The 144,179-nt window shown below is 43.0% G+C and overlaps 3 protein-coding genes and 1 pseudogene across 7 annotated transcripts; 3 read left to right on the top strand and 1 right to left on the bottom strand.

The window, feature by feature from the left end:
- The first annotated feature begins 32,392 nt into the window (after positions 1-32,392).
- Positions 32,393-63,212, top strand: LOC112253495 (annotated as a pseudogene).
- A 5,578-nt stretch (positions 63,213-68,790) lies between these two features.
- Positions 68,791-86,203, top strand: mapk8ip1a (mitogen-activated protein kinase 8 interacting protein 1a). Of its 2 annotated transcripts, none has more exons than XM_024424113.2 (12): positions 68,791-69,657; positions 70,162-70,273; positions 71,441-71,791; positions 75,906-75,999; positions 76,552-77,589; positions 77,899-77,974; positions 82,231-82,397; positions 82,785-82,888; positions 83,106-83,216; positions 84,067-84,137; positions 84,572-84,670; positions 84,845-86,203. In XM_024424113.2, the coding sequence occupies exons 1-12, from the start codon at positions 69,554-69,556 to the stop codon at positions 84,915-84,917; spliced, it is 2,400 nt and encodes a 799-aa protein (XP_024279881.1). In that variant the 5' UTR covers positions 68,791-69,553; the 3' UTR covers positions 84,918-86,203. The 2 variants fall into 2 exon arrangements, with proteins under 2 accessions (XP_024279881.1, XP_024279882.1); XM_024424114.2 differs by having other exon boundaries at positions 70,127-70,273.
- Positions 86,204-86,345: 142 nt separating this feature from the next.
- Positions 86,346-98,385, bottom strand: lg06h11orf49 (linkage group 06 C11orf49 homolog). Its single transcript, XM_024424115.2, has 9 exons — positions 98,165-98,385; positions 97,884-97,986; positions 97,489-97,619; positions 93,782-93,866; positions 88,898-88,983; positions 88,050-88,245; positions 87,361-87,470; positions 87,141-87,204; positions 86,346-86,889 (listed from the first exon to the last, which is right to left on the bottom strand). Exons 1-9 carry the CDS (start codon positions 98,223-98,225, stop codon positions 86,724-86,726), a joined length of 1,002 nt encoding a protein of 333 aa, XP_024279883.1. The 5' UTR covers positions 98,226-98,385; the 3' UTR covers positions 86,346-86,723.
- Positions 98,386-103,771: 5,386 nt separating this feature from the next.
- On the top strand, positions 103,772-143,945 carry LOC112252668 (cytoskeleton-associated protein 5). Of its 4 annotated transcripts, none has more exons than XM_024424112.2 (44): positions 103,772-103,915; positions 106,051-106,138; positions 108,138-108,331; positions 109,549-109,755; positions 109,891-110,062; positions 110,352-110,484; positions 111,323-111,423; positions 111,620-111,733; positions 111,854-111,958; positions 112,152-112,241; positions 112,440-112,604; positions 112,862-112,990; positions 113,292-113,441; positions 113,633-113,731; positions 113,873-113,983; positions 114,163-114,255; positions 114,502-114,687; positions 114,829-114,923; positions 115,108-115,291; positions 115,561-115,703; positions 115,929-116,103; positions 116,359-116,472; positions 116,705-116,833; positions 117,241-117,435; positions 117,680-117,812; positions 119,224-119,345; positions 122,213-122,341; positions 122,974-123,126; positions 123,503-123,706; positions 126,746-126,881; positions 130,968-131,161; positions 131,458-131,654; positions 132,207-132,230; positions 132,565-132,738; positions 133,051-133,171; positions 133,457-133,636; positions 133,819-134,006; positions 134,244-134,319; positions 134,575-134,763; positions 134,896-135,024; positions 135,190-135,273; positions 135,448-135,610; positions 142,376-142,500; positions 142,771-143,945. In XM_024424112.2, exons 2-44 carry the CDS (start codon positions 106,082-106,084, stop codon positions 143,023-143,025), a joined length of 6,117 nt encoding a protein of 2,038 aa, XP_024279880.1. In that variant the 5' UTR covers positions 103,772-103,915; positions 106,051-106,081; the 3' UTR covers positions 143,026-143,945. The 4 variants fall into 4 exon arrangements, with proteins under 4 accessions (XP_024279880.1, XP_042179275.1, XP_042179273.1 ...); XM_042323339.1 differs by lacking the exon at positions 103,772-103,915 and adding an exon at positions 104,018-104,084; XM_042323340.1 differs by lacking the exon at positions 103,772-103,915 and adding an exon at positions 105,473-105,493.
- The last annotated feature ends 234 nt before the right edge of the window (positions 143,946-144,179 follow it).

The raw sequence follows: 144,179 nt of genomic DNA, 5'->3' as shown, positions 1-144,179 counted from the left end.
TAGTGTATGTAAACTTCTGACCCATTGGAATTGTGATACAGTGAATTATAAGTGAAATAATCTGTCTGTAAACAATTGTTGGAAAAATTACTTGTGTCATGCACAAAGTAGATGTCCTAACCGACTTGCTTAAAACTATAGTTTGTTGACAAGAAATTTGTCGAGTGGTTGAAAAACGAGTTTTAATGACGCCAACCTAAGTGTATGCAAATTTCCGACTTCAACTGTAAGTAGTAGATACCCAAAAGCTCAGTAGTTACATAGCAGTCATTCAGGGAGAATTATGTCGTGATTTGAATAGGAAAAAGTGTTCACCAGTAGTGAAATGTCCCATTTTATCACGCATTACTACTTAAATTACTACATAAATCACCACTGGTTAACTACACATATCAATAACAATCAAGCAGTAAAACCTGTTGGTTTTGTGTAGCTGCTGTGTAGTAGGGTTGAGTTGTTATTCAGTAGTACTCTTTTTATGAGTGCATACAGCATCTGATTGCAGAGAGAGCACCACATGGCCAATTGAGGTCTCTGCAGGAAAGGACAACATCATGCTTCTCTGTTCATAGGGTGCCATTTGGGATGCAGTCATAGACTTCCGTGAGTTTCTCCACAGAGGAGGCCAATGACTAAACTCAACAACAAAAAACAGCCTGTGCTGCCGGGAAATCCCATCCCCTTTCAAGTCCACTGTATTACAGGTTGTCATGGAATCGAGTGATTGAGACAGAAGAGTCTGTGTTATAGTAGAGGATGAGTATTTACTGCGTGGAATAAATACCCCTTCTTTTTGGGGTATTGTCCGTGTCTGTTACCAGAGATTGAGAGGGGACCAAAGGACTCAGAGAACCTCTTTTTTTTTTCTCAATCTGAATGAACTTTATTACCTGAAATTGATACATGCTTTTACTTACCATGCTCTGAAAAAAACATGACTCAATGAGCAACGAGAGAGAATATTTTGTTTGTGGAAAAGGTTCTGCCATCAAGGCTAGTTCTCAAGTATTATTGTGACAATATTTTGAAGGCAACTGAAGGTTGTGTCAAGGATCGTTTTGATTTCAAAGTGTTATAACCATGTTTAAAGGCAACCAATGAACCCCATTGTCTCTGGACAGACACATTAGCTATTCAAGGTTTCCTCTATTGAAGTCAAACAGTTATGTGTTCTAGGTATTGAATGGGCAACTATGAGAAGTCGGCACGCTGCAAGCAACCTCCAAAAGGGTCACAAGCATCATTTTAAGAAACACATAATGAAATTACACACAGGGGGGGTGGGGGGTGGAGAAGCAGAGCTTGGTTGATTGACAATGTTTTATTTTTTACATCATCTTCAAGAGTTCACATTCAACATGCGTGCTTCCTCATTATCACAAGCCACAAGTAGACCAATAGCCTGCCCAAGGCGAGCCAGGTTTGCTCATTCTAATTCTGCAAATAGGGAATTCCAATTCCAATACTGCATTCTAGAATCCCGGCCTTTGTACTGACGCCTTAATCGTTGGTCTGCTGTGCAGTGGCTTTAATACCTCAGCATGACCGGATTCATTAAAGAGCTGGAGAGAAATGCCTAACTAGCTGGGCCTCCCTGAACACTCACGAGAAATGTTCCCTCGCCACATTTCTCAGCATATTTCTTGAGCGCAAACTTGAACGTTGTGGAAAATCTGTGCAACTTCCAGCGGGCGTTTACTGTGAACACTGAGGCTGTACCCGCTTTAAGTTACAGTTTCAACAGTGGCCAAGTAGGCTACTGTGTCTATTTGACCATGTGGGCCTACCAGAGTGACCTACCATCAAAAACAATGGAGAAAATGCATCCCATAATTTTTTAACAGGAAAATAGCTGTTCTATCATTCACCCTACAGTAGCAGCCAATGTGTGGTGTTCAATGTAGCCTTACATTACATTAGACTTTTTAAAAAAAACATGCAGGGCTTAACTAACATTAACCTGTTTATGACTGAAAATGTTGTTTTGTTGTTTGATGCAAGGAACCACTTTACAAATGAAAATGCATTATAATTTCCATACCCTTATCACAGAGAGTCAGAGAAATGATCCTACCCTCTGCCTGTTGGCTACTTAGCTTATTCAAGCCTGTCTCAAAATACAACACTGCCCCTTTAAGACAAAAAAAAAGCTCTTTACCTGACTCGCTTTTCAAAGATGTCTAGAAATGTACACGTTTTGTGCTCTTGTTGGAAGCAAGCACTCCCCTATAGCTGACTACAAATGATCTATAACTGGGCTAATAACTAACTAACTCATTTAGCAAATGATATGAACAAAATGTTCACACGTGGCTACATGCAGCTCTTGCATCCACTTACGACCACAGCTGCAAACACAGTCCAGTTCAAAGTAAATGGCACAGATCCATATATGGCAATGGTCTATTTGCATATAGGCCTACTGGAGCTCTGATTGGCTACGCCACACCGGTCTGTATAGTACAAGCTGAGTCGTGCGCAATAGAATCCCACTCCTATGTCTCCTGCCTAGAACAAAATCCCTTGCATAGTTTTTTTTTGTTTTCGGTATGTTGCATTGAAAGCGGATAATATTAGGTTGATTAGATCACAATTGCCACATTAGAGGGAAACGCTGATAGTGTTAACTAAGAGGGAAAGCTTGGTTCAATCTTGTGCTTCTCTCCGTGGTCTGATATGGCACACGGGTGCAGCTTAGAGGCAACATTGCTCACAAGCCACACCTCCCTCAAGCCATATCAGTGGAAAGTATTGAAACACTTCCAAAGTTGATTGCTATTGTGCTGTTTTTAAAAGTTTCCAACGAGTTTGGTTGACCCAGTAGGATAGTATCAGTGCCTAGTCCGATGTTGGGGAGGGATATCTGACTGTGCTGTGCCTCAGAGTGTTAGGCTTTGGGCTCAATGTTCTGGACACAACATAAAAGGACAGTCCTCTTCAAACCCCCAACCGCAACCCCTGCCATGTAAGAGAAGCCTATACAACAGCATCCTTGTCCTACATCGAGATTTGACATGGACGATAGTCTTGCTTGCCAGTCTTGCTTGGGTAGCACCCTGCAGCCAGTGTAGGAACCAACCAGGAAAGGGGTAAAGGCCTTGGAGGCCATTGACTTTTCAGAAAAAAATTGACAGAGATGAAGATGGTACAGAGAAAGCCAGAGGAAGGAGACCAATACCTCTGGCCCTATCCAGATGGTGTGGCCGTTTAGCAGTCCCAGGGACCAGGGTAAAACTCCATTCATCACCAGACCATTATTGTGAGTCATTGTAGAGATGGCTCTGTTCTATTTCGCAGGTCCACCCCACACACATGCGCATGCACGCCTGCAGGCATGCTCACAGGCACGCACACACACACAGCAGCCATGCTCGCAGGCACGCACACACACAGCAGCCAGACAGACATCTCCAGAGTCTGGCTTTGTACCATCTGCTCCAGAGCTCCACACCTAATAACTGCTCTCTCTCTCTCTCTCTCTCTCTCTCTCTCTCTCTCTCTCTCTCTCTCTCTCCCTTTCTTCCTCCATCCCTCCAACCCGCCATCCCTCTCCCTCCTGGAGGATCTGGGAACAAGAAGAATTATTGAACACAGATGGTATCGATCTAGCTGTACGTACTGTATCAGCCATAGCCCTGGATGTGACACAAAACACTCTAAGACATTGATAAAATCATCATCATTGAAAGGCAAACAATGGTCCATTATACAATCTCAGTTATTTGTGTCTCACAAGGCTTTAGAATAATTGGTAACACTTTACTTGACGCCCAGCGCCATGTCATAACCATGTCATAACTTGTCATAATCTGTTATAATACGACCATACCACTGTCATGACACATATATCATCACCTGTTGTGACATATATTGTTTTATTTTATGGCTGGTTATGACACCTACATAAGATCGACAAAACCCACAAAACCCACCACGATAGTTATTCTATGGCTGTTTATGACACCCACGTAAATTGATCATTTTAAATGATCATTGTAATGGTCCACACATTGATGTCAGACATGCGGCACATACCAGCTCTGTTGCTGATGACTTGGATGAATGCCGGAGCAGATTTCAGGAGTAGGACAAGACACCCTCTTTTTGACTGATGACTGACATGAGGGAATGTGATAGGCATATCTGGCTTATATGGTTATGATGGTCATAATGCTTCTTGACAGTGTCATGAAGTGTATTTCCTACAAGTTATTTAAAATATGAAAATAATTAAAATATGAAAATAATTCATTACAACAAAAACAAAGGATTTAAGGAAACTTCTCGGCAGGGAAAAAAACTTTTGGGCTTCCAGTATGACGCAGAGCTGATCAGTCTGATCTTTTTTTAGCTCCGTTACAAATTTGAAATAAATCCTGAAAAATGTTCAACCTTAACCTTAATGTACCAGGAAAGGCAGTAATAGTTTATTAGCTTCTGATACCCACAATGCCGACAAAAGAAAAATCACACCAAAAGCAGGACTGAGGCGATAAACACGTGCAGTGACATTAGCTCCAAATATATCCTCAAGGCCATCAAAGATATGAATGCAGAATTCTCTATTAAATTCAAAAAAAGGTACTGTCTGCAGTGGACAACGTTAAAAAGGAAGTCAAAGAATGTGCTGGGCAAATCTCTCAGGCTGAGGTACGCATCTCTGGAACCCAAGACAACATTATAGCAACGACCCCCGCTCTTAAGAAAAAGGTTGAATCGTTTACCTCTAAACTAGTTGATTTGGAGGGCCGCAGCAGGAGATCGAACTTGAGACTAGTACATCTCCACGAAGGCGCTGATGGGAGCGATGCTTGCTCATTCCTAGAGCGGTGGCTTCCCGAGACTCTGGAGATGGAGCCACTCCACTCTCCTTTGATCATTGAGAGAGCACATCGGATTTCTGGCCCACGAGCCGACCCCAACGCACCCCGAGAGCTCTGATTATGATGTTCTTAAACTATAAAGATAAGATCCACTTGGTGAATGCAGCCAGGGTGAAAGGGAGAGTACTCTACAATAATTGGCAAGGGATGTTCTTCCCAGATCTCTCATTGGATGTCCACAAGCAGCAGAAATGCTTCGATAGTGTCAAGCAGCGGCTACGGGCTAAGGCTATCCGGTATGGAATCATCTTTCCAGCACGCCTGAGGGTCTCCCACGGCGATCGTTCCTACATTTCTGAAACAGCGGAGCAGTTTCTTGAGAAGCTAGGCAGAGGTGTGGAAGCGGAGCAACCTTGAAGAAGAGGCAATAGCAACGTAAAATTCAACTTTGACCTATTTTTTTAAACATTTTTCGAACTGTTGCTTTCAGTTTTGTCTAAGCAGGTATTTAAAGTTTAAGCCAGTTCACCGTGTTATAATTTACCTAGTAACATACAGTGGTAAGAAAAAGTATGTGAACCCTATGGAAATACCTGGACTTCTGCATAAATTGGTCATTGTAACGGCGTTCGTCTGTTGAAGGAGAGTCGGACCAAAATGCAGCGTGGTGGTTACTCATGTTCTTCTATAAAAAATAGCGATACATGAAATAACTAAATAAATACAAAAACAACAAACGAAACGTGAAAACCTAATTACAGCCTATCTGGTAAACACTACGCAGAGACAGGAACAATCACCCACAAAATACACAGTGAAACCCAGGCTACCTAAATATGGTTCCCAATCAGAGACAACGAGAATCACCTGACTCTGATTGAGAACCGGCTCAGGCAGCCAAGCCTATGCTAGACACACCCCTAATCAGCCACAATCCCAATGCCTACAAAAACCCCAATACGACAACACAATAAACCCATGTCACACCCTGGCCTGAACAAATAATTAAAGAAAACACAAAATACTAAGACCAAGGCGTGACAGAACCCCCCCCCCAAGGTGCGGACTCCCGGACGCACCTCAAAACCATAGGGAGGGTCTGGCGGCTCCGGCTCGGGACGTGGACCCCACTCCATAAATGTCTTAGTTCCTCCCCCTTGCGTCCTGGGATAGTCCACCCTCGCCGCCAACCATGACCTCGTAGTCCTCACCCAGAACCCCACTGGACTGAGGGGCAGCTCGTGACTGAGGGGCAGCTCGGGACTGAGGCAGCTCGGGACTGAGGGGAAGCTCGGGACTGAGGGGCAGCTCGGGACTGAGGGGCAGCTCGGGACTGAGGGGAAGCCCGGGACTGAGGGGAAGCCCGGGACTGAGGGGAATCCCAGTACTGAGGGGAAGCCCAGTACTGAGAGGAAGCCCAGTACTGAGAGGAAGCCCAGTACTGAGATGAAGCTCAGGCAGGTAGTTGGCTCCGGCAGATCCTGGCTGGCTGGCGGATCTGGAAGATCATGGCTGACTGGCAGATCTGGAAGAATCTGGTTGACTGGCAGATCTGGAAGAATCTGGTTGACTGGCAGATCTGGAAGATCATGGCTGACTGGCGGATCTAGCTGCTCTGGCTGCTCCATGCAGACTGACAGCTCTGGCTGCTCCATGCAAACTGGCAGCTCTGGCTGCTCCATGCAGACTGGCGGCTTAGGCTGCTCCATGCAGACTGGCAGCTCTATGCAGACTGACAGCTCTGGCTGCTCCATGCAAACTGGCAGCTCTGGCTGCTCCATGCAGACTGGCAGCTTTGGCTGCTCCATGTAGACTGGCAGCTCTATGCAGATTGACAGCTCAGGCTGCTCCATGCAGACTGACAGCTCAGGCTGCTCCATGCAGACTGACAGCTCAGGCTGCTCCATGCAGTCTGGCAGCTCAGGCTGCGCTGAACAGGCGGGAGGCTCCGGCAGCGCTGTAGAGGAGGAAGGCTCTGGCTGCGCTAAACAGGCGGGAGGCTCCGGCAGCGCAGGAGAGGAGAAAGGCTCTGGCTGCGCTAAACAGGCGAGGCGCACTGAAGGCCTGGTGCGGGGTGCTGGAACTGGTGGTACTGGATCGAGGACACGCACAGGAAGCCTGGTGCGGGGAGCTGCTACCGGAGGACTGGTGTGTGGAGGTGGCTCTGGATAGACCGGACCGTGCAGGCGCACTGGAGCTTTTGAGCACCGAGCCTGCCCAACCTTACTTGGCTCGATGCCCACTCTAGCCCGGCTAATACGAAGAGCTGGTATGTACCTTACCGGGCTATGCACCCGCACTGGAGACACCATGCGCTCACTAGCATAACACGGTGCCTGCCCGGTCTCTTTAGCCCCCCGGTAAGCACAGGGAGTTTGCGCAGGTCTCCTACCTGGCATCGCCATACTCCCTGTGAGCCCCCCCCCAATACATTTTTGGGGGTGACTCTCAGGCTTCCTTCCGCGTCGCCGTGCTGCCTCTTCATACCAGCGCCTCTCCGCTCTTGCCGCCTCCAGTTCTTCTTTGGGGCGTCGATATTCACCAGGCTGTGCCCAGGGTCCTTTTCCGTCCAATATCTCTTCCCAAGTCCAGAAGTCCTTTGATCGCTGCTCCTCACGATTAACAGGGAGAGTTGGCTCAGGTCTGACTCCTCACTCTGCCACTCTCTCCCTGAGCCCCCCCCAATACATTTTTGGGGCTGCTTTTCGGGCTTCCTTGCCAACCGTGTTCCCTCGTATCATCGGCTCTTATCTCCGGCTGCCTCTGCTCTCCTAAGTGCCTCCACCTGTTCCCATGGGAGGCGATCTCTTCCGGCCAGTATCTCCTCCCAAGTGTAACAACCTTTGCCATCCAACACGTCTTCCCATGTCCATTTCTCCTTTCGCTGCTCCTGCTGTCGCTGCCTGTTACCACGCCGCTCGGTCCGGGTGTGGTGGGTGATTCTGTAACGGCTCTCTTCTATCTCCTCCTCTGACGAAGAGGTTGAACAAGGATCGGACCAAAATGCAGCATGGTGGTTTACTCATGTTCTTTAATGAAAAAATAGCGATACATGAAATAACTAAATAAATACAAAAACAACAAACGAAACGTGAAAACCTAATTACAGCCTATCTGGTGAACACTACACAGAGACAGGAACAATCACCCACAAAATACACAGTGAAACCCAGGCTACCTAAATATGGTTCCCAATCAGAGAAAACGAGAATCACCTGACTCTGATTGAGAACCGCCTCAGGCAGCCAAGCCTATGCTAGACACACCCCTAATCAGCCACAATCCCAATGCCTACAAAAAACCCAATACGACAACACAATAAACCCATGTCACACCCTGGCCTGAACAAATAATTAAAGAAAACACAAAATACTAAGACCAAGGCGTGACAGTCATCAAATTTGATCTGATCTTCATTTAGGTCACAACAATTGACAAACACAGTCTGCTTAAAACTAATAACACACTAACAATTAGACGTTTTCATGTCTTTACTGAACACAATGTGTAAACATTCACAGTGCAGTGTAGGAAAAGAATGTGAACCCTTGGATTTAAAAACTGGTTGACCCTCCTTTGGCAGCAATAACCTCAACCAAACGTTTTTCTGTAGTTGCGGATCAGACCTGCGCAACGGTCAGGAGGAATTTTGGACCATTCCTCTTTACAAAACTGTTTCAGTTCAGCAATATTCTTGGGATGTCTGGTGTGAACTTCTCTCTTGAGGTCATGCCACAGCATCTCAATCGGGTTGAGTTCAGGACTCTGACTGGGCCACTCCAGAAGGGGTATTTTCTTCTGTTGAAGCCATTCTGTTGTTGATTTACTTCTGTGTTTTGGGTCGTTGTCCTGTTGCATCACTCAACTTCTGTTGAACTTCAATTGGAGGACAGATAGCTTAACTTTCAAAATCTATTGATAAACTTGGGAATTCATTTTTCCGACAATGATAGCAAGCTGTCCAGGCCCTGAGGAAGCAAAGCAGCCCTAAACCATGATGCTCCCTCCACCATACTTTACAGTTGGGATGAGGTTTTGATGTTGGTGTGCTGTGCCTTTTTTTCTCCACACATAGTGTTGTGTGTTCCTTCCAAACAACTCAACTGTAGTTTCATCTGTCTACAGAATATTTTGCCATTTTGCTGTGGAACATCCAGGTGCACTTTTGCAAACTTCAGACATGCAACAATGATTTTTTTGGACAGCAGAGGCTTCTTCCGTGGTGTCCTCCCATGAACAACATATTCTTGTTAAGTCAACAGAGATGCTAGCATGTTCCAGAGATTTATGTCAATCTTAAGCTGACAAGCTAGAATTCTTCTTAACCTAATTGAGCATTCTGTGCTGTGCTTTGCAGTCATCTTTGCAGGACGGCCACTCCTAGGGAGAGTAGCAACAGTGCTGAACTTTCTCCATTTATAGACAATTTGTCTTACAGTAGACTGATGAACATCAAGGCTTTTAGAGATACTTGTGTAACCCTTTCCATGTTTATGCAAGTCAACAATTCTTAGTTTTAGGTCTATTGAGATCTCTTTTCCTCGAGGTATGGTTCACATCAGGCAATGCTTCTTGTGAATAGCAAATTCAAATTTTGTGAGTGATTTTTATAGGGCAAGGCAGCTCTAACCAAGATCTCCAATCTCATCTCACCGATTAGACTCCAGGTTAGCTGACTCCTGACTTCAATTAGCTTTTGGAGAAGTCATTAGCCTATGGGTTCACATACTTTTTCCAACCTACACTGTGTTTAAATTATGTATTCAATTTAGACAAGAAAAATACAAATCATTTTTGTGTTATTCGTGTAAGCACACTGCATTTGTCTATTGTTGTTAATTAGAAGAAGTTCAGATCAAATTTGATGACCAATTTATGCAGAAATCCAGGTAATTCCAAAGGGTTCACATACTTTTTATTGCCACTGTAGTAGCACTGTCTATTGAACTATAATAACATGCCCAGTTTACAAGTAAGCCCTATCATAAATTTATGTACCATGAAACTTAGCTTTTATGCATCGGAACTTCAGGGTGCGGGTTTGTTTAATTTAGGCCTATATGAAGCTAGATCACGGTGGTCTTATATTCTGGCTCACTCCTGGTATTTTGTTTGGTTCTTTGTTAAATGGTGATCACAATATAGTGCAATGACAAGTAGAAGGTGTACAGAGGGGGAAAAACGCAGAGGCAGATGCGGTTCCTCACGTGCGTGGATCTATTGAGCACTTTATACGGAGTGTCACTGAGGTGGGGAGGGGGAAGTCTGATTCAGACTTTGGGGTAAGAGGGTTAATCACACATTCATGGTTGATTGTTGGACATGTGTTTTTGTACAATGGCGTGCTTTTGTGTGTTTGTTTATGGTGGTGACAGAGGTCTATTGGTATATTTGGGCTGATCCAATGTGCTCTTATGGGGCAATGTTTTAGTTCAAGTGTCCCTGGTAAATTCGATGACTCATAGTGTTGAGGTTAAATATACATACTGGAACTGTAGGGGATTAAACAATATCTCCTAAATAAAACAGGTAATAAGTAGATTAAAAACAACTTCAGGTGAAGATCATATTTTTGTAAGAATCATATCTATTATCATCTATTATCTGACGACATTCATAAGGTACGCATAAGGTGCTCCCTCTCCCCCTCCCTGGCGCTCGAGGGCGCCAGGCTACCCGTCATCGTTACATACAAACATTACACGCAGCTGCGCTCATTGGACTCACCTGGACTCCTTCACTTTGTTGATTACCCCCTGTATATCTGTTTGTTCCTTGGTTGTGTTCCCTGTGTCCGCATTATTCGGTATTGTGTTTGTTATGTGTTCCTGTCCAGACGCTGTTCCTGTTCACCTTCACGCCCTGTACCTGCTTCTCATCTCCTTTGTCGCTTCCTTACAAGATGTGGCGTGGGCAGATCATTGCAGCCTCATTTAGTTCCCATGTAAGGGGAGTTATTATTCTTATCCATAAGTCCATTCCATATCAGATATTGCAAACAATTTGTGATCCCGCCAGCAGATATATTATTTTATGAGGTACCTTGCTGTCCGAGCAGTTGAATTTAATGTATGGTCCCAAATAAGATGACTCTAAATTCTTTAATGATTTGTTTTTCAACCTTTCCACACTTCCAGGTAATTATATTGTTGCAGGAGACTTTAATTGCACTTTGGATCCTGTTAAAGATCGGACCTCGGGGTCTAGGAAAACCATACAGCCTTTTATGAAGGATTTAGTCTTAACAGAGATTTGGAGATAAATGAAACCAGATGATGTGGAATACTCCTGTTACTCTAGCACTCACCAGACCTATTCCCGAATCAACAATTTATTTTCAACAATCTCAGCAGCATTGGGATTGTTTTCATGATAGCATTGTCATCTCTGACCATGCGCCAGCATCTCTTATATATTCAGATTCTAATTTAGCAGGTGACCCACCTAAATGGCGCTTCCAACCTAAATGGCTGTAAGATGCAAGTTTTACAGAATACATTGGACAGCAAATTTACCTATAATTTTCAATTAACCTACAATACAGACTTCAGCTTGTACTAGATGGAAAGCCTTTAAAGCTTTCATAAGTGGTCAAATGATACATTTCACCAGCTCCAAGTCAAAAAATTACTTATCAAAAAAATGAAATGACCTGAAACCCAAATTAAAACTGGAGAGAGAAATTTTCCTCACTAATTCCACAGGTGCATACAAGGAGTTGCTCTTGCTCAGGGCTCAAATATGACATAATTTCTGCGGGTAGAGCTGCAGCAAGCTTATTGAGACTAAACCAATCATATTATGACCAGGGTGGAAAAACCTGGGAAGCTGTTACCCTGGCGAATCAAACATCAGCAAGCAGAGAGAGCAATCAATTCAATTCAGGATGCAGGGGGAGCTGTGACAGTAGACCGTCGGGAGATAAACAATACCTTTAAATCCTTTTACGAATAATTATACGCATAAGAGTATCCTCCTGAAACTGATACACAGGCTAGCTTTTTAGATACATTTGAGTTTCCCTATATTTCAGGTGAGCTAACTGTGAAGGAAATGTCCAATGCAATTGATAGTATGAGGGTGGGGAGGGTGGGGAGGGTGGGGAGGGTATCTGGCCCAGATGGGCTGCCCATTGACATCTACAATAGATTTAAGAACAAACTGTCTTTTTTTGGAATCTTACGAAAATGGTCTCCTGCTCCCTTCTTTGAGAGGAGCTCTGATCACTGCTCCTAAAATCTGGAAAGATGCATACCAAATCTGATTCCTATCATGCCATTTCACTTTTTCATTCTGACACTAAGGTTCTTTGTGAAGCACTTGCGAAGAGGTTGGAGGGTTTTCTCCTGGATGTGGTGGGTAGAGACCAAAATGGCTTTATTAAAGGTCGTCAAGGATGTTAGGAGAGTGCTAAATGTTCTACATGCTAGAATTGGGTCGTTCGACACTGCGATCCTGTCGTTGGACCAGAGAAGGCCTTCGACAGGGTTGAGTGACCCTACCTCTTTGAAGTGTTAACTCGTTTTGGTTGTGGTGAAAGCTTTTGTAAATGGATAAAGATACTATATTCAAATCCAACTGCAGAGATCCTTACTACTAATACGGTATCGAAACCTTTTGACATTTGCAAGGGTTCTAGGCAGGGCTGCACACTTTCCCCTCTCCTGTTTATCCTAGCCATTGAGCCTCTAGCCATAGCTGTTAGGTCCCACCCCAATAGTTCAGGTATCAGAATAGATCAGATGGAACATCGAATTGCCCTTTATGCAGATGATGTCATTTGTTTCTTACAGACTTGTGAAATTCCATACCCGCACTTATGGACCTAATCTAAATGTTTTGGGGTGTTTTCGTGATGCAAATTAAAATAAAATAAACAAACAAAATAAACAAAATAAAAACGGCAAAATCCTCCATTATGATGCTAAAGGAGGAAAGACGTAGACCTACACCTCTGACTTCTTTTTTAATGCAACGGGATGCTTTACATATCTCGGCATTTGTATTGTGCCAGAGATTGACCGCATGGTCTCAACTAATTAGGACCCTGTTGTAGATTCAAGAACTCAATCAATAGATAGATGGTCATCTTTACCTATATTTTTAATTGTCCCGGATTGGTATTCTGAATATGAATGTCCTCCCAAAACTGTTGTATCTATTTCAGAACATTCCCTAGCTTGCCACCGCCACCATCCCTCTTTACAAGGCTAAAAAAGATGCTCATCACTATGTTTATCTGGAATAACAGACGTCCCAGAGTTCACTTGTCCTTATTGTACCTACCGTGTGACAGAGGGGGGCTCCATTTGCCTAATATCCAGTGGTACTACTGGGCAGCTCAGCTTCGCACTGCTGTGTACTATTTTACCACCAAGTCTCTCCCTTCGTGGATGGAGATTTACATTTCTCCAGTTGTACCCAAATTACCCCTTAACCTCTACATTTACTCAGTTGATTTCAAGACACACACAAAAATAAAAAAAATAATCAATTTGTTTTTAATACGATCAACATATGGTATGAGGTGTGGAAGCTCCTTGGTGAAATGGAGTCTTTGTCATGTTTTTGTCCTATCTGGGGTAACCACAGTTACACTCCTGGGAGAGCTGATCCGGTTTACGGGCCAGCAAGGGTTTAAGGAAAGTTCAAGACTTGTATAAAGAAGGTATTTTTACGTCATTTGAAGACCCTAAATAGGAACATCCTAGAATATTTTTTTAACAAATATTTACAGTTAAGGAGCTTCCCCACTTCTGCCCAAAACCAAAACGTAACAGAACCCCATCTGTTCACTTTAGAAAATGACAATCTCAACCCATTGTAATGGTAAGGGTAGATTTTCAGCTCTATACAATTAGCTAGAGTCTGGCTCAACCAAATCCTCTGCACACAAACTGAACTCTTGGAAGGAAGATATTCGGGAGGACATAGTCTTGGATGAATGGAGTAGTATATGTACTAAGGCTCAGCCACAGACTGTGAATACTCGGTTAAAGCTATTGCAATACAATTGGTTGATGCAAACATATGCTAAGTTAAATAAGTTTAATAGAACAATTCCAGAGATATGCTACAAGTGCAATCACCCTAAAGGGACTCTGTTTCATTGTCTGTGGGACTGTGAGAAAATTCAAGATTTTTAGAAGTAGGTATCACATATGATATCCCAAATAGTATCAGAAAAATTGCCTCTCCATCCCAAAGTGTTTATCCTGGGGTTGTACCCAATCAATCCTCATCTAAAGAACCAAGTATGAACACTTACAGATATGTGCTTGTTGCAAGCAAAACTCTTGATAGCTCATGCCTGGAAAAGTGTGAGCCTAGTATTTGCCAATGGCTTAGGGAAATGTCGTCTTGCCTAACAATGGAAAGGATAACATGTACGGTTAAGGCTAAACGAAACACCTTTGAAAAGGTTTGGGGACCATTTTGGGGATTTTGTTGAGCAGAGTGATGTGGGTGAAATATTGGCTAATGAAGGGATCTCTGGGTTATGTACTATGATTTGTGTGCAATGTGGGGGGGTGGTGAGAGATATACGATTGGCTCGTGGCGTGGTGTTTCATCTGAAATCTGTCCCAAATATGTTCTACCCTATTGGATCAGACCACTGTGAAATGTAATTTAGGTGGTTTTATGCTTCTGTAACTCTTTTATTTTGTCTTAGATGTTTCATAAGTTGTATTTTATTTTTATTTTTTTGCTGTTAACTTTTGCTGTTTTTTTTGCTGTTATTTTTTCACATAATATTTCTGCTTATATTTGTCTTCATAAAGAAGGAAAATCAATAAACACATTGTTTAAAAAAAATGTGGGTTTTGACTCTCTTTGGTTGGTGTCATAACCAGCCATAAAATAATATATGTCCCAACTGTAAATATATTGGTCTTGACACTGTTATGACCATATTATGACAGTTTATGACAAATTATATCAGCTGTTATTACATATTTTGACATAACATGTTATGACACTGGGTGTCTAGTAAAGTGTTACCGAATAATTTGTTGCACTGTGTTGTTGTTCCACATGTAAGCATTGATCCATCTCTCTACTTAAGTTATTCCTTTCAATACATGCTGCTGTAAAAAGTAATGGATAGAAGAATGGCAACACTTTCGAAATAATGACTAGCTATCACCACACTCATATTCTTTCTGCATTGAAACAATTTGTAGAAAAATACATTGAATGGCAGTGGTTAGGTCTGTCTGGTATTTGTAAAACAGCAGACTAATAAGGCTGTTTGCTCAAAGAACATTGTTTGTTGTTATCAAACCCTTCGACTATTTCCAATGTGCTATTATATTGCCAATACAAAGACTTTCTTTGAAAAGTTGACTTTGTACATTTATCCAGTGTTAAAAAGAGCAATGATGATGTAATTTCTTAGACAGTGTTCTGTGATCAAAATGTTACCACTTGCCACTGCTAGATACAGTGGGGCAAAAAAGTATTTAGTCAGCCACCAATTGTGCAAGTTATCCCACTTAAAAAGATGAGAAAGGCCTGTAATTTTCATCATAGGTACACTAATGACAGACAAAATGAGAAAAAAAATCCAGAAAATCACATTGTATGATTTTTAATGAATTTATTTGCAAATTATGGTGGAAAATAAGTATTTGGTCTCCTACAAACAAGCAAGATTTCTGGCTCTCACAGACCTGTTAACTTCTTCTTTAAGAGGCTCCTCGGTCCTCCACTCGTTACCTGTATTAATGGCACCTGTTTGAACTTGTTATCAGTATAAAAGACACCTGTCCACAACCTCAAACAGTCACACTCCAAACTCCACTATGGCCAAGACCAAAGAGCTGTCAAAGGACACCAGAAACAAAATTGTAGACCTGCACCAGGCTGGGAAGACTGAATCTGCAATAGGTAAGCAGCTTGGTTTGAAGAAATCAACTGTGGGAGCAAGTATTAGGAAATGGAAGACATACAAGACCACAGATAATCTCCCTCGATCTGGGCACCTCGCAAGATCTCACCCTGTGGGGTCGAAATTATCACAAGAATGGTGAGCAAAAATCCCAGAACCACACGGGGGGACCTAGTGAATGACCTGCAGAGAGCTGGGATCAAAGTAACAAAGCCTACCATCAGTAACACACTACGCCGCCAGGGACTCAAATCCTGCAGTGCCAGACGTGTCCCCCTGCTTAAGCCAGTACATGTCCAGGCCCGTCTGAAGTTTGCTAGAGAGCATTTGGATGATCCAGAAGAAGATTGGGAGAATGTCATATGGTCAGATGAAACCAAAATAGAACTTTTTGGTAAAAACTCAACCTGTCATGTTTGGAGGACAAAGAATGCTGAGTTGCATCCAAAGAACACCATACCTACTGTGAAGCATGGGGGCGGAAACATCATGCTTTGGGGCTGTTTTTCTGCAAAGGGACCAGGACGACTGATCCGTGTAAAGGAAAGAATGAATGGGGCCATGTATCGTGAGATTTTGAGTGAAAACCTCCTTCCATCAGCAAGGGCATTGAAGATGAAACGTGGCTGGGTCTTTCAGCATGACAATGATCCCAAACACACCGCCCGGGCAACGAAGGAGTGGCTTCGTAAGAAGCATTTCAAGGTCCTGGAGTGGCCTAGCCAGTCTCCAGATCTCAACCCCATAGAAAATCTTTGGAGGGAGTTGAAAGTCTGTGTTGCCCAGCAACAGCCCCAAAACATCACTGCTCTAGATGAGATCTGCATGGAGGAATGGGCCAAAATACTAGCAACAGTGTGTGAAAACCTTGTGAAGACTTACAGAAAACCTTTGACCTCTGTCATTGCCAACAAAGGGTATATAACAAAGTATTGAGAAGCTTTTGTTTTTGACCAAATACTTATTTTCCACCATAATTTGCAAATAAATTCTTAAAAATCCTACAATTTTTTTTCTTAATTTGTCTGTCATAGTTGAATTGTACCTATGATGAAAATTACAGGCCTATCTCATCTTTTTAAGTGGGAGAACTTGCACAATTGGTGGCTGATTAAATACTTTTTTGCACCACTGTATGTAACACTCTGTGGAGGTATCAAGACTCAGATGCAGACTGTTCGAGTCACAGATGTTTATTGACCAAACAGGGGGCAGGCAAAAGACAGGTAGAGGTCTGTAATCTAAGGCAGAGCCAATAAGTGTAACGATATTCGCCGTGAGAAGGAGAGGAGGACCAAAGCGCAGCCTGGTAAGTGTCCATATTTTTTATAAAATAACTGAACACTGAACAAAACGACAAATGAACAGTCCTGTACGGTGAATGAAAAAACACTGAACAGAAAATAATCACCCACAAAACACAGGTGAGAAAAGGCTACTTAAGTATGATTCTCAATCAGAGACAACGAACGACACCTGAGAACCATACCAGGCCAAACACATAAACGCAACATAGAACAACGAACATAGACTACCCACCCCAACTCACTCCCTGACCAAACTAAAACAAAGACATCACAAAGGAACTAAGGTCAGAACGTGACAATAAGGTACAGAACGGCAGGCAGGCTCAGGGTCAAGGCAGGCAGAGGGCAGTAATGCAGGGCAGTGTCAGGGCAGGCAGAGTTCTTAAAACTGGAAAAACTAGAAAAACAAGGGCAAGAGAGAAACAGGAGTACGTGGAAAACACGCTGGTAGGCTTGACGAGACAAGACGAACTGGCAACAGATAAAAAGAAAACACAGGTATAAATGGAAAGAGGAGACAGAGGGCTGTGAGACAGAGGTTTAATCCTTGATACATGAAACGTGGGATGTATACAAAGGGTGCGGGGCAACAGAAGACGAACAGCAAAGAGGCTAAGGATCTTAGAGATGGGGAAAGGGTAGATAAAATGGGGGGAACGTTTGGTGGACTCTCCCCGGAGGGGCAGGTCCCGAGTGGACAACCATACCCTCTGCCTGAGACGATAACAGGGAGCCGGGGTCCGGTGGTGGTCCGCCTGTTGTTGATACCTCGAGGTGGTCTTGAGAAGAGCAGACCTCTTCCATGTACAGCGACAGTGGCGGATGAACATCTGCGTAGAGGGGATGCTGACCTCTTGCTCAGGGAAGAGCGGAGGCTGATAACCCATTGAACACTCGAAGGGCGAGAGACCAGTGGCTGAACAGGGAAAAGTGTTGAGGGTGTATTCCACCCACACAAGTTGCTGTACCTCAACAAATTGACAACTAGAACGCCAAAGGTCTGCAAGGCTGTAATTGCTGAAAATGGAGGATTCTTTGACGAAAGCAAAGTTTGAAGGACACGATTATTATTTCAATTAAAAATCATTATTTATAACCTTGTCACCATCTTGACTATATTTCCTATTCATTTTGAAACTCACTTCATGTAGGTTTTCATGGGAAACAATGACATTTCTAAGTGACCCATTTTTAGCGGTAGTGTATATGTGACCAGGGACGGTGAGGGACAGGATGTGGTTGAATGAGGCTAGCCGGAGATTGCCGAGGAGTCCTCTTCTGGGCACACACGATGCAGGCGGCAATGATCGCGGAAACGTCAGGAACCAAGGTGGGCCACCTAAAACATTGTTGTACAAAGGCCAGGGTCCAATGGGAGCCAGGATGGCAGTCCAGTCGAGAGGAATAAGCCCATTCCAGAAACGGGAAACGATCAGAGTCCGGGACAAACATCCGGTTAGCCAGACCCCACCGTCTGGAAAATGCTGCACCTCGCGGACCTGGTTCTCTATACCCCAGATGAGTGCAGCCGCAAGACAAGCGGTAGGGAGGATTGTCTTGGGTCCAATGGTGTAGCAGCGGGGCTATAGAGGCATGACAGTGCATCCGGCTTCACATTCTTGGATCTTGGAGCGGTAGGAGATGGTGAAGTTGAATCGGGTGAATAGCAGGGCCCTTCGAGCTTGCGTGGAGTTGAGGCACTTGGGGGTGCGGAGATATTCCAGGTTCTTGTGATATGTCCATACTATGAATGGGTGTTCCGCCCATTCTAACCAGTGCCTCCACTCCCCCAACGCCATCTTCGCAGTGAGTAGTTCTTGGTTATCCATGTCGTAACTCCTTTCCGTTGTATTGAGACAATTGGAGAGAAAAGCGCAGGGATGCAGTTTTTGGTCTTGGTTCGAACGCTGGGACAGGACAGACCCCACTCCAATGTCTGAGACGTCGACCTCCACCACGAACTGCCGGGACAGATCCGGATGGATTAGGGTGGGGCGGTAATGAATTGGTACTTGAGGTGTGTCCGGTATGCAGCTGGAGACCACATAAACAGGACCTTTGGAGAGGTGAGTGCTGAAAGGGGGGAAGCCAGGGTACTGTAACTCAGATGAACCGGCGGTAGAAATTGGCAAACTCCAGGAAGCGTTGCAACTGCACTCTGGGCGTGGGTTGCGGCCAATCCACAACCGCTCTCACCTTCCCAGGATCCATCTGTATGTTGCCTGCAGTTATGATGTATCCAAGGAAGGAGATCGATGGAGCGATGGAATTCACATTTCTTCACTTTGACGAACAGCTGCTTCTCCAGAAGACGCTGGAGGACTTGTCGGACATGGAGGACATGTCCTTGAGTCGAGTGGGAGTGGGAAAAAAGGAGAATGTCATCGAGGTAGACAAACACGAACCGGTTCAACATGTCATGGAGAACATGGTTAACCAGGGCCTGGAACAGAGGAATGTTGGTCAGTCTGAATGGCATCACCAGGTACTCATAGTGCCCACTAGCCGTGTTAAAGGCGATCTTCCATTCGTCCCCTTCCCATATTCGTACCAGATGATAGGCTTTCCGAAGGTCCAACTTGGAGAAAATGGTAGCCCCATGGAGAAGCTCGAAAGCCAAGGTGATAAGTGGAGGCAGGTAACGTTTTTTAACTGTGATGTCATTCACTTCCCGGTAGACGATACACAGGCGAAGGGCTTTGTCCTTCTTCTCCACAAAGAAGAACCCTGTGCCGGTTGAAGAGGCTGAAGGATGGATACCCCCTGCAGCCAGGGATTCCTCATTGTATGTCTCCATCGCCTTGGTCTCTGCACCCGACAGGGAATAAAGCCGCCCCCTGAGGCAGTGTTGTGCCCGGTAGAAGGTGATGGCACAGTCATAGGGCCGATGTGGAGTTAGCGAGGTGGCATGGGCCTTGCTGAAAACCTCCTGGAGGTCCTGGATACTTCTGCGGGAATGGCGGAGAAGTCAGAGGCTTTTCCCAGGCCCACAGGAAGACGTCCCAGGGCAGGCTGTGCTGACTTCAGGTAATGAGCATGGCAGAATGGGCTCCAACCCTTGATCGGACCCCCAGTCCAGTCAACAAGGGGATTGTGTCTCTTGAGCCATGAAAAACCCAACACCACTGGTACCTGAGGGGATTCGATAAGTAGAAACTGTATCGACTCGCTGTGGTTGCCTGACACTCGCAGGTTGATAGGAACCGTGTTTTGGGTGACTCTGTGTTAAGATGATTTTTATTTTTTAAATTAGAACTATGACTAATTTTAAATCAGAACTATGACTAAACAGAATACTACTATGTTACTGTATGGATGTATTAATCTTATTATAATCATAATACTGAATGTAATGTGTGTAGTTTTCGTCCAGAATTAGAAGGATTGTCTGTTCCTTGTTAGAAACGAATGGAGCTATCGTCTGGCTGGAATGCTGTGTTCCTTACAGGACATCCTGTCTCTACCCAGCAAGGGGAGAGACCTTGGGCTTGTAGTAGATTGTTTAACAGGTGGCAGACAATGTGGGAAGGCTTGTGAACTATATTGCCATTATATCGGAGAGAAGGAGGAGCAGCATTCAAAACGCTATGACGAAATGTGATATAAACCAATGTACATTATATTATAATCAGTACTCTCGAGAATAAACGCTATTGATTGATTTTGAGACTGGTCTCTGTCCATTTTATACAAATAAGTATCTTACAAATTCTTAGAAATGGGCACAGTGTTTAAATTGAATTGGTTGATGAACAAATAGGAATATAATTCCTTTAACACTCTGCCAAACTAACGACAATACAGCGCTCTGATGTCCATGGGAATGGAGAGGGGCTGAGTGGGGATTCCCAGCTCAGGCACTAGGGTAGCGTCCATAAAACTCTTATCGGCCCCAGAGTCAATGAATACCCGGAGAGATTTGGACCGGTCACCACACAGCAGGGTGGCATGGAGAGGGATACGAGTAAGGGGAGACTGGACATCCTCCGTAATGCCCATCAGCGTACTCACACCTCCTGATGAGCCGGGTCTTTTTACAGGACAGGTAGAAATGTGAAGTCCTGTAGTCCTACAATACAGACAGCTGTTGGTGTTCAGTCTGTGTAACCATTTGGCAGAAGACAATCTAGCTCTCCCAAGTTGCATAGGCTCCGGAGGAGGCGAGTCGGCAGGCCTAGTTGATTCCCGGAGGATCTCGGGTAACCTCGGATTCGCAATGTAGACGCCAAGGACTTCCGGGATTCCTCGATATGAGATGGGATCCATGGATGAGTGAGGGGGAGTGGGAACAGACCTCCTCTCCCTCCCATCGATCAGGATGGTCAAGGCGATGAGAGAGTCGAGATTGATGGGCAGCTCCCGGGCTGCCAGCTCATCTTTCACCTCCTCCGATAACCTGTGAAGAATTGAATGGTTATCGAATGGCTTCCAGGTTCCAGGCACTCTCGGCGGCCAAATTGCAGATATCGACCACATAGTCTGCCACACTATGGGAGTCTTGGCGTAGTCGGAGTAGCTTCCGAGCAGCCTCTCTCTCTGATAATGGAGAATCAAACACTTTCTTCACCCCCACAATAAACTACTCTGGACTGAAACACACAGTGGCATGCTGCTCCCACACCGCAGTAGCCCAGGCGAGAGCTCTCCCGGACAACAGTGTTATAAGGTACGCTACCTACGAGCAGTCCTAGGGAAAAGAAAAGAGCTGTATCTCAAAGAATAGGGAGCACTGAGAGAGAAACAACCGACAGGTCCCTGAATCTCCAGCGAAGCATTCCGGACGAGGTGAGCGGAGTTCTCGGGAAGTCGGGGTGGGCTGGGGGGATGTGTTTGCTGACAGCAGGGGTACTGAGAGGCTGGGAGGTTACGGAAGTGTCTGGCTGTCTAACAGACAATCTGTGGACTTGCTCCAGCAATGTATGGAATGCACAGTCGTGGCGTTCCACCAAGGTCTGGAATCCTTCCATGTTTAAATAAAGGGGAAATATATATACAGTGGTGAGAACAAGTATTTGATACACTGCCGAGTTTGCAGGTTTTCCTACTTACAAAGCATGTAGAGGTCTGTTATTTTTATCATAGGTACACTTCAACGGTGAGAGAACAAAAATCCAGAAAATCACATTTGTATGATTTTTAAGTAATTAATTTGCATAGAATAGAATCAATCTTTAGGAAGTTTTTATCATAAATGTTCAATAATGTTCCAACCGGAGAATTCCATTGTCTGTAGAAAAGCAATGGAACGAGAGATACCTCTCATGTGAAATGCACGTGACTGAGAACGAGGCTGCTGCCAGATCCCTTAGTCAAACAGCTCTCATCTGGCCCACCTTCACAGGAGCAGCCTGAAACAACGTTCTAAAGACAGTTGATATCTTGTGGAAGCCTTAGGAAGTGCAAAATAACCCATATCCCACTGTGAATTCGATAGGGGCTGTGTTCAAAAACTACAAACTTCAGATTTCCCACTTCCTGTTTGGAGTTTTTCTCATGTTTTTGCCTGCCATATGAATTCTGTTATACTCACAGACGTCATTCAAACAGTTTTAGAAACTTCAGAGTGTTTTCCTTCCAATACTACTACTAATAATATGCATATATTAGCAGTAGGAGGGAGTTTACTCTGGGCACACTATTCATCCAAAAGTGAAAATGCTGCCCCCTATCCCAAAGAAGATAAGATTGTGCTTTACCTAGCAAAGACTTACAGATGACCTGTGGGTTTGGCGACAAATATGAAGCAAGGGCCAGCCAATGAAAGCATACAGGTCGCAGTGGTGGGTAGTATATGGGGCTTTGGTGACAAAACGGATGGCACTGTGATTGACTACATTTAGTTTTCTGAGTAGAATGTTGGAGACTATTTTGTAAATGACATCGCCGAAGTCAAGAATTGGTAGGATAGTCAGATTTACGAGGGTATGTTTGGCAGCATGAGTGAAGGATGCTTTGTTGCTAAATAGAAAGCCGATTCTAGATTTAATTTTGGATTGGAGATGTTTAATGTGAGTCTGGAAGGAGAGTTTACAGTCTAACCAGACACCTAGGTATTTGTAGTAGTTCAGATATTCTAAGTCAGAACCGTCTAGAGTAGTTAAGCTGGACGGGCGGGCAGGTGTGGGCAGCGATCGGTTGAAGAGCATGCATTTAGTTTTACTTGCATTTAAGAGCAGTTGGAGTCCACGGAAGGAGTGCTGTATGGCATTCAAGCTCGTCTAGAGGTTAGTTAACACAGTGTCCAAAGAAGGGCAGAAGTACACAGAATGGTGTCGTCTGCGTAGAGGTGGATCAGAGAATCACCAGCAGTATTGATGTATACAGAGAAAAGAGTCGGCCCGAGTATTGATCCCTGTGTCACCCCCATAGAGACTGTCAGAGGTCTGGACAACAGGCCCTTCGATTTGACACACGGAACTCTGTCTGAGAAGTGAACCTGGTGAGCCAGGCGCAGCAGTCATTTGAGAAACCTAGGCTATTGAGTCTGCCGATAAGAATGTGGTGATTGAGAGAGTCGAAAGCCTTGGCCAGGTCAATGAATACAGCTGCACAGTATTGTCGCGGTTATGATATCATTTAGGACCTTGAGCAAGGCTGAAGTGCACCCATGACCAGCTCTGAAACCAGATTACATAGCGGAGAAGGTACGGTGGGATTTGAAATGGTCGGTGATCTGTTTGTTGACTTGGCTTTCGAAGACCTTTGAAAGGTAGGGTAGGATAGAAATAGGTCTGTAGCAGTTTGGGTCTAGAGTGTCGCCCCCTTTGAAGGGGGGATGACCGCGGCAGCATTCCAATCTTTGGGGATCTCAGACGATACAGAAGAGAGGTTGAACATTCTAGTAATAGGGGTTGCAACAATTTTGGCGGATCATTTTAGAAAGAGAGGGTCCAGATTGTCTAGCCCGGCTGATTTGTAGGGTTCCAGATTTTGCAGCTCTTTCAGAACATCAGCTATCTGGATTTGGGTGAAGGAGAAATGGGGAGGCTTGTGCAAGTTGCTGTGGGGGGTGCAGGGCTGTTGACCGGGGTAGGGGTAGCCAGGTGGAAAGCATGGCCAGCCGTAGAAAAATGCTTATTGAAATTCTCAATTATCATGGATTTATCGGTGGTGACAGTGTTTCCTAGCCTCAGGGCAGTGGGCAGCTGGGAGGAGGTGCTCTTATTCTCCATGGATTTTACAGTGTCCCAGAACTGCCCATTTCTATTTGAAAAAGCTAGCCTTGCTTTCCTAACTGCCTGTGTATATTGGTTCCTAACTTCCTTGAAAAGTTGCATATCGCGGGGGCCTATCGATGCTAATGCAGTACGCCACAGGATATTTTTGTGCTAGTTAAGGACAGTCAGGTCTGGATTGAACCAAGGGCTATATCTGTTCCTGGTTCAAATGTTTTTTGAAGAATAACCAGGCATCCTCTACTGACGGAATGAGGTCAATATCCTTCCAGGTTGATTAGAAAGGCCTGCTCGCTGAAGTGTTTTAGGGAGCGTTTGACAGGGAAGAGGGGTTGTTGTTTGACCCCAGACACATTACGAACGCAGGCAATGAGGCAGTGATCGCTGAGATCCTGGTTGAAGACAGCAGAGGTGTATTTGGAGGGCAGGTTGGTTTAGGATGATATTAATGAGGTTGCACATGTTTACGGATTTGGGGTTGTACCTGGTAGGTTCATTGATAATTTGTGTGAGATTGAGGGCATCAAGCTTAGATTGTTGGATGGCCGGGGTGGTAAGCATGTCCCAGTTTAGGTCACCTAAAAGCACGAGCTCTGAAGATAGATGGGAGGCAATCAATTCACATATGGTATCCAGGGCACAGCTGGGGGCAGAAGGTGGTCTATAGCAAGTGGCAATGGTGAGAGAATTGTTTCTGAAATGGTGGATTTTTAAAAGTAGAAGCTCAAATTGTTTGGGCACAGACCTGGATAGTAAGACAGAACTCTGCAGGCTCTCTCTACAGTAGATTGCAACTCCGCGCCCTTTGGCAGTTCTATCTTGTCGGAAAATGTTATAGTTAGGGATGGAGATTTCAGGGTTTTTGGTGGTCTTCCTAAACCAGGATTCAGACACGGCTTGGACATTCGGGTTGGCAGAGTGTGCTAAAGTAGTGAATAAAACAAACTTATGGAGAAGGCTTCTAATGTTAACATGCATGAAACCAAGGCTTTTACGGTTACAGAAGTCAACAAATGAGAGTGCTTGGAGAATGGGAGTGGAGCTAGGCACTGCAGGGCCTGGATTAACCTCTACATCACCAGAGGAACAGTGGAGGGGTAGGATAAGGGTACAGCTAAAGGCTATAAGAATTGGTCGCCTAGTACGTTTGGAACAGAGAGTAAAAGGAGCAGATTATTGGCCACGGTAGAATATATGCGTGATCAGGGGTATATTCATTCTGCCAATTCTGTCGAAAAATGTTTCTTAAACGGAAGCAAAAGAAACAGGGATAAAAATACCTGAATTTGTGCAATAGAAACTCTCAGGGGATCCTGTTTCCTACTAACAATGTCTGCAGTATCATGGTCAGCCTAGTACCTCCATGGCTTCAATGAAAGGGGGCAGTCGTTCCCCCCTGAGGCTAACATACTGACTTTCTCTGTAGTCATGGTTACTCGCCACACTCTAGCCCACTAATATCTGGTTTAATGTAAACTGGACTTACCTTGAACTGTCCCTCTTTACAACAAAAACATGGTAATACGACTGTCACCTGATCTTTACTATCAGAGGCTTCACATCCACATCCTGGTTCAACCCTAACCCTAGCCTCAACCACAGCCCTAACCCTAGCCTCAACCACAACCCTTACACTAATCCTAGCTTAATATCCAGATCACGGTTCAACCTACTTTTCTCTTGAGACTTGTAAGGTGCTGGAGCTCGCCTCTGCCTGGCTCTCCTTTTATTTTTTTATTTTTTTTATTGAACCTTAATTTAACTAGGCAAGTCAGTTTTAAGAACAAAATCTTATTTTACAATGATCCCTACCCTGGCCAAACCTTCCCCTAAGCCGGACGACGCTGGGCCAATTGTGCTCTGCCGTATGGTCCGTCTCAATTTAACCACTGGAAACGGCATACGTTTTTAGTGATAGACAACCTCTGTCATAGAGACATGTAATAAATCACCTATGCGTTCCCTGGCAAAGACAACCAACCCTGGCAAGACATGAAATACAGCTAATGTAGCATGGAAACACTAGCACCTGTTCTCCCACAAGGAGGAGGTGTTAGAGGAGGTAGAAGGAAGAAAGAGGAGAGAAGTTGGAGGAATCTTAACTTTACGGTGTGGAATTCAAGGTCATTTTGTGTTCAATCACATTGTTCTTTGAAAATCACACACTGTTTCCTGTAATAAAATCTAATTATGCATAATTTCATATAATATGTGATTGTCATCAGTGATTTTTCTTGCTGAGATAAGGGAATATTTTTGCTTTGCATATACTCTTTGATCTACAGCAGATTGTCTAGCAAAAGGAACAATAGAAACCTGCATAGTGCATGCATAGGCTTGCAGTATTCCCCGCATACTGATTGCTTTTACATAACAAAAATACATAAAGAAGACTAGCCAAATGCACCAATTGTTGAGTATTACTGAATTCTTAGACAGCTCTGCACTAAATTTGATCTAACAAGTTATGCTTATCTTGTCGTACAGGGCAGCCCAAGGTACCTTATACTCTGCCTTTCATCTACTACATTCAGAGGAGTTGCATTTACTATTATATAATGTGATCGCATCTCAGATAAAAGTCCAAATGTCATCAGCTCCAGGATCTGTGAAATCAAGTTTAATTCACACTGTTTAGCTGCTCTGAAAAAAATAACTGTGTTACAGAAATAAGGAGACCGCCTTATCTCCTAACTTTATATGACAAGCTATTCATCATAATCCACCGTGGAATATATTATTAGTTCAGGATGGAGGGAATAGGTGGGAGGAATATACTTACTAAATGGGATCAATATCCCTCAAATGTTTCCCTCTTTGAAGTGTAGGAAAAGGGCACAGTCTGAAAATCAATAACATCTTATGGTTCAAGGAATTTTGGGAATTCATTTTTGGTATTAAAAATATATTTGCAAAGAAGCAGAGAGGTTGTGACTGTGTACTTTTCATTCTCCATTTTGCCAATCTCAGAGAGATTATGGGAATCACAGTATTAGCATGCATTGAAAGATACTGTACTTTCTGTTCACTCTTGATATAGCCCAATGCATTAAAAAGGGATTACCGAAATTGAAGGATTAACAAAATTGAAGAGAGATCATCATCCCTGATAGTTCAAATACACAAAAAAAGGAAAGTTTCAATGACGAAGACAAAGTCACATAAAAATGCATATAAAATACACATGGACCTGAAATACATCATAAAATACACTAAAATACACAAATACACCAAAAATATATATGCTTAAACTCAACTGAATGCATTAGACAACATTTGATTGACAGTTTGAGGCATCCTTGTTTAGTAATTAAACAGTGACAATCAGCATGCTCTGTTTTCATTGTTAATAATGAATCTCAACAGAGGAACACTGTGATATAAGGGGGCCTAAGTGGGCCATCAAGTCATATAGTTATACAGCCAGTGATTATACAGTAGATTTGTATTTGTGATTACATTTTAAGCAAACTATATTCATAGCAGGGGTGTCATGCACCCCCAAAATCTGAGGGGGCACAATGTACACTATATACAGAAAAGTATGAGGACATTTTCTGCCACACCCATTGCTGACAATTGTATAAAATTGAGCACACAGCCATGCATTTAGCACACAGCCACAGCCAAATATCCATAGACAAACATTGGCAGTAGAATGGCCTTACTGAAGAGCTCAGTGACTTTCAAAGTGGCACCGTCAAAGGATGCCACCTTTTCTAACAAGTCAGTTTGTCAAATTTCTGCACTGCTAGAGCTGCCCCGGTCAACTGTACTGTAAGTGCTGTTATTATGAAGTGGAAACACCTAGGAGCAACAATGGCTCAGCCACAAAGTGGTAGGCCAAAAAAGCTCACAGAACGGGAATGCTGAAGCACGTAGCGCGTAAAAATCGTCTGTCCTCCATTGCAACACTCATTACCAAGTTCCAAACTGCCTATGGAAGAAAATTCGAAAAGAAATGTTCGTCAGGAGCTTCATCAAATAGCTTTCCATGGCCGAGCAGCCGCACACAAGCCTAAGATAATGATGTGCAATGCCATGTGTCGGCTGGAGTGGTGTAAAGCTCGCCACCATTGGACTCTGGAGCAGTGGAAACACGTTAATGTGAAATTGTTATATTGAATTTATTTACACAATTATTAAAAATGAAAAGCTGAGACCTCCCGACTGGCGCAGCAGACTAAAGCCTGGGGTTTGATCCCAGGCTGTGTCACAGCCGGCCGTCACTGGGAGGCACATAGGGCGGCGTACAATTGGCCTTGCTCCAGGTTAGGGGAGGATTTGGCCAGGGGGCTTTCCTTGGCTCATCGTGCTCTAGTGACTCTTTGTGGCGGTCTGGGCACCTGCAAGCTGTTGAGTGGTGTTTCCTTGGTGCGGGTCATGTTCCGTAGGATGCATGACTTGATCTTTGCCTCTCCTGAGCCCATTGGGGAGTTTATTGGTGTCCTCCCATTGGGGAGGACACCGGATAAGATGGGAGAAATACTCCAGATATAACAAACTGACCCTAGCCCCCCGACACAAACTACTGCAGCATAAGTACTGGAGGCTGAGACAGGAGAGGTCGGGTGACACTGTGTCCCTGTCTGACAATACCCCAGGACAGGGCCAAACAGGCAGGATATAACCCCACCCACTTTGACAAAGCACAGCCCCCACACCACTAGAGGGATATCTTCAACCACCAACCTACTACCCTGTGTCAAGGCCGAGTATAGTCCACGAAGATCTCCCTCACGGCATGAACCCGAGGGGGGCACCAACCCGGACAGCAAGATCACGTCAGTGACTCAACCCACTCAAGTGACGCACCCCTCGTAGGGATGGCATGGAAGAGCACCAGTAAGCCAGTGACTCAGCGCCCATAATAGGGTTAGAGGCAGAGAATCCCAGTGGAGAGAGGGGAACCGGCTAGGCAGAGACAGCAAGGGCGGTTAGTCGCTCCAGTGCCTTTCCGTTCACCTTCACACCCCTGGGCCAGACTACACTCAATCATAGGACCTACTGAAGAGATGAGTCTTCAATAAAGACTTAAAGGTTGAGACCAAGTCTGCGTCTCTCACATGGATAGGCAGACCATTCCATAAAAGTGGAGCTCTATAGGAGAAAGCCCTGCCTCCCACTGTTTGCTTAGAAATTCTAGGGACAGTAAGGAGGCCGGCGTCTTGTGACCGTAGCGTACGTTTAGGTATGTACGGCAGGACCAATATTCAACGCCTTTGATATGACAAGCTTAAATAAGTTCAAGAGTCAAATTAATGTGCTTAACACGTCGCATGGACTCCCTCTTTGTGCAATAATAGTGTTTAAAATGATTTTTGAATGACTATCTCATCTCTGTACCGTCTCTCAGTCAAGGTTTGAATTTCAAACACATATTCAACTACAAAGACCAGGGAAGTTTTCCAATGCCTCGCAAAGAAGGGCACCTATTGGTTTATGTAAAATTTTAAAAAGCAGACAATGAATATCCCTTTAACTATGACAAATGTATTAATTACACTTTGGATGGTGTATCAATACACCTAACTCAGTTGCCGGAGAGGAAGGAAAACATGTAGGAATTTCACTATGAGGCCAATGGTGACTTTAAAACAGTTACAGAGTTTAATGACTGACTGTGATAGGAGAAAACTGAGGATGGATCAACAACATTGTAATTACTGCACAATACTAACATAAATGACAGAGTGAACAGAAGGAAGCCTGTAAAAAAATATGCATCCTGTTTGTAATAAGGCTCTAAAGTAAAACAGAAAAAAATGTGGCAAAGAAACAAACTTTTTATTTTTGGGTACATCACTGAGTACCACTCTTCATATTTTCAAGCATGGTGGTGGTTGAATCATGTTATGGGTATGCTTGTCATCTGCAAGGACTAGAGAGCTAAGCACAACCAAAATCCTAGAGGAAAACCTGTTTCAGTCTGCTTTCCAACAGACACTGGGAGACAAATTCACCTTTCAGCAGGACAATAACCTAAAACACAAGGCCAAATACACACTGGAGTTGCTTACAAAGACGACATTGAATATTCCTGAGTGGCCTAGATACAGTTCTGACTTAAATCGGCTTGAGAATCTATGGCAAGAATTGAAAATGGCTGTCTAGTAATGAACAACAACCAACTTGACAGAGCTTGAAGGATTTTTAAAAGAATAATGACCAAATATTGTACACTAGGTGTGCAAAGCTCTTAGAAATTTACCCCCAAAAGACTCACAGCTGTAATCGTTGCCCAAAGGTGATTCTAACATGTATTGACTCAGGGGGTTGAATACTTATCTAATCAAGATATATTACTGTTTTATTTTTCATAAATTTTTTACAATTGTTCACATTTTTCTTCACCCCATTAACTTTACAGAGTATGTTGTGTAGACCGTTGACTAAATCCCACCTTGTAACACAGCAAAATGTGGAAAAAGGTCAAGGGGTGTGAATACTTTCTGAAGGGACTGTATACTGTCAAAATAACAAAAGCCATATATTTCTCTTGCAGTAGATGACACTGACAGCAGCTGGCATGCAGGCTCATGTTGGATGTGAAGTTAGAGCAGCACATCCACCTCAATGCTGCCACATCTATTAGTTCTTTCTGTGTGAAGCTCTGCCCAACCACAGTCACATTTACTCAGATCATATCAATAAGCTGTCCCCATAAATTGGATACACTCGCCACCTGGTGGTTAAATCAACTCACACCTGAAATCAAAATACTGTAACTGTACATTTCTCCATCATTTTCTCTCTTGATGGGATCTGAATAATGGAAAAAGGGAAGGGGTCTGAATGCACTGTAATGCACTTGTTTTTGGTCACTGGTTCAGGAATGGCTGAAAAATCACATCATGTATATAAAATGAACACTACAAATAGCACTGTTGAGATATTTGGAAAACCACAGTATCAATCAACAATATAATCATACTTTTAGTAAAAATATTTATCTTTAACTTACTATGCAATTTTACTGGTTCAGGATTTATGCAAAACAGTTGAAACTGTTGAACTGTTGAAAAATATAGAGGGCAGTTTACGGAGAAAGGTGGAATGGACTGAGAGTAGCTGAGGGGTGGGTTTCACCTGTCTTTGTGCTTGTCTCCACCCCCCACCAGGTGTGTCCCATATCCCCTCATTATCCCCTGTGTATTTATACCTGTGTGCTCTGTCTGTTGCCAGTTAGTTTTGTTCATCAAGCCCACCAGCGGTTTTCCTCTTGCTCCTGTCTTGTCTATAGTTACTGTTTTCTAGTTTTCCCAGTTTTGACCATTCTGTCTGCCCTGACCCTGAGCCTACCTGTTGTCCTGTACCTTGCCTCACCACATAGTATTATTGACCTGTTCTAGTAATAATTGACCTGTTTTAGTAATTATCACAGTGTTACTTCGACACTGTCTGCATCTGGGTCTTCCCCAAAACGTGATATATAATGTACATCAAATATCAAATTACTTTATTCTTACTACGTAACTACTGTCAATATTTTGTTTTCTAAATGCCATGTACGTAAAATGTGTGGAATGTACATGTAACAACAAAAGAAAAAGCTGTAAAAACAATGCTTATTTTGTCCTACAAAGATGGGGGGTGGTGAGGTGGTGGATGGGCCACCCATCTTATAACACACGTCTCCTGCACCACTAGGGGCGTTAAAACTCTAGACTACTTTTATTCTACCCACAGAAACGCATAAGACCCTTAATCATCCTACGTTCTGCAAATCTGACCATGAGTCTATTCTCCTGCTTCCTGTATACAAACAAAAGCTCAAACAGGAAGTACTAGTGATGTGCTCAATGTCCGGTGAAGCAGACGCGAGGCTATAATACTTTTTGCGAGTACAGACTGGTATATGTTCCAGGATTCATCTGATAACATTGAGGAGTTTACCACATCAGTCACTGGCTTCATCAATAAGTGCATAGACGACGTCGTCCCAACAATGACTATACGAACATATCCAAACCAAAACCATGGATTATAGGAAATATCTGTGCTGGGCAAAAGGCTAGAGCTACCGCTTACAATAAATAACACATAGACATGGACAAATACAAGAAAGAATGCTATGACCTCCAACGAGACACCAAAAATGCAAAAGGACAATATAGGAGGAAGGTGGAATCCTATTACACCGGCTCTGACGCGCGTCAGACGATAACGGATTACAAAGGGAAAACCAACCATAAGATGCCCAGTGATGCAGAACTCCCAAACAAGATAAACGCCATTAATGCTCACTTCGAGGAATACAACACTGAGTCTTGCGTGAAAGCCCCTGTTGTTCCGGATGACTGTGTGATCTCGCTCTCCATGGCCGAAGTGAGAAAAACGTTTTAAAAGGTTAACACTCGCAAGGCTGCCGGGCTAGGATGTGTACTCGAACCATGTGCAGACCAGCTGGCAAGTGTCTTCACAGACATTTTCATTCTTTCCTTGTTCCAGTCTGTAATCCCAACATGTTTTAAGCTGACCACTATTGTCCCTTTTTCCCAATAACTCCAAGGTAACCAGCCTCATTTATTGCTCTCTGTGGCCAATGTGAGTAAAACCTTTCAGCAGTTTCAAGTTTCTTGTCGTCCACATCACTAAGGACTTGGTCCACACACACCCAGCGCCTATCTTGCACTCTATGCACACTCACGACTTATATACACACTGTATACATACTCACACACTACACAATATACTCACACAAAAGTCACACACGTTCACATACACTTCATACGCGCACATACAGACATAACACACACATGCATACCGCTCACATCAACACCATTATCACAGAAACCCTAGACCCACTCCAATTTCGCATACTGCCACAACAGATCCACAGATGATAGAGATGAGAGAGATTTCTATTGCACTCCACAATGCCCTTTCCCACCTGGACAAAAGGAACACCTATGTGAGAATGCTATTCATTGACTACATCTCAGCGTTTAACACCAAGGTACCCTCAAAGCTCATCACTAAGCTAAGGACCCTGGGACTAAACACCTCCTTCTGCAACTGGATCCTGGACTTCCTGACGGGCTGCCCCCAGGTGGTGAGGGTAGGTAGCAACACATCTGCCACGCTGATCCTCAACAATGGAGCTCCACAGGGGTGCGTGCTCAGTCCCCTCCTGTACTCCCTGTTCACCCACGACTGCATGGCCAGGCACGATTCCAACACCATCATTAAGTTTCCAGACGACACAACAGTGGTAGGCCTGATCACCGACAACGACGAGACAGCCTATAGGGAGGAGGTCAGAGACCTTGCCGGGTGGTGCCAGAATAACAACCTATCCCTCAACGTAACCAAGACTAAGGAGATGATCGTGCACTACAGGAAAAGGAGGACAGAGCATGCCCCCATTCTCATTGGCGGGGCTGTGGTGGAGCAGGTTGAGAGCTTCAAGTTTCTTGGTCTCCACATCAACAACAAACTAGAATGGTCCAAGTGCACCAAGACAGTTGTGAAGAGGGCACAATTATTTTTTTCACCTTTATTTAACCAGGTAGGCAAGTTGAGAACAAGTTCTCATTTACAATTGCGACCTGGCCAAGATAAAGCAAAGCAGTTTGACACATACAACGACACAGAGTTACACATGGAGTAAAACAAACATACAGTCAGTAATACAGTATAAACAAGTCTATATACGATGTGAGCAAATGAGGTGAGATAAGGGAGGTAAAGGCAAAGTAAATACAATATAGCAAGTAAAACACTGGAATGGTAGATTTGCAGTGGAAGAATGTGAAAAGTAGAAATAAAAATAATGGGATACAAAGGAGCAAAATAAATAAATAAATAAAATAAATACAGTAGAGAAAGAGGTAGTTGTTTGGGCTAAATTATAGGGGGGCTATGTACAGGTGCAGTAACCTGTGAGCTGCTCTGACAGTTGGTGCTTAAAGCTAGTGAGGGAGATAAGTATTTCCAGTTTCAGAGATTTTTGTAGTTCGTTCCAGTCATTGGCAGCAGAGAATTGGAAGGAGAGGCGGCCAAAGAAAGAATTGGATTTGGGAGTGACCAGAGAGATAAACCGATAAATATATATGCGATATACGATAAAGCCTATTCCCCCTCAGAAAACTGAAAAGATTTGGCATGGGTCCTGAGATCCTCAAAAGGTTCTACAGCTGCACCATCGAGAGCATCCTGACTAGTTGCATCACTGCCTTGTACGGCAATTGCTCGGCCTCCGACCGCAAGGCACCTCCGACCGCAAGGCACTAGTGCGTACGGCCCAGTACATCACTGGGGCTACACTGCCTGCCATCCAGGAACTCAGCACCAGGCGGCGTCAGAAGAAGGCCCTAAAAATTGTCAAAGACCCCAGCCACCCCAGTCATAGACTGTTCTCTCTACTCCGCATGGCAAGCAGTGCCATAGTGCCAAGTCTAGGGCAAAAAAGGCTTCTCAACAGTTTTTACCCCCAAGCCATAAGACTCCTGAACAGGTAATCAAATGGCTGCCCAGACTATTTTGCATTGTGTGCCCCCCCAACCCCTCTTTTTACGCTGCTGCTACTCTCTGTTTATCATATATGAATAGTCACTTTAACTATACATTCATGTACATACTTCCTCAGTTGGGCCGACCAACCAGTGCTCCCGCACATTGGCTAACCGGGCTATCTGCATTGTGTCCCGCCACCCACCACCCGTCAATCCCTCTTTTACGCTACTGCTACTCTCTGGTCATCATATATGCATAGTCATTTTAACCATATCTACATGTACATACTACCTCAATCAGCCTGATTAACCGGTGTCTGTATGTAGCCTCACTACTTTTATAGCCTCGCTACTGTATATAGCCTGTCTTTTTACTGATGTTTTATTTCTTTACTTACCTATTGTTCACCTAACACCTTTTTTGCACTATTGGTTAGAGCCTGTAAGTAAGCATTTCACTGTAAGGTCTACCTACACCTGCTGTGTTCGGCGCACGTGACAAATAAACTTTGATTTGATTTTATTTATCTGTTGTTGCTAAATCATATTCAAAAGATTAGCCAGCTGGCTAGGTTAGGCTGGTTCTGGGGCTGGCTTTGTCATAAGCATTTAGTGAAAATAAAATCCAGCACTGAAAAGAAACGTAGACTTAAAAGTATTAGCATGTCATATCATAGGGCATTGGCATGAAAAATATCGTAAGTTAACACTTTTCCTTATTTTCCTTTGTCACATAACTGCTGCTTATTCTTTGGGTGTCTAGGACGGTTTGTTGTAAAGCACTCTGCGACAATCATTGTTATGAAAAGGGACAGACAAATAACATTTGTAAGGAATGATTTTGATGTGCTGCACTGAAGCATTATTTGTTAGAGGACTTGGTCCTTTTCTGTCCCTTTCATCATGAATATCTAAAAATGACTTAGAATTATGTTATCTTGACTGCTAGTGCAATCCTAAAGGATAATTGTGAAGCGCTTCGAAATGGAAATGTGCTCATCTGAAGTACACTGCTCAAAAAAATAAAGGGAACACTTAAACAACACAATGTAACTCCAAGTCAATCACACTTCTGTGAAATCAAACTGTCCACTTCGGAAGCAACACTGATTGACAATAAATTTCACATGCTGTTGTGCAAATGGAATAGACAACAGGTGGAAATTATAGGCAATTAGCAAGACACCCTCAATAAAGGAGTGGTTCTGCAGGTGGGGACCACAGACCACTTCTCAGTTCCTATGCTTGCTGGCTGATGTTTTGGTCACTTTTGAATGCTGGCGGTGCTTTCACTCTAGTGGTAGCATGAGACGGAGTCTACAACCCACACAAGTGGCTCAGGTAGTGCAGCTCATCCAGGATGGCACATCAATACGAGCTGTGGCAAGAAGGTTTGCTGTGTCTGTCAGCGTAGTGTCCAGAGCATGGAGGCGCTACCAGGAGACAGGCCAGTACATCAGGAGACGTAGAGGAGGCCGTAGGAGGGCAACAACCCAGCAGCAGGACCGCTACCTCTGCCTTTGTGCAAGGAGGAGCACTGCCAGAGCCCTGCAAAATTACCTCCAGCAGGCCACAAATGTGCATGTGTCTGCTCAAACGATCAGAAACAGACTCCATCAGGGTGGTATGAGGGCCCGATGTCCACAGGTGGGGGTTGTGCTTACAGCCCAACACCGTGCAGGACGTTTGGCATTTGCCAGAGAACACCAAGAATGGCAAATTTGCCACTGGCGCCCTGTGCTCTTCACAGATTAAAGCAGGTTCACACTGAGCACATGACAGACGTGACAGAGTATGGAGACGCCGTGGAGAACGTTCTGCTGCCTGCAACATCCTCCAGCATGTCCGGTTTGGCGGTGGGTCAGTCATGGTGTGGGGTGGCATTTCTTTGGGGGGCCGCACAGCCCTCCATGTGCTCGCCAGAGATAGCCTGACTGCCATTAGGTACCGAGATGAGATCCTCAGACCCCTTGCGAGACCATATGCTGGTGCGGTTGGCCCTGGGTTCCTCCTAATGCAAGACAATGCTAGCCCTCATGTGGCTGGAGTGTGTCAGCAGTTCCTGCAAGAGGAAGAAATTGATGCTTTGGACTGGCCCGCCCGTTCCCCAGACCTGAATCCAATTGAGCACATCTGGGACATCATGTCTCGCTCCATCCACCAACGCCACGTTGCACCACAGACTATCCAGGACTTGGCGGATGCTTTAGTCCAGGTCTGGGAGGGGATCCCTCAGGAGACCATCCGCCACTTCATCAGGAGCATGCCCAGGCATTGTAGGGAGGTCATACAGGCACGTGGAGGCCACACACACTACTGAGCCTCATTTTGACTTGTTTTAAGGACATTACATCAAAGTTGGATCAGCCTGTAGTGTGGTTTTCCACTTTAATTTTGAGTGTGACTCCAAATCCAGACCTCCATGGGTTGATAAATTTGATTTCCATTGATAATTTTTGTGTGATTTTGTTGTCAGCACATTCAACTATGTAAAGAAAAAAGTATTTAATAAGAATATTTAATTCATTCAGATCTAGGATGTGTTATGTTAGTGTTCCCTTTATTTTTTATTGAGCAGTGTATAATTTGAAGATTGGTGGGTGATTTGGGACGAACCAAGCACTTGAGGTACATGCCCATGAAATCACCAAGCCAAACTGGCCAAACTCTATGGCAGCATCCAAAGGGCTTGAATTGTCGAGCTCTCCCCGTAATATTTATTCCAATTTTTGCAAATGGATTGTCGTTTCTCTTTGCTTATTTGAGCTGTTCTGGCCATAATATGGACTTGGTATTATACCATATAGGGCTATCTTCTGTATACCACCCCTACCTTGTCACAACACAGCTGATTGTCTCGAACACATTAAGGAGGAAAGAAATTCACAAATGAACTTTTAACAAGGCACAACTGTTAATTGAAATGCATTCCAGGTGACTTCCTCATGATGCTGGTTGAGAGAATGCCAAGAGTCTGCAAAGCTGTCATCGAGGCAAAGGGTGGCTACATTGCAAAATCTAAAGTATATCTTTATTTGTTTAACACTTTTTTGGTTACTACATGATTCCATATGTGTTATTTCATAGTTTTGTTGTCTTCACTATTATATAAAAATAGTAAATAGTAAAAACATTTAAGTAGAAAAACCCTGGAATGAGTAGGTATGTCCAAACTTTTGACTGGTACTGTAGATTTTCATTACATGTTGTGCCAGGTCCTGCATGACATCACCCCCTTCAGCTTCCTGTAAAAAAATAAAACAAAAATACAGATATATTATTTCAATGTTGGGACACACACACACACACACGCACACACACACACACACACACACGATAGTATATACAGGTCAGAAAATACTTTATTGCCCTCACATGGTAGTCTTTAATGAGGTCACCTCCATCTTCAGCCAGGTAGTCAATTAAGCAACGTAAAACCACTTCTCTTGTCTTCTCAAATGGGGGTACTGTTTGGGTTCTGAAATTAGGTATTCAACACAAACCACATACCATTCATTGCTCATTGCTCAGTAACACTGAACAAAAATTCCTCACTGAACTCACATCATGACCCTGATGTAGAATAAAATCACTGTTTTCATTGGAATGAATCTGTGTATATGTGAAGGGTTGAAGTCTATGCGTCCACTGATCCAAGTATCCCATATTACTAAAAGGTGTATAGTGCTTGGGTAGCAAAGCAGGGCCTATGACTTAAATTGCAGCACCAAACATCAGCCAGCTAAATATAAAACAGTGAATTTTTCCTGAGAATACTTGGAGTAGCACACCCAGCATTACCTGCTATCTGGGGTGGCAGGGTAGCCTAGTGGTTAGGGTGTTGGACTAGTAACAAAAAGGTTGCAAGTTCAAATCCCTGAGCTGACAAGGTACAAATCTGTTGTTCTGCCCCGAACAGGCAGTTAACCCACTGTTCCTAGGCTGTCATTGAAAATAAGAATTTGTTCTTAACTGACTTGCCTAGTAAAATAAAGGTATAATAAAAAAATCTGTGTCCAAGTGCTCCTCCCTTGGAATGGAATAAGGACAACAGCTTAGTGGTGTACTGGTCCAACATGGCCATAAACCTTGGCTCAAGATGCTTTGTGGTGATCCTCTGGAATTCTTCATTTATCTGAAAGACAAATACTCAAATATCATCAATTGAGAGGTTTGTAATGGTACAGATATTTCATTTGGTACTGTATCTTTCGGCTGCTGACTCACCTGAGAGGTTTCAAACAGAGCAGGCCATCTGCCTTTCATGTCTTTAACACTGGGACACTGATTGAGGAAGTCCTGTCTTCGGTGCACAATGTCTTGGTCCACAATATCGCAGTCTTAGATGGTAGCTAGTCCAATTAGTCAAAAGCTACTTTTAAAGATGCGGTGTGCGAAGTTTGGCCACTGGTTGAGAAAGTGGCACTCACAAGCCAAATGTGGTACCTGAAAATTGCGTACTACATCACACATGTGCACCACGTCTTTGCCATCGCTCTCTTTTTGCTCTCCCTCGGAGAGCCATTGAGCCTGCCTTGCAAACTGAGTGGTTCTCCACCTTATTGAAAAGTGCTGGGCAAATGCCAACTTGCCACACTTCTGCCGTCAGCTCTGGTAATGCTGGGCAGTGCATTATTCTAGTTAGTCTGGCTCATATAACAGGAAATCAGTGTTCCTTGTATCCAAAATGGCTGACCACAAAATTATATGGATTCAACTAAAGATTGTATCTAATTGATGTAAGACATTAATTATGCAAGACATTAATTATGCATGTATTAAATGCTTATTGACGAATTCCAGCCAAAGCGAGAGGTTTCTAAAATATTTAGTCACCAACATTGCGGTCGGCATCTTTAATATTAAGAGAAATTATGGCTTATGTTGCTGACAGATTAGACATCATAGATTTCTAAATCCATTTCATAATCATGGTCCTACAGTTGTCACGATCGTTTGTAGAAACGGACCAAGGTGCAGCGTGATTATAGTTCCACCTAATTTATTAATAGTGAAACTTAACAAAAACAATAAACAATAAATGAACAACAAACCATGACTACAGAGGTGCTACATACGCTTACTCAAAATACAAAATTCAATATCCCACAAAACACAGGTGGAAAAAAGGCTCCCTAAATATGATCCCCAAATAGAGACAACGATTACCAGCTGCCTCAAATTGGGAACCATATCAAGCACACCAACATAGAAATATGAAAACTAGAACGCTTTTTCCGTAACGTAAAAAAAAATGTGACACAGCGGTTGCATTAAGAACCAGTGTATCTTTAATTATATGTGGAACATGTATCTTTAGTCAAAGTTTATGATGAGTATTTCTGTTATCTGGCGTAGCTTTCTATAATTCCTCCGGATATTTTGGAGGATTTTCTGAACATGTCAATGTAAACCGAGATTTATGGATATAAAATGCATATTATCGAACAAAACATAAATGTACTGTGTAACATGTCATATGACTGTCATCTGATGAAGATTTTCAAGAGGTTAGTGATTGATTTTTTTTTTATCCTGCTTTTGTGATTTTTATCTTTTGCTGGAAAAAAATGGCTACGTTTTTTCTTTGGTTTGGTGGTGGTCTAACATAAATATATATTGTGTTTTCGCCGTGAAACATTTTTTAAATCTGACACGCTGGGTAGATGAACAAGGTGTTTATCTTTCATTTGAGGTATTGGACTTGTTAATATGTGGAGGTTAAATATTTAGAAATAATATTTTTGCATTCCCTGCGCCACTTTTCAGCTGAACGGGGGGGGTGGAGTTCCCGTAGTGAAACCCCTCGCCTCAACAGGATTAACTGACTTGCCTAGTAAAATAAAGGTCAAATAAAAAATGTATATGAAGTACAAATGGTATAGAGAGAAATAGTCCTGTATTAACTACAACCTAAAACTTCTTACCTGGGAATATTGAAGACTCATGTTAAAATGAACCACCAGCTTTCATATGTTCTGAGCAAGGAACATAAATGTTAGCTTTTTTACATGGCACATATTGCACTTTTACTTTCTTCTCCAACACTTTGTTTTGGCATTATTTAAACCAAATTGAACATGTTTCATTATTTATTTGAGACTAAATTGATTTTATTGATGTATTATATTAAGTTAAAATAAAAGTGTTCATTGTTCATTCAGTATTGTTGTAATTGTCATTATTACAAATATATATATAAAAATCGTCCGACTAATCGGTATCCGCTTTTGTTGGTCCTCCAATTATCGGTATCGCCGTTGAAAAATCATAATCGGTCGACCTCTAGTTGAAAGTGTCCGTTGGTACTTAAAGAATATGATGTCAGATCAGTTGTTGTTTGGGATATTATATTTGATGATAGGATGACATAAATTGTATCTTGGAAAGTGTACACATTCTAGTTGTCAGATTCACATGGAATTGGTGTGCAATTGAAATGTTTAAAAATGAAACTATTTGTGAAAAGGTGAAATGTAGTTTTAAATAAGAGAAGTGAACAGACACTGGTTGAGAACTATGAAACACGCCCTTCTCTCCCTCGGTACAAAAGCCTGTTGACGGAAGTCAACCTTAGTTCCAGAAATATGAGGACTGCTGTCCTACTGTTTAGAAGGGCGAATTTCAACGTGGAGGCGACGATCACCATGCTGGAATGATGAATTTCGACTAGACCAGCCAGAATACAGCACAAGCTAATTATGGCAACTTGGTATGAACTATGAACTATTATTCACTAAATAAGAAGTGATACATCCTAGATGTCAAGTTATCAACTGCAGCTGTAAACGTACGTGGCCTAGGAAAGCACAGAAAATCTCCTAAGAACAACAGGGTACTTCAACATATCCGCTCTACATCACTGCGACCAGAAATATTCTTCAAATGACAATGGCGATCTCTGCTGGGCAAACCAGACTTCTATCTTCAACCCATCTAGCAAAGCGCAACTCAGAGTAAATATAGTATATCTTGCATTTTCAGTTATTAGAATGCATAAGATTCTGTATTTACGGTAAAATAGCTTCTCAAGGTCCGATAGAGACCCAATTCCTTTGTCCCTCAGTCTTCCCACTCTTTGATTCAAACCCAATCCCCTTCCTTTGTGTAACCAGCCGTCATATCAGGTTAGTCCACTAGGGACTTTTCCTGACATGACTTGTAATCCATGTATGATCTATCCTGTATATATATATATATATATATATATATATATATATATATATATATATATATATATATGTAATTCTGTCTGTCTGATTATTTTGGTATTTAGTAAATAAATAATTAAGCAAATTTGTGTATTGCTGATTCAACTTGTTAGCCAGGGTTTGTGCAGATAACCAAGGACTTTACGACAATCAGAATGAGACTGAATAAGGTGAAGATTAATAATTGACTGCTATTGATATAAAAGATCTTCAGATCTTTAAGAGAGTTTATTTGGAAGACAGTAGCACTAATAAACACCCCTCCGTGGTGCCCTATGTTATTAATGAGTTCATTATTGCATGGTTTAATTAAATTACGTAAACAATTAAACGTTAGCTAATCGATTTGATAAAATAGCCTATCATCTCATTTAATCAGTCAGAGACATGACAGCTAAACAAGACTGCTAAATAGCTAATCAAATAGCTGGCTACCTGCTACTGCATCTATCCTGTTGCCTAGTATTAACGCTACTTATATGAACAGTTGAAATCAGAAGTTTACATACACTTAGGTTGGAATAATTAAAACTTGTTTTTCAACCACTCCACACATTTAGTTTTAACAAACTATAGTTTTGGCAAGTCGGTTAGGACATCTACTTTGTGCATGACAAAGGTCATTTTTCCAACAATTGTTTACAGACAGATTATTTCACTTATAATTCACTGTATCACAATTCCAGTGGGTCAGAAGTTTACATACACAAGTTGACTGTGCCTTTGAATAGCTTGGAACATTCCAGAAAATGATGTAATGGCTTTAGAAGCTTCTGATAGGCTAATTGACATCATTTGAGTCTATTGGAGGTGTACCTGTGGATGTATTTCAAGGCCTACCTTCAAACTCAGTGCCTCTTTGCTTGACATCATGGAAAAATCTAAAGAAATCAGCCAAGACCTCAGAAAAAATTGTAGACCTCCACAAGTCTGGTTCATCCTTGGAAGCAATTTTCAAACGCCTGAAGGTGCCACGTTCATCTGTACAAACAATAGTATGCAAGTATAAACACCATGGGACCATGCAGCCGTCACACCACTGTATTGTCTTTGGCTATGCCGGATTAAGTGATATGACATGCTATTCTATAAAATCATTTATCCATAATTAATACTACCTGACTGAGCTAATCATGTAACGAACCCTGGCTAACAAGTTGAATCAGCAACATAAAATTAGGTTTAATGATTTATTTACTAAATACCTAACTAATCACACAGAATTACACATACACATAATTAGTCAACTTGATTACAAATTCCGTCATAAAGGAAAACGTCCCTAGCGGACGGAATAGATATGACAGATGGTTACACAAACGAAAAGGAGCTGGGTTTGAGTGAAAGAGTGGGAAGGCTGAGGAACAAAGGGCGAAGCTGTGCTATCGTAAATACAGTATCTTATGCATTCTAAATTACCGCCCATTCGGAAAAGGAAAATGCAATAAATATTTACTCTGAGCTGCACTTCAGTAGGTTGGTGGTAGATGGAAGGCCGTGTTGCCCAACCGAGTCCTTTGAAGAATGTCTCTGCTGGTAAATACGTTGTAGTAACGTTGTTGTGTGGTAGACGGAATACTCTGTCTGTTCCTTCCTAACCTGCGTTTGCATCTGCTGTTGCTAACTCAACGGTTAAGAGGTATCACTTCTTTATTGAATATGAGTTCAAAGTTCATACCATTCGCAACCAAAGCTCAGGCTGATGTTGGCTTCGTTCTGTAGTTATGATCTGAACCATTCTGACATCGGACCGTCGTCCTCATGTCCTCGGAACAGGGAGGTTATATTGTCGTCAAGGGCTTATATAGGAAGGGAGAGGAGGGCGTGTTTGAAAAAGTTTTATAGCCCATGACCCTTCACAAGGGCGGGCCACTGATTGAGCAGAGCCCTACCTTATGAAAACCCAAATCTCAAATGTTTTAAGCTAAAATCACATTTCATCCCATCACGAATAATTTCATATTCAAACATTTAAATTGAACAACAATTCCATGTGAATCCGATAACTCTGATGTGTAGACTTTACACTGTAGAATTTATGTCATTTTATCATTGATGAGAATGTCTCAGATGACAACCAAACTGACATCATATTCATTAACTACCACTGCATATGTTCAATTGGTCGGATTACCAGAATATAGTTCATTTCTCCCCACCTTCTGATGTTCCCAGAATATCTATGTTAACCAAAGGATTTGCAAAGGTAACATCAGTAGGGTAGAGAGAGGAAAAAGGCGGGAAGAGGTATTTATTACTGTCATAAAACTACACCCAGGCCAACGTCATGACACCACTCAGAAAGGAGACGCGTTCTGTCTCCTAGAGATGAACATACTTTGGTGCAAAAAGTGCAAATCAATCCCAGAACAACAGCAAAGGACCTTGTGAAGATGCTGGAGGAAACAGGTACAAAAGTCTTTATCAACAGTAAAACGAGTCCTATATCGTCATAACCTGAAAGGCCGCTCAGCAGGGAAGAAGCCACTGCTCCAAAACCGCCATAAAAAAAGCCAGACTACTGTTTGCAACTGCACATGGGGATAAAGATCGTACTTTTTGGAGTCATTTCCTCTGGCCCGATGAAACAAAAATAGATCTGTTTGGCCATAATGACCATCGTTATGTGTGGAGGAAAAAGGGGAGGCTTGCAAGCCGAAGAACACCATCCCAACCGTGAATCATGGGGGTGGCAGCGTCATGTTGTGGGGGTGCTTTGCTGCAGGAGGGACTGGTGCACTTCATAAAATAGATGGCATCATGAGGCACGAAAATTATGTGGATATATTGAAGCACCATCTCAAGACATCAGTCAGGAAGTTAAAGTTTGGTTTTAAATGGGTCTTCCAAATGGACAATGACCCCAAGCGTACTTCCAAAGTTGTGTCAAAATGGCTTCAGGACAACAAAGTCAAGGTATTGGAGTGGCCATCACAATGCCCTGACCTCAATCCAATAGAACATTTGTTGGCAGAACTGGAAAAGCGTGTGCATGCAAGGAGGCCTACAAACCTGATTAAGTTACACCAGCTCTGTCAGGAGGAATGGGCCAAAATTCACCCAACATATTGTGGGAAGCTTGTGGAAAGCTACCAGAAACATTTGACCCAAGTTAATCAATTTAAAGGCATTGCTACCAAATACGAATTGAGTGTAACTTCTGACCTACTGGGAATGTGATGAAAGAGATCAAATCAGAAATAAATAATTCTCTCTACTATTATTCTGACATTTCACATTCTTAAAATAAACTGGTGATCCTAACTGACCTAAGACAGGGAATGTTTACTAGGATTAAATGTCAGGAATTGTGAAAAACTGAGTTTAAATGTATTTGGCTAAGGTGTATGTAAACTTCCGACTTCAACTGTACATACACTACATGACCAAAAGAATGTGGACACCTGCTGGTTGAACATCTCATTCCAAAATTGTAAGCATCAATATAGAGTTGGTCCCCCCATAGCTGCTACAACAGCCTCCACTCTTCTGGGAAGGCTTTCCACTAGATGTTGGAACATTGTTGAGGGGACATGCTTACATTCAGCCACAAGAGCATTAGTGAGGTCGGGCACTGATGTTGGGAGATTAGTTATGGCTCGCAGTCAGTGTTCCAATTCATCCCAAAGGTGTTCGATGTGGTTGAGATCAGGGCTCTGTGCAGGCCTGTGAAGTTCTTCCACACCTCGACAAACCATTTCTGTATGGACCTCGCTTTGTGCACTGGGGCATTGTCATGCTGAAACAGGAAAGGGCTTTCCTGTGTGTCTAGTGTGGTCTAGAGCTTATCATGAGATACTCTATCTACTAAGAGAGATTTCATCTGTATTTTTCGTAGCTGTCTACATACCACCACAGACCGATGCTGGCACTAAGACCGCACTCAATGAGCTGTATTCCTCCATAACAGGGAAAAGCTCATCCAGAGACGGCTCTCCTCGTGGCCGGGGACTTTAATGCAGGGAATCTTAAATCCATTTTACCAAATTTCTATCAGCATGTTAAATGTGCAACCAGAGGGAAAACAACTCTAGACCACCTTTACTCCACACACAGAGACCCGTACATAGCTCAAGCAGCAATCACCATCAATAAAAAAGCTGAGAGCTGCCCAGTGCCACGATCCTACTAGACGAGCTAAATTACTTCTTGCTTTGCTTCGAGGCAAATAACACTGAAACATGCATGAGAGCAGCAGCTGTTCCGGATGACTGTGTGATCACTCGCTCCGCAGCCAATGTGAGTAAGACCTTTAAACAGGTCAACATTCACAAGGCCACAGGGCCAGATGGATTACCGGGACGTGTACTGCGAGCATGCGCTGACCAACTGGCAAGTGTCTTCACTGACATTTTCAACCTCTCCCTGTCTGAGATATAATACCAACATGTTTTAAGCAGACCACCATAGTCCCTGTGCCCAAGAACGCTAAGGTATCCTGCCTAAATAACTACCAATCCGCAGCACTCACGTTTGAAGCCATGAAGTGCTTTGAAAAGTTGGTCATGGCTCACGTCAACACCATTATCCCAGAAACCCTAGACCCACTCCAATTTTCATACCGCCCTAACAGATCCACAGATGATGCAATCTCTATTGCACTCCACACTGCCCTTTCCCACCTGGATAAAAGGAACACCTATGTGAGAATGCTATTCATTGACTACAGCTCAGCATTCAACACCACAGTGCCCTCAAAGCTCATCAATAAGCTTAGGACCCTGGGACTAAACACCTCCATCTGCAACTGGATCCTGGACTTCCTGACGGCCGCCCCCAGGAAGTAAGGGTAGGTAACAACACATCCGCCACGCTGATCCTCAACACAGGGGCCTCTCAGGGGAGTGTGCTCAGACCCCTCCTGTACTTCCTGTTCACTCATGACTGCACGGCCAGGCCCAACTCCAACACCATCATTAAGTTTACCCGGGACAAGTTTGCCAGTAGGTCTGATCACCGACAACGACGGGACAGCCTATAGGGAGGAGGTCAGAGACCTGGACGTGTGGTGCCAGGACAACAACTGCTCCCTCAACGTGATCATGACAAAGGAGATGATTGTGCACTACAGGAAAAGGAGGACCGAGCACGCCCCCATTCTCATCAACATGGCTGTAGTGGAGCAGGTTGAGAGCTTCAAGTTCCTTGGTGTCTACATCAACAAACTAACATGGTCCAAGCACACCAATACAGTCATCACTGGGGCCAAGCTTCCTGCCATCCAGGACCTCTATACCAGGCGATGTCAGAGGAAGGCCCTATAAATTGTCAAAGACTCCAGCCACCCTAGTCATAGACTGTTCTCTCTGCTACCGCATGGAAGGCGGTACCGGAGCGCCAAGTCTAGGTCCACAAGGCTTCTAAACAGCTTCAACCCCCAAGCCATAAGACTCCTGAACATCTAATCAATGGCTACCCAGACTATTTGCATTTACGCCACTGCTACTCTCTGTTATTATCTATGCATAGTCACTTTAATTACTATAGCTACATGTACATATTACCTCGACTAACCGGTGCTCCGGCATATTTACTCTGTGCCGGTACCCCTCTGTATATAGACTCGCTATTGATATTTTATTGCTGCTCTTTAATTACTTGATCCTTTTATTTCTTATTCTTATTCAGATTTTTACAACTCCATTGTCGGTCAGGGGCTTGTAAGCCTAACTTCCTGGCATTGGCAACAATCAACCAGCTAAGTTGTCTAGCTAGCTAAGGTGAGCCTACTAGGTTACATCTAGGCTACATATTTAACTTCTATCGTCTCAGGCCAGTGGCACAACATATTCATTTATGGTGTGATCGGCTTCGCCATCATAATCATTGACCTGTACAGAGAATTAAGTCAAAACCACAAATCCACATCCCCATCTCCATCTATGCAGGACATCAACACAAGCAGCCCAGAAACAAAAAAAAAAGGTTTTGCTTAGGAAATGATTTGATTGGTCTGAAGCCAAATCCAAACTGGCCTCCCTCGGGGGACATTTTGCTGCACTAGTACAACCCACAGTTGAGCAAATGCTTGCTGGCATTGATCAATCAAATGCTACGGAGAAAACATTTTATACTATTTTGGTTCAGGCAGCATCAGATACAAACTTGGTCTCTTTTTTGCTTTCTTGAGTAAGGCAGCTCCAAAATGTATGTGTTTCAGCCTAGCTCAGTGCTTTCTGTGGTGGTGTGGCAGAATACGGAGTGTAGGGCTTGGTAATGTTCTCTAGTTGCGCCGTGATTGGCTCAGTGTTCTGTCACTCATGGGGACACTACGTCACCACAAAATCTACAGGGAGAGTTACATTAGCAGTGCCATTTCAAGAAGGCTCAAGGTCATTGGCCACAGATAAAATGACATCAAATTAAGTTATATCTACAGTAGCGTTGATTGGACTGATCATGTCAAAATCATACTTTCAAAATCTTAGTTCGCAAGCTAGCAGTCATCATCCTGAATCAAGTCAACAATCTTCTGGCAAATCATTTACAATTGTTGTCATATGAAGAGAAAATATAGATAAAACGTATCTGTGCTCATCAGCCATTGGACATAAACATTACACAACAAGTTGGAAATCGCAAATACAAAAATGAGTGGTATGGAAAGCAATCACTAGCCTGCTATTCAGTGGAGTGTGTATGTGGTCCAAGTCTGGGTTTAAAGGTATCTTTTCCAAGTTTAAAATAATAAACATTCAACATTGACCATGCTGTCAATCCAGCATGACTTCTGCCGTGTTCAAAACAACTGAAAACTCAGAACTGGGAAATCTCAGACTTCAGTGAGTTCAAGACAATTGGGAACTCAGACTGGGAAAATCCGTTTTGAACGGTCATCCAACTCTGGCCTCTTTCTAGAGCTCCGACCTGAAGATCACTGACATCATAATTCGACCTTTGTTTTTTTATGTTCACAGTTGAATTGAAAGCACCATAAATCCAGTGAATGACAGACTTTGATGACAACATTTGCCCATGAAGGACTGCCGTGCACCTTCCTGAAAGTCCAAAAGAGTCCAAAAATGTCTTGTATGCTGCTGCATAAATTATGTAATATGCCAGGGAGATATGTATACTGTAGCTAAGAAAGTAATACTAAGTGTATATTGTATAGTAAGCTGTTAGTAGCCCATGTGCCTCACCCTAATAATTTGGTCTATTTTCCCCTCATAACTTAGCCAACTGTTCTTACTTGGTGGTGCACATTTACGGGTTAGAGAAATGTCATCATCGAATATTGTATGAGTTTTCATTGTCTGCTGTATTTATCCTACGGTTCTGACTTGGTGTACAGGGAGATAACTGTAAGAATGACCCATGTTCTGAATTATGTCATGTCCATTTCAAAAGTGCCAAACAAATAGTTATATTGACTACGTCCATCCTAGCTCGCTCATTAATGTCTTAATCGAAATTATGGATTGCCTCTTATCCACTCCTCATCCACTTATGCCATAGTTTGTATGTCTCAATTGTCAGTAGAAACCACATTTGTTTAAGCAAGTCAGCCATATCAGCTATGTTTTTTTAAAGGCAGTAAATGAGGCTGAATGAACTGTTTTGCTACCAGACAAGTCTCCGCTGATAGCCAGGTGTAGCAGTGGTAAGGTGTTGGAACTCTGCTGTTGGGACAGCTCTATGTAGGCCCTAACAGTTTGTGGGCACCGTTTGTCACCTTTACAGTGCAATTCATGTATTGTTTAGTGTTGTGTTGTGTAGTGTAGTGGCTTTACTAGCATGCATCTGAAAAAAATAAAACAATTGTTTGCCCCACCAAGACGTACATACTAAAATAGCTACTTGCCGAGATCCATACATTCTCATATGTTGCCTCCGTCAATTTCTCTGCAGCAGAAGTTGTTCTGTTCATCAGCTCTTACTGTACTTTCAGCAAAGCAGTAAGTTGCTGATATTTGTTTTCCATAGGTCACTGCCAGGTGGGTATGTCTCATTGTTGCCTATATGTGGTATTGAGCCATTGGTATTGATCTTTCATACATTGTTGTACCCCTGGTCTGAGAGGATGGAAGTTCAATATGTAGCTAGATGTAGAAGGCTAATGTTAACTAGCTAACATTGCCCTTAAGTGGAAGTTAGGCTAGTAAGTAGGTATTTTAGTCAGGAAGCCTAAAAGTGTGTACTATATGACTGAGGTATAGACCATTTTGTCAACATGAAAGAAAGGAGGATGGCATTGGCGTTTCTCTTCAAGCAGTGTGAGTCAACATGTTTTTCTACTTGCACGAATGCACACACATACACACGCAGACAGAAATCAGAGTCATGGACAGCCACGGCAGGGTAGCCTAGTGGTTAGAGTGTTGTACTAGTAACCAGAAGGTTGCAAGTTCAAACCCCCGAGCTGACAAGGTACAAATCTGTCGTTCTGCCCCTGAACAGGCAGTTAACCCACGGTTCCTAGGCTGTCATTGAAAATAAGAATTTATTCTTAACTGACTTGCCTATTAAAATTAAAACATCATATTTAGCTTACGTTGATTTTCTTTGGTGTCTTTTAGTTGTCAATGTATTAGACTAAGCAGAGGTGATTTGATGAAGTTGAAATGGTGCTGGAATAGTGGAGGTAGATCTTGTTCTTTTTCTGTGGTTCCCCTTACAAGAAAAGATTGCAGTCAGAGTGCAGTATAACTGCAGTACACTGTAATCTAACTGGAGTTAGAATACAGTATACTGGAGTTATTCTGCAATCACTGCGTCCAAAATACCACAGTCGACTGCAGTTACTGCACTTTTACTGCAGTTTCAAAACTGCAATCTTTTTTCGTAAAGGTCTAAATCAATAGTTGTTTAGTGGTCCGAAAGTGTCGGAAACATTAACTTGGTTGACCCTGCTGTAGGTCATGTATCTGTCTGTTACTCTACATGCAATATGCTATGTGGACTTCACTGGCCAGAGCTTGCTATCCGGTTTTGTGCTAAAACAAAAGGTGTGGTTGAATTTATTCTGCCACTGTGTCTTCTTATTGTCTCGCAAGGCATATGAATTAACAGGTTATAGAGAAAATAAAGCAACTACCACAACATATAGGTTGTAATATGGATTTGTTTTATGGGGGGCGGGGGCATTGACTTCCCACACCCTGCTAGCAAGTTTCTCATTATTGCATTTTTTGCTTCTACTTGAGTACTACAAATCGCTCAATTTTAAATCTTTATTGCAAGGTAATTCGACTGCACATGTCAATGCAAAAGCTCAACATCTATCTTATACTGCCACCTGTTGGGAGTTTGTGGAATTTGACTGCTCGGAAACTATTTGAAATTGTGCTGTATTTGGTAGTCTGCACATGTATAATCGAAATATTACCGCGAGCCACCAATCAAGGCTCTGCGAGCTGCGCAATGACTATGCCTGGCCTAACACAACACAGCCTACAACTCAGACACCTTAATTTCCTCCACAAAGAAATAAACTGAACACTGAGAATATGCATCAACCTGCTTAATTACCCATATTTTCTACCACGCAATGAGTTTGTTCATGCATGAGACAAGATGATGAATCACCATTAGTCTTGTGAGGTGCCTATGAGAAGAACATCTTTTCCACCTTTCAGAAATAGAGCCTATGGTTAATAAATAAATCAAGCCACACTGAACAACCTATAAAGAACTAAGTGGTCTGATGCCAGTCACCTGTTTTCACCTGTTCTAAGAAATGGCACTTTTGTATGTTTCAATTCATCTCTGAAAGGTTGATAACTAAGAGGAGAGAGAAAACATCACTCTTTTGACAGTTGTGCAAAGATTGTCTCACAGACTTTTAGTCTGATTGTCATAATACAATCATTCAGAAGTTATGTGCTTGTGAACAGCCACTTTGCCAAACTTTGAGATGTCCAATTGACAGCGCTAGATGACATGTTGTGAACGTGTAGTGGGTGAAGCACCGACCAGCCGGTTAGAGAAAGGGTTGCTTATGCAAGAGTCCTTCAGGTCTGAGAGCAGTCCGCACATTTCACATTCAGCTGTAAGCTCTTATCACCATTGTGTGTATAGCAGCAGGGCCTAGATGGTTGAATAGCCATCAACATCAGATGTCTATAAAACTCCAATAACAGCCCCTCTTCAGAAGTACAGACACAGTGCACACTGCTGCCTATTTTGATAGTGAATGCAGTGATAGTGATGAAATTGTTCTGCACAGAGATGTGATCACTATACGAGATTGCTGCATCTATTCAGCCACTGCTTCAACAGATAAGTAGGGTTTTATTGGATCAAAAAGGGGCTTAGGTGGTGGGCGTGGCATGGGGCGAGGCAATGGGTGCTGTCGGCAAATGTCTTGTCGTTCTACACATTTCTACAGTTCTACAGGCACTGATGGGCAATACTCTGTTTTCCCTCATCTTAATAAACACATTGACTTACGTGTACACTCTGGCAACCTGTCATGCTGCCTGGGCACACAGTAGATATAGGCCCAATAGGTGAATACAAAATGTGTTTTCCTGAACACGCATTAAGATTGATTTCTCTGCCCTAGTAGGTACACAATTGTGTCAATATCATGCAGGCGCAAACAGTATTGTTAGGTTCTGATCTGTATGTCTGGGAGATATGGCTAGTCTGGCATATCTGTCAACAGATAGTCCCAAAAACCTCACTGAATAATGATCTCAACCCCAGTACATAAAATATGTCATATTCTCATTTCTCATCCTCTCTCATTTTTTTAAACCTTTATTTAACTAGGCAAGTCAGTTAAGAACAAATTCTTATTTTCAATGACGGCCTAGGAACAGTGGGTTAACTGCCTGTTCAGGGTCAGAACGACAGATTTGTACCTTGTCAGCTCTGGAATATGAACTTCCAACCTTTCGGTTACTAGTCCAACAGCTCTAACCTCTAGACTACCCTGCCGCCTCAATTTCCACCTCTATACCCGTCTCTATCCCTCCTCCTGCCTTTGTATTCTCTGTAGGAGTGGAACATCACCCGGGTGACCTTTGGGAAGGAGAGAGATGAATCCATCATTAAAATGGCCCAGGAGTTTGTAGTGGAGACAATAGTGGGGAATTCTAACACACTCTACAACTTGGACAGGTTAGTCACTCACTGTCACACTCAGTAAGAAGGGTCCAATAAGTTAAATGCTTCTCTCCGCGATAGTGCTTACCTGCAAAAATCGCTGAAGCTGGAGACTTCTATTTCCCTCACTAACTTTAAACATCAGCTATCCGAGCAGCTAACCGATCGCTGCAGCTGTACATAGCCTACCTCATCCCCATATTGTTTTTATTTACTTTTCTGCTCTTTTGCACACCAGTATTTCTACTTGCACATCATCATCTGCACATCATCTGCACATCTGCACATCTATCTCTCCAGTGTTCATTTGCTACGTTGTAATTACTTGCTACTATGGCCTATTTATTGCCTGACCTCCTCACGCCATCACACACTGTATATAGACTTGATTTTTTCTATTGTGTTATTGACTGTACACTTGTTCATTCCATGTGTAACTCTGTGTTGTTGTTTGTGTCGCACTGCTTTGCTTTATCTTGGCCAGGTCGCAGTTGTAAATGTTCTCAACTAGCCTATCCGGTTAAATAAAGGTAAAGTTAAAAATTTAAAAATAATTTTAAAAAACCTAGTCACAAATCTGTTTGACAATGACCATAGGAGTTAGTAAGACGACATAAACAGATCTGGGACCAGGCTAGTGCTTACCTACCCATGTCATTTGAAGTTATTTCTGATTAGTCCGATAACTGTACATTCAATAGTGATTTGAATAGTATTTGAATTTTGAGCTCAAACTGTTTCCGGTGGCATATTCAACACGGTTGCTTGCTGGATAGAGAAGAGCCAACTGGAAAATAAGAGTGTAAATTGAGAAAATGCTCGCGGGTAGGGAAACGGCACATCTAAGAACATGTTCAATTATAGGCCGTGAACACTGAGTTTTCGGAGAGGAGGAGGACGCACGGAATACATAGTTTGAACATGTCAACCATATCTTTAGTGTACAACATGACATTTCTCCCTCCATGTCAATGAAAGGGAAGCGGCAGGCGAGCAGTGGGAGCACTGAGCAGAAAAATCCAGAACGGCAAGTCAGGTTCCAGAAAATCCGGAACCCCAGGACAGTGTAAAAGGCAGCATTGGTGGGGTATTTTGCCCGGGAGGGATCAATAAGATTATCATTTCTACTTTCACATTTACACAACATCTGTTGTCCAGTACAGTAGCTTCCATTCAGCCTATTTCTGACTATCCAGTAGGCTAACCGATGTCAGTATGTTACTGTAACTAAACTAGAGCACAGTGGGTTACATAAATGTGATCGATGCTCGAAAGACACGCATGCTGCGAGCAAAGCTCCGGAGGTCAAAGGGGAAAAAGCTCTCACTGATGTAGAACCAACTGAAATAGTTTTCATGTTTTACTTCCTACAGAAGAGAGTCCCATAGCTCAGCGCTGTCACACCACACAACGTGTGCAGGCTCCAAGCAGTGAGGAGATGAAATAGCTAAGCAGGGAGGCAGTCACCGTGGCAGACTTGCGAGTGGCGGCCCGGTAGGGTGGCAGTGCTCAGCCATTACAAACCATGTTTCTGCTGGAGCCTCATGGGGGCTCTTGATACGCCTGTTTGGCCCAGCCCACAACAGGGAATGATCCAATAGGAAGGTCTGAAAGGCTCCAGCCAGCACCGATATAGATGACGTGCTGTAACTTCATCAGGGCATGGTTAGGGAATGGCTATGTAGATACTGCCCGCTGTTCTATAATGAGTCATGATGCTGCCATTTTATTATAATTTGTAAAATATATATTTTATATGTACTTTGTTGTACATCCTGTATATGAGTAATGGAGAAGATGAATAACAACTTGATAACTATGATCAAATCAAGTTTCATGACTGTTTACTTTACAAGTTGACTATAAATCATTTATACAGTAGGATTTTAGATTTTACTAAATGTAAAAATTACAGAATTTCAAAGACTGAAAAGTAAAACTGTATTGGTATTATGATGTTTTGAATTGTGCTGAGAAATTATGTACTGTGTAGTTAACTTGAAACAACCAGTTTGTTGGTGTGCAAAGATTGCCAGATCAGAATCAATTGGCATTTCAAAAAGTTATGCTCTATTTTAATCTTGAAATTATGTTTTAATCATTTCTACCTCTACATTTACAGTGCCTTCAAAAAGTATTCAGACCACTTGACTTTTTCCACATTTTGATACATTACATTGATTGGAGTCTAATTGATTGGACATGATTTAGAAAGGCACACACCTGTCTATATAAGTCCTACAGTTGACAGTGCATGTCAGCGCAAAAACCAAGCCATGAGGTCGAAGGAATTTTCTGTAGAGCTCCAAGATAGGATTGTGTCGAGGCACAGATCTGGGGAAGGGTATCAAATGAATTATGCAGCATTAAAGGTCCCCAAGAACACAGTGGCCTCCATCATTCTTAAATGGATAAAGTTTGAAACCATCAAGCTCTTCCTAGAGCTGGCTGTCCAGCCAAACTGAGCATTCGGGGGAGTGCCTTCATCAGGAAGGTGACCAAGAACCCGGTGGTCACTCTGACAGAGTTCCAGAGTTCCTCTGTGGACATGAGAGAACCTTCCAGAAAGACAACCATCTCTGCAGCACTCTACCAATCATGCCTATATGGTAGAGTGGCCAGACGGAAGCCACTCCTCAGTAAAAGGCACATGACAGCCCGCTTGGAGTTTGACAAAAGGCACCTAAAGACTCTCAGACCATGAGAAACAAGATTCTCTGGTCTGATGAAACCAAGATTGAACTCTTTGGTCTGAATGCCAAGCGTCACCTCTGGAGGAAACCTGGCACCATCCCTACGGTGAAGCATGGTGGTGGCAGCATCATGCTGTGGGGATGTTTTTCAGCGGCGGGGACTGGGAGACTAGTCAGGATCGAGGCAAAGATGAACGGAGCAAAGTACAGACAGATCCTCAATGAAAACCTGCTCCGGACTGCTCAGGACCTCAGACTGGGGTGAAGGTTCACCTTCCAACAGGACAACAACCCTAAGCACACAGACAACAGACAGACTTGAACACGATCAAACATCTCTGGAGAGACCTGAAAATGGCTGTGCAGCAACGCTCCCCATCCAACCTGACAGAGCTTGAGAGAATCTGCAGAGAAGAATGGGAGAAACTCCTCAAATAAAGGTGTGCCAAACTTGTAGCGTCATACCAAAGAAGACATTTTTATTAACAGCATCATTTCCCCACACCAACAGTATTATTATTGACATTTCTACAAAGTTACCTCGGGCCAAGTATTCAGAAACTGTCTAATCTAGGATCAGTTATGCCTTTGAGATAAATAATGAGTAAGATCACAAGAACAGGATAATCAAATCAAATCAAACTTTTTTGTCACATATAATCAAATCAAGTCAAACTGTATTTGTCACAACAAGTGTAGACCTTACCTAAAGGAACTGCTCTTAGATCATCACTTACTCTGATTAGTTTCACGAATATGGGCCCAGATGTCAATGTTTTAATCTCACTGTCCCTCATGTTTCTGCTGTTATCAGGATAATTGAGAAGGACAACAGCAGTCCTCCGCTAACCTTCAAGAAGTTCCAGGCCTTAGGGAACAGGCTAGAGCTGCATAGGAAATCCATGCCCACCATCACACAAGAACAACTGGACAGCTGTCAGACGAAGACCGCAGACAACCACAGACCGACACTACAGCGTCCCCTGTTCTGGAAGAGCTGGGTAATCAATCAATCAGATGTATTTTACAGTGCCTTCGGAAAGTATTCAAAACCCTGGACTTTTTCCACATTTTGTTGTTACAGCCTGAATTTAAAATGGATTGCATTTATATTTTGTGCCACTGGCCTACACTCAATACCCCATAATGTAAGCTTAAATGGCTTGAGTCAATAAGTATTCAAACCCCTTTGTTATGGGGGAGGTTCTACAAAGCTAACATATGGAGTTTTTTTAAGATGGTCATACCAAGGATCATTTAAGGCATTTGATTTTGAATTTCAGGACCCTTTTAGGTATCGAAACAATTATTTGATGAAACATTGAATTTGGCCTTACTGCTATTAACCCACAGAAACGCATTGAATAAAACATTTTAAACTGGTACCGGGCTAGCTTCAGATGTTTCCCGTGACGCTTGTGGGGTCTGTAGAGCAAAACTGAGAACATCATCGTGTTCGTGAGAGCTTCATCTTTCCATTCCTTTCGTATTCGTTTGAACGCTACAGACATTTTGGTGAGAGGATTTATTTTTCGGGATGTCTCATGTTCCGCAGATGTGGAAGGTCGCCATTGGTGCATGCGGTGGATATCTCTAGCTTAGACTGATTTTGATGGGGATTTTTTTTGTTTTTGTGGGGCACAGACATCAAATCTAGGGGGTTAACCCTTGGTGCATGCATTATGCTTTGGATGGTGTATCAATACACCAGTCACTACAAAGATACAGGCGTCCTTCCTAACTCCGTTTCTGGAAACCGCTCAGGGATTTCACAATGAGGCCTGTGGTGACTTTAAAACAGACTTTAATGGCTGTGATACGAGAAAATTGAGGATGAATCAACAAGATTATATTTACTCCACAAAACTAACCTAATTGACAGAGTGAAAAGAAGGAAGCCTGTACAGAATACAAATATTCCAAAACATTTTTCTATTTTTTTTTATTTCACCTTTACATGCATCCTGTTTGCAACAAGGCACTAAAGTAATACTGCAAGAAATGTGGCAAAGCAATTACCTTTTTGTCCTGAATACAGTGTTATGTTTTGGGCAAATCCAATACAACACGTTACTGAGTACCACACTCCAAATGTTCAAGCATAGTGGTGACTGCATCATGTTATGGGTATGCTTGTAATTGTTAAGGACTGGGGAGTTTTTCCATGATAAAAAATAAACGGAATGGAGCTAAGCACAGGCAAAATCCTTGGGAAAACCTGGTTCAGTCTGCTTTCCACCAAAGACTGGGAGATGAATTCACCTTTCAGTGGGACAATAACCTAAGACACAAGGCCAAATCTACACTGGAGTTGCTTACCAAGAATGACAGGGAATGTTCCTGAGTGGCCGAGTTACCGGGTTGACTTAAATCTGCTTGAAAATATATTGCAAGACCTGAAAATGGTTGTCTAGTAATGATCAACAACCAACTTGACAGAGCTTAAAGAAACTTTTGAAGAATAATGCCCAAATATTGTACAATCTAGGTGTGCAAAGCTCTTTCGCCTCGATCACACCGACAGTGTTAAATCCATTTTAATCCCACTTTGTAACACAACAAAATATAGAAAAAGTCAAGACTTTCTGAAGGCACTGTATAAATCCCCTTTTACATCAGCAGTTGTCAGAAAGGGTAATCCAGACTAGAGAGAAGGGACTCCGACCATATGGAAGTGGAGTCTTTTTTTAATGGAAGGTCATTTTAACTTTGACCGAAATCTACTCTTTTGTTTCATTAACACCCGGTGGAACAACAGTGTGATTGTACAGTATAATATAGTGCTTGACACATTTCCACCATTGTGATATCCAGAACTGTTACATCCTGTTATTCCTCATGTACTGTGTGCAGTACTGTTTGCAGTACTGTCCGTTGACAAGGAGAAATAGAGAGTCACAGTGTCCATGTACATTTGGTGCTTGTAATCTGACTGTGCTATACTTGTACTCCGTTCTCCGGGATTCAAGACTCAAGGACTGGACCCAGCGATGTGGAAGGGTGAGGAGTCTGAAGCACTGGAGACTCTACAAACACTTAGACAGAAAAGCCTGGGTGGCTAACTTTCAGTGGACCAGGATCAACACGTGTTCGCTGATCGCCATGTAATATTCATGTAAAAATAATAGAATTTGAAAAAACTAGACTTGATACCAAAATGATACCATGGCAACAAACAAACAAAAAACAGGGAGAAAGCAAGTGATTTTAACACATTTTGTCAGGTTTTTGCTCTCAAAATCACACTTTGAAAATGTGTTAAAACAACAGAATTGGATGTGGGTCGTTCCACCTCCAAAAGCACAAGAAAGAGAATTTTGACACACATCATCTCAGATTGTTCTGATGTCGTTTCCGTTGGAAACCGATAAGATTGCCATTCCTGCAACATTCTTTTGGAGCACACAGCACACCGCACACAGCAGGGCTCAACATTCAACTGAAAGCTACTGGCCCGAATGAAACAAATACTGCCCCGAGTCGATCTGACAGGAAAGTGAATGATGAGAGCATAATTTCAATAGCAGGTGATTTTATATTTCATTTTATGGGCTGAGCAAGTAGCCTATACAGCAGGGATCATCAACTAGAGTCAGCCGTGGACCGTGTAGTGTTTGTTTCTGTATTATCAAATGAGGAAAGACAAGCTTATCACACAAGTCAGAGTTATACTTCTTTATTCACTTATTAGTAAGGGAGCAGGTCAATACAACACACACATACAAGGTGAATCGATTGAGTGCTCTAATAATACAGAGAAGCAAGGGGTTTATATTGAAACACAAAACTGCTTAGTCATGGTTGGTTCCACCCTCCCTGGCAGATCAGGGCAATTTAAGCTACCTTGTTTTCATCTTGTGGCTATGTGTATCGGGTCATAGCAGACGTTGGTTCCATTTACTCCCTTCTCTACCAAGCTAACCTCCGTTCTCTTCTCTCTCCCCACAGCTGTGCCCTTGGAAGACAGTAAAAGAACAGGATGGGCTGAAGTACAGTGGTCACTTCTCAGAGGCTCTTTGTCTTATGCCGTGTGACCAGCTTATTCAGAAGCAAAGAGAAATGGAAATAATACAGGTCTATCTGTTTTTCAAGCTGATCTCTATCCCATGTCCCTGACTACACGCCTAGACCAGCTGATCTCTATCCCATGTCCCTGACTACACGCCTAGACCAGCTGATCTCTATCCCATGTCCCTGACTACACGCCTAGACCAGCTGATCTCTATCCCATGTCCCTGACTACACGCCTAGACCAGCTGCGGGGAGTGAACGTGGAAGAAATGAACCATCCTTTCTCAGAAGCACAGCATTGGCACTAAAGACATGTCTATACCATTGTTTAGCATATTAACTGTTAAATATGAATATTAAACAAATCAGGTAAATAGGCACTGATTCAAATCCCCGAGCCTGAATAAGAGCGTCTACTAAATATATAAAATATATAAAATGTCAACAGAATTACAAATCATTTGTGGACTGCAAATTGACTGCAAGAAACCCAAACAGATATAGTTTGGATAAAACATAATAATTTCAAACCTTACATTTGTTAGGAGGACATTTAAAAGTAACCTGTAAAGCTTGTCATAAGCCCGTTGCAAATATACAGTATCTGGGCTAAGCCACAAAGCATGTTATCAGTCAGCCAGTGTCTTAGAGCATGTAACATTGGGGCTTTTCCCTATAGGGGCTTTTCCCTATTGGTGCTTTTCCCTATAGGGGCTTTTCCCTATTGGTGCTTTTCCCTATAGGGGCTTTTCCCTATTGGGGCTTTTCCCTATTGGGGCTTCTCCCTATTGGGGCTTTTCCCTATTGGGGCTTTTCCCTATTGGTGCTTTTCCCTATTGGGGCTTTTCCCTATAGGGGCTTTTCCCTATTGGGGCTTTTCCCTATTGGTGCTTTTCCCTATTGGTGCTTTTCCCTATTGGGGCTTTTCCCTATAGGGGCTTTTCCCTATAGGGGCTTTTCCCTATTGGGGCGTTTTCCCCTTGTCCATGTGTTTAAAGAGCTTTTACCAAATACAGAGTGTTTTCTTTATCTTAGTCTATTACTTCCACATAACAGTCCAATATGTTTCTCACAAATACAAGACATTTAAACACACATAAAAGCATTGGGGGACATGGGGATTTACTTAATATACAAAGCATGGCATAAAGACAACCGAGCGTAAATCATAGTTCACAGACGATAAGACGCAATGCATAGCTAAACTGCTTTGAGAACACCATCTGCGGGGGATGCAAATCACAAACGCTCACCTCCCCACAATTCCCAACCAACGCGGCTCCGCTACACACCCTCTATTCATTTTAATGTGGTGACATTGGAGAAATAGCTTGAGCTGCTCTGAGAATTTTAAAAGCACGAAAGCCAACGGTCCAATATACTCGAACACTGCTGTGCATACACATACACGTTTTTGGACTATGATAGACGCTTAAGAGAGACAGTAGTGGTGCCGCTTCACTAGAATCTGACTAACTGTATTCTGTTCTGGTTGGTTTTGCCTGTCAGGTATTTGAGGAGGTGCCTCTGGATGCAGACAGGAGTATAAACTCAGGCACTGGTTGTGGCTCTCCTGCAGTGTCTTTCTTCCAGCAGTTCTTCCACTGCTACTCTCCTGTAGGCTTCGGACGAAGGAAAGACCCCAGAGGAGACTACATCAGGTACACACACACGCACGCTCGCACACACACACACACACACGCACGCTCGCACACACACACACACGCACGCTCGCACACACACACACACGCGCACGCACGCGCACACACCCGCCCACCCACACACACACAAACACACACACACACACTAAAGCAGGGTACACACCACACACACATACACACTCACGTAGACACATACACGTAGACACATAGACACACATAGACACATACACACACATAGGCACACACGTAGACACACACACAAGCACACTAAATCCGGTACACACTACACACACACTACATCAGGTACTCACATAGACACCCACACTACACACAAACACAGACACTCACTTACTGCCCTCCTGGGCTTCAGACAAAAGACGGTGATTGGTCCGTCATTACCACAACGTTTGTGCTTTGGCAGAATAATTGATGCAGCTGCTTGTGTCAACGAGGCCTACCCTCTTTCCCTGCTCTGACATTCGTAGGCTTCATCTGCGCGGCACCTTCAGCATTTAGATGTGTGTAAAATGGCTTTCGCAATATTCAATCATAGTCTTTATTCATTGAGTGACAACCAAAGCAAGTTTCTGGGTCATTGTCACCAAATGCGGTGTAGAAAACATCTTACTGCTGATTGGGGCTTTTTGATTGCCAGGTTCATTGTAAACAGATGTGGGTTTTTGTCTGCTTTCAACAGTCAGTGCATTTGGTAACTTTTACATGATCATTTTCGTAACAAGGACAGCAACCATTTTTTGGGAGAGAGCAGCTCTCCTCCATAAACTTCCAAATGGTCACAACTATTTGCTTTTGAGATGGGGGTCAAATCCAAAACTGTGTTATATTAATTCCCTAGTTATGTCATAGCTCATTTCTAAAAATAGATTTTGACATATTACTAGCTCAAAGCATTTGAATCTGCTATATGACAAGTTAATCCGTGGGTGATGAGAATGTTGGATAACAAGTGGGGGCACAAAAAAACAGAAATCCCCCCCCCCCTAATCTGTTAGTGGTAGATGTACACACACACACACACACACAAACACACAGAGCCACTCAGCTCAAAGAAGTCAATTCAGATAGATCCAGGTCAGCTCCTGAGCTCCATCAGTACCGTATTAACATTTTGAATAGAACATGAATGGGTTCATGCAACAATTGTTAGCACATCGAATTGCATCGATTCTTTCCGTGAATCTAATTGAATCGCGCCGAATCGTTTCAAACTAAAAGTATCGTTCCTGTATCGTATCAGAGCCCACGTATCTAGATGTGTATCAAATCGTGCTTGTAAGGAGGGAGAGATGCACATCCCTAATAACAATGCCTGTCCCTAACATATCTGTGATTGTCTATCTCACAGGCACTACATCCTTACACTAAAGGACTATCCCAACTACTACATCTATGAGCCGTGGAGAGCCCCAGAGCCTGTCCAGAAAGCAGCTAACTGCATCCTGAGTGGACTACCCTAAGCCCATGATCAACCACACAGAGGGCAGCAGGCTCAACATAGAAAAGATGAAGAAGGTCTTCCGGCAACTCTCCCACTCGTTCTCTTCTGATTCCACATCATGGTTCTCTCTCACAGTTCCTATTGACAACTGAAGCAATTTGGCTCTTGATTCGGCCCACAACTCCACCACAATCCTCTAGCTAGTCATTTGACTCTTTTTGCATCCTGTTTTTACAAAGCACTTCTCCTGGCTTATTCTATGGACGTAGAGAGAGACACCTAGTGGTTAAATGTTGTTGTTGTTTTTATCTTTGGATGTCCTGCATTACCATTTTTTCCGCGTTATGTTTTCATTCTGCCATCAGCCGTTATGTAGGCTATTTCCAGTCAGTTGCTGCCATGGTAACAGTGATGTAACGTGTGTGAGTGTGTGAGTGTGTGTGTGTGTGTGTGTGTGTGTGTGTGTGTGTGTGTGTGTGTGTGTGTGTGAGTGTGTGAGTGTGTGTGTGTGTGTGTGTGTGTGTGTGTGTGTGTGTGTGTGTGTGTGTGTGACCATCAGGTCTCCTGGCCTCTGTGCCCACCATCCAGGAAGAGGCAGTGCCTCCCCCAACAGATGACTGTTAGATCAGCAGCAGCACCTGTGGTATGTAGTTTTTTTTAAATTTATCATTTAATTAACCAGGAAAGTCCTGGTCAAGAAAGCAGCATTTTCCAGGTTTTAGTTGCTGCTTTAGATTAACGTAAAAAAAACAAGCTATGATTTGAAATTTAATGCATTAGTTTTCTTTTTTCAAAGTTTCAATGTATCAGCTAAACAAATACATGTCGTCTAACAGAAAGTGAAGGATACATGTACAGGGAAAAGACATGACCAATCTAAACTCTATTTAATGCAGTCACCCACACACACGTTGTCTGCCCAGTCCAACACTCTGAAGAGAGGCAGGCCCTCCGAACCATAGAGCACCTAGAAGTGCACCCACCCGAAACACCAGCACACCATCACTGCCCAAGGAGACAAGCGGCAACAACAGGAACAGCACAGGAGCAGTGGGAGGAACAGTCAGAGCAGCAGGCTGTTGAACAGCCAATGGATCTGCAGTGGCACACGATAACAAGACACTGGGTTGTTCTGTATTCTGAAATGTGAGACATTTTACTGGAACCTCTTCAGAAGTTATCAAATTTCTGTCAAATAAAATCTTTCAATACTCTTTCTGTAGGCCAGGGATCATCAACGAGATTCAGCCATGTGCCAATATTTTTCTTGAGTGGATGGTTGGGGGGCCGGAACATAATTACAAATCATTTGTAGGCTGCAAATTGACCGCAAAAAGCCCAAACAAATGCAGTGGCTTGCAAAAGTATTCACCCGCCCTTGGCATTTTTCCTATTTTGCTGCCTTACAACCTGGAATTAAAATAGATTTTTTGGGGGGGTTGTATCATTTGATTTACACAACATACCTACGACTTTGAAGATGCAAAATATTTGTCATTGTGAAACAAACAAGAAATAAGGCAAAAGAATGTGCTTGAGCGTGCATAACTATTCATTACATTTTAGTCTCATCTGACCAGAGTACCTTCTTCAATATGTTTGGGGAGTCTCCCACATGCCTCTTAGCAAACACCAAATGTGTTTGCTTATTTTTTTTCTTTAAACAATGGCTTTTTTCTGGCCACTCTTCCGTAAAGCCCAGCTCTGTGGAGTGTACGGCTTAAAGTGGTCCTTTGGACAGATACTCCAATCTCTGATGTGAGCTTTGCAGCTCCTTCAGGGTTGTCTTCGGTCTCTTTGTTGCCTCTCTGATTAATCCCCTCCTTGCCTGGTCTGTGAGTTTTGGTGGATGGCCCTCTCTTGGCATGTTTGTTGTGGTGCCATATTCTTTCCATTTTTTAATAATGGATTTGATGGTGCTCCGTGGGATGTTCAAAGTTTCGGATATATTTGTATAACCCAACCCTGATCTGTACTTCTCCACAACTTTGTCCCTGACCTGTTTGAAGCGCTCCTTGGTCTTCATGTTGCAGCTTAATTGGTGGTGCCCCTTGCTTAGTGGTGGGGCCTTTCAGAACAGGTGTATGTATATATACTGAGATCATGTGGCAGGTCATGTGACACTTAAATAAAGTCCAACTGTGTGCAATCAAACTAATTATGTGACTTCTGAATTTAATTGGTTGCACCAGATCTTATTTAGGGGCTCCATAGCAAAAGGGGTGAATACATATGCACGCACCACTTTTCCATTTCAAATTTCTTTTTTTTAAAAGTCATTTTAAAAAGTAAATTTTTTTCATTTCACTTCACCAATTTGGACCACAAAATGTGTGTTTGTGTGTGTGTGTACATCTACCACTAACAGATTAGGGGGCAATTTCTGTTTTTTTGTGTCCCCACCTTGTTATCCAACATCCTCATCACCCACTGATTAACTTGTCATATAGCAGATTCAAATGCTTTGAGCTAGTAATATGTCAAAGAAATCCATTTAAATTACAGGATGTAATGCAACAAAATAGGAAAAACTCCAAGGGGGATGAATACTTTTGCAAGGGACTGTATGATGTTAGACTAAAACATAATAATTTCAAACCTTGCTGACGTTTGTATGCAATCACGTATCTCTCTATTATGCGTGGGAATACTTGGGAACAGATATCTTAAATAAAAATCAATTGGAGTTTATTTCCTGGTGTTTCTCCAGTCTTTCCACGCCAAGAGTGTGTAAAGCTGTCATCAAGGCTAAGGGTGGCTAATTTGTTAAAATATATTGTTTACCACTTTTTTGGTTACAACATGATTCCATATGTGTTATTTCATGTTTTTTATGTCTTCACTATTATTCTATAATGTAGAAAATAGTTCAATAAAGAAAACCCCTTGAATGAGTAGGTGTTCTAAAACTTTTGACTGGTAGTGTAAAAAGACTGGAAAAACACCAGGAAATCAACTCAAATAGATTTTTATTTAAGATATCTGTTCCCAAGTATTCCCAAGCATAATAGAGAGACACGTGATCGTATTGTTTTATTTTCCTTTGCTCAGCAAAACTGGGGGGCCAAATAAAACCACCCACGGGCCAAAGTCGGCCCACAGGCTGCCAGTTGGAGAAGCCTGCTGTGGACTATTTGTAGAAATTTAACCAACTGTGCAATTTGGTTTCTGTGTTTTTCGGAGCTTGCCATGTGGGATGGCGTATGCTAAAGAGACATAGCAGAAGACTTCTGATGTCTTGTGCTCACCCTTTCCCTTCGGGCAAGACTAGTCACACACACACACACACACAAGCATACACAGAGTTGTACATACAATAACCGGTTTATGAGGTATAAGAGCAACAAGAACATCTCTGTAATTGCCAATAATAATTTGCATACAGAAAGGTTGCAACCAGTGTATCATATAGCAAGTTAGTGCTTTACACCGTTTGTTTCAGCTTTCCTAAACTCTTTTTTTTGGCTATAGTTTTTTGCACCACCAGACACTTTGATTCGTGAGTGAAAAACTGCCTTAGGACTACAGTAGAACCTCAAAGATACAAACCTTAGATTTACCAACTGACCGGTCAAGCGAGCAGGCAATATTAACATGGATGTTTTTTTTGTTATCCCCCCCCCATAAAAAAAACACATTAAAACAATACACATTCATGTAAAATACGCAATTCATATGTTCTATAAATTGCAGTGTTTCTAACAACCTCCATTCGTGATCTGAGCTTCTACTGTCATTCATCTGTTTGTCCTCTGTATGATATTTTGACTTCGATCACAACCATGTCGTTGGTTTAGAAACAAATATTTTGCCAAAAGATCCCATAATGATAATAGTGTCTATACTAATACAATAAGAACTAGTTCCGCAAAGTACCATGTGTATAAAAGATTTGTATTAATTCCCGCTATATTCTGTTTATATTTGCACATCTATCAGCCCTGTGTGTATATTATACTGTATATATTACCATAAAACACGTTTTCTTTGTTTGCACTGTTCTGTCTGTGGATCTGCCCAGAAAGGGATGAGTTTTGCCTAATGTATTAAGTACATCAGAACAGCCATTTTGCATTCTTGCGTTGCATACTTAAATTGGCTATAAATAAGTCTTTAGGATATACTGACAGAGGTCAACTTCATTTATATTTCCCGTTAACATCTAAAGCTTGTCATTATTTGTCAGTCACCAAATATTGTACATTCCATGCCAAAAAAAGAGTACATTCACTATAATAAATAAAAAAATCCCATGATGAGCTTTGTGAAACGTGTATGTAGTTGTATTTCTTTGTTTTGTATTGTACAAAATTGTTTTATTTTCATTAAAGCGCTGATAGAATAGTGATCCACTCTTTCTTCGTGATTGTATCTGTATATGAACCTCTATACCTGATGCTGGAATTCACTGTCGATGGTAATACATATAGTTAATTCATAGCATTGTATTTAAGCAATAAGGCCCGAGGAGGTATGGTATATGGCTAATATACCGCGGCTAAGGGCTATTCTTATACACGACACAACGCGGAGTGCCTGGATACAGCCCTTAGCCGTGGTATATTGGCCATATTTCACAAACCTCCAAGGTGCCTTAATGCTACTATAAACTGTTTACCAACGTAATTAGAGAAGTAAAAATAACTGTTTTTTCATACCCATGGTCTGATATACCACAGCTGTCAGCCAATCAACATTCAGGGCTCGAACCACCCAGTTTATAATTGGTAGTAGGTAGTTACAGTACCACTTTTTCAGTACTGTGTTTCGCCACTGGAGGGCCACATGCAGTAGGTTCTTAGCACAGAATGTGCTGAAAGCTTTGTACAGTGCAGGAGGTCTGGAACTGAACTTGGACCGCAGGTCATCTGCACTTCACTCGAACAACCCTTATTTTCTGAAAATGGTTGTGGCTCATCAATGGTTATGTATCATTAATAGACTTATCAATTAATCAACAATCCATCAACACTGTAGGGCCAAACTTTGGTTTATTGAAGTGGTAATCTCAGGTCAGTTATGGCAATAGAGGCTTGTTATGTAATACTGTACAGGTTGTAGTCTGGGAGGAGGATGAGAAGGATAAGGTTTAACAGTGCTTTGTTGACCAGCAGTAACCCTTATGCCATCTCCTCAGGGATCACTGCTAATGGTCTGAGTCCTTTCTCTCCCTCTCTCTTATCTATTTCTCTCTCTCTCTCTCTCTGTCTCTCTCTGTCTGTGTGTGTGTGTCTCTCCCTCCTCTCTGTGTCTGTCTCTCCATCTCACACTCTCTCGCCTCGCTCCCTGATATCAACTCTGATAGAAACAAATTCCTGAATGGTTCTGACGACCCGTCTGTTGCGGTGAACAGTAAAGAATAGAAGGATGAGGAGGGAGAAACGAGCTAAAGGCTGTCTTTAAGCTATCTGATACAGACCTGGCTGTCTTTAAGCTATCTGATACAGACATGGCTGTCTTTAAGCTATCTGATACAGACCTGGCTGTCTTTAAGCTATCTGATACAGACTTGGCTGTCTTTAAGCTATCTGATACAGACCTGGCTGTCTTTAAGCTATCTGATACAGACCTGGCCCAGTGAAAGTGACATTCTAGCTTTCCCGTACAGTATAATTATCCTGGTTTGTAACTTGATAAAGTGAGGACAGGATTAGGATACCAAGAATAGGATATTGTGTCTATGAATGTACACAGGCCCGGGTTGTCAAACTTCTTACTGAGATTTTGCCCTCCTTTCTTTTTGGTGTGTCCAGTTCTAAATTAACTGTGATGTACACACCCACCCCTGGTTTGGTATGCGTGTTAGTGGCCAGGGTTGTAGTGTGTAAAATGTGTGTGCATATCATGTCTTAAACAGTATTTTAGTGTGTAATGTGTGGACACGTCCACAGGGACAGCAAATCACATTAGAGGTAATAATGTAATGACCGCTTAGCACACTTGACCTCCTCCGCCATTTAAAAAAATTATACCGCCGACATACGTAAGCTGTTAATTCTCTCTGCTGCACCGGCTCACACATCACGTCACAGTCTGTTCAGAGTGAAGAGAAGAAGGCGTGGGTCATTCCATGGCGTGAGAACCAACCTAAACAACAACACAATGGAAGCCATGATGTTCTAAGCAGGGCCAGGGACCTTCCAAATCCTCCCTCCCTCAGACCAGGGATAAAAGGGAAGAAGGTTCTAGTTCAGCACTACAGCGGCTCCATTGATCCTAGCAGTCACCACTTCCCTTCCCTCAGTCTGGCCCTCCCTGTATACGGCTGCCTGGCCTGCGGAGGAGGAGGCAGGGAAACGGAGTAGAGCTGCATCGATTCAAGCCGCCCATCATACAGGAGGCAGGGACTTACAGGAGGAGAACCTACCCAGCTAGGGCTGATGGGCTGGGGCTTGAGCGAGTGATTGAGTCACCCGATCGGCAGTCTCTTTACTGTCCACCTGCAGCCTGCACCTCCCCCCATCCTCCCATCCTCCTCCAGTCATTATTCTGGACCAGAGGGGGAGTACAAATACACAGAGAGGAGATAAGTGCCTGGGTGGAGCCCGTGGTGAAGAGAAGAGAGCTCTATACTGTGTGTGGGGAAAAGGAAAAATAAGCTGTCTTTAGCTTCAGGGTCCCTCTCTATCAGTGGTGTGGTGGTGTTGTTGTTGTTTTTTGTTGCTGATGCTGTTGCTGACGTGTGGGCCAGAGCAGATGGAGATTGAAAAGTCAGGACTGTGAATGATGCTCTGTTGAAAGGCGGAAGTGCTGTAATTGCCTGTTGAATCGACCAGTTCCTGGTCCATCTGCCTACCCTGCCCAACCCAGCTGATGTTGCTCTACCTCAGTCTGGCCATGGAGTCCAACGAGGATGGAGAGAATTGGAGGGAGGAGGAGAATGGAGAGAAGTGGATGGAGGACCAGTGGGAGAAATGGTACAGTAGTATTTATATACTGTAGAGTTAAACCAGGGTCACATTCATTAGGGTAAAAAGTAACAAAATGTTTTTCAAAGGATAACTAAAACAAGTGTTTACCAGACAAGCGTTTATTTGCCATAAAGGTCTAGACTTCCTGGAAGTGACGTACAGTAATGCTAATGTAAGAGAGCACACTTTTTCCTGTCTCTCTCGGGCCTTCATGCAAACCCCAATGCACACCTTTTTATTAAAGGGTTTAGAGCTTTTTGATGTCAGCACAGATGGTTGTCCACCTGGTTGTGCAACTGCCACCTACCATCAGGAGTATAAAAGCAGTACCTCACTAAGGTGAAAGTGTGACCAAGTCGTTTGTCTGCAGAGAGCGACACCCATGTGTTTACTCTCTCATTGATGTGTGTAAAACCGTGTCCTCTGCCCTTGGCTCTCAGAGATGTTGAGTGACGGCGTGGTTTGTTTTCTGTAGTGTGGTGTGATGCGGTGTGTATGTCGTGTCCTCAGGCTGACCCATGACATCAGCCTGGAGGAGTTTGAGGACGAGGACCTTTCTCAGGTCACAGAGATCACTGATGAGGCTGGAGCCAGCCTTAACTTCGACGACCTTGACTCTCAAGTAAGCTAATCTACATGTACACACACAGTTTCAAAGTGTCAAATGTGCTCGGATTGCAATTTTGCGACTTTTCTATTGGTCCATTAAGCCAGGCAAACTCAATCAAGCACAGATCAAGTATTTGAAATGATTTTGAATAGTATATGAACCCAGTGCACAGCGGGGTGCCAGCCTCAACTACGACAACCGGGATGACCAAGTAAGCTCCTCTGCACCAGTTTCCCCTCAACAAACTCCTCCCTCCCTTCTCCGACAACACACTGCCTGACTTCACTCTGTTGCAGTCCTGTTTTTCATAATATGAATATTCATAACAGAAGGTTGAGATATTGAGATAAATGTCGCTCCCCATTTGTATGCTTGATGTTATTTTGGGGCTGTCGCTGTGAGATAGTAGCCACAGCAGAAGCAGAAGAGGCAGTAGAATCCAGAGTTAGTAGTCCAAAGTCACTAATCAGATTAATGACTGCAGGCGGGGATGTTCTTGGTACACATGTGTTCCAGAGCCGAGTAGATTTTACATGCCACACGCCATTAAAGCCTGGCCATCGCATCACTGGCCTCCGCCTTCAGCCCTGCAGATATTCTACTCAACTAGCTGCTAGGGTGAACTGTCATTTTAGTATGAGTCAAACGGAGAACGTCAGACCATACATTAGCTCAGGGGAAGGTTGTATGACGTTGATGTACCGTACAGCAGGTCTGTGTGCATCTTAGTATTTTGTGGTTAAAGAAATGATTCCGTATTAACATTATCTTTAGATTTGACGTCAGTGTAAAGACAGTAAGGGTGTTACATGCTGCTGTTGTATACCTCACAGAACAGAACAGTAGCCTAGCTTTGCCTGTGTTTGTTTTCAGGGAGGTTTATCCTACTACAGTATGATTGAATTAGAATGGCATTACAGTGAGCATGAGCAGAGAACGAGCCATGGGCTCAGGCTGCTGATGTCATTGCCAGGCCGTGATTGACTGGCTCCCTCTCTGCTCTCCTCCTCCTCTTCCCCTCCCTTCCTTTTCTCCTCACTGAATCCTTTTCTCTCTCTCTCTCTCTCTCTCTCCACTCGCTCTCATTCTTGCTTTCTCCGCCTCCATCCCTCTCCCCCTCGACCTCACTGTATTATTCTCTCTCTATCTGCTGCAACACTGCTGCTTGGCTCTTCCCAGGACCATGTGACGTGGCCAGCCAGTAGCGAGGCGGGGAAGGCAGACGGGCGGGGGTTCAGGGAAGTGCAGGCGGAGATGCTCCACTTGGACCTGATCGATGCTGAGGGGGAGATCCAGGAGGAAGAGGAGCACTGGGGCCTGATCCATGGTTCCCTCGCCGACCACAGACTCAACCAGGAAGAGAGAGGGGCCGTCGTTCTAACTCCTATCAGACAGCAGCAGCCCAATGTGATAGAATTCAAATCTGCTGAACATCCAGTCGCTATGGATACGTACAGGCCCAAGAGACCCACCACACTAGCGCTGTTTCCACAGGTGCAGCCTCAGCCTCCTCAGCCTCCCAGGACTCAGGTGGGGACTGTTTATTTCTACCCTCTGTGATGACACGACATCATCACATCATCTGTTTGGTTCATATAATATTGGATTAGCTAGAGAACGGGATCTGTAAAGAGGCATTAAAGGGGCTGCTTCTATATCTTCCCTGGGATGACAGGCAGATCATGTACTGTATCATAGATCATATTAGGTTTGTTTGAAATATGAGATTCGATAGGATGGGATCTGTATAAGAGCAGTATGGAAGCTGGTAGCTTAAACGCAGCACCAATTTACAGTAGAGATCCTGCTTATTTTCTCCTCTGTTTTTACAGATCGTCTGTTTGGTTTAAATAATTAATGGGAGACCAGATAGAATGGTATCTATGTCGAGGCAGCATGCCTTACCCAGGCACCAATATAAATATGGATTCCCTTTTAATGTAATGTAAGCAATATGTCTACAGTGTGTATTTGTTAATGTCGTTAAATGGAAATATTTTCATTTCACATTTGCAGCCACTGTATACCAGAAAATCATAAAGCTGGGACGGTTGTGGTTCTCGATCGAAGCATTGTAACAGTAGAGGAAATGTTCATGTGTGTGATAATGAATGTGCTCTTTCGCTCTCGACGGAGCCCATGCTTACGACTGTGTTTGTGGCATGTGCTCCGTGTGACTGCTGTTCTGGATCTTTGCTGTCTGTAAACAGCGCACCCTTCTGTCCCTCTGTGAGTCTGTCGGCTTCGCCGCCAGCTGAATGGCATCAGACAGAGAAGGAAGGGTGTGTGTGCTCTGCTGACTAGGGATTACGATGGAAAGGACAGGTACATCAGTGTCAGTCCAAGGATAGGGCCGTTTACAATGGCAATCCTATGTAGAGTGTCTAAACGAGTGAGGATCTGTTCACTCGTCTTTCATCCATTGCATCCTCATGTTGATCTTTATAAAACGTCTTTGATCTTTCCCTCAGAATAGACCTCTTGCCAGAATTAGATTTTGTAGGTTATTATTTTGTAGTAAAAAAAAGGGGGTTATTATTGCTTGGATGCTTTGATACAGTCCAGTGAGCTTCAGACCTGTCTTCATTGAAGACGTATGCGACGGGGAGAGGGCTGTCATTTCTCTGGAGGAGATTTGGAATGATCTTAGTAATTGCCCACAATGCTCAGCACGGCCAAATACTCTACAGTCTCTAGTAGTAGAGTGCAGACTGCAGTTTGAATGTTTGACGGTTTCATCTTTTAACCTAAGCCATTGGTAGGATTATTGTAGTGTATGTACTGTATGTATGATATATGTACCCACCCAAACAACTCCACCCAGTTATAACTAGTTAAAATCAGGTGGAACCAGTTGAAACCGGTGATAATCAGACATAACCGCTTATAATCAGTTGTCACCAAAACATCAAGATGCTAAACAAGGAAATGTTTCAGAGAATCTGTTTCACAAGGACATTCACGAATGATGAGCACAATGTCTTTATGGCAGACTTCTGATTCAATTCAAAGAAGATCAGGATAAGGTGTGTGACCAGATGTCGGTTTGGATAAACTGCTACACTGACTGGTTAATCCTTACCCTGTCAAGGTCCCTTCCCATCAAATAACCTAACACCACATCCACTTTAGACTCAGACTCTGTCCGTCTGGCACTCTAGGCAGACTAAAGCAAATGCTAAAAAGTATTCAAAGGATTTTGAAAGTATGTGTTTTTGAACCCAGGTGTGGCCTGCGGAGGATAGAGGGAGGCCCGGGATGTTATTCCCCTCTAGGAGGTGTAATTCCTACTTCTGGCCCTGTCAGACCTGATCACGTGACTAACGTCTCTGTGTATGGCACCACAACACGACCTGACCTCAGAGCCATGCTGCTGCTCGTGGTCTCACGCTGTGTTGGGAAGGATTAGGCGAACTATGTTTCATGTCTCGCTCCTACTCTGTCTGAGTGTTAGCCTGGTACAGATGACAGAGACACTTGAGCTGAAGGACTGGGGAAACAGGTAGTGAAAGCTTGATTCAGATATTCTGGTCCCAGATCTGTTTGTGCTGTAGCAAGGCTTATTTTCACAGTCCTTGAGATTACATCCCCCCTCAAGATCAAGTGACTATAGCAGGGCTCTCCAACCCTGTTTCTGTAGGTTTTAGCTCCAAACCTAGTCTAGCGCCCCTGATTCTAGTAATAGTTAGCTGGTTGATAAACTGAATCAGGTTAGTTACAACTGGGGCGGAGTGAAAACCGACAGGAGGCTAGCTCTCCAGCAACAGGGTTGTAGAGCCCTGCTCTATACTATATCACACCCACTCAGATTTCTAATGTGATCAAGGTGAACGATTACTTAGAAACTTTAGCCCCTTTGTTGAGACAAAAAAAACGGATTAGTTTGATTGTGAACAACATCTGCCAGCCATATGTCACCATGGCTGTTGCCGTCACTATGTGTCCCACCTTGTTACATCACGCTGTTGTGATGGATGGGTTGAGCCGTGTGTGTGTGTATGCTTGAGAATGTATGTAAGCTGCATTGGCCACACGTGTACGTAGGTGCATGGCCAATGCAGCTTATGGCGCACACGGCAGTTCAATTATCATTACAGTCATCACGGTTAGTTATTTGGGCTGAACACTTTTCTGACAATTAGGCTATTAGACGTGATGATACTACTCTAAACTATGCCGGTGCCATGTTGCCTGAGGCCTGAAGAGACCTGAATCTCTCAGAGCAATATGACTGATTATGGTGGTGTCGTGAATCGGATTACACAGTGGATGGTTATCAGTTGCCGGGGTTGGTTACTGTGGACAGGAGGCCAAGGGGGAGGGTGAAGTGTACCAAAGTTTGTGAAGCTACATGAGGAGTAACCTTACCTGAGACCCAAAGACTTCAACCAAAGGGATAACAGCTACCAAAACGATAACACAGTCTTGATAAACAGTCAGTCCCATGAATTCCAAAATGTCTTATTTTCATTTCATAAATAGAACTTGGAGCATTTCAACATCAAACCGTTCTATCAACACAAACCCGACGCACCAAAGAAACACACACACACACCTACACACAGTTTCGCTCTCCTCCAGTTCCTGGCCACGGTAACCATGGTAACAGAGCCAGTTCCAGTGCCCAGCAGCAGCTGCATCACGACTGTGAGTCAGCATCATCACTGTGAATGGTCTCTATGACAGTGTGCTGCTGTGTAGTGTAACAGTCTTGACTTCCTCTTTATTGGCTAGCTCCTGATTCCTCTTCCTGGCAGCCGGATCAAATTGTGATGGTATGTGAGATGATGTCATCGGGGCTTGGTGAAGCCAGCAACCATATATTTAGATGGCTGTGATCTTGTGTTACCGTAGTCCAAAGCCTCGTTCATCACTTGGCTGCAGGAAGCCTGGAACAGAGGCTAGGACTGGGTAGATGTGATTGACAGCTGAGACAAGTCATTGATCATAGAGCTGCTTGGCTAGAAAAGGGCTGTGGACTGACTGGGCTGGACTGTGTGGTAATAATAGAGAATAGAGAACAGCCGTCTTCTTAGGCAGAACAACCACTCATGCGTTTTAACAGCCACTCCTTTGTGTGTGTGTGTGTGTGTGTGTGTGTGTGTGTGTGTGTGTGTGTGTGTGTGTGTGTGTGTGTGTGTGTGTGTGTGTGTGTGTGTGTGTGTGTGTGTGTGTGTGTGTGTGTGTGTGTGTGTGTGTGTGTGTGTGTGTGTGTGTGTGTGTGTGTGTGTGTGTGTGTGTGTGGACATGTCTAACTATTCTTGTGGGGACCAGAAGTCTAATGCTATTTCTATGGGGTTTAGGGTTAAGGTTATAATTAGGGTTAGAATTATGTTTAGGGTTAGGAGCTAGGGTTCATTTGAGGGTTAGGTTTTTAGGTTAGGGTTAAGGTTAAGGTTGGGGTTAGGGTAAGGGTGAGAGTACAGGTTAGGTTTAGGGTTAGGGGTTTGGGAAAATAGGATTTTGAATGTGACTGAATTGTGTGTCCCTACAAGGTTAGCTGTACAGACTGTGTGTGTACACACACTCTTAAAGGGTGATGTAAAGTTGATCAAATAAAAGTTACATCTAACTATCTTTCTCTCCTCTCTCACTCTTCCTATCTCTCTATCTTTACCTCTCTCTGTCTGTAATATTGTTGTAGGACAAGGATACAATTAACAACAACTCATTTGGAAAGAAGGACACATGGAAGGAGAATCTGTCAAACTCAAACTCCTCCTCCCCCCACATAACAGGTGAGAATGGGATATTCACTGGTTTAAACCATATACTATACATGTGTACAGTACTTTCTTGTGAGAGTAATACCAACATTAACTTTGAACAAGGCAGCAACGTTTCTGTCGGCAGAAGTGGAAGCGTTTAGAAAATGACAACTTTCAGTGGCATTTTTCTCGATATTTTCATTTCATTTGTGTCAATGTGCACAATGTAATTGCACATATGTCAACACTACAGTACAGTATTTTATTCAACTCCAATCCGCTAATCCCTTCATAAGGTGACCCTGACATGAACACTCACAGTCACAATCCTTCAAATGTTCAAGAAATAGAAAATATTAAAAGCCCAACATCTTCGGCGTTCTCATACTTCAGTATGATACATACAATAAGAACATGTTGGCCAGGAAACCCAACAAATGGCTCTCATCCTGTAACTCTTTTCCATGCAGCATGGATACTGTTTACTGTAGCTACATCCCTTATGATCATTCAGCAGTTTGAGGCCTAGTTAATCATCTTTTGTTTTTGCTTGTGCTGTTGTTTTGTTTGTGTGTGTTAAAGGCGATCTGACACCCACTAATGAGCAGGTCAACGATGAGTCTAAAGTCCAGCAGCACAACGATGGCTCTGTGGCCAAACAACCCCAACACAGAGGTAGAGTACCAGAGAAGGCAGTCAAGGCATACAGCAAGGACTACTCCACGTTCATCTCACATGGACCGACAGAATCACGGGGCAGGCGGCGTGATGCAAAGCAGCGGGATAAGAAGTCCTCCACTGCTCCACACAACCGGACGACAGCAGCAAAGCCGAAAGCAGACAGCGTGAGAGACAAAGCTGTGGATGGGGATAGGGATGAGAGCAGGGGGCGAGGAGGACAGGGGCATGGGCGGGGGTGCTGCAGTGAGGAGGAGCGCCAGCCAGAAGCCACGGAGGAGATCTACCTGACACCGGTACACCAGAAGAACACAGACACTGACCGTCCAGACTCTGACCGTCCCTTCCTGTCTCAGAGCAGCGAGGGCAATCGCATGTCAATCAGCTCTGACGCGGAGGGACCCCCAGCGTACACAAACACTGCCCTCCCCAACCGAACAAACCCCTCTATCAGCGAGGAGGACGAGGTCTACCTGCACCCCCCTGCACCTCCTCCACGTTCCTTCTCCATCTCCTCATGCTTTAGGCCATCTGACAGTGAGGGAGGGGAGCGGGAAAGGGGGTTGTGGGACAGGGTCTCTAAGTCTAGCTCTAAGGGTGAGTCGGGGGCCCTGCGGACTGCACACGCTCAGAGCTCAGAGGCCGACGGCCTCTCCTATGACTCTGTTAAGTACACCCTAGTGGTGGACGAGCATGCCAAGTTAGAACTGGTGAGCTTGAAGCAGTGCTACCAGAGCTACAGTGATGAAAGCGACACAGAGACGGTATATGAGTCAGCCAACGAGGAAGAGGACTATGAGGTGGATCACAGCGAGCTGAAGAGAGAAAGGAAGTCATCACGTCTGTCGAGGGCTTCTTCGTCCTCTGAGGCAGGAGTTGGCGGGGGACCTCGAACACACAAGTTCCGCAATGTGTTTGTGAACAGACATTTACACTCTTCTGGTGAGTTTTGTGTGGCTGGCTGCTGCCAATTACCCTATTTTCCCCCTGAGGCAGACCTGGCTCAGGATAATGCTCATACTCAATTGTGTTGTAAATTCATTGAAACCATGTTTACCTTTCTGAAGACAAAGAGCTGAACTTACTTTCTTAATTCAAAGGAATTACAGAAGTTAGAATGCCCCATTTAACATGATTGAAAGACACTAAATTCAGCAAAGTTACTCCTGTATGGAACTCTCGTTTTGGCACTTTGTTATTCCATTTTTATCACAATGACCTAAAGCTCCTCTCCTGCCTTGTGTCCTCCAGGTGCGGAGTCCTTTGGCCTGTTCTCCTGTGTGTTGGATGGAGTAGAGCAAGAGCAGAGCCACAGAGCTGTGTTTAGGTGAGACGTTGTACGGTTTTACTCTTTATAAAAACTTGGTTTATATAAAAACTCATGAACAAGCCATTATAAATGAGTTATCCGTAAGTGATAATCAACGACGAGCGTTCTATGGAAAAAGTTACATTATTTGCCAGAGAGTGCATAGAGCCACGGCAGCTAGCCTAGTGGTTAAGAGCGTTGGTCCAGTAACTGAAACTTCACTGATTTGAATCCCCAAGCTGACTACGTGAAAAATCTATCGATGTGCCCTTGAGCAAGGCACATAACCATAATTGCTCCTGCAGGTCGTTTAGGATAAGATCATCTGGTAAATGACATGTATATATATTTATACCACAGCGTTGATGAATACTGGCTCTGATTAGTTAGAAGAGCATTATAGAATGGACAATAAAAGCATATTTAACCATATAACGGAACAGTTGGAAAAGATATCGGGACACCTTGCAATCACGACACAATAAGCACCTACACATGCAAACAGTACAAAGTTACAGAAAGCTAAACCAACAACCGAACAAACCGAAATTGGATACAATGTAAAAGCAGGTCCAACGAGGAAAAAACTTAGCTAACTAGCTAGCATTGATTTGTTTTGCAGGGAGCATCTGATCACCTTATCGTGGTGAGTGATGAACACGAATCCTACTGTTGCAGTCTTGAGGCATGTGGAGCTACAGTTGAAATCGGAAGTTTTTCACAATTCCTGACATTTAATCCTAGTAAAAATTCCCTCTTAGGTCAGTTAGGATCACCACTTTATTTTAAGAATGTGAAATGTCAGAATAATATTAGAGAGAATCATTTATTTCAGCTTTTATTTCTTTCATCACATTCCCAGTGGGTCAGAAGTTTACATACGCTATATTAGTATTTGGTAGCAATGCATTTAAATTGTTAAACTTGGGTCAAATGTTTCGAGTAGCCGTTCCACAAGCTTCCCACAGTAAGTTGGGTGAACTTTGGCCCATTCCTCCTGACAGAGCTGGTGTAACTGAGTCAGGTTTGTAGGCCTCCTTGCTCGCACACGCTTTTTCAGTTCTGCCCACAAATGTTCTATTGGATTGAGGTCAGGGCTTTGTGATGGCCACTCCAATATCTTGACTTTGTTGTCTTTAAACCATTTTGCCAGAACTTTGGAAGTATGCTTGGGGTCATTGTCCATTTGGAAGACCCATTTGCGACCAAGCTTTAAATTCCTGACTGATGTCTTGAGATGTTGCTTCAATATACGCACATAATTTTATTTCCTCATGGTGCCATCTATTTTGTGAAGTGCACCAGTCCCTCCTGCAGCAAAGCACCCCCACAACATGATGCTGCGACTCCCGTGCTTCATGGTTGGGATAGTGTTCTTCGGCTTGCAAGCCTCCCCCTTTTTCCTCCAAACATAACGATGGTCATTATGGCCAAACAGTTCTATTTTTGTTTCATAAGATTAGAGAACATTTCTCCAAAAAGTATGATCTTTGTCCCCATGTGCAGTTGCAAGCCGTAGTCTGGCTTTTTTATGGCGGTTTTGGAGCAGTGGCTTCTTCCTTGCTGAGCGGCCTTTCAGGTTATGTCGATATAGGACTCGTTTTACTGTGGATATAGATACTTCTGGACCTGTTTCCTCCAGCATCTTCACAAGGTCCTTTGCTGTTGTTCTGGGATTGATTTGCACTTTTCGCACCAAAGTACGTTCATCTCTAGGAGACAGAACGCATCTCCTTCCTGAGCGGTATAATGACTGCTTGGTCCCATGGTGTTTATACTTGCGTACTATTGTTTGCACAGATGAACGTGGTATCTTCAGGCATTTGGAAATTGCTCCCAAGGATGAACCAGAATTGTGGAGGTCTACAATTTTTTTTCTGAGGTCTTGGCTGATTTCTTTTGATTTTCCCATGATGTCAAGCAAAGAGGCACTGTTTGAAGGTAGGCCTTGAAATACATCCACAGGTACAACTCCAATTGACTCAAATTATATCAATTAGCCTATCAGAAGCTTCTAAAGCCATAACATCATTTTCTGGAATTTTCCAAGCTGTTTATAGGCACAGTCAACTTAGCGTGTGTACACTTTTGGCCCACTGGAATTGTGATACAGTGAATTATAAGTGAAATAATCTGTCTGTAAACAATTGTTGTAAAAATGACTTGTGTTATGCACAAAGTAGATGTCCTAACCAACTTGCCAAAACTATAGTTTGCGAACAAGAAATTTATGGAGTGTTTGAAAAATGAGTTTTAATGACTCCAACATAAGTGTATGTAAACTTCCCTACTTCAACTGTATGCTGTCAAATACTCCCACAGTTCTAGACTAATTTGACCAGTTGTTTTCAGCAAATTATATTTTTTTATTTGGTTGTCATATTGGCAGGTTTGTAGCAAAAAACTATTTAGCTAGCTTCTAGCCTAGTGTTTGATATGTATTGAGATCTCCTTGTAATGACCAGTGCCGAATGTCCTGAGAAGAAGGCAAACTTTCCTAGCTATGCCAGGCAAAATCTAGCGTTTTCAGCTCATTGTCATGGATGTATCCAAATGAATGTCAATAGAAAACAGCTACTTTGCTGTTATTCTGGCTGAAGAGGTCGTGACTGTGTTAGCTGTAGCTAGCTAGCAAGCAAGGGATAGTGTAGTGGTCTAAGGCACTGCATTGCAGTGCTAGCTGTACCACTAGAGATTCTGGGTTTAAGTCCAGGCTCTGTCACAGCTGGCCACGACCGGGAGACCCATGGGGTCAATTGCACAATTGTTTCTGGTTTAGGGGAGGGTTTGGCCGGCAGGGATATCCTCGTCCCATCGTGCTCTAGCGACTCCTGTGGTTTGCTGGGCGCATGCATGCTGACATGTTGTACGGTGTTTCCTCCGACACATTGGTGCAGCTGGCTTCCGGGTTGGGTAAGCAGTGCAGCTTGGCAGGGTCGTGTTTCGGAGGATGCATGGCTCTCGACCTTTGCCTCTCCTGAGTCCATACGGAAGTTGCAGCAATGGGACAAGACTGTAACTACCAATTAGATATCCCAAAGTTTGGGAGTAACAAGTAAATACATTTTTCCGTTGATATCTTCATTTATATAGGCAAACTTTCTAATTTTTTGGTTGCTAGAGACGCCATCCAGTCGTTCATTCGATTAGTTCATTCATTCTTTATGTTCCGTTGCCATCCTGCTGCTGGCAGCGTTCTTATCCCGCTAACACAGTCATGACCTCTGCAGCCAGAATAACAGCAAAGTAGCTGTTTTCTATTGACATTCATTTGGATACATCCATAACAATGAGCTGATAATGACCAATTTTGCCTGGCATATAGCTAGGATAGTTTGCCTTCTCGTCAGGACACTCGACGCTGTTCATTACAAGGAGATCGGATTGCATCAAACACTAAGCTAGAAGCTAGCTAAATAGTTTGTTGCTAGCAAACCTGCCAATATGACAACCAAATTCTAAAAATATCAGTTGTTGAAAACAGCTGGTCAAACTTGAAACGTGGGAGGATTTGACAGCACTTGCGTGCAACAGTAGCCGGGACCAGAGGAATTCATGTTTATCACTCTCCACATCATGAGATGTACCCAAAAAATGTAAATTCATGTTTATCACTCATGACGTTAGGTCATGAGATGTACCCAAAAATGTGTCTCTGCAAAAAGAAATCAATGCTAGCTAGCTACGTTTTTTCCTTGTTGGACCCGCGTTTACAATGTATCCAACTTCAGCTTGAGTGGTTTGAGTTTGAGTGGTTGTTTGTAGCAAGTATGTATCTGCGCTTATTGTGCCATGATTGCAAGGTGTCCCAACATCTTTTCCAACTGTCCCGATATATTTTCCAACTGTCCCATCTGGTTTAAATGTCCACTCTTGAATGCCCTTCCAGCCAATCATAAACGACTATTCAACAATGCTATGGTATAAAATTATTGGAATTACTTTGTCTTGGGCCTAACAATACCGTGCCAATATATCCCCTCCAAATACCGGCTCAAGCCCTAGAATGGACTTCTAGCCAATCAGAGACGAGTACTCAACAACGCTGTGATATAAATATTTATAAATGCTTGAAGCAATCTTACACAGGGTCCTCCTTCAAGTACCGACAAACACATTAGAGATTCATTACATGGACTAATATCAAACATAACATCATAGTGGTCAGTGTGATTAACACCTCTTTAAGCAAGATATTGCAAAACACACTTTGTAAATACATTTGATTGATTTATTGATTGAATGATTAACCATGCTGTCTGTGTGATTAACAGGTTTGTCCCTCGCCATAGCGATGAGCTGGAGCTAGAAGTGGACGACCCTCTGCTTATGGTGGTTCAGGCTGATGATCTGTGGTGTAAGGCCTACAACATGAGAACTGGGGCCTGTGGCATCTTCCCTGCCTACTACGCTGCCAAGGTCACCCAGGAACCCATCAAAGGTATCAAATATGGTTTACACTGTTTATGATGGTTTATTTAATCCATTAGACAGGCTTTGAACACAGCAAGGGTACTGTCATCAATACACTTTGGGCATCAGTGTTTGGTTATAGGATCAATATAGACATTCTATGAAATGCATTCAATTCATTAGCCTGAGTGCAAGTCTGTGCCCTCTTGCCAACTCCTTGTCCCTTATTGTCATGCCAAACATGTTTGCCCATAGGAGTTGGCATTTTGGCAAGAGAGTTCAAACAGTATAGGATGGATAGGCTCTTTAAATAGCCTGATTTGGCTTTGAATGAACCTCTACTGAATAATATGCTGACAAATAGAACTCTAAGTGTGTCTTTGCCCTTGCCTTTGTCTTACCCTATCTCCGTTAGATAACAAAGATGACTGGGTAGACAGGTTCCGAGTGAAGTTCCTGGGTTCTGTTAACGTACCCTACCACAAAGGCAACGATGTGCTTTGTGCTGCTATGCAAAAGGTACAGTATCCGCCCCCCCAGGTGGTGTGTTGGGGTTGGTAATCTAAACCATAATTTCACAATCCTCAATTGGAAGAACAACACAGACGGAAGGGGATTAGGCAGCCTATTGTACTTACAGCAAAGTCTGAGAACGGACTGGCTTCTTTAAAACCTGAGTGGACATGCTGACGTGCACGTGTAAGCAATCAAGCTGTGCTATTGTTTTCATCAACAGGTTGCTAACAACCGCCGGATGACCATGCAGCCCCCCTCTGCATGTATTCTGGAAATCAACCTGAAGGGGGTGAAAATCATTGTGCAAGATGAATGTAGGACCTCAGAAAGAGTATGTCCTCTCTTATACACTCAAATGCCCTTTTTATTGATATCCGTGTTCACAATGCCTCACTCTTATTAGTTTATGCATCCGTGTTCAAGGCCTATGTAGATACACATTTCTCATTTCGATTAGCTAGATACAGGTTGTGATAAGGAAGGTTCCAGTCAGACCAAAGTTAATCCTGAAAGTCATACATTAGTCATAGTCCCTCATGCGTTTGTCATACATTGGAAAATACAAGTCTGGAGTATTTCTGTAGGCATGGAAAATACAGTATAACTAGACCTTTTCAAAGCAGGGTTCAAACAAGGTTCAAAACGAGGTTAAGTATGACTAGATCTTTTCAAAACAGTCTTGGGTGGAAAGCAGCAGTCATTTAGCAGGGTGGACATTTCCCTCATGGGATACTGTGGTCCTGTGGTCGGTGGCATAACCCCTCTTGCATAATGACCACTTAGACTTAAGACTTTTTAATCCTCCTCACTCGTGGTTCCACCCGTGTGTCCCATTGGACTGGCTTACTGTATGAGTACACTCTCAGACACAGACGATAGGGTCTGAGCCTAACATTATGTTCTGTTCTTACTGAGGTGTGGTGTATGGTGTGGTGTGGCCTGAGAGTCAGTCTGTTTCTGCTCTCTTGACAACTCTTTATTGAATTGCCATGGCAAGCATGAGCGGAAACAGGCTGGGACCCAGGCTACGCTAGTATGATGCATTCGCTCAGGCCCAACAACTACTCTACCCATAGAAATAGAATTAGCACATTCTATAAGTACTCTCTAATTCTATGACATCACATGCTAGTGCAGGAACTCACCGTGACTATCTCTCATCTCTATGTATATTTTCACAGGGGGATAAGTGCTTTCACTTTTTTCAGCTTAAGAACATCTCCTTTTGCGGCTGTCACCCAAAACATAACAAGTGAGTAAATGACACGTACTTAACTAAGGAAGTCATTCAACTCCAGGCTACAGGCCTATAAATACCACATCAGATTGATGGCCACCTTACCCACTTGGCAAAAACTGGTTCAATCAACTTTCCATGTCATTTCAACCCCCCAACGTGGGAAACTGATTGGATTTGCACAGTCATCAACGAAAGGGAATTTCTTCTTTTTCACTTTGAACTTTTAACCTAAATCCAATGACATGGTTCAATTTTTTGTTGATTCCATGTTGAATCCATGTTCGTTGACAACTCAACCAAATGTAAATCAAAACTGAAGTCTGTGCCCAGTGGGCAACTTATTTTAACAAAAATTAAAAGAGCTGTTTCTCAAGGGCAGAAAGACTAGCAAGTAGCAGCTACTGTATCTGGAGCAGGTTGTACCACATCTCTCCCATTGATTCCAGGTATTTTGGATTCATCACCAAACATCCTGATCACCAGAGGTTTGCTTGCCATGTGTTTATGTCAGACGACTCCATGATGCCTCTGGCTCAGTCTGTTGGGTAAGCTCTCTAGCGTTTCTCTCTCCTCCTTTCTCTCTACCACTCATCTCTTCTTGCTATCCAAATACGCTCATGAATATGAACATCATACTGCTTATAATAATACATCTTTCTAGTCACAAACTGCTACTCACTATTTGTACCTAACCCCTCTTTTGTTGTTCCTACCTATAGGAAAGCCTTCCAATTGTACTACAAGGAAACGGTGGGCTACTCATGCCCAACGGAGGACATCTTCATTGAGTAGCTTTCTTCTCGCTATAGTACATTTCTCCAATGTTGTGTCATGATGAAACAACTTGCATTGGTGGATTACTGCATTGAATGGTAACTAACTTATAGTAATATTGATCTGTCACACAGGTCTACTTGGTGCGGTCTTCCTATTCACTGTCGTGTTTCCACAGCACAAACAGAAATACCCAAACTAAAGCATTACCAATCCTATCCAAAAGAGCAAACATGTATCTTCCTTAAAAAAAAAGAAGAAGGTAATTGACCAAAAGTACAGTACTTTTAAATGTAAAGTGTGCAGCCAAATTTAAGGACCCGCACTATAGTACAGAAAATCCCAAAAGTAGTTACAGATTTCAGATCTAATTCAATATCACACTCAAAATCAAGATAGAATATGTTTCTATGTGTGTGGCTTCACAAGCAATTCCAAATGATATGAGATCACGATATCAAGTCACCTGGAAACCTTGTCTTTGCACAGAGGACGACAGAGAGGCAGTGATTTCAATCTGTCCGTATGTGTCCCTGGACTGTTTTTAAAATCACACTGTGTTTGATTTCAGAATCAGTTAGTATGTATGTTGGATGGGAAAGTGTATTAATGGATTAATGGTCCCCATCACATCATAACAGGCTTTAAATGAAGTCCCGTTCATCATTCTCACCAATGAACTCTGACTAGGGCCTGTCATCTATCTTCCAATACCAAAAAGGTGAATTCACTTTTATTTTTCTCTTAAATGTGACTCCGTACAGCCAATGGCCATGTCCGCTTTAGGCTTGTGGATTTGACAACTCTTAACGCAGTTCCACCTCTGACACCTCCAAAACAACTGCTATGCGGATGTCGGCCAAAGCGGATATGATTTAATAGAGCCCATACTCCTACTGTAACTGCGCCTCCCAACTCTATGTAAAACAATATTTTTGGCCCAAATTGTAAGGTGGGATTCCTGTATAAGGAAAATACTTTAATAAATACGATCTTGGAATCACTGTGGTCTTTCCACTTTAAAAGTCACCCAGAAGGCATGTGTTCTAAAATCATGTTTTCAAACCACAAGTAGTGCCTATTTTCTAATTATTGTGGTTACTGTATACATGATGTATTTCCTTTTTATTTGAGAAGGTTATCCTGGCACTGTGGGACAGATGTAATACCTGTACAATATAAATATGCTGTTTGTAAATGAAATGTCCTACAGTTAGTTTGATCAAACCGGGTGTGTATTGCATGATATCAATGTCAAACAAAACATTGTAAAGAAAAAAACACAGGATGTCAATTCTTGTCATTAAATGTGAAGGTGTTTACATCCTCTCTGAACTTTATGATTTATATTTTCCTTGATGATTCCATCTCTAAACAACCCTCTAAGAGGTAGCCTGAGGTGTAAAAATCTTCCTGGCCATGCAGTGAGACATTATTGCCACGGGCGACATTGTGACACACAGCAACAATTTTTATATTAGGTGATACAGGGTTGGTAATCATAAATTACATACAGATATATCACATCATAAATAACTACATACAAGAATGCGTGTTACCAGGTAGGGAACACTGAATTACAGTTCCAACCTGAAGAGATGTTATCGTAAAATAAAACTTTCACACTTCTCAGACAGACAGGTTCTCATAGTACTAAATCTATAGCAGTTCTACAGAAATTCGCCTAGAGTAATAAGCCTACACCGTTGTAACACAGACACTATAGTTGTAACAGGGTTAATGACAAGTTTAGTCCGCCAGTGGAAGTATAAGTGTGTTAATGGGAGGCCAAGGGGCCATTGGGAGGTCAGCCTCAGTCCAGGCTCAGTTCTCTGAGGAGTCAGTCTCCTCGGTGGATCCGTCACTCTCCATCTCGATCCTCTTGCGGTGGTGAAGGGACTTGCGTGGGGAGGCCTTCCTAGGGGGCTCCTTGTGTCCTGGTACACTGCTGCTGCTGTTGGACGTAGGACTGATAGCGATCTGGGCAATGCTGTAGAGAGCATAGAGATATAGTAACATATTACAATATAATATTATTTAATCCTGTTGAGAGGAGAGGGTACACAGTACTACGGAACTGACTGAGCTTCCAACCAGAAGGTGACTGAAGGTTCATAGTCAAGTTGTGTCAAGGCAATGAAGGCATGCAACATGATCTATTAGCCATTTTTAACAGTGTAGTAGAAACATGGGCAAATTTAGGTTTTGATTATGGTACATTATGTGCTCCAGTTTACTCACAGTTTCTCCACTTCCTGGTCCATCTCAGGGTCAATGAGAAGCTCTGACTTGTTTGGTAGGGCACCTAGCAAGGTCAACTCAATTACAAACACTAGATAAACAGTGATTAAATGAAAAGCCTTTTTGGGTACATTTATTGTAATGCATTGTAGTTCTATTTCATTATTGGAACAATAGTCTTTGTTATCAATAGATAACGACACAGTAGGCTAGTTCTCACCAATGTCTTGGTTGATGCCCTCATGTCTGACCAGAGCCATCACAAAGCCATAGAATGTCACTCTCTGTGTTAGCTCCAGAACCTCTCTAATGGCAGATGTAGAAGGATGGCTATGGAGAAACACACAAGATCAATAAATCACTCTAACTTAAAGCGGCAATATGTAACTTTTCGGTGACCTGACCAAATTCACATAGAAATGTGTGTTATAGATCTGTCATTCCCAAATGAAAGAAAGTCTAAGATGTAGTAGATCTGTTCTATGAACACTATTTCTATACTTCCTGTTTTTAAGTTTAGTTTTTGCGTCCTTTACTTTCAGTTTTGTACAAAAGCTTCAAACAGCTGAAATTATAACATTTTTGGGTTTGGAAAATATATTTAAAAGCTGTTTAGATGGTACAATGATTCTCTACACTATACTTGCTTGTTTTATCACATAAACTGATATTAGGCAAACTATTCGATTTTTAGCAACCAGGAAATGGTGGAGTGATTTCAACATAGAGCATCTCTAATCAGGAGTTATGTACCCTAGTAGTTCAATACAACTTAATTTGACCCCCCGGTATGATCTTCTCCCGAGTGCTGGTGTTACCTGAGAATCATTGAATGTTTGTTTATATTGTCATTGTAGGCTAGTCACAATATTTATTTAGATGTATTGTAATCATGGAACTATTTCATACTTGTGTTTGAACCTTTCACAAAGCACCTCGATGCACTCTCCAAAGACAGAGGAGTCCACTCCTTCCTGGGCCTCAGTTTCCTCTGTGGCCACCTGGGGGAGCTGTTCCACTGAGGTAGAGGTTGGGACGATCACAGTGTTGGGGCTTTTCCCTGACAGCAGGTCCTGGTAGATCGCAGCAATACTCTCCAGGAACTCTGTTAGTGGAAAGTAAAAGGAATACAGGATTTCAGGTGACACAGTACAACCTAGAGTCTACCCAGTTAGAGTCTGAAAAGGATCTAGTGCTCTAGCATTAGAGTTTATGTAACCGGTTGCAGCACCGCCTGGTATGGCAACTGCTCTCTGCATCGGACTATAAGGCGCTGCAGAGGGTAGTGCGTACGGCCCAGTACATCACTGGGGCCAAGATTCCTGCCATCCAGGACCTATATACTAGGCGGTGTCAGAGGAAAGCCCCAAAAATGGTCAAAGACTCCAGTCACCGAAGTCATAAGACTGTTCTCTCTGCTACCGCACGGCAAGCGGTACCGGAGCGCCAAGTCTAGGACCAAAAGGCTTCTTAACAGCTTCTACCCCCAAGCCATAAGGCTGCTGAACAATTAATCAAATGGCCACCGGACTATATACATTGTGTTACTTGTTATTCTTTTTTACTTTAGTTTATTTGATAAATATTTTCGTCCCTCTTTCTTGAACTGCACTGTTGGTTAAGGACTTGTAAGTAAGCATTTCACGGTAAGGTCTACACCTGTTGTATGTGACAAATAAAGTTTGATTTGATCATCATGTCAGGTACAGAGTGGTAAACCAAGTTCTCTCGTCATTGGTTTGTACAGATGTACTTACCTTCGAAGTAGAACTGGATTTGGAAAGAGAAGAGGAAATCCGAGAAGGACATGAGGCAGTCCATGGCATCATCCATTAGCACTATCCTATGTTGAAAGAGATATCAGTTGGATATAGTCATAGTGTTGATGATAAAAAGATGATTGTGGGGGCTGTTTTGTTAGACTTCAGTTCGGCTTTTGACATTATCGATCATAGTCTGCTGCTGGAAAAACGTATGTGTTATGGCTTTACACCCCCTGCTATATTGTGGATAAAGAGTTACCTGCCTAACAGAACACAGAGGGTGTTCTTTAATGGAAGCCTCCAACATAATACAGGTAGAATCAGGAATTCCCCAGGGCAACTGTCTAGGCTCATTACTTTTTTCAATCTTTACTAATGACATGCCACTGGCTTTGAGTAAAGCCAGCGTGTCTATGTATGAAGATGACTCAACAATACATGTCAGCTACTACAGCAACTGAAATTACTGCAACACTTAACAAAGAGTTAAGCTCCTACAGGCCTTAGTTTTGTCGCACCTGGACTACTGTTCAGTCGTGTAGTCAGGGGCCACAAAAAAGGAATTAGGAAAATTGCAATTGGTTCAGAACAGGGCAGCACGGCTAGCCCTTGGATGTACACAGAGAGCTAATATTAATAATATGCATGTCAATCTCTCCTGGCTCAAAGTGGAGGAGAGATTGGCTTCATCACTACTTGTATTTATGAGAGGTGTTGAATGTTGAATGCACCCGAGCTGTCTGTTTGAACTACTGGCACACAGCTCGGACACCCATGCATACCCCACAACACATGCCACAAGAGGTGTCTTCACAGTCCCCAAGTCCAGAACAGACTATGGGAGGCGCACAGTACTACATAGAGCCATGACTACATGTAACTCTATTCCACATCAAGTAACTGACACAAGCAGTACAATTAGATTTCAAAAACAGATGAAATAAACACATTATGGAACAGCAGGGACTGTGAAGCAACACAAACATAGGCACAGACACATGCATACACACACACACACATATAAAAAAAGGCGCCGGAGGAGATGGCCGCCGAGGAGTTGGCCGCCGTTTTACGGTCTCCTAACCAATTGTGCTATTATGTGGGGGTTTTTCTCGCAATATTTGTAAATGATTTTGTACATAATGTTTCTGCAACCGTATCTTACAGAAGAAAAGAGCTTCTGGATATCAGGACAGCGATCACTCACCTCGGATTAGACGAAGATTTCTTCAACAACAGGACTCACACGATATTCTCCAAACACCCCACAGGGCAGACATCCCAATTATTCGCAAAAGGAAGCGAGGCAGAGGACGAAGAGCCGAATGCCTCGTCCGGACCCGCAGAAGACAGCTGTGCATATTTGTAAACAACAGCTGGTGCACGAAATCTAAAGAAGTCTCTAGATTTTGCTCGCCTGAAGTTGAGTATATTGTGATAAACTGCAGGCCACACTACTTGCCTAGAGAGTTCTCAGCTATACTTTTCGTGGCTGTTTATTTACCACCACAGACAGATGCTGGCACTAAGACCGCACTAAGTCAGCTGTATAAGGAAATAAGCAAACAGAAAACCACTCACACAGAGGCGGCGCTCCTAGTGGCCGGAGACTTTAATGCAGGGAAACTTAAATCAGTTCTACCAAATCTCTATCAACATGTTAAATGTGCAACCAGAGGAGGAAACAATTCTAGATCACCTGTACTCCACACACAGAGACGCGTACAAAGCTCTCCCTCGCCCTCCATTTGGTAAATCCGACCACAACTCTATCCTCCTGATTCCTGCTTACAAGCAAAAATTAAAGCAGGAAGCACCAGTGACTCGGTCTATAAAAAAATGGTCAGATGAAGCAGATGCTAAACTACAGGACTGCTTTGCTATCACAGACTGGAACATGTTCCGGAATTCTTCCGATGACATTGAGGAATACACCACATCAGTCACTGGCTTTATCAATAAGTGCAGGACGTCATCCCCACAGTGACTGTACGTACATACCCCAACCAGAAGCTATGGATTACAGGCAACATTCGCACTGAGCTAAAGGGTAGAGCTAATCCTTTCAAGGTGCGGGACTCTAACCCGGATGCTTACAAGAAATCCCGCTATGCCCTGCGACGAACCATCAAACAGGCAAAGCGTCAATACAGGGCTAAGATTGAATCATACTACACCGGCTCCGACGCTCGTATGCTGTGGCAGGGCTTGCAAACTATTACAGACTACAAAGGGAAGCACAGCCGCGAGCTGCCCAGTGACACGAGCCTACCAGACGAGCTAAATCCCTTCTATGCTCGCTTCGAGGCAAGCAACACTGAGGCATGCATGAGAGCATCAGCTGTTCCGGACGACTGTGTGATCACGCTCTCCGTAGCCGACATGAGTAAGACCTTTAAACAGGTCAACATACACAAGGCTGCGGGGCCAGACGGATTACCAGGACATGTGCTCCGGGCATGTGCTGACCAACTGGCAGGTGTCTTCACTGACATTTTCAACATGTCCCTGATTGAGTCTGTAATACCAACATCCTTCAAGCAGTGCCCAAGAACACAAAGACAACCTGCTTCAATGACTACAGACCATGAAGTGCTTTGAAAGGCTGGTAATGGCTCACATCAACCCCATTATCCCAGAAACCCTAGACCCACTCCAATTTGCATACCGCCCAAACAGATCCACAGATGATGCAATCTCTTTTGCACTCCACACTGCTCTTTCCCACCTGGGCAAAAGGAACACCTATGTGAGAATGCTGTTCATTGACTACAGCTCAGCGTTCAACACCATAGTACCCTCAAAGCTCATCACCAAGCTAAGGATCCTGGGACTAAACACCTCCCTCTGCAACTGGATCCTGGACTTCCTGACAGGCCGCCCCTAGGTGGTGAGGGTAGGTAGCAACACATCTGCCACGCTGATCCTCAACACTGGAGCTCCCCAGGGGTGCGTGCTCAGTCCCCTCCTGTACTCCCTGTTCACCCACGACTGCATGGCCAGGCACGACTCCAACACCATCATTAAGTTTGCTGACGACACAACAGTGGGCCTGATCACCAACAACGATGAGACAGCCTATAGGGAGGAGGTCAGAGACCTGACCGGTTGGTGCCAGAATAACAACCTATCCCTCAACATAACCAAGACTAAGGAGATGATTGTGGACTACAGGAAAAGGAGCACCAAGCACGTCCCCATTCTCATCGACGGGGCAGTAGTGGAGCAGGTTGAGAGCTTCAAATTCCTTGGTGTCCACATCAACAACAAACTAGATTGGTCCAAACACACCAAAACAGTCATGAAGAGGGCACGACAAAGCCTATTCCCCCTCAGGAAACTAAAAAGATTTGGCATGGGACGTGAAATCCTCAAAAGGTTCTACAGCTGCAACATCGAGAGCATCCTGACCGGTTGCATCACTGCCTGGTACGGAAATTGCTCGGCCTCCAACCGCAAGGCACTTCTGAGAGTAGTGCGTACGGCCCAGTACATCACTGTGGCAAAGCTGCCTGCCATCCAGGACCTATACACCAGGCGGTGTCAGAGGAAGGCCCTAAAAATTGTCAAAGACCCCAGCCACCCCAGCCATAGACTGTTCTCTCTACTACCGCATGGCAAGCGGTACCGGAGTGCCAAGTCTAGGACAAAAAGGCTTCTCAACAGTTTTTACCCCCAAGCCATAAGACTCCTGAACAGGTAACCAAATGGTTACCCGGACTATTTGCATTGTCTGCCCCCAACCCCTCTTTTACGCTGCTGCTACTCTCTGTTTATCTTATATGCATAGTCACTTTAACTATACATTCATGTACATACTACCTAAATTGGCCCGACCAACCAGTGCTCCCGCACATTGGCTAACTCGGCTATCTGCATTGTGTCCCACCACCCACCAACCCCTCTTTTTACGCTTCTGCTACTCTCTGTTCATCATATATGCATAGTCACTTTAACGATACCCACATGTACATACTACCTCAATAAGCCTGACTAACAGGTGTCTGTATATAGCCTTGCTACTCTTTTTTCAAATGTCTTTTTACTGTTGTTTTATTTCGTTACTTACCTACACACACACACATGCCTTTTTTTCACTGTAAGGATTTCACTGTAAGGTTTACACCTGTTGTATTCGGCGCACATGACAAATAAACTTGGATTTGATTTGATTTTACACGCACACACGATAACATACGCACTATACACACACTGTGGTATCCCAGGAGGTCTACCCCGGGGGATGGTAATAGAGGGGAGGTACGTGAGGCGACGTTGGCTCCCTCTGCTGGGAATACGGGAGCTGAGCTCCCCGACACTGACAGCTAAGTGGAGGTAATTAGACGAAAGTGCCAACCAGCCGTGGAGACTAAATAAAAGGAGCACGATGGCACACCGCGGGAGAGAAGGGAGAGAGACGGACACCAGAGAAGAGAGAGACGGAAGACCGCGCAAACCTGAGTTATTTCTTTGATATATTAATTTTCTGTCTTAAGTAAAGTTGTTTTTCCAGACTAAAGCCTCCCTGTCTCTGTGTCAATCTCTGCACGCTCAACCCAACACTCCACGGTTTACCACAACAGGTACACATGGATTTTGTACTGTAGATATGTGGAGTGGAGTAGTGGCCTGAGGGGCACACAGTGCATTGTGAAATCTGTGAATGTACTGTAATGTTTTTATAATTGTATAACTGCCTTGGCAGCAGCTAAAAGGGATCCATAAAAAATACAAATACAAATAGTGTATACTTTAAATACTTACAATCATGTGTTGGCATTCCATTTCACAGAGATGGAAACACACTGAACGTAATGTAACTTAAATGTAGCTAAATTAACATATTGTACAATATCAATAAATTATGCCAAATCAGACCTTGCTGCATGTTGTACCATCTCCACTGGGAAGTCTGGACAGAGGAGCTGCAGAAGGGAGCTGTACTCCAACATGGCCAGGAGGTCTATAGCAAGCATACAAAAGCACATAAACTATATAAACACTGACAAGCTACACCAGAGGTATTCATTAATCTATATAAATCAAATCATCAAATCAAATCAAATTTTATTTGTCACATACACATGGTTAGCAGATGTTAATGCGAGTGTAGCGAAATGCTTGTGCTTCTAGTTCCGACAATGCAGTAATAACCAACAAGTAATCTAACTAACAATTCCAAAACTACTGTCTTATACACAGTGTAAGGGGATAAAGAATATGTACATAAGGATATATGAATGAGTGATGGTACAGAGCAGCATAGGCAAGATACAGTAGATGGTATTGAGTACAGTATATACATATGAGATGAGTATGTAAACAAAGTGGCATAGTTAAAGTGGCTAGTGATACATGTATTACATAAGGATGCAGTCGATGATATAGAGTACAGTATATACGTATGCATATGAGATGAATAATGTAGGGTAAGTAACATTATATAAGGTAGCATTGTTTATATATTTACATCATTTCCCATCAATTCCCATTATTAAAATGGCTGGAGTTGAGTCAGTGTCATTGTCAGTGTGTTGGCAGCAGCCACTCAATGTTAGTGGTGGCTGTTTAACAGTCTGATGGCCTTGAGATAGAAGCTGTTTTTCAGTCTCTCGGTCCCAGCTTTGATGCACCTGTACTGACCTCGCCTTCTGGATGATAGCGGGGTGAACAGGCAGTGGCTCGGGTGGCTATATAACTCAATGACGAGGTTTTGCTCACCTGAGGTAGAGTATCTCATGATAAGCTGTAGACCACACTATTTACCAAGAGAGTTTTAATCTATATTCTTTGTAGCTGTCTATTTACCACCACAAACCGATGCTGGCACTAAGACCGCATCAACGAGCTGTATACGCCCATAAGCAAACAGGAAAAAGCTCATCCAGAGGAGGCGCTCCTAGTGGCCGGGGACGTTAATTCAGGGAAACTTAAATCTGTTTTACCTAACTTCTACCAGCGTGTTAAATGTGCAACCAGAGGGGAAAAAACACTAGACCACCTTTACTCCATACAGAGATGTGTACAAAGTTCTCCCTCGCCCTCCATTTGGTAAATATGACCATAATTCTATCCTCCTAATTCCTGCTTTCAAGCAAAAACTAAAGCAGGAAGCACCAGTGACTTGGTCAATAAAAAAGTGGTCAGATGAAGCAGGTGCTAACCTACAGGACTGTTTTGCTAGCAAAGACTGGAATATGTTCTGGGATTCTACCAATGGCAATGAGGAGTACACCACATCAGTCACTAAAATCGAATTGTACAACACCGGCTCCAAAGCTCGTCGGATGTGGCAGAGCTTGCAAACTATTGCAGACTACAAAGGGAAGCACAGCCGCAAGCTGCCCAGTGACACGAGCCTACTAGACCACCTAAATTACTTCTATGCTCGCTTCGAGGCAAGCAACACTGAAACATGCTTGAGAGCATCAGCTGTTCCGGAAGACTGTGTGATCACGCTCTCCGTAGCCGATGAGTAAGACCTTTTATACAGGTCAACACTCACATTACCAGGACGTGTACTCCGAGCATGCGCTGACCAAGTGGCAAGTGTCTTCACTGACATTTTCAACCTGTCCCTGACTGAGTCTGTAATACCAACATGCTTCAAGCAGACCACCATAGTCCCTGTGCCCAAGAACACTAAGGTAACCTGCCTAAATGACTACCAACCCGTAGAACTCACTTCTGTAGCCATGAAGTGTTTTGAAAGGCTGGTAATGGCTGACATCAACAACATTATGCCAGAAACCCTAGACCCACTCCAATTTGCATACCGCCCCAACAGATCCACAGATGATGTAATCTCTATTGCAACTCCACACTGCCCTTTCCCACCTGGACAAAAGGAACACCTATGTGAGAATGCTATTCATTGACTACAGCTCAGCATTCAACAACATAGTACCCTTAAAGCTCATCACTAAGCTAAGGACCCTGGGACAAAACACCTCCCTCTGCAACTGGATCCAGGACTTCCTGACAGGCCGCCCCCAAGTGGTAAGAGTAGGTAACAACACATCCACCACCCTGATCCTCAAAACGTGGGCCCCTCAGGGGTGTGTGCTCAGTCCCCTCCTGTACTCCCTGTTCACTCAGGACTGCATGGCCAGGCACGACTCCAAAACCATCATTAAGTTTGCCGACGACACAACAGTGGTAGGCCTGATCACCGACAACAATATAAAGGGAAAGGGGGATACCTAGTCAGTTGTACAACTGAATGCCTTCAACTGAAATGTGTCTTCCTCATTTAACCCAATCCCTCTGAATCAGAGAAGTGCGGGAGGCTGCCTTAATCGACATCCACGTCTTTGGCGCCCCGGGAACAGTGGGTTAACTGCCTTGCTCAGGGGCAGAACAATCTGATTTTTACCTTGTCAGCTCAGGGATTTGATCAAGCAACCGTCTTGGTTACTGGCCCAACGCTCTAACCACTAGGCTACTATAGGGAGGAGGTCAGAGACCTGGCCGTGTCGTGCCAGGATAACAGCCTCTCCCTCAATGTGATCAAGACAAAGGAGATGATCGTGGACTACAGGAAAAGGAGGACCGAGCACGCCCCCATTCTCATCGACGGGGCTATAGTGGAGCAGGTTGAGAGCTTCAAGTTCCTTGGTGTCCATATCACCAACAAACTATCATGGTCCAAACACAGTAAGACAGTCGTGAAGTGGGCACAAAACCTATTCCTTCTCAGGAGACTGAAAAGATTTGGCATGGGTCCTCAGATCCTCAAAAAGTTCTAACGCTGCACCATCAAGAGCATCCTGACTGGTTGCATCACTGCCTGGTATGGCAAGGCACGACCGCAAGGCACTTACAAAGGGTAGTGCGTACGGCCCTGTACATCACTGGGGCCAAGATTCCTGCCATTCAGGACCACTATACCAGGCGGTGTCAGAGGAAGGCCCCAAAAATTGTCAAGACTCCAGCCACCCTATTCATAGACTGTTCTCTCTACTACCGCACAGCAAGCGGTACCGGAGCTCCAAGTCTTGGTCCAAAAGACTTCTTAACAGCCTCTACCCCCAAGCCATAACTCCTGAACAGCTAATCAAATTGCTACCCAGACTATTTGCATTGCCCCCCACGCTGCTGCAACTCTCTGTTTATTATCTATGCATAGTCACTTTAATTCTACCTACATGTACGTATTACCTCAATTACTTCAACTAACCAGTGCCCCTCACATCGACTCTGTAACGGTAACCCTGTATATAGCCTCGCTACTGGTATTTTACTGCTGCTTTTATTTTTTGGTATTTTATTTTTTACTTCACACTTATTTTTCTTAAAACTGCATTGTTGGTTAAGGGCTTGTAAGTAAGGATTTCACCGTAAGATCTACATCTGTTGTCCTCGGCGCATGTGACAAATAAAATTTGATTTGATTTTGATTTGACACACACACAGGAGGTCCTTGCAGGAAGCTGAAGCTCGAGTATAATTCCATAAGCATTGTGTTTTTAATCGTAACTTTTTCACTCAATTGTTTTCACAGTTTCCAAATGTTCAAAGACAGTGTTACCTCATCACACATACAGACAGACACACACACACACACACACACTCATTAGGCCTACCTCCATTCTTCCCGATCTGTCGGAAGCACCTCCAAAGGACGCGGATGAAGGAGGCCCTGTTATGAGCTGTGGCCTTGATGTAGCCAAACTCTCTGAACAGTACGTGGTTGCCGTTCTTCACACTGCTAAAGCTGTCAACCAATCACAAAGGAAGTGAAATACAACATAAGGTCCAATTATTTGACAAAAACATAATAATAATCCATAAACAGGAGATGGCTATAAGCAGTTTAATGTAAGAATGTATATCTACCTACATAGCTACACTGTAGCTACAATGTAGTAACTTTGAAATAAGATGAATTGATTTGAGGAAAGTAGCAGGGAAACGTATTCCACCAACAACATGATCTGCTCTGAAGAAACAAGACTGGTAGAATAGAATAGAAACGTACTATTCTGCAAAGTAACGGACGATGCCAAACTGGGTGTATTCCTCCTTGTGCTCCAGAAGCTGGGTCACAGCATCGTTCAGGTAGAAAAGCACGTTGGTCTCAGCTGCCAGAGGAGAGAGGGTGAGTAGCTGCAAACTATTTTTTAACATTGGGCCAACCAATATTGGTGCCCTTTTATGCAGGTGTTGCTAGCTAACAAAGAAGTGTAATGCAGAGCAGCATATCTCTACCCATAGGCCTAACGGCTCTGCTGCCTGGTTTAGCTAACGTTAGCTACTCACCAAGGTACTCATCAACTGAGAGGGTAGGGTTGAAACGATCAGGATTCATTTTCGTGCACATTGCTGCGTCCGTAATTATAAGGTTATATATTTATATTTTAATGTATTCACTACTTGAATTTTATAGCTGACATTGCATGTTCATGTTACTGTGGCGATCTAGCCTTAGTAGGTTTCGGCACAGACTTCGTTTCCATGGGAAACAGTACCGGATGTTTTGGGTTTTATCAACTAAACCCCCATGGAACATCGGTATTCACTGAAAGGTTCCTAGTGTAACCCACAAACAGAAGGCAACAATCATGGGTCTATTGATGTAATGGACAATAAGTGATTGATGAACTATTAATGTAATGGACAATAATTCAAATAGCTTATTACACATTTATTAAAGCAGTCCGTATATGCAATACATCAAGCTATGAAGTATGTTGGCCTGAGTAGCCTCAATCGTCTAATTTCAATCACTTTATCGAAACCGTCCTTTGCCGCTTGTCATATTAACATTTAAATTAAGGGCCATGTTTAGTTAAAGACAACACAAAACATCTAAGTACATTAAAAAAGATAATAAATCACTCTTGTCTGCATCTATCAACAGATCTTTATCAAACACTACTACTCCACTACCGGTTGAATCAATGGATGGACTATCTTTCCACAGACCCTGTCTCTGGCCGTTTGTCTCTGTAGGTGCTGTAGAACCACACTCTTTAGACCCCTTCCTCAGCACCTGAGGGAGAGAGAGAGACAAAGGATTGACAAAAAGGCTTGATCTTTGGGTTTTAGGCTGGGTTTCTGTATTAGCACTATGTGACATCTGCTGATGTAAAAAGGGCTTTATAAATACATTGGATTTGATCTCTCTCTATTATCTACATTTTGAAGCATCTGTATGAGGCATCTTTATGTGCTGCATCTGAGAGAGGGAGTGAAAAGGAGAGATGTTACTCAGGAGGAAGGCGAGACAGGGATTTTGGAATCGTGGTATCTTGGTACTAAACATTCAGACACAGCATCATAACACATAGTTAAAGTATTGGAGGTACAGTAAGTCATTTGAAACACAGGATGAAAAGAGGTTTGTTGAGGTTCACTGAGTGACCATGGGGCGGTAAGGCAGTGCATTTCTGTCATCTTCACCTGAGTAGCAGAGGAAGGGGTGATGGTCATCATAGTGCAGCTCCACCCATAGGAAGCCTCACCTGTTGGTCAACGCTCCACAGGGGTATGAGAAGTCCTTCTTAGGGGGTGTGACTCCCTCCCAGTGTCTGTAGTCCATGTGGTCCCCGGTCATCCAGCACCACCTGTCTGTGATGATGTACCTGCATAGGGTCATAGAATGAAAAAACAAAAGTCACACACTCATCTCTCCTTGCTTGTGGATTTATTGCCAACATTTCCTAAAAGCCTTCATCAGGGTGTGGCAAATAGGTTCTCATCAAATCTGTAAATACCTGCGAAGGCTCAGCCACAGTGGGGGGGTGAGGGAGGGCAGGTCGCTGCACCGCAGCAGATCCTCCACCGCTCTCTGTTCATCCTTGCTGCGGACATAGAGCAGGTCCCCATAGTAATCCCTACAGTAGAACAGAGCGTCGGACCAACACAGCTTCTTCGTCACCACTGTCACCTTCCTCCCCCTTAAGAGGACACTGTAGGAAGGAAGTGGAGGAGGGGTGGTGGGCAGGAGAGTGGGTGTGGGAGAAGATGGGGGAGTTGAAGCACTAATTGAAGAAGAAGGAAGAGGAGTGGATATTGGGGAAGTGAGGAGAAAAGATAGGAGGATTTTGGAAGGTTGAGTGGAGGACACAGAGGTGGATGTGTCTGAAACAGAGAGAGAGTTTACAATATTTCACTCTTGACACGGGTGCACTCACTGACACAGCATGCAGGGAATCTTACCACAATACCAAAAATGTTTCCTTTACTTTATTAAATGTATTTGACAGGGCCAATGCATATCTCTGTAAAAGTGCCAGAGTTAATTTCCTATCTAAAAAAAGATTGAAACGGTCTATATGAAATACAGGAAGAGTTCAACTGTCTGATGAAGATGAACAGTGAAGACAGTCATTGGCTATTACCTGCAAGAGTTGCATGTACCTCCACCTCACATAGCATGAGTAGGTTGTCTTTTCCAGGAATGACCACAATGATGTAGCGACCCTCCATCTAATTACACTGGACATTTTCGGTCTTGCCTGGTCAGATTTGGGAGATGACAACACATCTGGGAAAGTTTGCCATGAAGTGCCACTACAGGACCTTGCTTGATAGTCTTGGTTATTGTCCTCGTCAATGGCATGAGCAAGGTTCACCCTGACAATCGTACAGAGAGGACTGAGAGGCCACTCTTCTCAACGCCACGTTCTCTAGAAAATATCAAATCAAAACATCTGGTAGATTCGCCAAAAAGGAATGGGTCTTTGGAAAATGTAAGGCACTCAGTTATTTGAATGCCTGCATAACCGAGGGGGTGTTTATGATGTTGGCTCATCATCAACAAAATTTAAAAAATTCCAGCGATTGCTATGTCTTTAGGCCAACTGTTTTACAGAGGAAAGCAGAAATTATATTACGTGTCTTGGCACTGTGAATGAGGAGAAGGAAGGTGACACCTATAATAAATAACAATTATATTTAAGGATCATTTTAGGATAATTATAGAATGGTTCATTAATGGTTATTAATAATACAATTATATTATAGTACATTACACAATTACACAATTTTGAATTTATTTGTTGTGCTTTAACCAACTTTACATGTCAAATACATCAAATAAAAATAGTATTCTGTGGCATCAAGATGTTACTCATCAGGAATATCTACTACATCTCTGTCTATTTAGGGCACCCAGCTCTTACTCTCTTTGGCCCCAATGTGTCTGTCGTGTTATACCTTATGGATATAATGTTTCCACTTTTGCATCTACAGTATTTGATTCCCGTTAATCTGACCACATGCAAAATGTATTTGTCTTGATTTCTTTACACATAATGACCTCACCAATGGAGGTTATTGTATTAGTTCATAGAAATCAAAGACAAATACATTTTGCATGTGGTCAGAACAACAGGAATAAAATGCTGTATCGATAACACACCCCCCCTGTCACAAACACACTCCTCTGTTCCGTGAATAGTTATCAGGTATGGAAAATAGATTCTTAACTCAGTGACTCACCTGTATAAATAAAGCATAACATACAAAATAGTAAACAAATATATACAGTACCAGTCAAACGCTTGGACAAATTTACTCATTCAAGGGTTTTTCTTTATTTTTTACTATTTGCTACATTGTAGAATAATAGTGAAGACATCAAAACCATTAAATAACACGTATGTAATCATGTAGTAACCAAAAAAGTGTTAAATAAATCCAAATATATTTGAGATTTGAGATTCTTCAAAGTAGTCACTCTTTGCCTTGATAACATCTTTGCACACTCTTGGCATTCTTTCAACCAGCTTCATGAGGTAGTCAGCTGGAATGCATTTCAATTAACTGGTGTGCCTTCTTAAAAATGTGTAGAATTTCTTTCCTTCTTAATAATTCATTTGAGCCAATCAGTTCTGTTGTGACAAGATACAGTAGGGGTGGTATACAGATGATAGCCCTATTTGGTAAAAGACCAAGTCCATATTGTGGCAAGAACAGCTCAAATAATCAAAGAAAAACGACAGTCCATCATTACTATAAGACATGAAGGTCAGTCAATGCGGGAAATTCCAAGAACTTTGAAAGTTTCTTCAAGTGCAGTCAAAAAAAATATCAAGCGCTATGATGAAACTGGCTCTCATGAGGACCGCCACAGGAGTTACCTCTGCTGCAGAGGATAAGTTCATTATTGTTAACTGCACCTCAGAAATTGCAGCCCAAATAAATGCTTCACAGATTTAAAGTAACAGACGCATCTGCTAAACACGTGTATGTGACCAATAAAATATTATTGATTTCCAAGAACTTTGAAAGTTTCTTCAAGTGCAGTCAATAAAAATAAACCTTATGACGTGAGGTAGTCATCAAGGCAAAGGCTGGCTACTTAGAAGAGTGTAAAATATTAAATATATATTTTGATTTGTTTAACACTTTTTTGGTTACTACATGATTCCATATGTGTTATTTAATAGTTTTGATGTATTCACTATTATTCTAGAAAATAGAAAATAGCAAAAATCAAGAAAAACCCTTGAATGAGTAGGTGTGTCCAAACTTTTGACTTGTACTGTACATATATTACATTTTATAAGGCAATCGCTTTCTCTTCAGGGCATCCAACTACCTCCCTTGGCTCCAGTGTGTCTGAAAACTCTGAACTTGATGAGTACAGTATGCTGTTTCCACTAATTAATCCATTCATTTGGTTCTGTTGTTCTGACAAGATGCAACATTTATTATATTCCATGTCTTTAAAAATTATACAATGAGGCAAGATCAGAAGATGGAAGCAAGGTAAGCCATTGTCCTGTCATGGAAATCATTGTCCTCTCCATGTTTTCATTGATACATACGCCAATATGCAAGTACACAAATTAAAATTTGATGTTACAAGTTTACAGCAAATTGTTTCTGTTTATACCATAGGAATATATTCTAGTCTATGCTGTATAAATAAATCAGTGGAATCCTCAACTTTATGTACTGTAATCCTTTCTACATTTAAATTCATTTGTCACAGAATTCTACAAGAACTCAGAATGTCATCATCCTTGGAAATAGCATAATCACTAGAATATTACTCCCTGCACACCACTGGAAATGAGTTCAACCTAAAGTGTGATGGTGCAAGGTATCTGACTGTTATTCAATGTGTAAATGTTTTTATTGTATCTGTCCCTAGTCAAATACATTAAAGGGATACTATTTTGGTAATGAAGCCCTTTATCTACTTCCCCAGAGTCAGATGAATTTGTGGATACTGTACCATTTTAGGTTCAGTTTGAAAGAAGTTGCTAACTAGAGTTAGCATAATTGCTAACTAGCGTTAGCGCAATGTCTGGAGATCTATGGTAACTGCTAGCATGCATTTCCAAAGTCATGAAGTATCCCTTTAACACGAATAGAATAAATAGTGTAGGCCAACCAGGTCAAACAATAATCCAAATTGTGAAGACAAGGCAGTATGTCCTGTGTCAGGTATAGCCCCAGAAAGAGGGCATCATGTGCCAAAGATTAAGGCTGGAGCAAGCCAGGGCAAGCAACAGGAGGCAGGCAGAGAAAAGGAAGGAAGGGGCAGGGGAGGACTGGAGACAGTAGAGCACCAAGCTGACCTCAGGGCAGGTAGGGACAGTAAGGGGAAACACTGCTGATGAAATAGACAGAAGAGAGTTGAGACCATGCTCATGCTGACTCTATAACTTTATAATTTCAGGGCTCACACATGTTTTCATTCCATATGCCATGTGCAGATATGTCGTTTGCCATATTGGCAATACAATATGTATTGTTGAGGTCTAAAAGTCAATATATTTTGATTGACAGTTACCTAGGGGGACTGCTTAATTTAAGGTTTGGGCATAATGTTAGTAGTGTGGTTAAGGTTAGGGTTAAGATTTGAACGAAGAGAATTGTAGAAAAAGGCGGGGTTTAGCCATTTGTGGCTGTGGTACGTTACTCTAGTTATGACCCTCCCTCTGGTTCCCCGCCCTTGGAGGCGTTTTCAAAGCTTGGACTGGAGAAAGTAATGATCGAATATCGGCTCCATCAAAATAGATAACACCATTTTGCCTAACAGAAAGACCACAGGTAATTCTTAAAAAGCCACTATTCATTGTTCTGCTTCTTAGCTAGCTAATGAAAGGAGAGTTCGCGCTTTGATGTTCACTCAGACAGACCTCATTCATTTCGCTCACTGCTGCGTTGTCTGGGCCTGGCTGTGGTGGAGATGAAATAGCTGTTTTTTTTTAAATGTCAGGTAACGTTAGACAAGTCTTATTGTGTACACATGCCAGCTTAATGCAATGTCGTAACTTCTATATTTGCTCTACGTTACATCGGTTGGTGAGAAAGCATCGTTGTAAATAGTTAACGTGGTTGTTGGGTTTTGGTGGTGTTGACAGGTTCAGCTAGCAGTTACTAGCTAACGTTACGGTTACTAGCCAGGTTAGCTTGACGCTGTCAGCTGCCGCTTGCAACGGCATCAGTTTTAGCAAGCTGACTGCGTTGACGTTTAAGACGTGTGCCACACATTTGTATCGTTATTTGATTCCAACCAAATCTAGTTTCATAACTAACAGGTTTTTTTTCTCTCGAAATATTAGCGCGCTAACTAGTTGCGAGCGGGGCTCTGCCAGCAATGTTCATCATGTTACTGTAACTAGCAACCTAACGTTAGGTTGTAATGTAGCTCGCTAGTTCATTCTGCCCAGCCAAGATACTGAACTCGTCCCAGCCAGTCACACATACGTGTCAAGTTGTATTCGGTCGTATGTACAGGATACAACGACATTCGTACTTGCATGCTCCCTTTCGACAATGCAACAACAATCAAATATAATACAATATAAAAAAATAGGAACAAGTGAATGGAAGTAGAATAAACATTTTTGTCTAAAACAGGCAGGCACAATTTGTAGTACAATATTTAAGCTAACGCTAGACATGTATCGACGAAAGGGGGGAATTGGGGGCCAAGTATTTACATTGTGTGGGTGTGTGCTAAGCTGTGGGGAGTCGGTGCAGGTGGTCAGTCCAGCAGCTTGATGGCTTGTAGATATAAACTGTCTCTGAGCCTGTTGGTATCAGACCTCATGCTCAGATGCGTCTGCCAGACGGTAAGGGAGTGAACTGGGGTGTGGGGTCCTTTTGATTATGCTGCAGGACTTCCTCAGGCACCGTTTCAAGTAGCTGTTCTGGATGGGTGGGAACACAGCCCCCAGTAATGTACTTGATGTAGCTTGCCAGAATCTGTTGCCATGCTTTTTGGCAAATCTTTACATATCGCTCAGCTATTTGCAAGTAGTTAATTTGCCTAGCTAGATAGATGGATAGCTAACATGTTGAGGAATACCGTTACACATGACATGATAGTGGTACCCGTAAATGTAATTTCTGAAAGCTGTTTACCCCAACGTGCATTGGTCAATATGAAATCTGACGGGCATTAAGGAGGGAATGACATGCTTGTCCGTTCAAATAGAGCTGTAGCACCTAGTACGGCCGTTTTTAACTACTTAACTAGCTGGCTATATTGTAACGGCAAGTTTTGTCTTCAGTTCTCCACCCACAGTGCATTCGACAAGCTAATTGTTTAACTGAATTATGTCGGCACTCTCCACACAAGTGTTATTGGTGCAGGCCAGAGCATCTCACACTGATGCTTTTGTGAGTGCCATGTTTTCTAAATTCACTATTGGAATGATCTTCTCAATCTTTTGATGCATGCATAGTAGGTTATGTGTCTTGGATGAAAGGAAGTGAAATACACATTTAATTTAATCGGAAATGTACAGTGCCTTCATAAAGTATTCGCACCCCTTGACTTTTTCTGTATTTTGTTCTTACAGCCTGAACTTAAAATTTAGATTTGTTTCACTGGTCTACACACAATAGACCATATGTTTTTCAATATTTTTACAAATGAAAAGCTGAAATGTCTTAAGTATTCAACCCCTTTGTTATGGCAAGCCTAAATAAGTTCAGGAGTAAAAATGTGCTTTACAAATCACATAAGTTGCACGGACTCACTCAGTGTGCAGTAATATTTGAATTCAGGCTTTTAACAACAAAATGTGGAATAAGTCAAGGGGTATGACTACTTCCAGAAGGCATTGTATGTTATGACTGTACTATTGACATACCAGCACTCATTCCAACTGGATGTTCTGAGAATGGATAGCAAAACTGGTGACTCCCACTTTGTTTTGATATTGTTGTTACAGTTGAATTTGTAAGGCGAAAACAGAGGTCATCATGGGTGATGACAGTGAGTGGATGAAGTTGCCCATCGACCAGAAGTGTGAACACAAGGTGATTACCCCTTACACACACACTGAAGACAAACCTGACTTTCCACAGTGTTGAATCCTAGCTGGATGTGTTTCAGCAGCTGTGGTTTTGTTTCAGAAAATGTTATCCAATAGCACACCCTGAACTCGCATTATAAGCCAGTGTTTTCCATTAGTGCCAGCCGTCGGCTAATCAGCCGGTTACGGACTCCTTTTCAGCCGGTTACCTTTTCCACTTCCTATTAACAAGGCTACTTTTCATTTAAAAGTTTAAATTGGCAAGTCCCTCGAGCCCTCTCCCGCTAGAATGAATGACATGCAGTTTCTAGCAATCTATTGATAGGATAGGCGCCTATTATACACAAAGCGAGCGACGACGGAAGCGCCGTCTGTCCCATCCCCTGTATAATTTGTGTGCCCTGTGGTTGGTTGCAGTTGAATTTCTTTACATGGAGGAGGGAGAGAGCATGATGCTCATGGGTTTGTACAGCCCATGTCATGTAAGTTGTAACAATGAGTTGAAATCCACTTAGCCTAATTATTATTTTCTGCGACAATGCATTTTCTTTCGCGTCTCTCACATAGCCAGTGACACAGAGTCGTGACGCATAAGCTATTTACTGTGCTTTATTGGACAACTGAAAAGCAAGTGTTGACTTGTTATAAAAGGTGTCGAACCGACTGAATAAAGTCGATGTCCTATATCCCTTTGCCATTCATAAATCATGCAGCGTGGTTATGTACATGGTATCGCATCGGGACAACTAAACCAAAGGTTTTCCTTTCCTAGGATGTCCGGGCTTGCCAGACAGTGGCGCTAAAGTGAGTGACTCTGGTCTCATCAGTCAGTGTAGCCTATCGCATAGGTGAGAGAGCCATTAATTTGGCTCCCTAATTTGCATGGGGACCGGTAGGCGTAGGTTTTTTGATGATTATCTGCAGATAAATAATGAAAACATTAGATGACGAATCATCACTGCAGGAACAATAGGTTGTGGAGAGCCTCATTCTGGTCCAAATAGGATCAGTAGGTCCCTTACGGAATCTGGGCTTTAAAACTGAATTCAACAATGTAACGAATGTATTGATGTTTTTAGCAAAATATTTTTTTTTCTTATGAATCATGTTGAGTTTTTTTAAATTTTGTGTCGAGGATAATACTTAAGACTGACGTAAGCCTTTGATGTTTTCCGTTGAACCCTTTTAATTTATTTTTCAAGATAATGTGGGCTATTTACTTAATTTTTCTATTCTAAGAAAATACATAATTTGAAAAAGAAACGTGGCAATGCATATTTTGCAGTAAAACGAAATAAGACTTTAATCTCGAATACAGGTTAAATATGAAATGTTTCATATTCTTATACTTAGAAAATAGCCCTTATCATATAGACCTAGACAAAATCCAGAACTACTACCAATGCACTGAATTCATACATTTTCAGTCATTTAAATTGTCATGTCTTTCTACACAATATGTTTTTCTGATCTTGGAGGTAAACTCTATAAAGTAGCCAATTCAATCATTTCGCACTACTGGCCCGGGGGTGCCTGGCTGGCAAATGTTTGTCTTTGGTGGCTACTCTGTGTACTTGTGAAAAACACTGGTAAGCTCATTTAAGGAGCAGCTTTTCTTGAACACCGTTTCCCCCACAAAAACAGCTCATTTGGACTACGTTTCCCACAGCAAAGAGCTAGACTGAAGACTACTTAATGGATTTTCCAAAAGGATAGCCTAACATGCAGTGAAGCTTATGATTTTAAAGTTTCCGATCCCTGTCTTCAGTCTCTCTCAAATGATTTACACTCCCTGACTGCTTCAATCACAATGGAAGATATGCTAGGCCAAACAACTGCCCTCTGTACGTAACATCAAAAGAAGGCCCATTATAAATTTGTTTCTTACTCTGGCTGTACAACTAGAATCTGGGTCACATCAAATCCCTTAGTTAGGAACTAAAATGTACCTTGACTCCCTCTCATCAAAAGGCTCACTATTCTCCTGCTTCATCCCAACCAAGGTATGGAAAGCCAGACTAAATGGCTATGAAGAAGCCCTGAAGCTCTTCAAGAGGATAGAGGATGAGAAGAGCCCAGAATGGGGCAAATACCTGGGCCTGCTTAAGAAGTTTGTGACAGACTCAAACGCAGTGGCCCAGCTTAAGGGCCTTGAGGCAGCACTTGCCTACATCGAGAATGCTCATGTGGCTGGCAAGTAAGTATTAGACCTAGATCTCATCTGACGACACAAACTGAACTTTGTAAATACAAGAAGATGTAATAGTAACTCATTGCATGAAGTCATGAAAAGGAAGTGAAGTCATGAAGTCATGAAAAGGCCTAACTCATAGCCTTGGTTAACAGGTTAGGTGAATGCATACAATTTATAATACAAGAGACTCATTGTAATTAGATGGATTAATACATCTCCCAATGAAAGCTTTGTCTGTTTTAAGTGCTGCTCTCTGTGTGAAACTGGGCTAGTTGTGGAAGCTCCAGTGAGCTGCAACGCAGTCAGGATACATTTTAAGCCTGCCTGATATTTATTTATGGAAAGAGCCAGTCTGACATCAGAGATGTATATTGTGTGCAGCCTATCAAGCAAGGATTACACTATTGAATGACTAGTAGGGACTTTGAGTCTATCTCAGAGTTGACACTTCAAGATTCCACCCGGATGATGTCTACTATGTGGGTGATTAGTCTAGGTTGATATTTGCACGTTGTACAAGATATCAAAGCCTAATCTATATTTGAAGTCAAACAAAAAGCTTTTTTTTTTTTCCCGTGTGTGAACATGCTGGAATTAGACTGCCCGGTAGTGAATGAGAGAAGACTGCCGCGAGCATCAACGGGGTTATGCGTTTCAAATTGGAAAGCAAGTCTATTTTCCTCGTGTCTATCCGAAGCAATGCTGGTAAAGTGAGCGGATAAAAAGTCTGTAGTTGTGACATGTATAGTTAAAACGCGTCTATTTAGTGTTTGTGTAGATGCTAGTGCCAATAATACATATTTGAAAACAATAACTTTATGCCTGCCTTTGTTGATTTCGAGCACAGGCATATAGCCTACGTCTGGGGAACTCCGTTCAAGAGAGAATACTGTTATGTGGAAAGAACGAGACTAGCGAGAGAAATTAAACGGCTAGGTTGTATTAGCTATAACTCTCCTCACGTTTGTGAGCTAACATAACAGAAGGCAGGTACAGTGGCTCCCGTAGGACATATAAGGTGAGTCAAAAGGAACATGCAACAGTAATTCGTAAGGGCTACGTAGCAAACTTATCATTCAACTGTTTATTATGGACTCTTAATGACAATTAAGTTGGTATACGCTACGCAGTGTCTGTGAATTGATCATCTACTCTCGCACAGACATTTTGACGGTATCTTTCTGTGTGGTTTCGGCTTAAGTGTTTTGCATGTGTTCCAGAACATCAGGAGAGGTGGTGTCGGGAGTGGTCAGTAAAGTGTTCAACCAGCCTAAAGCTCGGGCCAAAGAGCTGGGCTCAGACATCTGCCTCATGTACATGGAGATTGAGAGGGCTGAGGTGGTTCAGGACGAGCTCATCAAAGGCCTCGATAACAAAAACCCCAAGATTGTTGTCACCTGTATTGAAACTTTAAGGAAAGCACTTAGGTAAGTTTTTCTACTTCATAGTTTTCCTAAAGATTTCTCCAACCAATTAATTCAGCCACTTTTTTACCATAGCTATTATGTCATTACATAGGCCTAAATCCTGAAATGTAACACTTTTTTCCCCCCCATTTCCAGTGAGTTTGGCTCCAAAATTATTACTCTGAAGCCAGTGGTGAAAGTTTTGCCCAAACAGTTTGAGTCGAGAGAAAAGGCAGTTCGAGATGAGGCCAAACTACTAGCAGTAGAGATCTATAAATGGATCCGGGATGCTCTTCGACCTCCTCTCCAGGGCATCAACTCTGTTCAGGTGAGATGAGGCTTCTGAAAAAGTTGATACAGAGGCTCTTTCTCAGTTCATCTTTCCTCGATTTCTTACATCCTCGCTACCTTCTCAAAACACATAGGATAAGTAGGTCTGAGGGGAGGGACTTTGAACCTTCTTCAATAATAGGATTGATGCATGGAATCTTCAAAAGACCAATTGAGATGCAGCCAGAGTTTGCTTATGCTCATATGCAACATGGGTCTCCGTAAATGCTGGAACAACTGATGAGTGGGATGTCTAACAGCGGTCTTTCCTCTTCTTTCTTTCACAGTTGAAGGAACTGGAGGAAGAGTGGGTGAAGCTGCCGACTGCAGCCCCCAAACAGAGCCGCTTCCTCCGCTCACAGCAGGCCCTCAAGGCCAAGTTTGAACAGCAGCAGGCAGCTGGAGGAGACGAGGCAGATGGTATACTTTATCGGATTTAGCCTATAGTTTTGAAGTTCACATTTTAAGGCACTTTACCTACTTTCTTCCCCCCTAGCCTGGATGGCAGTCTTTGCGCTGTCTTATGGAACTCCTTAAGGAGTTGTTGACAAGATGGCACCAACAGATCTGTGACTAGGCTTCTCCTCAGCAGCTTAATTCCATCTGTGAAACAATTGATCTTCGTCAATGGCTTTTTTTGAGAGAATTTGCGCAACACTTTATGTCTTTGTGGAAGATGTATGTAAATGTGCCATGTTATCTTGTTGATGGAAACTGGTCTTGTGAAAAACCTTTGCTGAAGCATTGTCATCACAAGCATACAGTCTTAAGCATTACAGTACCAGTCAAAAGTTTGGACACAAGGATTTTTCTTTATTTTTACTATTTTCTACATTCTAGAATAATGGTGAAGATATCAAAACTATGAAATAACACACATGGAATCATGTAGTAACCAAAAAAGTGTTAAAAGTGTTACCTTGTCGCAACACAAGGGATTAGCTCAAACGCATTAGGAGGGAAAGAAATTCCACAAATGAACTTTTAAGAATGCACACCTGTTAGTTGAAATGCATTCCAGGTGACTACCTCATGAAGCTGGTTATGTTATTTCATAGTTTTGATGTCTTCACTAATATTCTACAATGTAGAAAATAGTAAAAAATAAAGAAAAACCCTTGAATGAGTAGGTGTTTCCAAACGTTTGACTGGTACTGTATAGTCTTGTTTTTTTTCTATAATCATGTTGATGATGATATGGGTAGGCCGGCCTACATTATCAAATTGAAGGTCTAACACTGTAAACTCTCTCTTTCAGGAGATAAGGATGATGAACCTGCACCTCAGGTAGACCCTTACGAGCTGCTGGAAGCAGTGGAGATCCTCTCGAAACTACCTAAAGACTTCTACGACAAAATTGTACGTTTGGGCACCACTGTTTTAAGGGACATGACCCTTAAACTAAAAAGGCCTTAAGTGTATCTATTGAATTAATATATTGCTAAACATGTGTAGTAATATTTTTTGAAAGCAAAAGTTGAGCTATTATCTGTTTCTTGTATTGTGTGGAATCCATGTCATAAGGCAAACCATCTATCATCATATCTGTCCTTAGGAGGCCAAAAAATGGCAGGAGAGGAAAGAGGCCCTGGAAGCAGTGGAGACCTTGGCTAAAAACCCTAAATTGGAGAATGGGGACTTTGGTGACTTAGTCAGAGCACTAAGAAAGGTACTGTAACATTTATGCTTCACGGGAACACCACTAATGGGGATACCGGGTAATGGAATGTGTCTCCAGGAAGTAGGACAATGATAAACGTCCTGTAAAGAATGATTTCTTGTTTCTCAGGTTATTGGTAAAGATGCAAATGTTATGTTGGTGACCCTAGCTGCCAAATGTGTGGCTGGACTAGCAGCTGGGCTTCGGAAGAAGTTTGGAACGTACGCAGGACATGTAAGTTACCTTCAAGGCAGTGGTATAGAATTGTGTTCACAACAGTTATGCTAAGCCAAGAGCAGTGAATGTGGGAGCTGATGCATGAACAAGCTGAGTGGGTTAACAGTAGGGAGCAGTGGCAACATGTCCTTGTACATCCTGATTTACTGTGCCAGAAACACTGTGCTTATATTATGCTCTGTGTTTCAAGGTGGTGCCAACAATTTTAGAAAAGTTTAAAGAGAAGAAACCCCAAGTGGTCCAGGCCCTGCAAGAGGCTATTGATGCAATCTTCCTTACTGTGAGTGAACTGTACTATGTGGATTCACTGGTAATAGTTTGGGCTTTGTTGCTATGTGATTCATATCAAGCTGATTTTGTGAGATCTGGAATGTCGTTACTGTTTTGAGATATTCTTTGCTGTTTGACTTGGTCAAGGGACTGCCTATATTTTCTGGGCCTAACATAATATTTTCCATGTCTTCTTATTGTTTTGCAGACAACTCTCCAGAATATTAGTGAGGATGTGTTGGGTGTGATGGACAACAAGAACCCTTCCATCAAACAGCAGGCCTCTCTGTTCCTGGCCAGAAGCTTCCGCCACTGCACCCAAGCCACGTTGCCAAAGAGCATGCTCAAAGCTTTCTGTCCTGCATTTCTCAAGGTTCCCGAAAACATTTCATATTCATAAATGGGCAACAGGCTGGTTTCCCAGACACAGATTAAGCCTAGTTCTGGACTAAAAAAGCATGCTTAGTTGAGAATCTGGATTGAAAGTTCTTTTTAGTCCAGGACTAGGCTTAATCTTTGCCTGGGGAAAACGTCCCTCTGTGTTCACAAGTGCTAATGTTTTGTCCGCCATTTTGTGAATGCGTGTGGAATTATACTCCTACTTCCCCATCTCTTGATTAACCCTCTCAGCAAGTGAATGATTCGGCCCCAGAGGTGAGAGACGCTGCGTATGAAGCTTTGGGGACAGCCATGAAGGTGGTGGGGGAGAAGGCTGTCAACCCATTCCTGGCTGATCTGGACAAACTCAAGCTTGACAAGGTGAGGATTGCTATCAGTATATCTTATCATTAATATCAGTGTGTTAGTCTATCGTCAATATACAGCATTACCTTATCGTTGGTATCAGTCGATCTTGTGTGCCGTGTTCTATTGTGTATCCTGTGTAAAACTAGTTTATCTCTTGAAACTAAAGGTGATCTAATGCCAATGTAGATGAATTCTTTATCGGATACAGGGTTGTATTATTATGAGTAAATGAGATTGTATCCTTTAAAGTTGACTCATTTGGAAGAGTAGACAACAAATGAAATGACCTGACCATCCATCTCTAAATGAACAGATTAAAGAAAGTGCCGATAAAGTGGAGCTGCCTGGAAAGAAAGGTGGTGGTGTTGGGGCAGAGAAGAAGGCACCTGCTGCAAAGGCAGCACCGCCTGCTGTGGCTCCAGCTAGATCCTCTGGACCGCCCAAGAAGGCCCCAGCAGCTAAGGTTTGATTGATTTAATTGATTTGGCAGTTAAAATGCATATTAAAGCCACTTCCGCCTGAGACGAGGTGAAGCCCAGGCTGTCAGTCTTATTCACCAGGCTCGCTGCACTGTCCCCGATGACAAACTGTAACCATTGTAGGCGTATGTAAAGAAACTACTAAAAATTAGTATTTGTGTTCGTTATTTTGCAGTTGGGTGGACCTCCTAAGAAAGGGAAACCTGCCTCCGCTCCGAGTGCGAAAGGAAAGAAATGTCCTGAAACGAAGGAATTTGTAGAGACCGAGCTATCAGTGAGTCGACTGTTTAAGAGGACTGCTATGTGCAGCGTTTTAACCGTAGGAATACTCATGCTTTATGGGTCTGATTTGAATGAGCGAAACAGTTTTTCGTGCAGTGAACTCTTTCATCTCCCTTCTGTTTGTGTCCACTAGATTGAGGTGTGTGAGGAGAGGTCCGCCGCGGTGCTCCCTGCCTCCTGCATGCAGCTGCTGGACTCTGCTAACTGGAAGGAGAGACTGGCCAGCATGGAGGAGTTTCAGAAGGTGACTAGTTTTGACTGTATAATCTGACTGCTTTAGTATTGTCTTACTCGTATCTCATTAAATGGAACCCGTTTTTGTTTTAATTTAATTCTGTGGTCTTGCTCGTATCGCGAACCTGTAAATAGATTCATTAGTGGAGTTAGGTACTTTTATTCTTAAATTCATGTGATTGTCATCAGGCTGTGGAGCAGATGGACAAGAGTGAGATGCCTTGCCAGGCTCTGGTTAGGATGCTTGCCAAGAAACCAGGCTGGAAAGAGACCAACTTCCAGGTACATCATACCAAAGTTTTAAAACACTTACCGCAACAACAAGCGCTAAAATGGATGCATAGACACAAATGTTGATTATATCACCTTTTTTTTTTACGGCTTAGACCTATGCATTGGACCTTGTATTTGTCCAGTGCCTGTCATTATTGTGGATTGTGTAAAATAAGAAACTCTATTTACTAGATGGATCCACCTTGCTCTGTCGTCACAACTGACTTTTGGTTCTTGGGTTGGGTCATGGTTCAGGTGATGCAGATGAAGCTTCACATTGTGGGTCTGATAGCCCAGAAGGGATCATTCTCCAAGACGTCAGCCTTCGTGGTGTTGGACGGCCTGGTGGATAAAATAGGAGATGTGAAGTGTGGCGGCAAAGCCAAGGAGGGCCTGACTGCTACTGCTGAAGCCTGCTCCCTACCCTGGACTGCTGAACAGGTCTGTTGTCTTTCTGACTACATTTCTAATTGACACTGTGGTTCTGCTATTCCATTTTTTTCCTCCTGTGTCTTTGAATTTAAAAAAAAACGAACACAGGTAAGAAATATCAGTTGTTCACAAGCGTTCTTCATCCCTCAGGTGGTTTCCATGGTTTTTGCACAGAAGAATCCTAAAAATCAAGCTGAAACCCTCAACTGGTTAGCTAATGCCATGAAGGAATTTGGATTTGCTGGGTAAGTGTCTTACTTCCCATTATTGTCGGTGTATTCATTCACCAATGACCATATCAAAGCATTCTGTGTCCTATGATAAGATGTTCTAATTCACGCAACCATCGTGGTAACACAAGTCTGCCAGTATAATGCTTTATAACTTGTTCTAAATATGTATGATAATGTGCATGTTTATCCCCTGCAGCATCAATGTGAAGGGTTTCATTAACAACGTCAAGACGGCTTTGGGAGCGACCAACCCTGCGGTGCGGACCGCAGCCATCACCCTCCTAGGAGTCATGTACCTGTACATGGGAGCTCCTCTGCGCATGTTCTTCGAGGATGAGAAACCTGCCCTGCTGAAACAGATAGACGATGAGTTTGAAAAGGTAAGAAAAACATGGGTGAGGAATAGGTTGATTTTGAAGAACCCGGCAATATGGCCGTATCTAATATGTGTAGTATGTATACAATTGTGTATTTGTATTTTCTAATGAATGGCCACCTCTGGCTCTCTTTTTGAAATCGCTAGCTACAGGTTGATTTCATCTGCTATCTGTTCGCTCTACATAAGATTGTCAGGAAGGCATATAAGAAATGTATATATTGTATCTACATGTATATATTTTCAATGGCACTGATGAAATTGCTGCTTCAGATGCAAGGCCAGTCTCCTCCAACTGCGTTCAGAGGAGCCAGGAAAGGAGGAGCGGAGGAGGATGGAGAGGAGGCAGACGAGCAGGAGGAGGATGGGGGAGGAGCACCTGACGTCATGGATCTGCTACCTAGAACCGACATCAGGTTTGACTTTACGCTCATACCCTTTTTCACACTGGTGCTGTTCCATATTTTCAGCAACTATGATGGATGCGTAATCAGGCCAGCTCATTACTGCTTAGATCGGTTTGGCTCTGTTCAGCTCAGTAGTGTGAAGAACCCTGTACTACTTTGACTATTTAGATGACGTTTTTTCCGCTCTATGTTTCCACCTCATTAATCCACTCCATTCTTCCGTCTCCTGTGCAGTGATAAGATCACGCAAGACATGGTGGATAAGGTAGGTGACAAGAATTGGAAGATTCGTAAGGAGGGTCTGGACGAGGTGGCAGCGGTCATCTCTGAGGCCAAGTTTATCCAGCCCAGCATCGGAGAGCTACCCATGGCACTGAAGGGACGCCTCAACGACTCCAACAAGATCCTGGTAAGAAGTGTGCTGGGCTCTGACTGAAGAGCTACCTGTTTTCTTTTTCTTTTTTTTTTCAGTTTCAAATTCAATATAAAGCATGATGAAGATGTGGATTGTTTTAAAGGCAGTTATTTTACGACAAAGTCTTCAAATATTTTGCCAGGCACTCTAGTATGTTAAGTCTAAAGTATATTTTCTTCTGTCTGATAGTAGAATGTTATATGATTATTGTAGCTTTTTCTGACACCAAAGTATCTCTTCCCTCCCCAGGTCCAGCAAACCCTGACCATTCTTCAGCAGATCGCCGTAGCGATGGGCCCAGCTCTGAAGCAACATGTCAAGAACCTGGGCATGCCCATCATCACTGTACTGGGAGACGGCAAGGTAAAGACTATCATACTCTGACATGCATGCACAAAGGCATAGGTAGTTATTATGATTAGTGTGATAGAGAATATTATACTGTACGCATAGTACACACATATGAGCATAACAATCTCGTACAAGTGATAGACTGAATGACTGTTTGTTGTTCTCAATATCAGTTGTCACTCAGTATTGTATTGAGTGAATAATTGGTGTTGACTGACTCTGTGTATCCCCCTCTTCCCTGTAGACCAACGTGCGTGCTGCTGCCATGACAACCCTGCAGGCCTGGGTAGAACAGACCGGCATGAAGGACTGGCTGGAGGGAGAGGACCTGTCTGAAGAGCTCAAGAGAGAGAACCCCTTCCTTAGGCAGGAGGTACAAACACAGCCCATCTCTTAAAGCCTGCCTCTTGTAGCTGGCAGTAATATGTAATAAGGATGTGGTTAGGTGCTGGTATTGTGTGGAATCTGAGCACAAGGTTGAAACATTGGGGGCATCTGGAATGGGAAGCGTAATACCTCCCAACCATGTTTGATGGCCATGTACGTTTAGAATCTCCCCCCGGCACAGCCAGAAGAGGACTGGCCACCCCTTAGAGCCTGGTTCCTCTAGGTTTCTGCCTTTCTAGGGAGTTTTTCCCTAGCCACTGTGCTTCTGCATTGCTTGCTGTTTGGGGTTTTAGGCTGTGTCTCTGTATGAGGACTTTGTGACATCTGCTGACATAAAAAGGGCTTTATAAATGCATTTGATTGAGAAAGACCCCTATAACATGCCCCCCCCAGGTGCTGGGCTGGCTGGCAGAGAAGCTCCCCGCCATGCGTACGGTGCCCTCTGACCTGATGCTGTGTGTGCCCTACCTGTACTCCTGTCTGGAGGACCGCAACGGAGATGTGAGGAAGAAGGCCCAGGACGCCCTGCCCATCTTTATGATGCACCTGGGCTACGAGAAGATGTTAAAGGCCACTGGCAAACTCAAGGTACGCCCTGCCATGGAGGAGATGACTTGGACAGGCTAAATGTAAAGATATAAAAGATGACTGAATGACTACTTGATAGTGGAGTGAAAGAAAGTGAAATGGAGCTGGATTCCCAGGCTAGAGAACATTGTCTTACGTCTGGTTCGTGGCTACGCTGTCGTGTTAGAATGACGCAAATTTTCGGAAACCAATGGGCTTGTATTGTTGTTCTGTCGTGACTCTCTGTGTCCCACTCTCCCTGCAGCCCGCCTCCAAGGAGCCTGTGTCTGCCCTGCTGGAGAAGGCCCGGGCAGTGATGCCAGCCAAGCTCGCTCCACCTCCTGGCAAAGCTGGCGCAGCCAAGTCTGTCAGCGGCGGTGCCCCTGCTGCAAAGTCAGGTTGGCTTGCTTCTCAGTTACTGTCTGAATGATGGGTGATCAAATTGTACTTGTCACATGCGCCGAATGGTCGCTCCCATTTGATTAATTGTTCAGCAGTCTTCTAAGCCGTAAGACTGCTGAACAATTAGTCAAATGGTCACCCGGACTATTTACATTGAACCCCCCCCCCCCGACTAACCTGTACCCCGCACCTTGACTTGGTACCAGTACACTCTGTGTATGTAGCCTCGTTATTGTTATTTTGTGTTACTTTTTATTACATTAGTTACTTTAGTATTTTCTTAACTCTGCATTGTTTAAGGGCTTGTAAGTAAGCATTTCACGGTAAGGTCTACACCTGTTGTATTCGATGCATGTGACATACGATTTGATCATACAGCACGGTAGAAGCTCATAATTAGCCTTTTGAACGTAGACCTGGCACTCCGGTACCGCTTGCCATGCGGTAGCAGAGATAAGTCTATGACTTGGGTTACTGGAGTCTTTAAGAATTTTGGGGGGAGCCTGATATCGCCTATTATATAGGTCCTGGATGGCAGGAAGTTTGGTCCCAGTGATATACGGGACCGTGCGCACTACACTCTGTAGCGCCTTACTGTCTGATGCCGAGCAGTTGCCGTAACAGGCGGTGATGCAACCGTTCAGGATGCTCTCGATGGTGCAGCTGTAGAACTATGAGTGTGCAGAACAATGGCACCCTATTACCTAATTAAATCCGCATTACTTTTGACCAGGTTCAGTAGTATGCGCCTTTTCATGTGGCTATATATTTTCCAATTGTCTTATCTTTGTTAGGTTCTAATTCTCAGAGTAAAAAACTCTACGGACACTATGAAACCAAGTTTATTCTGCCCAGAGGATCAATACAGCTGCATTAGACAAACATTTTCACACAAGCACAGATATTTAACGTATCCTCATAGGCTGAGTCTCCTCCTAACTATCTGTACAAACATTGTTCTTTACTGCTAGGCAGGACACTAGTGATATGGGCCATAAACTTTTATTTCTCCCTTAAGGTGACCTGACCTCAACCCACCCCTCCATCACTAATCCATGACTCTCTCCCCTTATCAATGCCTGCCGCATGTAATCACTTCCCTGCACTCAACACATTCCAAGCTTAATTGCACACACTATATACCTTCCTCCTATAACCATTCACTTCTGGTGTAGACACTCTAAACCTCAGCACTCCCTCAGTGACATGAATAAGTATATTTCAGATTCTCAACCCATCATCTTGAGCAAGCAAACATTTCTCTACCTCCCTTGGACAGGTAGCCTGTTTTGTAACATGTCAACTTTGTCTGTAAATCTATATAAAAATGTCTTCTATAATAGAGTATTGTTTATATAAGCTGTGTTCATCCCAGAACTTCCTAACCACTCTGTTGGTGTTGTGCAGCTTCATCTAAACCTAAACCTAAACCTGTTATTGATGACTATGATGATGATGATGATGATGATGACGAGCCAGAGCCCGAAACGAAGACTAAGAAAGTGGTTAAGCCTGGAGCTGCTAAAAAGGTATGCATTTATTCATCTTAAGTGTTTATTTGTCTGGCACCGTGTACAATTAAAACATACATTTGATGCATTGTTCCAGATATACAGTGCCTTCAGAAAGTATTCATACCCCTTGACTTATTCTACATTTTGTTGTTACAGCCTGAATTCAAAATATACTAGTTTTTTTTTTCACTCATCTACATGCAATGCCCCATAATGACAAAGTGAAAACATGTTTTTAGAAATGTTAGCAAATGTATTGAAAGTGAAATAAAGATATCTAATTTACTTAGGTATTCACATACCTGAGTCAATACTTTGTAGAAGCACCTTTGGCAGCAATGACAGCTGAGAGTCTTTCTGGTTAAGTTTAAGAACTTTCCACGCTTGGATTGTACAACATTTGCCCATTTAAAAAAAAATATATATATTTTTTTTAATTCTTCAAGCTCTGTCAAATTGGTTTTTGATCATTGCTAGACAACCATTTTCAGGTCTTGCTGTAGATTTAAGTCAAACAGGAACTCAGCCACTCGGGAACATTCACTGGCATCTTGGTAAGCAACTCCAGTGTAGATTTGGCCTTGTGTTTTAGGTTATTGTCCTGATGAATGGTGAGTTCATCTCCCAGTGTCTAGTGGAAAGCAGAATGAAACAAGTTTTCCTCTAGGATTCTTCCTGTGCTTAGCTCCATTCCGTTTTTATTTTTTTATCCTGAAAATCTCCCCAGTCCTTAAGGATTACAAGCATATCCATAACATGATGCAGCCACCACTCTGCTTGAAAATATGGAGAGTATTGGATTTGCCCCAAACATGACAAAAAGTTAATTGCTTTGCACTTGGTATTGTGGAGTAACTACAATGCTGTTGATCCATCCTCAGTTTTCTCCTATCACAGCCATTACAAATATCTGTAACTGTTTCAATGTCACCATTGGCCTCATGGTGCAATCCCTGAGTGGGTTCCTTCCTCTCCGGCAACTGAGTTAGGAAGGACGCCTGTATCTTTGTAGTGACTGGGCATATTGATACACCATCCAAAGTGTAATTAACAACTTCACCATGCTCAGAGATATTCAATGGCTGCGTTTTTATTTTTACCCATCTAACAATGCCATTATTTGCTAGGCATTGGAAAACCTCCCAGGTCTTTGTGGTTGAATCTGTGTTTGAAATTCACTGTGCGACTGAGGGACCTTTCATATAATTGTGAGTGGGGTACAGAGATGAGGTAGTCATTCAAAAACACTATTATTGCACACAGTGAGTCCATGCAACTTATGTGACTTGTTAAGCACATGTTTACTCCTGAACTTAATTAGGTTTGCCATAACAAAGGGGTTGAATACTTATTGACTCAAGACATTTCAGCTTTTTAAAAATTAATTTGTAACATTTCTAAAAACATAATTCCCCTTTGACATTATGGGGTATTGTTTGTCACTGGCCTACACACAATCTCAATTTTTAAATTCAAGCTGTAACACAACAAAATGTGGAAAAAGTAAAGGGGTGTAAATGCTTTTTGAAGGCTCTGTGGCTAGACCGATAATGCTCAGCTCCAGTCCCTGGGAATCTTACCTGCCACTGTACCGAATTAGATTTTTCATGACAATCTCATTTGGCACTTGGCACACCAAGCTACTACTATGTGCCAGCTTTTCTCTCTGTGAACTGGATATTTCATTCTGCATTTAATAGAACACCCCCCAGGAATCTGTTGCGAGCTCGGATAAAGATAGTGTCAGTAGTCCTAAAAGACTTACAAAGGGGAAGCCTAGCAGCCAGCAGGTACATGGTTGGAGTCGACCACCACTGTGTTGCTAATATGTGACTCGGGAATTACTAACTGGGTGGACTGAGCCTTGCACCGGCTGTTGTTGAGACACTGCACGTGTGTCTGTCTCTAAAACTATGTTTTTTTAAATTCTTTTTTTAAAGCATGTTTTGTGGGTATTAACGCACACCCCGACACACACTGTGAGGCTGAACTCAATATCGAACTGATGTATGTTTTTGCTTTTATATTTCGTATTATCTTGCAGTAATATTTTGTCTAGCTTCTCATACCCCTTGACTTATTCTCATTTACAGGCTGAAATCCGAGTTCTTTACATTATAAACACAGGTTTATAATGTAGTCTTTTAAACCTTTCTGTCTTTGTCTGACCATGCTATAAATGAGTTTTACAACTTTTGTGTATAGCTTTTATGTCTTATGTTTCCGAACTGTCTTTTTAAACCTCCCCGTTTCTCTACCACATATTCTGAGCGCAATATCGATCTCTAGCGTTTATATACAGGAAATTGCCAAAATGATGGAAACATTTGAGTAAATGAAAGCAAGTGCTTCCACACAGGTGTGGTTCCTTAGATAATTAAGCCATTGACATCCCATTATGCTTAAGGTCATGTACAAAAATGCTGGGCAGGCCATTATTTTGGTTACCGTGGCTATGCCCCCATAGGATGACAATGCCGCCATCCACAGGGCACAAGTTGTCACTGAATCATTTGATGAGCATGAAAACGATGTAAACCATATGCCATGGACGTCTCAGTCACCAGATATCAACCCAAATGAACACTTATGGGAGATTCTGGAGCGGCGCCTGAAACCACCATCAACAAAACACAGAATGATGGAATTGATTGTGGGAAAATGTAGTTGCATCCCTCCAGTAGAGTTCCAGACACTTGTAGGGTCTGTACCAATGTGCATTGAAGCTGTTCTGGCTCGTGGTGGCCCAACGCCCTATTAAGACACTTTATGTTGGTGTTTCCTTTATTTTGGCAGTTACCTGTAGCTTTGTATCTTGTTCTGATAATGTCTCTGTGCTGTCTTGTAAACCTCCCCATTTCTCTCCTCTGTCCCGTTGTCAGGGTGTGCTTGGGAAGAAGGCCCCGGTCACTAAGGCCACTGTCAAGGATGAGGAGGACAGGTCTGGTGTTATCTTTATTCTGGTACCCAATGGCAAGGAACAGAGGATAAAGGAGGAAAAAGGGCTGAAGGCAAGTAATATGTAATAATATAAGCGACTTAATCATGCATGCATTTCATTTATGGGTGGTCCCGGCAATCAAACTTATATCTTGACCTGGCAAGCTCCATGCTCTACCAACTGAGCTACAGAGAAGTCACTTCACCTTTTTAGCTATTCAGTTTGTCAACTTGCAGCTTTTCACTTTGATAAAAGGAGTGGCTGAGGTGTCTCTTTGTTGTCAGGGGAGGTTGTGCAGTGTTGAAGGAAACTCAAGGTTGATCAAAAGGACAGTATCAAAATGAGTCATGTCATGTGTTTCATCTGCTCCCTGACAGATTCATTTTTTTGTGTCATTTTGGATGTCCAAGATGAGACTGTTTGCTGAGGAAGAAATATTGTTTTATTTTATCCTTTGTTTAACCTGGCGAGTCAGTTAAACCGAGTAAATTTGCGGAAACTCGAATTGGCATAATACATTTTTAAAAACTCCTTTGTTTCAGCAATGATTATTATTTTTGGGATACCTAAAGCGGTTCTAAAAGTAAAAAATGTCATATCTAAATGATCCTTGGTATGACCATCTTAAAACATATACCCCCCGGTAATGTGAGCAAATAACGCTGATATAGTGCTTGAATAATCATCTCACTTGTGATGCAGGTGTTGAAATGGAATTTCAACACCCCGCGAGATGAGTATGTGGACCAGTTGAAGACTCAGATGTCTACCTGCTTCGCCAGATGGCTCCAGGACGAACTCTTCCACGCTTCTGACTTCCAACGCCAGGTCAAGGCTATTGGGGTCATGGGAGAGGTAAGAACCCCGCAGGAGACAGCGAAACACATTTATGATAGACTCACCAAGGGCTCTTTCTTATTCATACAGGCTTGTGTTATTGAGATTATATATATTTTTTTGCAATAGAAAACTATACTCTGAAGAGTGAAAAGGACTCAAATATATAATCTTATTTTTAGTTTATTTTAGACGGGAGTAACAGGAAAAAGTCTCCTGTTTCTCCAGTATTGCCTTTTTGCCTCCAGCACCTTCACAAATCAGCCAAGGCCGTGTGGTAGATTCCGCCTATTATATACATGTTTATTTTAGACTAAAACCATTTAGTGTTTCTTTGAAACATAAGGGCGTTTGTTTACTTGACTGACTACGATGTTATGTTTCCACTCATTAGCGAATGGAGGAAGAGCTTGAGGGCACAGTCAGCTGCTTGGACCTGATCCTGAAGTGGTTCACACTGCGTTTCTTTGAGACCAACAGCACTGTGTTGATGAAGGTTCTGGAGTACCTCAAGCTGCTCTTCCCCACACTGAGCAGAGAGAACTACCACCTCAACGAATACGAGGCTTCCTCCTTCATCCCTTACCTCATACTCAAAGTAAGTCACCTCCGTCCCCTACCTCGTCCTCAAAGTACACTACATTACCAAAGGTATGTGGACACCTGCTCATCGAACATGCCATTCCAAAATAATGGCCATCAATATGGAGTTGGTCCTCCCTTTGCTGCTATAACAACCTCCACTCTTCTTTGAAGGCTTCCCACTAGATGTTGGAACATTGCTGCGGGGACTTGCTTCCATTTAGCCACGAGCATTAGTGAGGTCGGGCACCGATGTTGGGCAATTAGGGCTGGCTCGCAGTCAGCGTTCTAATTCATCCCAAAGGTGTTTGATGGGGTTGAGGTCAGGGCTCTGTGCAGGCCAGTCAAGTTCTTCCACACCGATCTCGACAAACCATTTCTGTATGGACCTCGCTTTGTGCACTGGGGAATTGTCATGCTGAAACAGGCATGGTCCTTTCCCAAACTGTTGCCACGAAGTTGGAAATCCAGAATTGTCTAGGATGTCATTGTATGCTGTAGCATTAAGATTTCCCTTCACTGGAGTAAGGGGCCTTGCTCGAACCATGAAAAACAGCCCCAGACCATTATTCCTCCTCCACCAAACTTTACAGTCGGCACTATGCATTGGGGCAGGTAGTGTTCTCCTGGCATCTACCAAACCCAGTTTCGTCCGTCGGACTGCCAGATGGTGAAGCGTGATACATAATTTCTATGATAGCGTTTCCACTTCTCCAAGCTTTACACCCCTCCAGCCGACGCTTGGCATTACACATGGTGATCTTAGGCTTGTGTGCGACTGCTCGGCCATGGAAACTCTTTTCATGAAGCTCCCAAAGAACAGTTCTTGTGCTGGCGTTGCTTCCAGAGGCAGTTTGGAACTCGTTAGTGAGTGTTGCAATCGAGGACACACATTTTACACACTTCAGCCCTTGGTGGTCCCGTTCTGTGAGCTTGTGTGGCCTACCGCTTCGCGGTTGAGCTGCTGTTTCTCCTAGACGTTTACACTTCACAATAAGAGCACTTAGAGTTGACCAAGGCAGAAATATGATGAACTAACTTGTTGGAAAGGTGGCATCCTATGACAGAGCCACGTTGAAAGTCACTGAACTCTTCAGTAAGGACATTCTACTGCCAAAGTGTGTCTATGGAGACTGCATGGATGTGTGCTTGATTTTATATGCATGTCAGCAACAGGTTTTTGAAGTGGTGTCCACATACACTATATATATATATATATATATACACACATACATATACAGTGGGGCAAAAAAGTATTTAGTCAGCCACCAATTGTGCAAGTTCTCCCAGAAAAAAAAGATGAGAGGCCTGTAATTTTCATCATAGGTAAACTTCAACTATGACAGACAAAATGAGGAAAATAAGTATTTGGTCACCTACAAACAAGCAAGACAACCTCAAACAGTCACACTCCAAACTTCACTATGGCCAAGACCAAAGAGCTGTCAAAGGACACCAGAAACAAAATTGTAGACCTCTACCAGGCTGGGAAGACTGAATCTGCAATAGGTAAGCAGCTTGGTTTGAAGAAATCAACTGTGGGAGCAATTATTAGGAAATGGAAGACATACAAGACCACTGATAATCTCCCTCGATCTGGGGCTCCACGCAAGATCTCACCCCGTGGGGTCAAAAAATCCCAGGACCACACAGGGGGACCTAGTGAATGACCTGCAGAGAGCTGGGACCAAAGTAACAAAGCATACCATCAGTAACACACTATGCCGCCAGGGACTCAAATCCTGCAGTGCCAGACGTGTCTCCCTGCTTAAGCCAGTACATGTCCAGGCCTGTCTGAAGTTTGCTAGAGAGCATTTGGATGATCCTGAAGAAGATTGGGAGAATGTCATATGGTCAGATGAAACCAAAATAGAACTTTTTGGTAAACTCAACTCGTTGTGTTAGGAGGACAAAGAATGCTGAGTTGCATCCAAAGAACACCATACCTACTGTGAAGCATGGGGGTGGAAACATCATGCTTTGGGACTGTTTTTCTGCAAAGGGACCAGGACGACTGATCCGTGTAAAGGAAAGAATGAATGGGGCCATGTATTGTGAGATTTTGAGTGAAAACCTCCTTCCATCAGCAAGGGCATTGAAGATGAAACGTGGCTGGGTCTTTCAGCATGACAATGATCCCAACACACCGCCCGGGCAACGAAGGAGTGGTTTCGTAAGAAGCATTTCAAGGTCCTGGAGTGGCCTAGCCAGTCTCCAGATCTCAACCCCATAGAAAATCTTTGGAGGGAGTTGAAAGTCTGTGTTGCCCAGCAACAGCCCCAAAACATCACTGCTCTAGAGGAGATCTGCATGGAGGAATGGGCCAAAATACCAGCAACCGTGTGTGAAAACCTTGTGAAGACTTACAGAAAACGTTTGACCTCTGTCATTGCCAACAAAGGGTATATAACAAAGTATTGAGAGAAATTTTTGTTATTGACCAAATACTTATTTTCCACCATAATTTGCAAATAAATTCATTAAAAATCCTACAATGTGATTTTCAGGATTTTGTTTTCTCATTTTGTCTGTCATAGTTGAAGTGTACCTATGATGAAAATTACAGGCCTCTCATCTTTTTAAATGGGGGAACTTGCACAATTGGTGGCTGACTAAATACTTTTTTGCCCCACTGTATACAAAAAAGTTAGTCACCTCCATCTCCTACCTCATCCTCAAACTAAGTCACTTTATCCTTTATCCCCTACCACCTTCTCAAATTCACCTCATCCTTCATCCCCTACCTCAACATAAGTCACCTCTTCCACCACCCCGACCAGTGTTAAAATTATGTTTTGAAGTCTTTCAAATACTTAAACTCTGCTTGATTGAGCTCCCTTGGCGAAGTAGGAAAGTCCCAAATTTTGAATACCACCTATCTGGCACTCAGGGTAGACTTAAGCAAATATTCAAAGTATTACAAATATTTCAAATACTATTTGAACCTAGGTCTGGGACCACCACACACTTTCTCCATGTGGTGTGGTCTTTGTTTTATAGAAGCTGTTGTTTGTGTGACTAACCATTTTTTTAACATCCTCTTTTCACCTGACAGGTTGGGGAATCAAAGGATGTGGTGCGTAAAGACGTGCGTGCCATCCTCACCATGCTGTGTAAGGTCTACCCTGCAAGCAAAGTCTTCCCTTTCCTCATGGACGGGACCAAGTCCAAGAACTCCAAACAAAGAGCTGGTAAGACCAAGTGGACCAAGGCTAGAATAAAGAACGAGACAATATCATTTATTGCATTGTCAAATCTTATGTTCATTGTAATAATACTAATACATGGGACTTATATAGTCGTTTTTCAACGACCCAAAGTTTCTTTAAAAGAGAAATTTACCCAAAATCCAGAAACTCACAAGTGATTCCATTCATTGAAACTAGTTCAGTTGAGTTTGCCCTCTCTCTCTGGAGTGCAGAACTGAGAATGCTGCAAAAACGGGTCATGACACTTGTGACATTGCTAGATGCAGGCTTCACTCCGCTCCGTTGTCAGTGAATGCACGATTCACAAATCTGCTAACTGTGACAAATTCATTGTTTTATTGAAAGCATAAGGCTGAATTTTGACTCAGGAAATGTACACTACTGTTCAAAAGTTTGGGGTCACTTAGAAATGTCCTTGTTTTCCATGAAAACATGCATGAAATGTGTTGCAAAATGAATAGGAATATAGTCAAGATATTGACAAGGTTATAAATAATGATTTTTAATTGAGATAATAATTGTGTCTTTCAAACTTTGCTTTTGTCAAAGAATCCTCCATTTGCAGCAATTACAACCTTGCAGACCTTTGGCATTCTAGTTATCAATCTGAAGAGATTTCACCCCATGCTTCCTGAAGCACCTCCCACAAGTTGGATTGGCTTGATGGGCTGCTCCCAGAACAGCTCAATAGGGTTGAGATCCGGTGACTGTGCTGGCCACTCCATTATAGACAGAATACCAGCTGACTGCTTCTTCTTGAAATAGTTCTTGCATAGTTTGAAGCTGTGCTTTGGGTCATTGTGTTCCTTTTTAGGAGGAAATTGGCTCTGATTAAGCGCCATCCACGGGGCATGGCATTGCAATTTGGAGTGAGAGCCTTCCTTCTTCAAGATCCCTTTTACCTTGTACAAATCTCCCACTTTACCACCACCAAAGCACCCCCAGACCATCACATTGTCAAGCACTCTAGCATCTTTTCATTTTTTCTGTGTCTCACGAATGTTGTTCTTTGTGATCCAAACACCTCAAACTTGGACAGATGTATCTTTAACACTTTTTTTCCCAATCTTCCGCTGTCCAGTGTCTGTGTTCCTTTGCCCATCTTAATCTTTTCTTTTTATTGGCCAGTCTGAGATATGGCTTTTTCTTTGTAACTCTGGTGGAGGCCACTGTGTTCTTGGGGACCTTAAATGCTGCAGACATTTTTTGGTACCCTTCCCCAGATCTGTGTCCAGACACAATCTTGTCTTGGAGCTCCACGGACAATTCCTTCAACCTCCTGGCTTGCTTTTTGCTCTGACATACACTGTCAATTGTGTGACCTTAAATAGACAGGTGTGTGTGTGTGCCTTACCAAGTTATGTCTAATCAATTGAATTTATCACAGGTGGCAAATCTGTTTTCGCTTTGTCATTATACGGTATTGTGTGTAGATTGATAAGGAAATGTTTTGTTTAATCAATTTCAGAATAAGCCTGTGATGTAACAAAACGTGGACAAATTCAAGGGGTCTGAATACTTTCCCCGAGTACACTGTATGCTAACCTGTCGAGCACCTAGGCCTATGTCTGCATGATATGGTGCAATGGTAATAAGAACACACTGCACTTCAAGGATCAGCTTAGGCCACATACGATACCGCCGCATGCTTTCTTTGTCGCTTTCTCTTTTCAACCGCACTGCGCCAGATCCAGTCCATGGAATTACAGTAGCAACAGTTGTATCTTTTATTGTCCCTTCGTTTTCTGCCCCCGTAATTTCAGATTGCATATCTCGCTCATATGCGTTGACATCAACCTCCATATAAGGGCATATCATGAGCAGGGTTTCCCCCACGATGGCGCACATGCTCAGTTGTTTCCCGTCTCTGCTGCTGTGGCACATTTCCTGACTCAAAGTTAGCTAATTCGTCCCTACTCTTTTTAGTAACACACTATTTGTGAATCATGCAGAGTGAGGCCTGCATCCAGCAATGTTACATGACCCATTTTTGCAGCTATCTCAGTTCTGCAATCCAAGGAGGGGGAGAGGGCCAACTCCACTGAACTAGTTTCAGTGTATGGAATCACTTGGGAGTTTCCGGATTTTGGGTAAAATTCTCCTCTAAGGGTAGGCCTTGTCAAAGAGGTGGGGCTTTAGGAGGGACTGAAATAGGGTGAAGGACTCGGATAGCTGGAGGGAGGGTGTTCCAGAGCCTAGGAGCAACCCTGGAGAAGGCCCTGTCACCGAAGCTCTGGAGCTTCGACCTGGGGATGACAAGGTGGCCTGCTGTGGTATAATGGAGTGAGCGTGTGGGTTGGTAGGGGAGAAGGTCTGAGAGGTACGGGAGGGTCCAGGTGGTGAAGGGCTTTGTAGGTCAGAAGCAGGATCTTGTAGTCAATGCGCTGGGAGACAGGGAACCAGTGGAGTTCACGGAGGACACGAGGGGTGTGCTGCCAGGACTTAGTGTGCGTGAGGAGTCGGGCTGCAGGGTTTTGAACCATTTGGAGCTTATGGAGGGAGCTTGAGTGGTGAGTTGCAGTAGTCAAGACTGGAGGAGACGAATGCATGTATGAGGGTTTCAGTGGCAGGGCTCGAGGACCTGATGTTGCGAGGTGGGAAGAGGATTTGACCGTCTGTCTCTAGTGGTGGTAAAAGGAGAGAGTGGAATCCAGGGTGATGCCAAGGAAGAGACCGTTGTCGTCAATGGTGAACGGTAAAGTTGCGAGCTTTGGTAGGGTGGATTTGGTACCTAATGAGGAGTAGCGTTTTAGCACTGCGGTAGATCTGGGTGTCATCGGCATAGCAGTGTGAGTCTCGGTTGAAGTGACCTGAGGATCTGACCAAAGGGGGAGGATGTAGATTATGAGTAAGGGACCCAGTACAGAGCATTGGGGGGGACAGCCTGTGTAACTGCAGCTTAGTCTGAGGTCTGCCCATTGAGGAAGATGTAGGGGGTCCGATTTGTGAGGTATGAGTGTAGCCAGGAGAGTGCAGAGTCCTCAACACCCAGACCCTCATGCCTGATGAGGAGGATCTGATGGCTCGCTGTGTCAAAAGTGGCCCTCCGTTCAAGGAGAATAAGGATGTAGAGGGAATCAGCATATGAGGTCATTGACAACTTCGAGCGCAGTTTCATTACTGTGGAGGGGAGGAAACCAGACTGAAGGGGCTCGAATATGTTGTTGTCATGGCAGGTGGGTTTGTAATTTGGAGGCAACAGTCCATTCCTTGGCAAGGAAGGAGAGGTTGGAAATGGGGTGGAAGTTATGGGGGGTGACTGCAGTTGTTTTGTAGCTGGAGGGGGCAGTTCCTGTTGACGTTGTGTGTGATATATGAACAGAGAGCATGCAGGCAGGCTTTGATGAGAACAATGGGGAGAGGATCCAGGGTGCAAGTTGTAGTCTTGGATAACAGATAAAGGGATGGTCAATGGGGGGGGGGCGAATTCATAGAGCCGGGTTTCAGGGGTGGTGGTTGACTGGGAGGGGAAGCTGAGGGAGATTGATCAGTCCGTGATGAGTCTATTTTGGTGAACTTGTCCTTGACAAACTGAAGGAATGAATTGCAGAGTTTAGTTTGGAGACAGGCCAGAGAGTTGAGGGAAACCAAACCGTGTTGAATTGGGCAGCTAGTTCATCAGGTGAATTGGTGGGCATGGTCAAGGGGCAGAGCAAATGGCATCAGAGCGTTGGAGGGGATTGACAGCTTTGATGTTGCGGAAGGAGATGAGGCGCTTGTCAGTGTTGTGGGGTGAGTATGCGGGAAGAGAGAAATTAAGGATCTTGTCGTCAGAGTGAGAACAGGGAGGGGGAAATATGAGTTAGGTTGAGGCCAAAAGAGCAGACGAGGTGTCCCTTGATGAGAGTGGAAAAATGTACATGTTGGGTAATATTGAAATAGAACACCAATGAAGTCTGAGACAAGTTTTTAGTGTGAGTCCACGTGAATATTAATATCGCCAAGCAACAGTAAGCAGGGGGAGCGTAAGAACCTTCTCTTGAGTGTAAACTTCCTGTGCTTCAATATCCTTATTTGTATCTCCTCGTTGTGGCACAAACTAACCATTCTCTCCCTGTATTCCCCTAGAATGTCTTGAGGAGCTGGGCTGTCTGATAGAGAACTATGGAATGAACGTCTGTCAGCCAACACCGGCCAAATCCATGAAAGAAATCGCTGTTCACATCGGAGACAGGGACAATTCAGTACGCAACGCTGCCCTCAACACAGTGTTGGCTGTGTACAATGTCTGTGGGGACCAAGTCTACAAACTCATTGGCAATGTAAGATACTACTACAATATACTGCAATAGAGGTTATGTCACAAAGCAGGATCAATGAGTTAGCCAGCAAACTTGCTTAAATGTTCAGAAATTAATATATATATATTTTTTTTAAATATGCTTGAAATGGCCATGGACTGTTTCAACCAACAACCCGTAGTCAACATTCACTTTATTAACGAACGAGAAAATGTGAATGTTTCTTAAAGTTAGCTAACTTAGTATCCTGCTTTAGAGTATACACCTCTGGAGATGTCATGTTTATCTCAAACAACCTGTCGGTCTTTCTTCTGCAGCTGTCTGAGAAGGAGATGAGTATGTTAGAGGAGAGGGTCAAGCGCTCTGCTAAGAAGACCCCTGCAGCAGCCCCACCACCTGCCAGACAGGCTGCAGAGAGGGAGAGGCCCCAGAGAGAGCACCCCTCCAACCCCAACGCTACCTTCATGAGGAAGCCTGCTCAGCAACCTCAGGAGGATGTGCCCAACAAGCTCAAGTATGGGATGGGTCAAAATCCCTGACCTAGTGCCTCCTCAACTACCTACCTACCAAAGCATGGCTCTCTATTCTAACGGATCTATGGGGTTTTTAACTTTAGTCTGGTGATCGAGCAGTTACAAGTGCCGCTGTAAACATTCTGTCCATGTCTTAAGACCTTACCTACAAAACCCTCGTAAGGTTAAGGCCTCTTTTATGCCTCTTTATACGGACCTCAATGTCCGTCTTTTACTCTTCTCACACTGACGAGATGAGCCGAACCGTGCCGAGCTCTACTGCACTGGCCAGGTTTCGCATCCATCATACGTGCTTGAACAACAATTTGAAAGAAAAATATCTGAGCCGGCACAGTGAGATGATAATTTTAAGAAATTGGTTTGCACGGTTTGGTTTGGTTTGGCACGAGGGTGTGAAAAGAGTATTTGCATGTTCTTTCCTTCTCCTATTCTGTTTGGTTTCATTGCATGGTGTGTGTGGTCTCTTAATCCTGAGCCTCTCTTCTCCTTTATAATTGCTCTTCTCTTATCGCTGCTCTGCTCTCCATGGACAGAATAATGTATCGCACTTATAGGATGTGAGTACTGCCGTGCCTCTCCCAGACACAGTGTGCACTCTGCTCTCCTCCAGAAGCACTCAGAATTGGGATGTAATGTAGATGAATCTAAACGTAACACTCACCAGTCTAAACTAAATAGTTCAGTTGGTGCCCCCCCCTTCCTTGTTGTCCTGTGTTAATGGCAACCTTCCATACTAGCAAACCACTTAGGGTGAAGCAATGTATTCCACAGCCATTCCAAATAGTATGCCGGTGCGGGTATATTGGAACGGAGATGTGTGACCCCGACCTGTCTGTCTGTGTTGGTTTCGATGACATTTGTTCTGAATGATCCTCTTCTGTTCTCCCCCAGCCAAGCGCGGGCTCAGAACGCTGTACGGGAACACTCGCACCCGTCCATCCCCAAGGAGTTTCAGCTGGACCTGGACATGATTGAGAACGACCACACACGGGTCAGTGAGCTGCCCGACCTGGTCCAACACAAACTGGACGAACTGCTGGAGCCCATCATGATGCCAGAGCCCAAGTGAGTGTCTGTTTGAACGGAGCCAAACTTCATACCGACTTGTCCCAAGTCTTAGACCAACGCTGGCCTGAACTTCCATTTCAGCCTTTTTCACAGTAGTTCTGAAATAGCGTTGGGATGAACAGTAGAGGGATGATCTTTAAAGTATGGATACATGGTTAAACTGTCTGAGCATTATACCAACTGGCTGGGAAGGATGTGCATTGATCTACTGTAGAAGTTATTTTTAGAATTTCTAAGATCCAAGAGACTTGTGGCATCCCAAGACTAATGACAGTGAGTGGTTATGTAATTAGTTGTGTGTTTCCCCAGGATCCGTTCTGTCTCGCCCCACTTTGATGATCTTCACAACAGCACCGCTTCCACCATCAACTTTGTCATCTCCCAGGTGGCCAGTGGAGACATCAACACCAGCATCCAGGCGCTGGCACAGGTTGGTACATCACTGTAGTATAGGCTCAGGTACACCATGGTGCAATAGCAGGCTCTCCTGTACGTAGTCTTTTATTGAAAAAGAGGTTAGGGAGCATCAAACCTCGATTGCCGTCTTCCAATAGTTGAGTGAAGGGTACTTGGGAGTCTGGAAATGGGAGACTAGGGAACATCGAACTTCGACCTATCTACCTGCAGTACTCTGCTCTAGTTAGAAACGAGAAGAGCGCAAGCAGTGGACAGTGTCTCTGTGCGTATTAACCTCTGTCTCTCCCCTTCCCCCAAGATTGATGAGGTGTTGAGGCAGGAGGACAAGGCGGAGGCCATGTCAGGTCATATCGACCAGTTCCTCATCGCCACCTTCATGCAGCTGCGCCTCATCTACAACACACACATGGCCGACGACCGCCTCGACAAGAAGGACATCTTCAAGCTCTACAGCTGTATCATCGGCAACATGCTCTCGGTGAGTAGTGACTACACATTCACACCACTAAGGGGTGATACTGGTCTGTTGTTTCAAAGAGTCGGCTCAGTCTCTCTAAAGAGGTTTTGTTTTAACATCTAAAATCACACCCGAGTAGGCGTAGTGGACTGGTGTGGACATCTGTGCCACAGCTGTGTTTGTGTGTCACCTGTGTACTGCAGTTGTTCTCTATGGAGAGCCTGGCGCGAGAGGCATCTATGGGGGTTCTAAAGGACCTGATGCACGGTCTGATCACCCTGATGCTGGATGCCCGGGTGGAGGACATCGAGGACGGACAGCAGCTCATTCGCTCCGTCAACCTGCTGGTTGTCAGAGTACTGGAGAAGTCTGACCAGACCAACATCCTCAGGTCAGAACTCAGAACATTGACTTAAAAAAAAAAAAAGTATTACATTTAGTTTTACTGGGACAGTGCACATTAAACTAACATTACTCGAAATGCCTTGTCCTGAGGAATGTTAGCGATGATGGCTTGTGTACTTCAGAGAACCTCTGAGCAGTAGAATGCACCCTGGTTAAGGGTGATACAGCTAAAGGCATTTCCAGAATAGTGTATCTAGTATTTTCTGTCTTTCTCTTCCCCCAGTGCTCTTCTAGTACTGCTACAGGACAGCCTTACCACCTCATCAGGGTCTCCTATGTTCTCTGAACTGGTCATGAAGGTATTGCTATTTCAATTGTTATGGGAGTGTTTACTTTTGTCTGCATGATATGTATGGTGTTTGCACATGAGCTAGTCAAATGTGTATTCCCTGTTCTTTGGGACATTTTACCTTCTTTTTTAAATGATTTTTTAGCTCCTAAAACAAATGATGACCTATTTCCAATCCAAATCATTCTGAATAATTATTTTAAGGCTCAATGAACAAATTTGAAATGTAATATATTTAACCCTCTGGGTCTCGCTGTGTCTTTAGTGCCTGTGGCGTATGATCCGGTTCCTGCCGGAGACCATCAACAGCATCAACCTGGACCGCATCCTGTTGGATGTCCACAACTTTATGAAGGTGTTCCCCAAGGAGAAGCTGAAGCAGCTGAAGTCTGACGTGCCCCACAGGACACTCAAGACGCTGCTGCACACACTGTGTAAACTCACTGGAGCCAAGGTATGTACTATACATACCCAAAGCTCATTCACATCCAATAGTTGAGTGATTGTTGTCTGTGGTTTTGATCTAAGTAGACCATAGTGAGGCTACTAGGCTGTTGTTTTGACCCTGTTGCTTTGCCGTGTCTAGATCCTGGACCACATGTCCATGATAGAGAACAAGAATGATTCTGAGCTGGAGGCCCACCTGAGACGAGTGGTCAAACACTCTGGAAACTTCTCGGGCATGAAGTCTGACCGGGGCACAGAGAAAGGCCAGGTGCGTTGTTAACCTAACCTCTAATTACTTGATTTATTTAACTTCATTCAAGTGAATACACTGCTTTTAAAATAGTTGTGGATAACACAAGGTTATTACAAACATGTCTGTAGTGCAACGTGAGTCCACTTCCATAATAGCCTAATGTGTTCTTGACGCTTCCAGGATGACAGGATGTCGAAAGCTAAAGTGAGCGATATCCTCTCTGAGATATTCAAGAAGATTGGCTCCAAGGAAAACACAAAAGAGGTGATTATTTTTCTTTATTTCCTTGGTTGTTCATGTAGTCACACCTTAATTTTACGGTGTGCATCCTCTTGTCAAGGTCGTAATTGTAAAAGATGGTGTTCTCAGTGACTGGCTAAACTAATTTACAGTACCAATCCAGAATTGAGTGAGTTAACTAATTGTTGTTTCCCCCAGGGCCTGACGGAGCTGTATGAGTATAAGCAGAAGTACTCCGACGCTGACCTGGAGCCATTCCTGAGGAACACGTCTCAGTTCTTTCAGAGCTACGTGGAGAGAGGCCTCCGCGTGATCGAGTCTGAGAGAGAGGGCAAAGGCAGGATCCAGCCTTCTAGCACAGGTACTAAACCCTGAACGATTAAAGGGGAATTCCACTCAAAAGTTTAAATGTCAAGTTTTGTTCTATGCCTTGTAATATTTGATCTGATATGACTGTCTACCATGTGTCTAACCCAGAGATTGTACAAATCTAGCAGAGTAATAGGAAATGCAATCCTGACATCAGCTCTAGTGCTTTGGTATAAGCCGTGTTAGTATTGTTTGAATTACTATTGAGGATTACGAGTAGCTAACTACTGTATGTACAGTGCATTCGGAAAGTATTCAGGCCCCTTCCCCTTTTCCACATTTTGTTACGTTACAGCCTTATTCTAAAATTGATTAAATAATGTTCCTCATCAATCTACACATAATACGCCATAATTTTTAGACATTTATGCACATTTATAAAAAAGAAATACAGCAATACCTTAAGTATTCAGACACTTTACGATGAGACTCCATTGATCATTCTTGATGTTTCTACAACTTGATTAGAGTCCACCCGTGGTAAATTCAATTGATTGGACATGATTTGGAAAGGCACACACCTGTCTACATAAGGTCCCACAATTGACAGTGCATGTCAAATCAAAAACCAAGCCATGTGCTCAAAGACAGGATTGTGTTGAGGCAAAGATCTGGGAAAAGGTACCAAAATATTTCTGCAGCATTGAAGGTCCCCAAGAACACAGTGGCCTCCATCATTCTTAAATGGAAGAAGTGTGTAGTCACCAAGACTCTTCCTAGAGCTGGCTGCCTGGCCAAACTGAGCAATAGGGGGAGAAGGGCCTTGGTCAAGAAGGTGACCAAGAACACAATGGTCACTCTGACAGAACTCCAGAGTTCGTCTGTGGAGATGGTTGTCCTTCTGGCAGGTTCTCCCATCTCTGCAGCACTTCACCAATCAGGCTTTTGTGGTAGTGACCAGACTGAAGCCACTCCTCAGTAAAAAGCACATGACAGCTTGGAGTTTGCCAAAAGGCACCTAAAAGGACTCTCAGATCATGAGAAACAAGATTTTCTGGTCTGATGAAACCAAGATTGAACTCTTTGGCCTGAATGCCAAGAGTCACATCTGGAGGAAACCTGGCACCATCACTACGGTGAAGCATGGTGGTGCCAGCATCATGCTGTGGGGATGTTTTTCAGCGGCAGGGACTGGGAGACTGAGCTCAGGACCTCAGACTGGGGTGAATGTTTACTTTCCAACAGGACAACGACCCTAAGCACACAGCAAAGACAACACAGGAGTGGCTTCGGGACAAGTCTATGAATGTCTTTGAGTGGCCCAGCCAGAGCCCGGACTTGAACCCAATTTAACATCTCTGGAGAGACCTGGAAATAGCTGTGCAGCGACACTCCACATCCAACCTGACAGAGCTTGAGAGGATCTGCAGAGAAGAATGGGAGAAACTCCCCAAATACAGATGTGCCAAGCTTGTAGCGTCATACCCAAGAAGACTCAAGGCTGTAATCGCTGCCAAAGGTGCTTCAACAAAGTACTGAGTAAATGGTCTGAATACTTACAGTACCAGTCAAAAGTTTGGACACCTACAGTGGTTCTTCCTTTAAAAGTTGCGTCATACTGCAGCGCAGCTTGCGTGGTGCCGCAGAATTCTATGGCACGTTATTTACGTGTTAGCCATTGTTGCCATTAATGCTAGTTTGACCACCAGGAAGCGTCTTTGAGAAGTTAAGTTATTGAAATGACATGGAGCTGTAGACTTAAGAATCCTATTTTACTGTAGCGGTTTTTGCATAACTTACTTATTGTAATACAGGCCTACTTCAATATACAGTATATGCACAAATTACTGAATGATTGATGTCTTTAAATGTATTTTAAATGTATTCAAGCATTTTAGTTATAAAATGAAATAACAAAGGGAGCCTTGAATATTTAAAAAATGAATGTCGGCTAAAGCGAATGATTTCAGCAATGCATTTGACTGTTTTAATATGAGGAAAATATGCCGCTGTACAACGTGCCCAGTCGGGAGTAGGCCTAGGCTACTAAGTGACTGCGAGTGAAGATCAAAATAATCCTAACTTTCCACACCCTAATTGTAGACTAACCAATACCCATATTGAGATTCAGTGAAAATAAAAATATCATTGATTTATCAAGACCATGCTTGTCTCAGAGCAGCACAAAACGGTGCTGAAATAGTTGACCACATGCGGGTAGGCTATTGCTTCAAATCCCACTATAACAATTGGATGACTTTGGGAGTTTCAGTAAGCAACAATTTGCCATCGTTAGCCTACTTTATTCCAATATTTTATGTTATTCAGTGATGTTTATTCCCATAGTAATTCGTTATGGATACATCCAGATGTGGTTCGAAAACAGTGCAAGTGGTGGGCTATGCAAAAGTGTGAGAGAAGTGACATGCCTCGCAAACACCCATGAATACATTTAAAGTCCCTAAACTTGGCAAGAGTCTATTGTCCTGCTGATAGTCCATCAAGGGTGGGATGCTTCTTTTGTATTCTTAAACGAACTAGCACAGAGAAGAGAAAGGAGCCTTTAAATAATTAAACGATTCATAAACAGCAACATGTCAGCTAAAGCGATTGAATTCACGAATGCATTTGACTGTTTTTAATATTGGCCAGCAACCAGAAACACAGCATCTACTGTGGTAGAAATATATGTTATTGAATTTGATTTGTATTATTTTTACTATTTTAAAAATGCAGGTTTATTAGGCTAATGTGCAGGTTCTTTAAATACAATGCTCCCCCTACCCTCCTTTCCTATTGTCCTGCTAATAGCCCATCATAGGTAGGTGGCTTCTTTCGTATTCCAATGTCTTGAATGAATGAATGTATTAATTACAGTCATTTACCATTCTCATTCTCGGAGTGGAAACGTTGTTTGCAGAATTTTACAACCTGCTACACTTGTGTGAAAAACAAGTGTTTGAAAACATGTTTTCAAAATGCCTCCTGCTGTCCATCACTACTGTAAACCGGGAACTGTATTGAATTAGATTTTTTTGTTTGTTTTGTTTTAAAATGTATATGTTTATTAGGCTACTGTGTAGTCTGACAAAACCAACAGGACAATGAGAATAGGCAACAGAAGCAGGAACAGAATAGGGCTGAGTGACTTTCTCATTGCTGGCTTTTGTTCAAAATAAGTTCGTGGCAAGAAAAAGTATGTGAACCCTTTGGAATTACCTGGAATTCTGCATAAATTGGTCATCAAATGTGATCTGATCTTCATCTAAGTCACAAGCAATAGACAAACATAGTGTGCTTAAACTTATAAGGCACACATTCTTGTATTTTTCTTGTCTATATTGAATACATACTTTAAACATTCACAGTGTAGGTTTGGGGAAAGTATGTGAACCCCTAGGCTAATGACTTCTCCAAAAGCTAATTGGAGTCAAGAGTCAGCTAACCTAGACTCCAATCAATGAGATTGGATATGTTGTTTAGAGCTGCCATGCCCTATAAAAAAACTCACAAAATTTGAGTTTGCAATTCACAAGAAGCACTGCCTGATGTGAACTATGCCTCAAACAAAAGAGATCTCAGAAGACCTAAAGATTAAGAATTGTTCACTTGCATAAAGCTGGAAATGGTTACAAAAGTATCTCTAAAAGCCTTGATGTTCATTAGTCCACAGTAAGACAAATTGTCTATAAATGGAGAAAGTTCAGCACGGTTGCTACTCTCCCTAGGAATAGCCGTCTTGCAAAGATGAGTGCAGAATGCTCAATGAGGTTAAGAAGAATCCTAGAGTGTCAGCTAAAGCCTTATACAAATCTCTGGAACATGATAACATCTCTGTTGACAAGTCTATGATACGTAAAACACTAAACAAGAATGTTGTTCATGGAGGGACACCACGGAAGAAGCCACTGCTGTCCAAAAAAAACATTGGAACACAGCACAGGAACACAACACTGTGTGGAGAAAAAAAGGCACAGCACACCAACATCAACCTCATCCCAACTGTAAAGTATAGTGGAGGGAGCATCATGGTTTGGGGCTGCTTTTCTGCCTCAGGACCTGAACAGCTTGCTATCATCTACGGAGTTTATCAAGACATTTAGCTTAACATTCTCCTGCAATCTGTCCGCCAATTGAAGCTCAACAGAAGTTTGGTGATGCAATAGGACAACGACTCAAAATACAGAAGTAAATCAACAATGGAATGGTTCAACAGAAGAAAATACGCCTTCTGGAGTGGCCCAGTCAGAGTCCTGACCTCAACCTGATTTGAGATACTTTTTCTTGCCACTGTATATTATTAAAACGGAGTCTGGTGCTCTCTAATGTGTGGATAGGCCACTGGGAGTAAACGGATACCGGACTGCACTCTGGTCAATGAGTGATGACAGACACAGAAGCCCAGTCTAGGTGTTTAATGATGAAGCAGAGTATACATGTGGTCTGTGTACAGAGAGAAACCGAATAAAAGAAATGGAACATTACTACAATGTAAATCAAATAAACAATATTACATTAAACACTAATGTCAACAATCTCTATACACAATTGACAAGAGAAATAACACCATAATTCATCTCAAGAGAATTAACATTAGAGTTTGACCAACTGGTAGGCTAATCACACAATTGTACAGAATGGTAAGAGAACTGGTGAAGTTAACCCACTACATGCACATTTCTTGTATTTACAAATAACAATAGCAACAGGAATATTATGAAAGTGAAATAAGTATTTGTTTTGACTTACATTTGGTCAAAAAAGCGCAAATGAAAACGGTCTGATCTGCACAAAAGCCAAACTAACTAAGAAATACATGTTGTTGGTTGCCATGGTGAATAATACAATAGTTGGTAGGACACAAAAGGAAACATCAGAGTTTACCGGAATCTCTAAATGAAAATACTGGCAGATCAATAAAATGTCCTTGTAGATCTAATTCAATTCAGAGGATTCTAAATTAATATCTAAGGGGCTTTTATACAATTTTAAAATGTAGCTTAATTAAATTGATGAATATTGTGGTTTTTCTATTTCCACAAAAACAAAAATGCATGTCTTACTGTAGCCGGTGTACTGTGGGCCTACGGGTTTCCGTTAGGAAGATATGGCACTGTACAACGTGTTTCTATTCCAAGAAAACAAAAGTGCATTTGTTACTGTAGCTGTTTTAGTGTAACTTACTTATTGGCATAAAGGCCTACTTAAATATACAGTACATCAATCAAATAATTTGTGCACGTCATCAAATAGCGTAAGTCATCCATGTCTTTAAATGCAGTCAAGCATTTTAGTTATAAAACTAAATGACAAAGGGAGCATTGATTTTTTTTTTTTAATCACGGCTAAAGCAATTTTAATTAAGGGTTTCCGTTAGGAAAATATGGCGCTGTACAACCTGACCGGTCAGGCGGAGGCCTAGGCTACTGACTGCGAGTGAAGAGCAAAATAATCCTTACATTGCCAGTAAAATCTGATTTGATTTATTAAGACCAGTCCTCATACTGTCATTCAGATATATTTATTCCCACCGCCCCAACAGATCCACAGACGACATAGTCGCCATCACACTGCATACTGCCCTATCCCATCTGGACAAAAATAATACCTAATAAGAATGTTGTTCATCGACTACAGCTCAGCATTCAACACCATAGTACCCTCCAACCCCACCCTGTGCAACTGAGTCCTGGACTTTCTGACGGACCACCCCCAGGTGGTGAAGGTAGGAAACAACATCTCTACTTCGCTGACCCTCAACACTGGGGCCCCACAAGACTGTGTGCTCAGCCCTCTCCTGTACTCCCTGTTTACCCACAACTGCGTGGCCATGCAACTCAATTATCAAGTTTGCAGACGACACAACAGTAGTTGACTTGATAACCAACAACGACAAGACAGCCTACAGGGAGGAGGTGAGCACTCGGAGTGTGGTGTCAGGAAAACAAACTTTCACTCAACGTCAACAAAACAAAGATGACCGTGGACTTCAGGAAAGAGCAGAGAGAGCACCCATCTATCCACATCGAAGGGACAGCAGTGGAGAAGGTGAAAGTCTTAAGCTCCTGGGTGTACACATCAGACAAACTGAAATGGTCCATCCACACAAACAGTGTGGTGAAGAAGGCGCAACAGCGCCTCTTCAACCTCAGGAGGCTGAAGGAATTTGGCTTGTCACCCAAAACCCTTACAAACTTTTACAGATGCACAATCGAGAGCATGCTGTCGGGCTGTATCATGGCGGTGCAGTTGCCGTACCAGGCTCTCAACCGCAAGGCTCTCCGCAGGGTGAGCATCACCGGGGGCACACTACCTGCCGTCCATGACTCCTACAGCACTTGATGTCACAGGAAGGCCAAAAAGATCATCAAGGACAACAAACTGCCTATTTACCCCGCTATCATCCAGAAGGTGAGGTCCGTACAGGTGCATCAAAGCTGGGACCAAGAGATAGAAGCTGTTTTTCAACCTCAAGGCCATAAAACTGCTAAACAGCAATCACTAACTTAGAGAGGCTGCCGCCTACATTGAGACCCAATCACTGGACACTTTAATATATGGGCGGCAGGAAACCTAGTGGTTAAAGCGTTAGGCTAGTAACCGAAAGAAGCACAAGCATTTCGCTACACTCGCATTAACATCTGCTAACCATGTGTATGTGACCAATAAAATGTTATTTGATTGAAGTGGAAAAAGTCAAGGTGTTTGAATACTTGACTAATGCATTCATTGATATTACTGTATATGCATGTGCTGGACTGCTTGAAAAGCGCTTCAGTTGCTGTGACGAGTTCTGTTAAATGTTTCTCTGTTCCAGTGATTCCCCAACATGGCCTAGACTCTGGCTCAGTGCCTCTGAACGGAGAGGAGATGAAACCTGCAGTGTACTACGAGAGACTGAAGATTCTGAGACAGAGACAAGGACTGGAGAACAACTCCAGGGTTAGTTTAATGTCGATCACATTGGTGCCACTCAGTTTACAATTTCACATTCATATTATGATGATGTAGAAATTGAATACTTGCTGTATTAATGAGTGTCCCCATTATATTATAGCTTGTCATACCCACAGTAATGTAGCATCGTTTCTTGGCTTGCTTGCTTTAAATTTGAAAGCTGATCACCTGTTCTCTTTCCCCTCCTTTCTCTCCTTCTCTTTCCCGTCCCTCATTTTCTCTTCTCTCTCTCCTCTCTCATCTCCACCCTAATAGCAGGCTCAGCTGTTGCAGCAGGAGGAGGGGGACAGTGGACCGATGCGTCCCATCACGTCCCTTCTGTCCAAGCCCTCGGTGGCCTCCTCCACAGACATGCTCCAAAGCAAACTGTCTCAGCTCAAAGAGTCCCGTGAGTCCCACTTCCAGCAGGAGCAGTCCCACTCCCACAGCCCCACTCGATGCTCGTCCCCCTCCGCCAACCTCGACGACCTCAAGAAGAGGCTGGAACGGATAAAGAGCAACCGCCAATAAACGACCCCTGACCCCCAAGCTCATCTCTATACCCAGTCTATCCAATGTGTTAGCCAGCCCCCATCCTCGACCCGATACCCACCCAGCCTTGGCTTTACCCACCCCAAAACCCTGCTCTTATCCTGGCTTTCTTTTTCTGGGTAACCCCCTCTTCTGTGTAAATTGAAAAAGCACCTGTCTCATTGTATAATATTCTGTAAGTGGACAATTTTTTTTGTTGAGTATCGTGGCACAATTGTGTGTGTATATACTCATGGATGCTAACCACTCAATGCTTTTAAGTGTCAAGTTAGGGTTACAGTGTACAGTTTCCATGTGCAGAATGCTGTAATATGTGTTACTTAATCTAGCTTTTTTCTTATTTTTTTGGAAGGTTTTGAATTTCATAGTCAAACCATGACATGTCTCTTCTCTGGGCCTCCAAGCAGGGTTGGGGTCAATTCCATTTTAATTCAGTTATTTCTGGAAGTAAACAAAAAACCAAATGTTTCCTCATAGAGAAGCATTTATGAAAATCTAAGTAGGAATTGGAATGTCAGTTTACCTCTGGAATTGACCCCGACCCTGTTTTCAGGCCCTGTCAGTTCATACGACTGTTTGCTAAACTTGCTTTTTTGCTTTTCCATCTATGAAGTTAAGACTTGTAAAACTTGAAGGATTGATTCTGTTCTCGAAGTAAAGCAAGGAGCATGACATGAAGTAATTGTTTTTGTAATAAAGTTTGCATTACTAAAATATGTTTAAGTCATTGGTTTAATAATACTCCCATCTTGCGTTCTGTAGCAGAATGTCGATAATTCTGATGCATTGTTTTTGTATTTAATTCAAATGGAAGTAGTCTTAAATTGTTGCTCTTCTGGGTTTTAAGTGTATAATCGATAGTGAAATGGCAATAAAGTTTTCTTTTTTTTAACAAACTACCTAATGTGTATACGTTTTGCATTTTATTCTTGCTCGATTGAACACATCACTGCACCACATGTTGAGTGATATACATTTATATTAACGCATTTCAGAACTTCAGCTCATTGGTTCATAAGTTACAATAAAGGCAAATATACATAAATTGCATTTGTGTACATAAATATACAATCTGCGGTAGTGTCTCAATGATAAAGTGCCGAAAGGACACACAACATTTTAGACATTTGACA

The sequence above is a fragment of the Oncorhynchus tshawytscha genome, linkage group LG06, assembly GCF_018296145.1.
Source record: "Oncorhynchus tshawytscha isolate Ot180627B linkage group LG06, Otsh_v2.0, whole genome shotgun sequence".
Classification (NCBI taxonomy): Eukaryota; Metazoa; Chordata; class Actinopteri; order Salmoniformes; family Salmonidae; genus Oncorhynchus; species Oncorhynchus tshawytscha.
This window is presented reverse-complemented; position numbering and strand designations above follow the sequence as displayed.

Bases quoted from the DNA above. Each gene is read 5' to 3' on its own strand.
- LOC112252668 (XM_024424112.2), top strand. From the start codon at position 106,082: ATGGGTGATGACAGTGAGTGGATGAAGTTGCCCATCGACCAGAAGTGT. The intron at 114,924-115,107 runs GTAAGTGTCTTA...TATCCCCTGCAG, and splicing joins AAGGAATTTGGATTTGCTGG to CATCAATGTGAAGGGTTTCA. The intron at 116,473-116,704 runs GTAAAGACTATC...TCTTCCCTGTAG, and splicing joins CTGTACTGGGAGACGGCAAG to ACCAACGTGCGTGCTGCTGC.
- lg06h11orf49 (XM_024424115.2), bottom strand. From the start codon at position 98,225: ATGTGCACGAAAATGAATCCTGATCGTTTCAACCCTACCCTCTCAGTT. The intron at 97,620-97,883 runs GTACGTTTCTAT...ATTGGTTGACAG, and splicing joins GTCCGTTACTTTGCAGAATA to CTTTAGCAGTGTGAAGAACG. The intron at 87,471-88,049 runs GTATGAAATAGT...GTTTCTCCATAG, and splicing joins TGTGAAAGGTTCAAACACAA to CCATCCTTCTACATCTGCCA.
- mapk8ip1a (XM_024424113.2), top strand. From the start codon at position 69,554: ATGTTGCTCTACCTCAGTCTGGCCATGGAGTCCAACGAGGATGGAGAG. The intron at 69,658-70,161 runs GTACAGTAGTAT...TCGTGTCCTCAG, and splicing joins GAGGACCAGTGGGAGAAATG to GCTGACCCATGACATCAGCC. The intron at 82,398-82,784 runs GTATCAAATATG...TATCTCCGTTAG, and splicing joins CACCCAGGAACCCATCAAAG to ATAACAAAGATGACTGGGTA.